This window comes from Onychomys torridus, chromosome 12 (genome assembly GCF_903995425.1).
Source record: "Onychomys torridus chromosome 12, mOncTor1.1, whole genome shotgun sequence".
In the NCBI taxonomy this organism is placed as follows: domain Eukaryota; kingdom Metazoa; phylum Chordata; class Mammalia; order Rodentia; family Cricetidae; genus Onychomys; species Onychomys torridus.
In genome coordinates this window covers 46,697,367-46,841,545 of record NC_050454.1, presented here as the reverse complement: position 1 = coordinate 46,841,545, position 144,179 = coordinate 46,697,367, and positions in this window count along the sequence as shown.

The following is a 144,179-nucleotide window of genomic DNA, read 5'->3' as shown; positions in this document are numbered from 1 at the left end:
GGGCAGAGAAAGGTATATAAGGTGTGAGGAGACAGAAACCAAAGACCTTTTCAGTGGAAGGGTCCCTTTCAGCTAGAGGCTCTTTCAGGTTGAGGCCTTGGTGAGGTAAGAGGTGGTGGCTGTGGCTTGCTCTGCTTCTTTAATCTTTTAGTTTTGACCCTAATATCGGGCTCTGAGTTTTTATGATAAGACATTTTAGCATTTAATCATACATAAGGGAGTGAGGGACCAGGACTAAGCAAAGGGAAACCCTGATCCAAGTTCAATAACAATGAAAGTTTCAGAAAATTCCACAGAGGGTTTTGCAAAGTTGTTCTATATGAGATAAGAAAGAAAGGAAGTTTATTTAAAAAAATAAACTGCTATAAATTGTGTGACATGTTAATATGAGATTTTCAAGTAGAACAAAAATCTCAGATATATCACAGTAATGAAATTCATTAGAAACAAAAATATTTTAAGCATGTACTTGAAGGAATGGGGAGCATTTTGAGGGTAGCTTCCATCTAAAATAAAACCAAACAAAACATACAAAATTGTGGTGATTTTTTTTTGTGTGTGTGTGCTGAAATGTGAATTTATTTGTGTGTTAATAAAGTTTGCCTAGAGATCAGAGGTCATAGTGAGCCATAAACAGAAGTCAGGTAGTGGTAGCTCATGCCCTTAATCCAATCACATGGCAGGCAGAGTCTCTGTGTGGTCAAGGACACAGCCAAGCATGGTGACACATACCTTTAATCCTAGTACCAAACATAGAAACCTTGAGGTCTATTTAGACAGGCAGTGACTAGGAAGTGATATGGCTGGGCTTAGGGCCAATGAGAAGGCAGAACAGGATGGCAATAAAAGCACAGGTTAGACAGGATGAAGCTCTCTCTTGGGAAGCTATGGAGTGGTGGTAAGCTAAGGTTAGTCAGAGGCTAATCACTATTTCTCTGATCTCTTCGGCTATTACCCCTGTGTTTGGCTCTGTGTTTCTTATTTAATAAGACTGTTTAATAAGAAATTTGTCTACGCAAAATACCACCAGTAGGGATCATAGTGTTGATCAGCCTAACAGAGTGAAAACAGTGTTAATTTAAACATAGATTACAGACATGGAGGTAAAGGAGAGGAATAGAAAAAGAGACAGAGAGAGATGAGAAAAAGTAGAGAAGAATATGAAGATGAGATCACTCAAAACATGTCATCATAGTCATAATGGAGGAAATCTGTAAATATGCACACAAGATTTGAGTAGAAATGGTTGCCAACGGTACTGGAATTCTGTGATATCTTTTTGGTGGGGAAAGCCAGTAGGCTGGCATTCTTGGCTTCTTTAAATATAAGGTAAAATTGAACCCAGAATTTCCTTTCATCAACAGAATGATCACTCATAATATTTAAATATTAGAAGTGATAATAAATTCCAACATATAAAATGGAATATGTTCTCAGCAGAAAGTTAGCAACATTTCAAAAGTGTACGTAATCTGCCATACACTGTGATAACACATTCCCACGACAAAATGAAAAACGGTCAAAATGTTCAGCACGTTTTTCTATAAATGTGCCGTAACTCTCTGTTGTGTAATTTCAGTAGCAACATAGCTTCTTTAAATTCATGATCACCAGGGTTATGTAACATGCTACCTTAAATAAGTACTTTCGGCTTTCCAGTGTTCTGATGCATGCTAGACACATCAGGTATATGAGGCTTACAGATCACCTCTAGGTTTACATGAGGAAGCTCTTGGTGGTATTCCATGGGAAAGTGAGCGAGAAGAGCTGTGGGTAGACAATAGAAGCAGATTAACTCTGTTGTAGCAAGTAATATCCAGAAATACATGGTGACTTACACATGATAAAAAAAAAAAATTGTTTAATTTGAGAGTTAAAAGAAGAAAAATATGTTTTGAAATCTATACCATTCAATACAAATTTAACATATGTAAATTCATTTAAAATGTATAGATAAACGAAACGTCAGAAAGTAGATTTACTAGAGAACAATATAATCTGCTTTTCTAGAACTTCTATTAAATTTACTATTATTTATAAAAATTGAGTTTGCTAAAATTTCTCAATGAAAGTTTTTAGAAGTTGACGTGTCAATTACCATTGGTACATGTGAAACCAAGGCAATCTTACACACATATTTTCCAAATAATTATTTAATACAAAGTATAGAGTATTTAATTGGCTCTGGATTTAAGGTAATGCTTGGGGAAAGAATAGGTAAACATTGGAGAAATAAAAAATTGAACCTGAAGAAAGTTAGCCCCCATTTCTTTTTAACCAAAAGCTTCCCAATAAAACATTAAGAGAAAAAAATTGTAGAATTTTGTTTGGTTAATTTTAAGTGTCATCTTGACTGGCCATGAGCTGGAGGACCTTATATTAAATACTATTCAGAGCACCTCTCAGAAATTTTGTATGAGATTAACACTATAAAGATAGATTGAGTAAAAGTAATTGCCTTGTTGATGTAGATAGGCTTTCCACAATCAAATGAAAGCCAATTATCACATAACTCTAGATTGGAGATAACTTGTCCTGTATGCCATCCTAAAGATAGAAGCTTAAAGTTCTATTGCCTCAAAAATACATCTTGTTTTCCAGTCTTTATGCCCCATCTGCTGCTACACTATCCTCTGTTGTGTTCTCCAACTTTTTGACAGTTCTTCTTGGAACTTCTCAGCCTCTCACATGTGACTGTTTCTTGGGGTATAATTTTATGTAAACTAATTATTACATTATCAGATATGTCTTTCTCTCTCCTCTCTTTGTCCATCTGTATGGATGTATGTTTCCTCTGTCTCTGTCTCCATATCTCTTTCTCTCTCTCTCTCTCTCTCTCTCTCTCTCTCTCTCTCTCTCTCTGTGTGTGTGTGTGTGTGTGTGTAAGCTGACTATTTTCTTTGAAAAACTTAAAAGTGATCCATATATTTTTAATATATTTTTCTAATATAAATAATAATATAATTATTCCATGGAGGCTGAAGAGATGGCTCAGCAGTGGAAATAATTTGCTATTCTTACAGAGGATTCAGACTTGGCCAACAGTCTCCCAGGCATCCAGTTCCAGGGAATCTTATACTCTTACTTGATCTTAGCCAGAGCTGCATGCAGATGGTTCTCATAAATACACTCAGGCACAGATAAATGAAAATAAAATAAATAAAAATAGTATATGTTTTCTAAAGTATAATTATCTAGTGAACATTCACAAATTCTGTTTAGATGTTTTTCTAAACTTAAACATTTACCTACCTATAAGATTAAGGATTCTTTTCATTATCCAATTCCATTTGTTCATAATTTATAGAGATAAGTTAGCCAATAAAGTATCTCAACACTGCTGTGGGATGTTCTGTATGCCAAATGTGTTCCTCTGATTGGTTAGTAAATAAAACACTGATTGGCCAGTAGCCAGGCAGGAAGTATAGGCAGGACAAAAGAGAAAAAAATTGAAAAAAGTAAAAGGCAGAGGTGGAGAGACTGGCCAGCCCCCAGCATGACAAGCAACATGTAAGGTACCGATAAGCCACGAGCCACATGGCAAAGTATAAATTAATAAAAATAGACTAAATATAAAAATAAGAGCTAGACAATGGTAGGCCTGAGTTAATGGCCAAACAGTTTAAATAACATAAACATCTGTATATTTATTTTATAAGTGGGCTGTTTGACTAACAGGGCTTGGCGGGGGTGGAGGTGGGCTGGAGAGAAGGTCTTCAGCTACACAACACCAATAAAACTGGTCTTACAATCAATAATTCATAACTATATATGCATATATAGTATGAAGACTGAAGCCGGAGTTTTTATGTGTGGGAAAGTTATCAGGAGAAAGTTCTTCAAAGAAAATAAAGGGACTGGCCTAGAGTACTTTCCAACTTCCAAGATAAAATACACTTCCAAAAGTATTTATTTCATGTGTTTAATTAGTATTATAAAATGAAAATCTATTAACCTGTCCATTCTAGCTGTAGAATACCATAGTCAAAAGATCTGTTTCACTTATAATTTAAGAAAAGTGACTGATTAAAGAAGCCATAGCAGTTGGCTTTTTTAGAACTATAAGCAGACAGAATATACAATTTTGAAATTTGTGTGATTTAAAATAATTTGCATCCAATAATCAAGTACCTGAGTAAATATTTTTCAATAAATCTACTCTTCAAAACGTAAATACATATTTCAGTTTTATGAAATTATTAATGTTTGAAAATATTTACTGCTTATTTTTTAAACATTTCCCTTTCTTTATTTACTGTATGTTTATACTTCAATGTTATTTTCTAGATTAATATAGGGTCTCCTCAAAAATAAGGTGTAAATATGTTCTAAATGTCTGTATTTTGTATAACTTGATGCTCAACAAGGACGCTTAAACATGAAATAATATGTCAATAATACTTTGGCTAACTACATAACCACAATTCTATGTCATGTGAGTAATTTATATTCTTAAACTATTTACAGATGTATATATATCCACATCTCATAATAAAATATAACATATTCATCTATAATGAACACATGAAGTTTCTGTAATATTACTTAATGTAGTTAGTTGAAAAGTAATGAGAATATTTAATAACCTGTTGCTCATGAATGCACATGACATCAACATCTTAATCTTTCAGTATCACCCCAGTTTCTTTACTATATTTTTTTTCTGTACAGAACGCTGACCTATTTTCAAGGCTCGAATACAGATTACCTATGCAAATGTCTTCCTTGGTATATTATTTTCATGACTTGCAGATGCTAACACATAGATTTTCCCACAATGTGCTGTATACGTTGTACAATGAAAACTACTCCAGTATAATTATTTTTTACCTCTGCCAGAATGTTCATAGAGCCTCAGAGGAAGTCATGAAAACAAAGGCACTGCCAAAGAGATCCATGACAGCTACTTTTACAGGACAGCTTTGGCGTTATTTTATAGCAGATGTGCAGTTAAAATGTATACTAAGTCCCCTTCTGAACTGACAAAGGAGACAGTGCTCTAGGCATGGTGTGTTAGAGAATCACTGATCACTAAAATGGTGTTTTTTTTCTTTTAAAACGGAGTGGCTTTGGTTTTAATTGAGTATAGATTAATTTCTAAACGATCGTATTAAATAAAAAATACAGAGCCAAATATAGGGGTGAAAGCCTTATCAGGGAAATAGGAAATGCCACCAGCTATCCTTACCTCACCAACTCTGCAGCTTCCAAGTGCGATTTACTTCCTGTCTACCCACACCTTTATTGTCTTTCTGTTTTGACCTCTCATTGGCTATTTTAGTCCAGCTACCTCACTTCCTCTTCCTACATAGCTCTATCCTTTTCTGTCTATCTGTACAGAACTCCAGGCCTCTATGGTTGGTACTGGGATTAAAGGCATGTGTCACTACTCTTGGTTCTGTTCCCTACTATTGCCTTGAACAGAGATCCTGCCTGCTAAGGGATTAAGGGCATGTCTTACCTGACTTCTTTATTTAAAATGGCTGGCCTTTTCCCCCTGATCTCCAGGCAAGCTTTATTTATTAAGATGCAAATAAAATATCATCATATTTCAGTACAAATATAATATCACCACATTTCCCCTTTTTGTCTAAGAATAAAAAGTTACAAGTAATATAAAAAACTATATACAATAAGTAAAATAAATATATACAACATAAACAAGCAATAAATATATCAACAATGGCTAGTCCATTTGCATTGACAAATTCAGAGAAAATATTCCATTATCTATCTTGTTTTTCTGGGTCCAAAATGTACCATATTTTCTAGGGATACAGAAGAAATTACCAAGAGCTCCTAGGCTCAAAGGCAAATATACTCAATTTGAAAAGCATTGACAACAAATAACTCAGGATTATAATCTAATTCTAATTTAAAATTCCAAAGCCAAGTACTTTGGAGGAAAAAAATGGGGTTTTTCAAGTAAATTTGGTCTTGGATTTTCTTTTCTTTTCTTTCTTTTCTTTTTTCCTTTTTTTTTTTTTTAATCTTACAGATATTTTGTAGTGAACTCTAGAACATTCTGTACAGGTTATATCACTAACTCCATAAATCTTGTTTCACTTACATTAGAAGTTTGAATTTAAGCTGTGTTCTCTGAGGTAAAGGGTCAGAGGTTTTATCCACTAAGCCACCAAACCCCTTATTTCAAGTGTTTTTGAGTCTGGGTATTTCTTTGTGACAGAAGACACTCATGAGGAATTATGTGCTGTGCCTGAGGGTAAAGAAGTAAAAGAGAAATTGCCTTATTAAGAGTTCATGTGCTGCAGCCTGATGGATTTTGACCTTGAAAGTGACATACAAAAGCAAAGATGAATGCTAAAGAGTTTCTTTGCTGTTCAATGTTGTAATACAGCAATCCTTAGTATCTCACTTTTAATGAAAGTGGTATATGTGCATGGTGGTAAAGAGAATATGAAAACACATTTAGTACTGGACTTTAAGAAATGGAAACTCAAAGAATGAAAACTTTCAGAACATGGGTTACAAAGCCAGTAGGATTGTGGATGTGAAGAATTTTGTAATCCTGTTGGATATTCTCTGGTACAGTTTGTCTCTCATAAATGGTCGCAATATCAATTCAATTGTTGTTCTCTTTGTGAAAACAGATGTTCATATTATTGTCTAGGTAGCAACACAGAAAGAATCTTTTTTGGGTTTCTTTTAAAAAGCATATTTTCATCAAATATATATACATCAAATTTAGTCATCAAAAAGGATGACAAATAATTATTCATAAAATAACTTCAGGTTTTATACTTAATAAAGATGGTGAAATATTATAATAGTAAATTAGAAAAGTTCACCTGATGTTATTTGCTGTGTTTGGAGCAAATAACATATGGAGAGTAGAATCATAACTTGAATTTAGCTTTAAGTAAAGAACAGTGTTACATACAGCTTTTGATTTTTCGTAATATGTAGAATCAGCTGAATCTCTTTTTTTATCAGGACACTATGAAGTTATTTCTATCTATGCATTACTTTTTCCAAACTTGTATCTGTATACAGCCAATTCTTTAGTGGTTTAATTCTGTTTTCAAATGACCGAAAACAGAGAGGATTAACACACCACCTTCACTGATTCTCAAACTAACAGACTTCATAGAAAAAACATACAGCTATCATTGCTCAAGGTTTCATCTGCAAGATATATTAACTTCTTAAAAGAGAGAAAAGTTTTTAAGATTCCAAAGAAACTTAGTTGTATTTATAAATGTGAAAGAAAATATCCTTAATGTGTCATATATTTAATATTCATTTCTATTCATATAAGTAAATTTCTCAAGACACAAGTATCTCTTATTTAATTTTTTCTCCTATAAGAAGATAATAATATTTGAAATAGAACAGTACTAAATCCTTTATCTTCAAAACATTTTTTTTTTCAGTTGAAGATCTTGGGGCTTTAAAAATAACTCAGTAATACTAAGTGTTAACAACAGAAACATGAAGACCCAAGCATCCATGTAGAAAAGGCCAGTCATGGTAGTATGAACTTATGATACCTGAACTGAGGGGGTAGAGACAGGAGGGTCACTTCACTTCATTTAAGTGTATCTCCAACCTACTTAAATTAGCAAGCTCAGGGTCCAAGTGTAAGAGATCATTATTCAAATTACATGCTTTGCAATATCAAAGAAGAAATAATATCCAAGATTTTCTTTGTCCTTCACACATGTATTCGTGCATACTGAAGAACATACAACCCATAAATAATTTTTAAATAAAAATTATATTCATTATGTGTAGTAATTATTTTTCTAGAATGTCTACAAATTTATGCAATTTTATTGACTAAATATATGCCACTATTCCCTTCATAAATTCACCAGCTAATTTGCTGTGGGGGCTTGCTTCAGGTCCATCATGGAGTTTCCTGATGGCAGAGGTGAAGGGTTAACTTGCCTCTTGTTGATCTACATTTGTTAGTCCAATGTTTACCCTTACCACACCTTCTGCATAATCCAGAAGGGAGGGGTATTCTGTTGTCATTGTTCCTTGAAGAAACATTGTTTGTAGAAACACCCTGTTTACAGTACCTTTTTAAATGACCTGGTTTACCATAATTAAAGCATCTGACATTGTTATTTTTTCTGAAAGCTCTTGATATCACCTCTCCTCTCCACATATCATCATGGTTATCAGAGTCTTCATTTTAACAGGTTTTTCTAAAGCTTTTATCTTGGCATTTAAATTGACCAACTATTTAATGCTAAAATAAAAATTATCAAGCAAATAATATTCATAATTGATGTTATATACATCCCATCAACATTAATTAGCCTGTCATTTAATTGTTCCATTTTCAGACTGCCTAAGGTGTTATCAAACAGAGACCAAATTCCTTCCATAGTAAAAATGTTTCCCTTTTTTTAATGTGGGAAAAACATTTTCTGTTAACTAATTTCTCCGTTTAAGATATCTTAATTGACTATCCAAGTCTGTCAACTGTGTAGAACAGTAGAAGTCTGAGGGAATTTCAAAGCACCTACCTAGTGTGGTGGCAGTCCAAAATGGGATTCCAGAGAGAGCCCACCCCCTACCAGAAGAAAAAAAAAGCCAAAAAGACTCCATCTTCATTCAGCTCCAATCCCATGCAGCTACAGCTGAGTGCAGCTCTGGCGGACTGGGGTCCCACAAGGTCACCCACAGGCAAGTGGCTCTTTTTGTGAATACCTGCCCCACAAGTTGGATGCCAATTGTAGATGAACAGTCTTAATAAATAAAAACAAAAACAAAAAACAAAAAAAAACAAACAGGGAGTCAGAAATGTGGGCTAAATCCTGAGAGAAAGATCAGAGGATTAGGACAAACCATAAGCTAACCTCACCTCACCAACTCCACAGCTTCCAAAGAGAGCCTCTTCCTGTATACTCACATTCATATGCCTTTTCTGTTCTGTTCTCTCATAGCTGGGCTCTCTTAACCCAGCTCCATCATTTCCTCTTCCTATACAGCTCTGTCACTTTCTGTCAGTGTGTACAGACATCCAGACCTCCATGGTTAACTAGTGATGGAATTTAAGGTGTGTGCCACCACACCTGGCTCTGTTTCCAGTGTGGTCTTGAACACACAGAGATCCTGCCTGCCAAGTGATAGGCTTAAGTTTATGTGCTACCATTGCCTAACTTTTTTGTTTACTGATAATGGCTTTTCTTTGCCTCTGATCTCCATGCAAGCTTTATTTATTAAAGCTCAAATAAAACAATCACCACAATTCAGCACAAATAAAATATCACCACAGTAAATAGTTTAATGTTGAACATGGAATCCCTCACAACCTTTTGGGCTTTAATGTGGCTGTGCAGTTGCAGTTCTCTGACTCTTCCATCCGCACCGTGCATTGCTCATCTAGTAGGCTCAGACAAGCTTCCTCCCACAGCTGCTTCCTTCATTAGTGCTTGTCCTAGAGTCTTAGTATCTCAAAGACTATGTAGTCTCTACTATGGCTGAAGTTGCACCTTTACCAGTACTGTTTCTGGACTCTCATGGTACCACTCCTCCATTTCTCTCCATGAGTATTTCAGTCTTGAAGACTTTCATGCAGCTCAGGCTGCACCTTCACCAGAGCCCACTCCTAGCCTTCTTCAGTTCTACCCGACTATTCTCTAAGACACTTTCATGCTTTCAAAACCAGTCTCATATGGGAGACTCATACACATTATTTTCCAGATTCCATTCACAGCTTGGTGTGCACATCTGAACTCATTCCACACTAGTCCACATTTCTGTGTGATGGCCCCATGGAAATACTGCCAGAAGATGTCTCTCCTGTGACACTGACCTATTTTCACAGTTAAATTTTTAGCTCCAGTCAACCAATATTGATTGCCCCAGTAAAGCATAATAATATTTCAGTTCCAGAAATTATTGATTTAAAATATCACACCAATGGTCCTGATAGAGTCTTCGACTCTCTCTCTGAAACTTCATCAGCCAAATGTCCAACATTTGCATTTTTGTCAATATTCTATTTGAAGTTCCCAAAGAATAGTCCATAGTTTCAAGTATTAAATGATTTTTTTCCCAGATCAAAGTTCAAAATGCTTCCAAATCCTCCTCCTAATAAATACTGAAAGTTCCACTTGTCATAACAATGTCTACTCTGATGTTGTAAAAACCCCTGTCCAAAACTATCCTGAGGAAGAAAATGTTTCCTTGGCGTACATATGCTGACCATAGTAGATCAGCAAACAAAGTTAGGTCAGGAGTTTAAGGAGAGAACCTAAAGGCAAAAATTGAAGCAGAGGCCCAGGAGAAATGGTTTTTATTGTCTTGCTCTCCATGATTTGTTTTGCATGCTTTCTTGCACAACCCAGGATCATCTGCTCAGGAATAGCAATGGTCATAGTGGCCTGGACTCTCCTACATCAATCATTAATAATAAAAAAAATACATCACAGATATGCCCATAGTCCAATATGGTTGTAGAAATTCCTTAAATAAATAACTTTCACTCTTTCCAGATGATTATAGTGTGTGTCAAGATGAGAAAAACATAGCACACTCAGTACCTGGTGTATTCTTATGGTATAAGTAGCTAAAGAGGGACTACTTTGGATTCCCTCATTCCTTTAAAGGAACAGTTAAGACAAAGTATGGAAATGGATGCAAATGATTGCTATTTATTAATGATATGACTTATATAACCTAAAGGATTCAAAACCTGACTGCAAGAGGCTGGGGTTAGTGGTACACATCTTTAATCCCAGCATGGCAGAGGTAGGCTCAGATGAATCCCTGAGAGTTTGAGGCCAGCCTTGTCTACAAATCGAGTTCTATGACAGTCAGGGCAACACAGAGAATCACTGTCTTGAAAAATGAGAGAACAAACAAACCTGTCTTTAAATTTGTTTTGGTTATGTCTATTTTTTCCTCAAACCCCCAATAAGAAACAAACAAAAGCACCTAGGAGTGTTTCTAGAGGCTGCTGGTGATTGTTACTAGTGTTCTTAATTGTTCTCCTCTTGACTAACTATACTTATGATTTCCTCCCAGACACTGCCCAAGGTCTTAGTACCTGTCTCTTGATACTCTTATGTCCTTTGCAGCCTTAAAAATATTATTATCCATATTTTCAGAATACTTAAATTCCATAAGACTGTTCAACTGAAGAAAATTAAATGCTCTGTTTCCTGGAACACACTTCCATATGTGTGTATCATACAGAGTACTCATGCCAGCCTGTGTGCATTAAGCTCTGGTGTCCCTTCTTCAAAAAGAAAGTGCTCTTACATTAGGCTCACTATTCACTCATGTGCTCCCCATGCTGTGTTTGTTCTCATAACTTCCCGAGACTGTAATTTGACCTACATAGAAATGGTTTCAAAGTCGGACACAGCTTCCTTAGACACATTTTCATACAGCCCTGACAATTCTAGTTTGTGGTAGTTTCTGTAATTGTGATTTTGAGCAGACTATAACACATGATTACCACACTTTTACCCACCTAGGATGATATAATAATATACCTACATTCCAGTGTAAAATCTTCATTGGCTATTGAAATCTTAGCTCCTGTCAGAGTACTTTACTCCCATGCAATTTCAATACTGTACTCAGTTAAAAAAAATAAAGTCATGAAGAAAAATACTCTCAGCATTGGTAGAAGAGTTTTACCTTTTTGAGAATAGAATTAAAATGCAATAAAAGAGCTTGTTTTGGTTAAGGTTTTATTGTTGTCATAAAGCACCATGACCAAAGCAGAAGTAACTTGGTAAAAGTGTTTCTTTTACCTTACACTTTTGGGTAACAGTCCATCACAGAGGGAAGTCAGGGCATGACCTCAAATAGGGCAGGCACCTGCAGACAGGAACTGATGCAAAAGGTACATATGAGTCCTGGTTTATTTCCCATGATTTCTTCATTCTGCTTTTTATACACTCCAGGACCCCTATGAACAGGTAGCACCAGGAACTAGGGGCTGGGCTTTTTCATATCAATCACTGATTAAGAAAATGCTCACAGACCAACCTAATAGCTAAAGACCAATCTTAGGGATTTTTTTTTTCAATTTGGTTCCCTCTTCTCAGATAATCCTGGCTTGTATTGTTGAATAACAACAACAACAACAACAATATAAACTGCCAGGATGGGGTTCATCTAAAAGAGATTTTCCATCATTTCTTCAGTTAATGACACTGTTTATTAAAAATAAATTCATCTTCAATTGAACAAAGTGTGAGACAGTGAGAAAAAAGGATTCTTTCCTCAATTTCATTCTGACTTTGTAATCTTAATAATTAAAATCTGACTTTTTAAAATTCAGCCTCACAGTGTAACCTTTTTATACATACAGCTTCCATACTTGGATGAGTATTGATAAACTATCATAATCAGAAATGATTAGATAGTAAAAAAATCAAAAGCTGAAATGAGTTCCTAATGAAAATCTTCCCTAAGATAAAGGTAGACAATGTGATGCTTTGAATAGTGAGCACTATAAGGGTGTAAAAATAAACAATGTCCCCTGTAGTTTATTGACTCACACCTCCTCAATGTATTAGAGACTTCAACAGCTTACCATATTACTGTGCTTTTAGATTTCCTTTGCTTATGTCCAACAAAGAGATGGAGAATAATAAGAAAAATAATCACGGAATCTTAGGCTAGAAAAGAAATCCAGCCCTTGTTAGTGTAATAGCCTCATTTCACATATGATGAAATATTTAATGTGAAAATGTTGAAAGACTGCATTGTGGCATAGAGCTGTGAGGAGAATAAATGCCCTACACTTTTGTTATTCAGAAGTCACTATGTTATTTTTACACTCTTTTCTACTGTGAAGAATCAGAGGACAAAATTAACTTCTACCTGAAGGGAATCTTTGAATCATGGATAACTATTTCCTTGTGTTGATTTATATCACGTTGCTTAGCAAAGGCTGAGAATTATATCGCACTGAACCTATTTCTTGAGCTTTCAATAGCAATTAGTTAAGCCTAACACTTAAAAGCTATTCCAAAGAAAAAGGGAAACAGTTCACTGTGGTCTTGGAAGGGTCTCACAGTAGAACATGGCCTCATGTTTTTGAGATGGTATTCATGGGTGCTGTTCTCCAGCCGATCCACTCATGAGACTGACCTTCACTGCTTGTCCTATGGAGACCAGGGCTAGGCTAACAAACCGGCATATTAGGTAAAACTTTCTAAAAGAGAGAAACCTTCACAGAGATTTCTTTACTGTGATACTTTTTGCTTCTTTTTCTTTTTCCTTTTTTTTTTTTTCCTGGTCTCGTCTTTTTTATTTCTTTATTATTCATTTTAAATACCAACCACAGATCCCCCTCTCATCCATCCTCCTGCCCTCCAACAGGGTGAGTTCTCCCATGGCACGGGGTCAGGGGTTGGGGAGAAAGGGGGCCAGGAGCACAGGTAAGCCTGGTACTTTCAGGTGAGGCAGGACCAGCCCCTCCTCCACAGTCAAGCACCAGTCTGAACTCCAGGAGGCCAGTCAAAGAGATGCAAAAGGGATTTGTTTATTTTTCAATTGCAAATTGTGTTTGATTTCTTAGATTTTTTTCATGATTTTGTACAATTATTAAAGGGGAAGTAATTATTGATATTCTCTCAGAATCCAGACTTTCTTATTCCTGATTTTCCCAAATAATGTCTTCATTTTAGTAAGAAATAGTCCATAGCACAACACAAATCTATAAATCCCAGAGTAGCTAAAGATTATATTTGATTCTACATTTTTAGTAATCTTATGTTGTTGTTGTTTTTTAATTTGTTTATGCCTTATACTTTTAGACTACCAGATAAAAGAAAGTCCCCATATTTCTTTTTGTAAATAAAAACAAAATAGCTTTACCAAAAATACAGTGATTCAAAAGGTAAGGTAGGGTAGAAATTAACATTAAATTTATTACTTTTAACAATGTGATTGGGAAACAAAAATAAACAATCATAGATTGGTTGCTGACTTAACATACATGTATTTTTTTGTATTTCAGAAAGCTACAAATGTAACATAAGGTCCAGGAGCATTGGTTTCTACTACTGTTTCCTTGTTGCGGGTATCCATATCCTCCCATGTCCTCCCATGCTCCTTCTTCCTTCCACTGGTTTGCATGCTGGGAAGTAATGGTACTGAGTAGACACTGTAGAGACTCAGAAGGAAATAGGTCATACCATATCAGGGTCCCTTCCTTAGGAACACACATAATCTCAATTACTTTCCCATCCACCACTAAAAAGAGTCTCACTGGCAATAAAGCTGTAGCATTTGAATGTTTGTGACACATGACATTTGACCCACAATATTACTTTTTAAATATTTTATAATTTAATTTAATTTTACATATCACCCACAATATTTCCTGTGTAAAAATGAACAAAAATTATAATCAATATATAGATTTGCAAATGTACAAACAGATTAAAATGAAAGAATCATTTGAATGTTTCAACATAGCTATTATTTAATATTTATCTTCAGTGTGTCTATCTTAATTAAGAAAATAAATCTTAGCCTAATTTGTTTGACTTAATGCAAATTAATTTTAGTTAACTAAAAAAAACTGTGTGTAAACAAGATAATTCAATGTTTCAATATATGATATTTATTTATTTATTTACTTACTTAGATTTTGTTGTCATTACATTTGTTGGTGTGTGTCCACTCATAAGCTTGTTCAAATCAGAGGACAGCAATCAGGTATGGGTACTGTCTATAATTTTGTTGAGGTAGGAGTCTCTTATTTCTTTACCTCTTTGTCCTAAAGGACCTGCAAGATACATGTGTGATCTGTAGTTTGAAGGTTTTTAAGATTTATACTGTTATTATCTGTAGAGTTATCCTACTGGCCTAATATATATTTGTGTGTGTATATATATCTTGTGTAAGGTTAAAAATTAAATAACTGATAATTTCTAAAAAAAAAAAAAAAAACACATAGTCTCTGGTATAAAACTTATGGAAGAGACCAAGAAATTTATATTTCTCCGAATTTCCTCAAATCATCCTGTGAAAATCATTTATAAGTATCAGACTTAAAAAATGGAATCTAATTCGATGATTACATATTTTCAGTTATATATTTTTTCTTTATTATTATGTGTTTTACATTTTATACATCAGCCATGGGTTCCCCTGTCCTCCACCCTCACACTCCCACCCCCACCTTCCCCCCCAGCCCCTCCCCTCCATTCTCATGTCCTCCAGGATCAAGGCACACCTGGGGATTAATTTAAACCTGGTGGATTCAGTACAGGCAGGTACTGTCACCTCCTTCCAGACTGAGCAAAGTGTCCCTGTGTAAGCCCAAGGTTTCAAACAGCCAGCTCATGCACTAAGGACAGATCCTGGTCCCACAGACTGGGTGCCTCCCAAACAGATCAAGCTGATCCAGCTGGGGGCTCCACAGCCTTTGGTTCATAATTCATGTGCTTCCATTCGTTTGGGTATATGTCCCTGTGCTTTTTCCAATCTTGGATTCAACAATTCACAGTCTTGCAGACCCTCCTCTTTCTCAACAGTTGGACACCTGGAGCTCCACCTTGGGCCTGGCTGAGGATCTCTGCATCCACTTCCATCAGTTATTGGATGAGAGTTCCAAGACGACTGTTAGGGTATTTGGCCATCTGATCAACAGACTAGGTCAGATCAGGCTTTCTCTCTACCATTGCCAGCAGACTACAGAGGATATATCATTGTGGATTTCTGGGGACCTCTAGAGCACTCTGCCTATTCCTGTTCTCATGTGGTCTTCATTTATCATGGTCTGTTATTCTTCATTCTCCCTTTCTGTTCTTGATCCAGCTGGGATCTCCTGATACCCTAAGCTTTCTTTCCCTCAAATCTTGCCCTTCGTTACTCCCACTGTCATCCAGGTTGTTCATGTAGATCTCATCCATTTTTCTGTTATTGGGTGATCCTTGGGTCTTTCCTAGGGTCCCGTTTTCTAGGTAGCCTCCCTAGAGTTGTGTAGCAGTCTAGTCATCTTTGTTTTACATCTAGTATCCTCCTGTGAGTGTTTACATACTGTGTTTGTCCTTCTGAGTCTGGGTTACCTCACTCAGGATGATTTTTTCTAGATCCATCCATTTGCCTGCAAACCTCATGATGTCATTGTTTTTCTCTGCTGAGTAGTACTCCATTGTGTATATGTACCATATTTTCTTCATCCATTGTTAAGTTGAAGGGCATCTAGGTTGTTTCCAGGTTCTTGCTATTACAAACAAAGCTGATATGAACATAGCTGAGCAAATGCCCTTGTGGTATGATTGAGCATTCCTTGGGTATATGCCCAAGAGTGCTATAGCTGGGTCTTGGGGGAGATGGATTCCCAGTTTTCTAAGGAAGCGCCATATTGATTTCCAAAGTGGCTGTACAAGCTTGCATTCCCACCAGCAGTGGAGGAGACTTACCCTGATTCCTAAACCAAACAAAGATGCAACAAAGAAAGAGAACTACAGACCGATCTCCCTCATGAACATTGATGCAAAAATACTCAATAAAATTCTGACAAACAGACTCCAAGAACATATCAAAACAATTATCCAACATGATCAAGTAGGCTTCATCCCAGGGATACAAGGGTGGTTCAACATTCGAAAGTCTGTCAATGTAATACACCATGTAAACAAACTCAAGGGAAAAAAAAAACCACATGATCATCTCACTAGACACAGAAAAGGCATTTGACAAAATCCAACACCTCTTCATGATAAAGGCCTTAGAGTGATCAGGAATACAGGGAACATACCTAAACATAATAAAGGCAATCTACAGCAAGCCAACAGCCAACATCAAATTAAATGGAGAGAAACTCAAAGCAATACCACTAAAATCAGGAACAAGGCAAGGCTATCCCCTCTCCCCATACTTATTCAATATAGTACATGAAGTTCTAGCCAGAGCTATAAGAGAACATAAAGAGATTAAGGGGATAAAAATTGGAAAGGAAGAAGTCAAGCTCTCCCTATTTGCAGATGACATGTTAGTATACATGAGTGACACCAAAAATTCAACCAAGGAACTTATACAGCTAATAAAAACCTTCAGCAACATTGCAGGATACAAGATCAACTCAAAAAAATCAGTAGCCCTTCTATATATAGTAGACAAACAGGCTGAGAAGGAAATCAGAGATACATCACCCTTTACAATAGCCACAAATGATATAAAATACCTTGGGGTTACTGTAACTAAGCATGTGAAGGACCTATATGACAAGAACTTTAAGTCCCTGAAAAAAGAAATTAAAGAAGATGTCAGAATATGGAAAGATCTCCCATGCTCATGGATAAGCAGGATTAACATATTAAAAATGGCGATCTTACCAAAAGCAATCTACAGATTCAACGAAATCCCCAACAAATTACCAACACAATTCTTCACAGATCTGGAAAGAATAATACTCAACTTCATATGGAAAAACAAAAAATCCAGGATAGCCAAAAGAACCCTGTACAATAAAACAACTTCTGGAGGCATCACAATTCCCAACCTCAAGCTCTACTCTAGAGCTACTGTAATAAAAACAGCTTGGTACTGGCATGTGGACCAATGGAATCGAATTGAAGACCCTGACATTAACCTGCACACCTATAAACATATAATTTTTGGCAAAGAAGCCAAAAATGTACAATGGAAAAAAGAAAGCATCTTCAATAAATGGTGCTGGTATAACTGGATGTCAATGTGTAGAAGGCTGCAAATAGATCCATATCTGTCACCACGTACAAAACTTAAGTCCAAGTGGATCAAAGATCTCAACATAAATCCAGTTACTCTGAACCTGATAGAGAAAGTAGGAAGTATTCTTGAATGCATTGGCACTGGAGATCACTTTCTAAACATAACACCAGTAGCACAGACACTGAGAGAAACAATCAATCAATGGGACCTGTTGAAAGTGAGAAGCTTTTGTAGAGCAAAGGACACCGTCAACAAGACAAAGTGACAGCCTACAGAATGGGAAAAGGTCTTCACCAACCCCACATCTGACAGAGGGCTGTATCAAGAATATATAAAGAACTCAAGAAATTAGACATCAAAATGCCCAACAGTCCAATTAAGAAATGGGCTATAGAACTGAACAGACAATTCTCCACAGAGGAAGTTCAAATGGCTGAAAGACATTTAAGGAATTGCTCAACATCCCTAATTATCTGGGAAATGCAAATCAAAATGACTCTAAGATACCACCTTACACCTGTCAGAATGGCTAAGATCAAAAGCACAGAAGACAGCTTATGCTGGAGAGGATGTGGAGCAAGGGGAATTTTCAGTTATATTATACAGCGTTTTAAGGCTAACTCTGACACTGTTCTAATATGTGATCAATACCACTATCATGGGAGACTACATTAAAATGGTGGCTGACAGGAATAGCTGCACATTGTTTTAAATTATTGGGTTTTTTTCCCCTTTGTTTGTTGCTTCTTATTTTTTTCCAAAGAGAGAGAGTGAGACAGAGAGAGAGAGAGAGAGAGAGAGAGAGAGAGAGAGAGAGAGAGAGAGAGATTGAGAGAGAGAAGGGAGGTAGGGGAGTATAGGGTAGGGTAATATATCCTGACTTCAAAAAATGTTAGGGCAATGGTGGCATAGAACTTGTGGGAGTAGCCCACCAGTGTCTGATCTGACCTAAGGCCCACTCCACAAGAAGGAACCCATACCCAACACTGCTTGGATAACCAAGAATCAGAGACTGAATAGCCTAGAGACCTAAGGTAAGACCAAACACTACTGGTTAAAAAAAATAGGAATCAATAAAATGACTTCTAATGATAGTCTGCTATACTCATAGATCAGTGCCTTATCCCATCATTGTCAGAGAGGCCTCCTTCAGCAACTGATGGGAACAGATGCAGAAAAGCACAGCTAATATTATGCAAAGAGAATATAAATGGAAGGTCCTCATCAAATACCTCCCTTTGGGGCTAGAGAATCCCAAGGAAGAGTAAGCAGAAAGAGCGAGGCCACCAAAAGAAACAGCATACTGAATCAACTGAGAAAGGCTATCATGACCTCACAGAGACTGAAGCAGCAAGCACAGGGCCTGCATGGGTCTACACCAGGGCCTCTGTATATATTTTACAGCTATTAACTTATTGTTATCATGAGACTCCTGACTTTGAAAATGAGTGGATCCCTAACACTGGTATCTACTTTTGGGTCTCCTTTAATTTCTCTGTATTGCTGGATCCGACTTCAATATGATAGTTTTGCTTGATCTTATTATATTTTATTTTGGTATGTCTTGTTGTTATCTATTAGAAGCCTGCTCTTTTGATAAGGAGAGACGAGTGGATTGAGAGGGTATGGTAGTAGGGAGGCACTGAGAGGAGAGAAAGAGGTAAACTATAATCAGGATATGTTATATAAGCTAACAATCTATTTTCAGTAAAGGAAAAACTAAAAACTTAACAAGAAATAAAACAAACAAAATTTTTAGAAAGGTAGAGCTGGGGTAGGGTATTCTGTGAAGAGTTGGGGACAGGGGAACTATGATTTGAATATGTTTTATGATAGATTACTTTCAAAAAAGCAGTTAAAAGGTGGAAAGGGAGAATATGAATTATTTAAAATGCCACTCATATGGCATATGGGCTTCTGTCCTTTGAATATATTTGGCCCCCATAAGCTCATAGAGAATGACACAGTAAGAAGGTGTGGCCTTGTCAAAGGAGGTGCAGTCTTGAAGTGTGATCCTAATTAGTCTTAAGAACAAAAACCCAGAATCTGGTATGGAGGGTGAAAGCTGAAAGATCAGAGAAGCAGAGCAAGCCACTGGAGATTTTTTACCTCTACTAATTCTCAGACTGAATGAGGCCGAGATCCTGTCTCCACCCACATTATATTCCTGTATTCACCTCATGAGTGCTGGGATTAAAGGTCTGTACCACCACAACCAAACTCGGTTTTTCTTTTAGACTGGTTCTATCTTATGTAGCCCAGAATGACCTTGAACTCCTGACCTTCCTGCTTCCTTTTCCCAAGTGCTGGGATTAAAGATGTATGCCACTACTACCTGGCCTCTGGTTATCTATTGGGTATTTCTACCCTCTGATGTCCAGGCAAACTTTAATTGTCAGAAGACAAACAAAATATCATACAACATAGCCTGCTTGGAGGAAGTGTGTTACTGTTCAGTGGGCTTTGAGGTCACTTAATCAAGCTTCCCTCTGTGTGACTTTCAGTCCCTTTCCTGTTGCCTTCTGATCAAGCTTTAGACAGCACCATGTCTGCTTACATGCTGCCACGCTCTCCATCATGATGATAATGGACTGAACCTCTGAAACTTTAGATGTGCCATCCCAATTAAATGTTTTCCTTATAAATGTTTCCATGGCCATAGTACCTCATCACAGCAATAAAAACCCTAACTAAGATATGGAATATCCCATTAAGTTTACTTAAAACTGAATTTTAACATTTGAAATTAATTGTGCACATTTAATGAAAAAGAAATGCCATATGTTGACTAAAAATCCTATGTATCTAAAGTTTTATTACACGTAAGGAGAAAAAGATCAATAATATAATATTAAGTAAATAATATATTTTCTTGTAAAGCAAAAGAAATATATAAATTAAACTTTTCTATATTAAGATAATTTCAATGGAACAAAATTAAATCTATATGTCAGGATTATACTGCCTATAAACTATAAATGTTAGCTAGGTATCGTGGTCTTGATTTATGAGGCAATTTCTGTAGCCCAGTCTGGATAAGAACTCAGCAATTTCTCTCGTTCAGTGATGGAATTATGGAAGGAAGTCACAACAATCATTGGTCTGATACGGTTTAAAGCAAATCTAAATTGTGCAGAATAATTTGTTTGATAAAAGATCATTTTCCCAAGTGAATTAAAGTTTTACAAGGCATACAAAGGATGAGAATAAAGAGACAATGAACAAGTGTCTGAATTGACTTCAGATTGAAATAACAGAGGAGTCTACTAAGTGTGTACCATTACAATCCAAATACAAAAATCACCATCATTTGAGGGTAATATAGTGGAAAATGCAATATGGCTTCTGAAATAATTAATTTAGGAGCTATGGACAAGGGACATCAGGAGAAATAAAGGAAAGAGTCGAAATAAGATAAGATTGACAAACTGGCGTTTATAAACAGTAAGCAAACTGTGAAGTCTGCTCTAAAGAGACATTATCGAAGCAAGTGACTATTCAACCAAATTATTTCTTCAGATTTTCAAGAGGACCCCAATCCTATTTCATGTGAGTAGTGTTAAAATATGAGAGGAAGCAATGTAAATATATGTGAAGGATTATCAGAATGGGTACCAGGTGTGGAAGTTAATATTCGGCTACAACAATAGCAGCCTGGGCCAGTGGTTCAGGATTTTTTAAATTCATCATTCTGCTCATTATTTACACATGTCAACTGGCAGCTTGCCACTCATAATGTATGCATAAAGACAATAGCCATATAATTAGCTTCTGATGACCTGTTTGGCTGAAAGTCTCTCTTCACCATATCAGAAATGCTTATTTGGAAGCAAATATTTTGACAAGATGTTGGGGTGAACATAATTGTGTCAGCCAAACTGTGTTCATAGCATAATGTACCCCAAAATTATTTCTTCATTGTTACTAAAGGAGTTGGGTAATGTGGAACATATACATTACTTTCTATAAAGAATTCATCAGTGTTAGAAAAAAAAATATTTGCACCATATTTGCAGAGAATGATGGTGCTGACTTTGAGTGAATTGGAGTTCACTGTAGTTCCCACTTTATTATGTACATTTTGAATTGCATGAATACTATATTTCATAGTAGGATTTAGCCCAGGATCCAGATGTTCCTGACACATTTGCTTTTATACCTTTATATAAATGAACTTGAAAATGATACTGGCAACTCTTGGGACTACATTAGTCACAATAAAAGGTACATATTTTTGTCTTGTCTACATGGTAATCATCTATGTATAACTAGATGTTGAATAACTAGTCACTTTTTATGTGGCCTTGAAATATTGTTGTTTGCATACAACTGATTTGCTATGCCTGGCCATCTGGTTATGGATGAAATGCTGCCACTACTTTATTTTCTTTTGTTTGTCTTTGTTTAAAAGGACTTTTTAAATATTATTAATACCAAATGTTCTATGATTGTTTATGCTAATAGTATGCAATAATTTTAAGTTAATTCCAGGTTGTTTCATAACACGTTTCTAAATTAAGATGCCATTAGAATTTTAGCTGACATAGTAAGTGGTAGAATTAAATATAATGTGTTGATGCTTTTATACATACTGTATGACAAACATAATTTCTTAATAACAGTGTGAAACTGTAGATCCTCACCACCTGGTCTTTCACCAGTAGACACAGGCTGGTAGTTAAAATCTTAGGCAAAACAGTTAAAAATATTGTGTAGCAAGAATAATTATTGCATTTGTTGATTTGTGAAAGCTCAATAATGTATAAATATCTTTATATCTTATTGTTGTAATCCTTATAGTTGGGATGAGAGTGTTATCAATTCATGTGGTTATGAGAATTGAAAATATTTTGGATATTATGATGGAATTATAAATAAGAGTATAGTAAATACAAACTTTAGGCACCTATTAAAGAGATAGATAGCAATTCATATATGAATATGAATATGAATATTATTAGAAATAATTATTTTAATATAAATTTATGAATAAAAGTTCTTGTAATCATTAGTACAGATCATATGGATTTAAGGGTGACTTCTTTGGATTTACTAACATATTATGGACCTCAAACCAGAAGACTGATTTTCCTTCTCTTTACAACAATTGATTTCATATGGAATTCTGTCCAGAAGTTTTAATGTGGATTAGTAGACAGTATTTAGGTAATGTTTTAAGTAAATCTAAATACTTAGGTAATGATTAATTCCACAGTCAAGAATAAAGGAATTTTTTTGCCCTTTGGAATGAATTAATACCTTAAAAGGATGTATAAATAATAACTGTTCAATATTTGCTTAGCTGATATTCTCCCTTTTAAGCGTCTCCATAAACTATACAAAGAGGACCTGGTGCAGACCCACATAGGCCACGTGAAGTCCCACTTCAGTCTTGTGCCCGCTCTTAAAACTTTTCCTCATGTGATGCTTTGTCCAGATTCCAGAGGATGGCTTTGGCCTTGTCTTATTGTATTTTGTTTTGTCCTGTTTGGCTATCCTCTTGTGGAGCCCTGCTCTCTTCTGAAGAGGAAATAGAAGGAGGAGTGTATCTAGGGGAAAGGAAAGTTAAAAAAAATGTCTCCATTATTTGATTCTTGTCAATAATATGCAATTTTTAATATTTATGGTAGGAGACTAGAAAATATACTAAATATATTGCAAATGGTGATTCACTTGAAACCAAAATATAAAAGATTATAGCATCTCTCCATGCTTTTAACTCTCAAGCCTACACTCCATTCTCTCTTACAAGATATTTGCCCTGATAATTATGGCCATTATCAAAGTTTTCAGATGAGCTATCAGAGTCGGGAACACCAGTGCTATAAAAAAGATGGGGACTGAAGGGACTCTTCTCACCATTGTCAGAGTGGGACGAGCCTGACTCTTTGACTCAAAAGAACACAATCGATCTGGATGTATAGATGAGGTCTTAAGGTCAAATATAGAATTTCTAACTTTTTGTTTACAGTACAAGTAGTTCATTATCATTCAGCACAAACAAATTAATGCAGTAACTTCTGTGGTTCTGCTGTGATCACCTTGAAAACTGCCTTCCAATGCCAATAATTTTTTTTTATAGCTGAACATAAATAAGAGTATTTGCAAGCTTCATTCTACTTTTGCCATGAACATAATATGTACGTACAAAAGTACCCTAATGAAGTTTATTATTATATACATAGATTATACACTAATTAATGGAAGGAAACACATGCATTGAAAATATGAGTGACAATTCTATCCCATTTTTCCTTAGGACAAATATATTAGTATTTCCATTAACAAGCAAGGATAATTTCCTGTTCCATAAATTCAAGTGGACAATGTTATTTAAAAATCTTAAAACCTGTGTAGTACTATAATTAAATAAACGGATATATGATATTGATGATATTGTATTGTTTTCTATCTCATCATACCTTCAATGTCCTTGCATGCAAATGTGACGAAAGGCAAAGCAAGACTGATGGAAAAATGTATCACTTCTAGCTGTTTTCAAGAATTAATAAGCAGTACACTGTAAGGCAAATATAAAATTCCCATCTTCGTTATGAGCAACTAACATTAATTATTGCTTTTTTCTTTCTTACCTGAGTACTTGTTGTATCCCTAAGCCAAATTAGATGTTGTCTAAAAATTCAGTTCAATAAAATGATATATCAGTGAATCAAAATATTTTCTAACAATCCTAACACACAGAAGACAGAAGGGATTCAATGAAAAAAGGACTGAAATTTTACAATGGTTCTCTTAACTGACATTAGTTACATGAGCGGAACAGTAATTTCAAAATGGAGGTGAACAAAATTGCAGAATATAGTTGTCTGCAAAATCACATTCCAGGGTTTTACAATTAACTAATACATAAAATTCTTTAATATACTCTTCTGCATTTAAGGAAATAACAAAAAGAAAATTTTCCTATCCAAATCTTGTCTATTTAAGTGAGGATTGTAACCTAATTTTAAATAACTCCAATGAATACTTATATATGGACAAAAGTCTCATTTCATCAAAATAGATTCAGCCGCTGGCCTGCTGTGGATGGAAGTGGCCCAAGTCACAGCACACTGGGATTGGAAGTCTATGCCATCAGTGTCTGTCAGGGACAAGATTTTCTTCTTTGTTTTATCAATGAGCTCTAGGCACCTTTGCAGGTCAGACCACAGGGAAAGGCTGACAGCCAGTTGCTGCCACAGAGACTCACAAAAGCACTCACTCTATATTTAAAGGCCTCAAGAGCTGCAGGTAGACAGTGTCCCTGCCTCTTCTAAGTGGCATGTATAAAGAGACATCTGATTTAGCAATTCTGACAGCCCACAGAAACTCAATCCAGACAGAAACAGAATGTGGGGGAAAAAATCATCATCTCTACTGCATTTGTTTAGGAAAGGAAAGTATGAAGTCTGAATTCTCCATGAATAAATATTACTCACTTTAAATACATACCTTCATTTAATTCATCAAAATAATATATATTTTGTGGAATTTCATAGGCATATATATTTTGTGATGCAGAAACAAGGTTGCTCTTGTAAAGGGAAATAGAAAGAAGTCTGACAAAGGATATGAAATGGTGGTTGAAACCCTGCCATGGAAAGTGAACAGTGGAATCCTGAGAGTTGATATTTAAATGTGCTCAGTTATTTGGCAGACATGAAAATTTCAACAAAATTTACTAACTTTCTACTATTCAGTTGCTATATCTGCAAAATGTGGGAAGTACATGCTCAAACTAGTGCCTATTATTATTTCTTCCTTTGTTAATCATTTTGTAAATAATGGTGAGCAAACAAAAATAATCATTTTGATTAATGTTTCACGATTATCACAAACATTAAATTCAACTTAGAGCCTCCTGTACTATGTGAAACACTCCACATGTTATTAAACTACATCTATTGTTCAAGAAGGATTCTATCTCTGATGGAATGGGGAAATCATCATCCACAGTAAAGTGACGCTTTCCAGTGGTGAGGTCACTTGGACATTACGTAATGTTCTTTAAGTAATTCTCATTCACACTTCTATAAATAAACTTAACTAAAATCAGTGGTTCATGTTGTACCTTGTTGGAATTGTAATTTGGTTTATTGTTGCTGTTATGGGATGAACAGACATTTATTAACACCTCCCCAGGGAAGTTCAGACAATATAGTAATAGCCCTTAATGATTTAGGTTGGTCAGACCTCAGTCTGTAGTTCAGGCTGAAATTCAATGTATGATTCCCTTACATCAACTTCCTGAGTAATTGAGATTAAACGTCTACAATACAAGGCCTCGCTAACTTTTTAATATGAAATTACACTACAAAATATTTGAGCAGATGCAAATTTAAAGAAACAGAGATTTTGACAATGTTTTTTGAGTACTATTACTAGTATCAGGAATAAAACATTCTAGAAAATCACATTGTTTGATATAGTTCTTCACATCTCATTCCCAACATGAACTTTGTTTTACTTGCATACCTCTTTCCAGTGTTATAAGGGATGAACTGTCATCTCAGACAGAAGGCAAATCCATGCATAATTCAATAGAATCATTCTTTTCATTTTTGCTTTACACTTTTAAAAGGTTCCTGGATCTTAAACAAGTACTTTAAATACTATTGAACTATATCCTCTATTGGCTTTTAAGGATTGCTTTGAGGAAATACTATGCTTTCGAGTTATGATCGTGTGGATAGTTAAGTCTAAATATTTAAATTGCCATTAAATATTTCAAATGGTACATAATAATGATATAAATGTATTTTCAACCAAAAATAAATTTTGTGAATTTAAATATCATGTTGCTATAAATACTACAAATTAAACACTTACTCAGCTAAATTTAGAACTACTTCATCAGATATGAGTTTAGCTACCACAACTCATCAAAGAAATCTCTCTTTACAAATGAAAATTGTCACCAAAAATCAAACTGGCCCAGAGAATTTGAGATTTTGAAGAATCTATCCCCAACAGACACAACTACATCACAGATCTTAAAACAATGGATCAGGAACATTGTCATCTATAGGCTTGTTTTAAACATCCTTTAGTATGTTGAGGTCATGTTCTTTATATCTTAGGCTCTGCAAGACTTATACCATAAGTCAAAGGCCTTTATTGCATCTAATTATATAATCATATATTTCCTTTAATATGTTTATATACCTTGCATTATATTTAATGAGTTGATATATGTTTAAAAATCACTGTATCTCTGTAATGAAGCCAATCTGATCATGGTGGATAATATTTTGATGTGCTCCTTAAATTGATTTGTAATAATTTTATAGAGAAGTTATTCATCTATGTTCATAAAATGTATTGATCTATCAATTTTATTTTGGCAGTTTCTATTGTGGTTTGGGTATCTGAGTAAATATGGTTTTATGGGAAAATCAAGAAATTTTCCTTCTGATTATATTTTATGGAATAATTTGTGTAGTATTGACATTAGCCCTTGTTTAAGAATTCTACACTGAATCTATCTGGCCCTGAGATTTTATTGCTTTGGGAGATTTTTAACTATTGTTTATATATTTCACTTGGAGTATTGTTATATTGGAATTGTTTATTTCATCTTGATTTGACTTACATAGATAATATCTATGAAGAAATTCATCCATTTCTGACTTTGGTGATACCTTTTTCTTTTTTTTTTTTTTTTTGTGATGAGGATTGAACCCAGGGCCTTGCACTTTCTAGGCAAGTGCTCTACCCCTGAGCTAAATGCCCAACCCTCCCGCTTTGGTGGAATACAGAATTTTACAGTATGTCCATAGGGTTTTCTGGAAAAATCAAGGTTATACTAAAGTATCTGATGTTATATGTGACTTGGAAATGTTCACTTTAAGCTTTTAATAGCCTTTTTTTCTTCAGTAAATATAATGATTTGGTTACCATTGGTCATGATGGGTTCCTTTTCTGGTTCTATTTGTGTTCTTTAATCCAATAGTCATCTCTTTAGAGTGGATAAATTTTCTTATATGATTGTGTTCAAAATATTTTCTGTGACTTGGCCTGGGTTTCTTTGCTTTCCTTTGAATGTAGTAATTGTAGGCTTGGTAGTTTCATAATGCACCTGATTTCTTGGATGATTTGTGCCTAAATGTTTAAAGATTTATTTTTTTCTTTGACTGTGCTATCCATATCTTCTACCTTATCTTTAAGGCTTGAAATTCTATCTGATGCATCTTTTAATCTATTGATGAAGCTTACCTATAAGTTTTTTGTTAGACCTCCTGAAATTTCCATTCCCACTTTTATTTTGTTTTGTTTTCTTTAATGACTGTATGTCTTCAGGCCTCATTAGCATCTATTTTTTTATCTTTAACTGTTTTCAATTTTTAAATTTACCTGTTAGTTTGTCATATTGTTCATTAAGGCATTTATTCATACTACCTTTAATATTCTTTAGTATATTATCAAAATAACATAACTTATTTTGAAGGCTTTTTTGTGTGCTTCAGCTAAGTTTATTTATATGAGGAATACTCCAAATATTATCTATTCATCTCTTGATTGACATCTGGACTGTTTTAGTTTTCTATAAGCTAGTAACTGTAATAGAAAATTTTCCTTTAAATTGCAATTCTTAGAGCATCTGAGCAGGTTAAGAAGACTATTCTTTTCCTAAGTTGTCTGTGAAAATTATGTTTATTCACTTATAAAATACTTGAAGTCTTTCTACTGCTCATATTTTTAAAATTATACTAAAAACAGAGTACCTTATAATGTAGTCTGATACTTCATTATTATGAAAAATATCTGAAATCAATTTAAAACCTGAAATTTGTCAGACACTGTTGCTTACCCATGACAGCTGGTAAAGGGGAAATAAAGGTCTGGACCAAAATAGAGAATGAAAGAGATGCTTTCAGTTAGGTACTTCTATTTAAATCTCTCATCTGAAAGTTTTCCTAATCTTTCAGCAGTGCAAGAAGATGCATTATACATGAAACAGACAATACTGTGAAAATACAGCAAGACATCTGTGCAGTAAACAGTTAATGAATCGCAAGTAGGTTTTGTTTAGAGTACTTCATGTATCCATATAATGTACTTGACATAAGAGTTGTTTTCAGCAGTAAGAAGCCTTGGTTTTTATTATTCAGTTGACAGCAAGTTGTATCAAAGCAACGTGAATGAGCAGAAGTAAGTCAATAACAGTCAATGCTAGAAAGGAAAGGTGACACAGAGGGATTTGAGACACCCATGTTTATAAAAATGTATACATGAGTCATACACACAAAATAGAAAATATTGTGCAAAATACTTTACAGCGTTGAGGATCTAGTTCCCCAGGAAATTACAGCTTAGCTACTTCATATATTCAAAACTTTTGTTTCAGTCAACAATTCTAAAAACCAACAAGGTAGCACAAACAAAACAAAAATAGTTCTGCAGAAACTAGATAAAATGTCCTATAAAGATATAAATTGATGTGAAAATATACAATATCAAAATATTTTTAATCCATTTAAAAGGTGTCAATAACTGAAGTACAGATAATATTCAAAAATCGGTCTATGAATTCATGAATCCATTTATTAAGTCAGGTTCCTCTTTATCGAAACACATCTCAATGCTGGAATGTCAATCAAGGAAACAAATCTTAAGCAGCTGAGCCTATAGCCTATTGCTATTCCTGAAATATATGGTTTATATGTATAATATTTGATTCTAGTTTTAATAAATGTTGTATTACAAATTTATTTGATCTAATTTTAAGTTATTTATCTTTATTTAATATTATAAATTATTTATTTCAATTATCAACCTACAATGTTACTATTATTATTATTATTATTATTATTATTATTATTATTTTTATTTTTGAGACAGGGTTTCTCTGTGTAGCTTTGCACCTTTCCTGGATCTCATTCCGTAGACCAGGCTGGCCTCAAACTCACAGAGATCTGCCTGCCTCTGCCTCCCGAGTGCTGGGATTAAAGGCATGTGCCACTACTGCCCGGCCTACAATGTTATTTTAACAAATTTGAATATATTTATTTTTTATTGTAAATAGTATTTACACCTATATTTTTCTACATGTTTCTAAAAACTCACTTTTATAATAATTTATGTTAGAGAGTATATATGTTTACATTTATTCTTTATTTTTCATCTCATATGAAAATATCTTCTGAAATTAATTTATTAAACTATAATAATTTTTATTTCATTTTATAACTGTACACTGAATCTCAGGCAGGCTCCAGCAGAAAGAGAGACTAAGAATAAAGGCATGTTTTAGAACCTTTGAGACTATCTGAATTCATCTTCCCTATGTAATGTGTTCTTCATAATTAATAGAGGCCAAAGGATCAGTTTGAAATGTGAAGTTCCCTGTGGGATAGGTCCCTTCTCTTCCTACATGTTCTCAGGCATACCAGATTTGAAACACAAGCAAATAAGTCCCCTATCTCAATGCAGCAAATTCACAAATAAATAGGAAAAGTCAGAGGATTTTTTGTGTTACTTGCAGAAATCTGAAATTATAATTGAGACATCTTTGAAAAATTTTCCACTACAAATTTTATTTTTTCAATAACCATAACAAAATCTAAATTTAATAATCCATTCTCCAGAATCTAAATGCATAAGTGAAAAAACAATTATTTAATTACTTCATCAATATTATTAAGAGTTTTATTATAGTTTGTATTTAAGATCATCAAAATATTTACTGTTTCTTCCAGTTGAAATTTTCTCTAGTATGTACCTATGTTAGTTAATACAGGCAAGCATTCTTTCAAAATGTGTGCACATTTTGTATGTTTATTCATTGTTTAAACATATTTATGTGGAAATAACTGTTGTAATTTTTCTTCATAGTAAACATAAGGCAACATACATCAATAGAATGAAAGAAAAACTGATGTATGCATAACTTTAAGTTGCAATAGCAGATTGTTTATAGTTGTCAATCAAATCCTTTACTTTTTTCAAAGCTCAATATCACTGTTGTACATGAAAAGAAATAATTACTTTTCTATGTTGAAAAGGTATTTTCAACCAAATTCTGAATCAAAATGATTTTATTTATCTGAAATAGTTTCAATATTCCTAAACTTCCTATCAGTTGTTTTTAATTATTTATATTATGGTTTGCATTTGGCAGTTAAACAAAGTCCAGTATAAATATCTGCTATTGTATATAGTATCATTTACTCTAAATTGTTTTACACTGATATTGTATTCATTTTAATGACATTGAACAGAAGTTGTATACATCTACTTCTTATTTATAAAATCCTGAATTGTATAAATCCACTCAGAGCTCACCATTACTGCTTATTTACTTTCTTTTACACCCACTGAGCGTGGAATGTGCACCACCCCCCAACCTGAAAGGAAGGAAATCTAGCTTCAAAAATCAACAAATATGGCTGGGGCTGGAGAGATGTCTCAGTGTGTAAGAACCCTGACTGCTCTTCTAGAGGGTTTGATTACCAGCATCCACATGGTAGGTCACAACTGTCTGTGATTCCAGTTCCAAGGAATCTGACATGCTCACACCAACATATATGAAGGCAATATCATGAATTCATATAAAAATAAGATAAATAAATTATTTTAAGAAAGCTGTAAGTGGTGGCACATGCCTTTAATCCTAGCACTTGGGAGGCAGAGGCAGAGTTATCTCTGAATTCAAGGCCAGCCTAGTCTACAAAACTGGTTCCAGAACAGCCAAGGCTATACAGAGAAACCCTATCTCAAGTACCCCCCTGAAAAAAAGTGTGTATATAATTTAAAGTCAGTGATAATTTTTATTGTTATTATTACTTACTGGCTTCATTTTTTTGAGACATGGTTTCTCTGTGTAGCTTTGGAGCCTTTTCTGGGACTCACTCTGTAGACCAGGCTGCCCTCGAAATCACAGACATCTGCCTGGCTCTGCCTCCTAAGTGCTGGAATTAAAGCTCTGCACCACCATTGCCTGGCCTGGCTTCATTTTTTTAGTAATTTCTACTTTGTTGAAATAAAGATGTTTCAGATTTTTTAAATCAGTTACTAAAACTAGAATCTGAATATTTTCTCATGGGTATACTGAATTACATCAAAAGTTACAGGTTAACAACAATAATAAATATCCTAAGAGTTCTAAGAGTAGGAACTCAGATAGGGGTTGACTTGGTGGCACCGGCCATTTATTTTATGCTATAACATGGAAGTAGGTGTAGTTAGAGTTTTCCTGCCTGGCCCAGTCAGGACAAATCTCTCTTACCCGCAGGTCCCACAGTTGCTCAGACCCAACCAAGAAAGCACACAAAAACTTATATTGCTTACAAACTGTGTGGCCGTGGCAGGCTGCTTGTTATCTACCTTTTCTATCTTAAATTAACCCATTTCTGTTAGTCTATACTTTGCCACATGGCTTGTGGCTTCCCATTGTCTTTACATGTTGCTTTTCATGGCCGTGGCTGGTGGTGTCTCTCCCCAGTCTTCTACTTCCCAGAATCCTCTTCTCTCTTGTCCCGCCTATACTTCCTGCCTAGCCACTGGCCAAACAGCATTTTATTTGTACAGAGCGATATCCACAGCACTTCCCCTTTTCTTTTTTTTTTTTTTTAGGGAAGGTTTTAACTTTTACATAGTAAAATTACATATAACAAAACAATTATCAAGCAAGAATTATAGTTACATTATTAAAGAAGATATCCTATCTATCTTATATTTGTGAGTCCAAGGTTTTATATCTAATTTATCTTTTATTATAACTGAGAAAATTATAACTATCTAGTCTTCAACCACATCAAAGACCTCAGAAGGATATAATATTACCTGAGAACCGGGAGAAGGATGCAAGCATTTTTCAGGAGTCTTGCAAGAGTAGACAGAGACAGTTGGCAGCCTGGACAGTCACCTAATGTTCCTTTGTAAAGTTGGGGCATTCTTCAGCCCACAGGGCTAGAGTCTCTTGGTAACTTCTCTCAGTGTCCTGTAGAATGTCTGGCAGTTTCCTCTGTGAAGCAGGAACCTGAAGGACCATTTTGTCAAGCGAAGTTTAGTGGTCACCTTTCTATGGGTCCTGCATGTCCAGTTGATCAAGCAGTCTAGGCAAGAACAGTTTCTTGCCCAAATGGCTATATTTGCCACGGTGAAGATAAGATATGAAGTGTCTTCAATGTCCATCGTTGTCTCTGAAGTAAATTGGTGTTGCCAGGAGCAGACATGTCTCACTGTCCAGAAAGTCTAAATTTTAAAAATATTTTAAATGCCATATTCTGTAGGCCTTTGAAGTATTTGAAGATTACCTATCTATCTGAAATATCTCTTGTATACCTAGAAGACTTAACTAACATGGCTACAAGTATGATTATCCTAGATGACTAATTATTAATCTATTTTTAATTATCCATTACAATTTAAAATGAGCTATACAAACATAATACCTTAAACATGAGTAGAAATATGCACACAGTATAACAAAATTAACTTTAAGTTTGTATCAATAGACTAAAGTCTATACCAATGTAAAACATTTTAAACAAGTTGTTGCTCTCATCATTTGAAGACATAATTGTTAATTAGGAACTCTACTTCTAAAGTAGGAAGCTTGCACACCTGCTAAGGAAATGGTACTGGTAGTTTCCCAAAGCTTCTCTTCCTCAGCATACAGATACCTCTGTTTTTAAAACGGTGACTGACTTTTGCTAAAGTAAGGGATACAAGAAGCAGCAAACAATCGTTCACAACATCTTGTGAGATATCAATTGAAGTCACACTAAGTTATGCTCACAGTATCATTTCAGATGCTGCCTACGACAGTACTACTCAGTGTGCTGTAAGAGTGTGTAAGACTGTAATGGCTGGAAGAATGGCCTCCAGAGGCTCTTATATTTGAACAGTTGGTCCTCCATTGGTGTAACTATTTGTGAAGAATTTAGAGGGGTGGCCTTTCTGAAGGAGGTATGTCACTGAGAGAGGGCTTCCAGTTAGCTCTCCCTGCCTTGTGCTAGTGGAACAGCAGGTAATCTCTCAGCTATTTGCTTCAGCATCAGGCCTGTCTGCCTGCTACCCTTCTCACCGTCTGACGGTCACAGACTCCCCCTTTGGAACTCTAGGCCCCAACTGATGCTTTATTTTCTAAGTTGTCTTGCTCAAGCTGTTGGATCACAGCAACAGAAAAGTAACTGGGATGGAGAGTGTGAAAATCCTGTGAAAAACAAACAAAAAATGGAAACAATCAGTAGGTTTTGCCTTGGGCCTGGAACCCAAGAAGGCCTGCCTATTCTTCCAGTCGAAAGTAAACCTAACCTGGGTTTACCTACATGCGGCGGATATTTCAGCCATACCACTGTGTGAATTGTTCAAGATGTTGTACTGTTTAAAATACAGTAAAATATAACTAGAAAATAAAAAGTGAGATGACTTTCCAGATCATAATCAAAACAAACCTTATTTTAATCACTTGTGGATACTTTAAAGTTAATTTTCCTTTAGCTAAAATTTTGATCACTTTCAACACATGCTTCTTTTCTGGTAAATTATAAGTAACACAAGTTTCTATTAGTCTAAATAACTAAGGGGATCTCTTTTTCTTTCCTGGCTCCTGACTAGCACAGTTTACTCTGGGAATCGTCAGGGGTGGGCGGCATAAGGAAGCACATGTGAATAGTGGACCATTCTTTACTCTTCTCCACACTCATTGTTGCTTTCCATGTCCATCTGCAGCTGCCCCACAGTAAAGATGAGCTAAAGCAGAAAGGCAAATTTTGACTTATAAATTCACAGATTTTTAAGAAATTAATAGTAGAGTGGCTCCTTAGTAAAGACGTAGGGAGAAGAGCTACTCGTTTTGGTCTTAAGAAGAATAGCTTCAAGGAAAAAAAGAAAAACAGAAATTTTTCTAAACTTCAAGATTTCCCTGCTACTAAGATGCTCCTGCCAGTCAGACCTTCAGCCACAAGTTTTCCATTTATCTCAATCCAATTCGGCAAACACATAAAGTCACACACAAGTGTTGATGATGCGTTCAAGACTGAGGTGACCTTCTACATTAAAGCTTAGAGTTAAATATTTGATGTAAGAGATATATTCCTCCAAATAATTTCTGGGAAAAACTCCAGCTTTGTGGAATAAATCTAAGCATATAAATTAATGTCGTTCTTAACAGTCAACTTAAAGATTCTTTCTATGATTTTTCTAATTTCTATCATGTCTTTTATGATGATTCTAGAATAATTATGAGATATTTACCTCAGGTTTACACTATACAAAATACTTTAATATTGCTTTAACTGTAAGTGGTCCATTTGGTGAAGCTGAATGCCTGATAAAGGGCATTTCAAAAATAAAATGAGAATACAAGAATAAAATTAAATCAACAATCTACAGTGGCCTTTCTAGAAACAAAAACAAAACAAAACAAAAAAACTTCCTTTGTTACAGTTAACTTCCAGGAATCCAATATGTTGAGCCATATGTAGACAGTCACAATGCAATTGTTACTAAAAACTTATGAGACCTTGCAAGAGGTTTCTGCCAAAAAGATCTGCCCCAGGAACTTTGAAAATTGCCTTGTCCTTGATTTTCCAATTTTTCCTGATTTCACACAACTATTTGTTTTAATATTCTGTGTGATTGTTTATTCTTTTTTATTTATAGTGCGAGCTCATAGACTCTATTGGGGGTTGGAGATGTTGCTATCATTTTATTTAATAGACATCTTAGTAAATTCTAATAGCTATATCCAGAGATTAGTGCAGCAGCACTCAGATCTCATCAAAGAAGTTTCTTTGCATAGTAGACTTCGGTTGCATCAGAGCTCCTAGCACAGAGAATAAGTGTCTTTGAAGTGCTCAAGTACAAATTGCATGTCCTATCACTCTCTTTCTCTTCCCCACCCATCTTCAAAGCTTGGGACTGTGAGGAAGAACAAGGTAGAAAAATTGTAAGATCCAGAGTTCAGGAACTACTAGGTCAAAACAACAACTTCTGGACATGACATGATTGGTGTACTCATGATCTCAGCAGCTAAGATTACTTATACAAGCTGAAGTCAGTCAGCATTCCAGCACAGGGAGTGGAAAGACTGGCGAGCCCTTTTTCCTTAGCTGAGGAGCTGTTGAGAGTAGATGCATTCTCAGTGAAGGGGAGTCAGTCTTCTTTGAAAATGTTAATTCTGGGATGTCAACATATGAGCTATGGTGACCATTTTCTTTCAAACCACCACAGTATGTTATTAAAAAAGAGGGGGGGACATGAAATTGCAAATTTGTGAAACAGTGGAGACTGGATGATGGGGGAGGATGAGGGAGAGGCCTAGGGAGATGACTGTGATAAATATACATCATATCAATGAAAGAAAATCTTTAAAGAATCAATTAAATGTTACATATATATTTAATTGTTAATAATTTTTGCCCTTTTTAGATTGAAAGTTTCATAAAAACATAAAATGTATTTGGATCATGCTTATTCTCCCATTTCCTTCACTCTACTTCCTGTCCCATATCAGCTTTACCTGCAAATATTATAGGTATTTATTTATGTTTTTATCCCATTAAGTCCACTCAGCCATGTTGGCATGGGTATGGTTATGGGTATGAGGCCGTCCACAAGACCATGGAAGACTATACTTGAATACTATACTATTCTTTCTTTCTCAAAAACCGTTAATCACCAACATCTCCTCATCTGTGGCTGGGATTTGTTAAGTCAATAAATTATTTCTCAGACATTTTACAAAGGTGCACATAAGCACACAAGGCAGAGGTGGGGTCATGAGGCACTCATATTCACACATGTCTTGCTGGTTCTGTTTCTCTAGAAGACTGTAATTAATATATTAAATACACTGGAAAAAACCCATATTAAGGAATTTCATAAAGTACATTCCATGAAAGACATCTTCATATATTTCATTTGCTATGAATAAGTAGTACAAGCTGAATACCTTCTAAAGAAAAGAAATCCATCTCTTAAAGTTTTGGAAGCTAGGAAGTTAGTGAAAGTCAAGAGGCTGCTGGAATCAGTGCCTGGTGAGCATCTGTGCTCTGATGCATTTGTGTGTGTGTGTGTGTGTGTGTGTGTGTGTGTGTGTGTGTGTGTGTGTGTAGATTTGTGCACATACATATACATATATACACATGCACATACAAACACACACACAAATATATAATTTTCAGATGGATATAGAGGTAAACAAACTTCCTCAACTCTCATTAAAACACACCATTTCTTTCAGAAAGAGATCCTTTGTTTCCATGGTCAAATTGGTCCTAAAAACTGAAGCTCTTGTATTATCACTAAGAATCTTAAGATTTCCAATATGTGAGAACATTTATAGTACTCCATATATGTCTCAAGTAAATATTTTCAAATTATTGTAGGAGAGACATTATTTATATATGCAATAGTTTGTTTGAATGAATTACTAAAAAGGTATTCAGAATGGAAAAGTTGGTATTTTAGATTTGTGTCCATCAAAGAGAAGGGTTGAGATCAAGAGAAAAGCTAGAGCTATTATAACATATAATCTGCAAATTCTTTTTGAAAATATAGATCTATGAGACTGAAAATAATGAAGTAGAAGCAGCCAAGGATCACGTATACTTACCACTTCTCTTTGTGAAATGAGAAACAAAATGGAAATGAAACCTACAGCATGCCTTTTATTAATGGAATTTCATGAACACGTTTCATCTCAATTTATATTTTGTGGCATCCAGGTGCTAAGTGCCATCTCAAGCATACTCTGCCATCACATAAATTATACAGTTCATCATCACTTGGTAATGGGCACTTTATTTTTCATGCTGATTTCCTTAAGTGCTCCACTCTGAGATCTCCTGGTCATGGCCATATGCTTGCCTTTCTTTTCACCGACACAAGCAACATTTTGTGTCCAAGGATTTAATTTTTCTTCATTTTTATGAACCCTAGATTACTCAGATTGTTTAGATTAAGAATGGAATAAAAAATTGACAAAAAAACCTACATGGAGCATGAAGTTTTCATCTTTTATCATTTCTGCTAAGGTTCATTTAAAAAATATTTCTATGAAAAGATGAAAGTATGACAATTTTAAATAAAATATTCTTGAAAGAGAGAAACATAGTTGAAGACAATGTGTTTTAAATTTTAAGAATGTTGACACATTAAAATATGTGTTCGTTTGTTTTGTTTTGACTTTTTGTAATCTTAATTTTCTAGTGTTCAAAGACTTGGTGCCAACCAAGATGACATGCACACTGTACTCTAAGCCAAATTTGAAGAACGTTTAGCCCTGTATTGCTATGGGCTGATAAACTGTTGTTTCCTTACATTCCCTAGAGATATTCCTTAACAACATTAACAACTGATCAATCTCATTGCAACATCCAACCCCTAGGGCCTTGCACCTAGGCAATTGGAGGATTCTTCAGGGACAAATGCATGTCTTTGTCAATCTTTTCTGCTGTTCTTTATCCTAATCATAGCTGTTCATTTCCCATTGTCTAAAACCTTTGCTTTTGTTATTCCAGCCTCCTACCATTCTTTAAAAACATATTTTTAACAGTATGGTGTTTTTATGTTAAAATTTCATTGCTTTGTTTTCAATTTTAAATTCAGTCATAATGTCCAGTTTCTAAAGCTTGCCTTGAATTTATGACCTAGGATGGCAGGATAATGTCATATATGTCTATGTAATATATATATATATATATAATTTTTATCTGAATATCTTTTTTAAATCACTTATAACAGTAGTGGAAACACTAAGATAATTATTATAAATATTTACTAATTACTTGTAGGAACATGATTCTATAATTTTTAAAATGAAGCATAAGATCATAGTTCTCTTTTTTTCTTTTGTTTTGTTTTGTTTTTCGAGACAGGGTTTCTCTGTAGATTTGGAGCCTTTCCTGGACTAGCTCTGTATACCAGGCTGGCCTCAAACTCACAGAGATCCACCTGCCTCTGCCTCCTGAGTACTGGAATTACAGGTGTGCACCACCACCGCCCAGCAAGATCATAGTTCTTAAGCAACCAAGTATGGATATGAGAAAAGCAGCTTTGTTAGCAGAGGTCATCTTTATCAGGAAGTTATTAATTTGCACAAGTACAGATATTTGGAAAATGTGTAAGACATAATTAGTCAAAAGGGAACTTCCCTTTCCTTGCTTTACTTTTATGGCACAATACTGTGGAATAAACCTTCTGTACACTCTATGAATATATGTTGCTATGACTGGTTTAATAAACAAGCTGACTGGACAATATCTGAACAGGATAAATTTAGGTGGAAAAGCCAAACTGAGAAAGATAGGATGAGGAATGGAAGAGTCAGAGGAGTCACCTGCCAGTTAGAGAATTAATTGAACACACAAAGGGAATAGAGGAAAAAGCCACATGGCAAAATGTAGATTAACAGAAATGGGTTAAGTTGTAAAAGCTAGTTAGTAATAAGCCTGAACTATTGGCTAGCATTTACAATTAATAGGAAGCTCCTGAGTGATTATTTGGAGGTGACTGTAGGAAAGCAACCTCAGACTACAGTACAATGATATAAAATGACATGGAAATGTATCACTAATTGAATGAATAATATTGTCACTCAAATTAAAATTCAAGTTTTAATGCTCACAGGTAGATTTTCAGATTTATTTCCAAATAAAATAATTGTGACTATTAGACTTATCATAAAGATAAAATAACTCATTTGAATTGTTTAAGGAAAAGGGACTTTTTCTAGAGTGTATTCGATAAGCACATTTTTTTCAAAATTTCAAAACATTCACTCACTAGATTTTATTAAAACATTTTAATGTATAATATGGAATCAGTAGTATCTGGATTAAAATTGCAAAGCATCTATCCTTGTTAAGCTGAGTGCCTATATTATAAACCCATTTTTAATGAAAAATGAAAACTGATGTTAACAAGATAACATAGCACTCTATATTACTGACTGTAGTAGTCTTGAAGAGACTTTATAGTTTTTATATTCATTTTTGACCAAGTATGTGTTAACTTCCTAAGATAATCATGTCTCTCATCAATGTATTTGAATATACCAAACTTTCATAATCATTAATCACCATAAAATGTTTTACAAACTCATATACTTGTGCAACTTTATCAAAATGCATCATTGTTACAATTATCATATGTAGTTAACCTTTAACAGTCCCATCCAGGGACTTTAAGATTAATACCATTCTTGCAAAAATAAATTTTTCTTGCATTAATTGCAGTCTCATCTCTTCTAATTCTCTGTGTTTTACAATATGTTGTTGTAGGTTGTAAGAAAGAGAAAGGAAACTTCCATCTCTAATCTCTTGTTTTCCATAATTATAATCAGCATCTGAAATCTGGAGGTGGTGTATTTGCCATCATAAATCTTTTCTGATAACCTCTTTATTGCAACCCTGTTCCTGTTCATTTTCACTCTATAGCTTTCCTTTGTTGGTAGATGCTGCTCCTCTCTTATTAAGCACTAATAACCTTTGTTAACCATCCATTGCACTGCTAGCTCTTTTTAAAATCTCAAGAGAGGGAAATATGTAATATCAACATACTGTTCAGTATGGCAAAAGGTGGTTAGATGATTTTATTCTTCTTTGACTGGTTTTGAGGAGATAATGCAAGATTCCAAGGCTAATAGGAACATCATTTAAAATTTGAGGTCACTTATTTTTATTCACTTTTTTCAGAAGGTCTTTAGTGAGAGTTACTCCTCCTATACTACTTCCTCAGCACTGCCCTTTCACTTCCAACCCTGATTTAAAAATGTCCTGCTTTATTATTTTGCTCTAACTCCTTATACCTTTGTTTCAACATGCACTTTAAAGATTACTTATGGCTATTTTGGAATTTCAAATCAAATACACATATCTGAAAGTTCAAAGCCAACATCTAAAGTGAGAGAAAATATTTGGCATATGTATTTCTGAATCAGAAATACTTCATTCAATATAATATTTTTGAGTTACATCCACTTTTGCACCAATTTCCAAATTTCGTCTTTCTTTACAGTTTAATAGTGTTCCATTGTGCATACATACCACATGTTGATTAATTATTCATCAGTTAATGAACAAATAGGTTCTCTTTTTTTCTTAGTTATTGCAAATAAAGGTGCAATGAACAGGGATAAGCAAACATATCTACAATCAGATATAGATCCCTTTAGATATATGTACAAGATTAATACACATTAGTCTTCTACTAGATCCATTTCTATCTTTTTGAGGAAACTCCATCCTGATTTCCTTAGGGGCTTCCCTAGTTTGTAATCCCCAAGGCAGATAATAAAATTTCCTTGTCCATTCCATGTACACCAGTATTTGTCACCATTTTCCTTTTAATTTAGTAATCCTTGACTGGGTAAGATGAAATAGTTTTAATTTAATTAATTAATTTAATCAATTTGTAAATGTACCTACTTCCAATTTGCATTTCTCTAATGACTAGTGATGTTGCATTTTTAAGTGTTTCTCAGCTATTTGCATTTTATCTCTTGACAACACTTTATTCCATTCCCTCTTTTCATTTTATATTTATTTTATTTTTTGAAATATAATTACATTATTTCTCCCCAATCCATCCCTCTTTTTTCCCTCTCATGCCTCATTTTTAATTGTGTTGTTTGATATCTTGATGTTCAGCTGTTTTGTTTTGTATAAATTCTTGTATATCTTAGACACAATCACTCCAGCATGTACACAGCTCAAAAAGATTTTATCCCAGTCTGCCTCCTCATTTGCACTTCATTCTGAACTGCCCCTTGCTGTAGAGAAACTTTAGGATGAGATTCTATTTGTTAATTGTTGATTATAATGCCTCACTGTTAGAATCTTTGATTCTGAAAGCATTTCTTTATTTTAACGAGTGGGACCCTATTTAATTTTTTAACATGTAGCTAATCAGTTTGGTCAGCACCACTTATTGAAAATCTTGTCTTTTCTCCAATGCCCATTATTCACTTCTTTGTCCAAATTAGGTTGCTGTAGTAATATGGGCCTACATATGCATAGTTATTTCTATTGAACTAATTGATATGTCTGTTGTCATGCCAGTATGATGGTATTTTCATTACTATTGCACTGTACTATAACTTAAACCTGAGATGGTGATAGCTCTCATAGTTTTCTGTTAATTTGTATCTTTTGATTGTTCAGTATTGTTTGGCTATCCTGAGTCGTTTGTGTTTTTATATAACATTTAACCTTTTGTTCAGTTTCTATGAAAAATTACATTGGAATATTGATGTGGATTACTTTGAATCTGTTGATTACTCTTGATAGGATAACAATTTCCCCACTATTCATCTTAGCAGTACATGATCTTAAGAGGTTTTCCTCATTTTCTGGCAACTTTTCCAATTTTCATAATATCTTGAAATTTTCAGTGTACAAGCTTTGCAGTTTTTCCAGTTCTCTGCTTAATGTATTCTGCAATATTTTTAATTATTTTGGTAACATTGTTTCCTGATTTCTTTCACAGTAGTTTGCTTTTTATGTATAGGAAGCTGCTGACTTTTGTGTGCTAAATTTTTACCATACCATTATGCTAAATCTGCTTATAAGCTGTAAGAGGTTGTTAGTTGAGTCTTTGGATTTTTCTGATGTAAGTTTTATCATTTGCAAGTAAGAATATTTTGAATTATTCTTTTCCTATCTGATTCATTGTATCTCATTTAATTATTTTATTGGTTTGAATAGCTATGGCTCTCTTAGACTCATGTGTTTTGATCCTTGGCCCATAGGAAGTGGCACTATCCAGATGTATGGCCTTATTGGAGTAGGTATAGCTATGTTGGAGGAAGTATGTCACTGTGGAAGTAGACTTTGAGGTCTTATGTGCTCAAGCCACTCCCAGTATCATGGTCTACTTCGGCTACTTGCAGATCCAGATGTAGAACTCTCAGTTCCTCCTCCAATACTACATCTTCAGGCATAGTGTGAGGCTTTCCATTATGAGGATAATGGACTAAACCTCTGTTTTCTTTATAAGAGTTGCCATGGTCGTGTTGTCTCTTCATAGCAATAGAAACCCTAAGATAAAGCAGTAATTTAAAAAAAAGAAAGATTTTCACTTGAAAGAAGCAAATGAAGTCAAATTCAGCGTAGAATTCTACCAAATCTTCAAAGAACTGGCACCAATGCTCTTTCAATCACCTGTTCTTTTGTACATATAAACAATGAAACTGCAGCTGGTTATGATATGCAAAATCAGCACCAAGCTAATGCAGCCAAGTGGGGCTCAGTGCCTAGATGAGAGATACTGCCACTGAGTCAGTGCATTCCTCCCTCCTCACTCTCACCCCTATAGCCACCATTGAGTAGACATGATTACCACTTCTGCTGGAGCCCAAGTCTAAGTTTGAGTGCTACCTTGCTGCAAGAAACTCAGAGAAGAGCATCAGAGAGGATTGCCATATCTCTGGTGAATGTCCCCAAGCGCTCATGTGTAATTTCTGTTACCAGAACCTTAAAAAAAAAAAAAAAAAAAAAAAAAAAAAAAAAAAAAAAAAAAAAAACAACTTTTGATGATCAACACAATATGATGGAGGCTGCTGACACCTGCAGGAAAACAGAGCAGCTCATCCTTGGTTCCTCCACTTGGTTCAAGAGAGGCACAGAGATCTACAGTGGCCTAGAGCTCTTACAGATCGTGTCTTCCTAGACACATTGCCCAATTGAAAGATGGCCCTGACTCTATATATAAACAGGGTGTCCATAACAAGTCTCAGATATAGTCCAGTATTTATGGTGCTTCAGGCACAAGAGGCCTTGAACCAGAACAGTAACTCATTGCAATGAGTGTTCATGAAAAGTTGTTGGGACAAAAGAAAATACATTGTATGACTGACATACTGCAGTCTGCAATGGCACTTCAGTGACTTAAGGTGCAATGGAGAGGTGGGAAAGATGGTGGAACTGAGTGGTTTTCATTCAGCTGGAGACAGGTGTGGGAGCATAGCTGCAGTAGACCAGGGAACATGTTACTGGCAAGTAGGGTAGACAGGGTAGTGAGTCCCCTGTCTGGGGCTTGCACAGGATCTGCTCCTGAATTCTTTGCCCAGTCCCCTGCAATTGCCCTGGCTCTGAACAATGGCAAGATGACAGAGATGGAAAATGTAATTTTTTTTCACTCCATTGGACTTCCTCAATACACCTCCTTGGTCCATGTTACATCCTGCACGCTGATAGTACCTGTGGTTTATACAGCTGCTGCACACCGTGTTGATGCCCTGGACTAACTGCTAGAGGCCATAATGGATGTCCACAGTTGTTGCTGCCACTTGAGGCCATGTTGGCATCTTTGATTCATGCTGCCCTCAGAGGTCATACCAATGTCTGTGATCAGTCCTGCTGCCAGGGGTCATGATGGTGTCCATGGTTCATGTTGCCCAAGGATTCCTCCTTGATGCTTCTGCCTCAGCCCATGTTCATGTCTGTAATCAAAGCTGCTGCAGGGCACCATGTTGATGTCAGTGGTCTCTGATGCCACTGGATGCCATGTTGACATTTGTGATCCATGATGCCACTTGAGGCCATGATTAGATCTGTGTTCTCTGAAACCTCAGGAAACCATGTGGAAGTCCTTGATCCATACTTCCTCTGGCTGTTGTAGGCAGGGAAATTTCTGTTGCAGTGGTATTGATGACTTCAGACTCATAGCTGAGAATGGGAGACATTGAAGGCTTCTTCAACAACCTCTCCCTCCCTCCAATTAAAAAAAAAAACAGTTTATACAGGAAGCCAATGAAGAGAGTCTTTAAAATTTGTGGTAAAGATTCTGAAGTATCACTTCACAGTTGATGCCCTTTGGCAGAGGAATGGGAAAGACCCAGTTATCATTAAGGGGTGACCATTGGGAGTATATCTGTGCTCCAATGAGTATATGGGCAATACAAATTATACTTAGTGTATTTGGGGGAAGAGGGGATAAAGATAGGAGGGTAGACCTGGGAGTAATGGGAAGTGACTAGGATTGGGATGGATTGTGTGAAATTCCCAAATAACCAATAAAAAAAGATTAGATTAGATTAGAAAAAATAAAAAATAAAATCATGAAAATCTGAGGAAAATGTACAGAAATATAAAAGATTACATTGACTGGGGTTGCCTGAGTCAACCCAAACCCAGAAAGATAAACACCACATGTCCTCTCTCATCCAAGGTTCTAGGTACAAATTGTCATATATACATAAAGAAGTATAAGTAATCTAATCTTAAATTATTCAATACTTTAATTTTTGAGTATGTCAAACTATGTATTTTGATAATATTCAACCTAAATCTTCTCTTTTGATATATCCTAATCTCACTTTGTAGTCTTTCTCTGTCTCTCTATATCTGTCTCTGTTTCTCTGTCCCTGTTTAGCTGTCTATCTATCTGTCTGTCTGTCTATCTATCTATCTATCCTATCTATCTATCATCTATCTCTTCTTTCTCTTATTAATTAATTATGGACTCCAATCTGTATTGTTCACATACTCCAGAATATAGAAATATCCACTGGAGTTTGGTCCTATCATGAGCTTCTCTATTAAAAAATTAAGAAAAACAAACAAAACCCCCCTCACATATAGTGAAAAGTAAAATTGTATTCTTTTCAATAAAAATGATTTTCCCAAGAGCTGTAGAGTATCTAACAAAATCCCCAATGCCAGAAATCAGAAGGATCCTTTCAAGTTGTTGGTTAATAAAGACCACATGATTCTCAAGACATTATCAGCTATTGCCTTGGTTGTTGCCTATTGGAGGTTGAAAAGTTCCTATTACAAAAGACACCCTGAACCTCACACAGGGGAGTTGAATATCTGTGCTGAATCTGATCTGAAAGGCTCCTCCATGAGTATAAACCTTCATGTTACCAGAACTTACCCATTCAACTGCATGCTAAAGAACTTATTGGTTTGATCTCTTGCACATCATGTGAAAGTAGCTACAGTTATTGTAAGTTCATAAGTGCTTGGAGGCTCTCCCAGAAAACTTTGTTTTGCCCCTTCCTAATGTCTGGCTCTTAAAGTCTTTTTGCTCCTTTTCCACAATAATTCATTAGCCCAGGGGAGAAATGTAGCATAGATATGTCATTTGTGGCTGAGTGTTGCACACACCTATTTTCTCTAACTTAAACAGTTGTGAGTTTTATATGACTCAATATACACTACAAAAAGAAAATCCTATGACACCTTCTGAGAGCCATATTAACCTCTAGGGAGAAAGTTATCAATTTAAAATGCAGTTTCATGCTATATCCATTTAGCAAAATAGTAGTATTATGTTCCCTCCCAGAGCCTGTGAACTGTCCACCCATGGGTTCTTTTTCAGATTTGTTATTCAAGGAATATGATACTTCCTGTGGAGTATGCCTTAAATTTAATCAGAAAGCAATGTGTGATGCCACAATAATTGTCCACTCATTCACTCATGGGTACACTAGCTTGTTATCAGTCAGTATTGCTATTTACAGGGTTCACAACAGGGATAGTCTACTTATTATTCATTCCCTAACATCCAGAATTGAACATACTATCTTCTAGCATTATGACATCTAGACATCAAGGAGTGAGCTTCCTGGTATGTAGAGTTTATGTTTCTATGTCCTATGACCAAATGTAGCATCTTTAACAATATGAACTTATCTTCAAGTTTAGTGAGCAACTAGGAGCATTGGCAGGTGTCCGGTGTTGTTTGAAGTCTCTGGAACCCTTCTAGGCAACCCAAATTATAATGCAAAAACTAAAGAGACAAGTGACAAGTTTTTGAGATAATAGTTTCTATGAGGTTCCTACTTAATTTTCAGCAATGAATTATGAAAAACTTCAAATTGGGTAAATTTAGTCTCAAATATCTACATAAACATTTAACCACTAAGTGAAAGAACATGTTCAAAAACACCCTGAAATCCTAGTTTCAATGTTATTACAAAATAGTCTTTTTTTTTCCTTCCAAAATTTTAATAACTGAATGTTGAATTTAATAGTTTACATTATGGTCATTTTTCCATTGACTTTATGCAATGTGAATAAAAATATCCTTAGCACCAGATGGCAGCAGTGCACGCCTTTAATCTCAACACTTGGGAGGCAGAGCCACACAGATCTTTGTGAGTTCAAGGCCAGTCTGTTTTACAGAGGAGATCCAGGACAGGCACCAATACTACATAGAGAAACCCTGTCTTGAAAAACAAACAAACAATAAGAAAGTATCTTTAGTGTGATTTTGATTGGAATCAAAATTACAAAAGTAATGGCATTCCCAGAAACCCACAGACAGGAAAGCAGGTAGGGTTACTGGAGTTCTTCACTTCTCTTTCCTATTGTCTATATCCAATCTCCTCACCTCATCTCTCTTCCAGACCTGTTATTTCAGTCTTTTGCTTCTCTTTGCCCACCTCTCCTATGAATCAGCAAGATCTTTTTATTCAACCCTCCTCCCCACTCATCCTTTTACTCCAGCCCCCAAGTCCAGTAGGATTTTCATGAGAATCTACCAGCCAACCCTGACTGAGAAGCAAATAGGACCAAAGCAGGTAGGAAAATATTAGATCTTCATTTTCTCTCCTCTACTCCACATAGAATCTTACAGGCTTATCTCCAGCTCTCTGGGAGACTACTTGTAGTGGGTAGCTGTTTCAGCTTTGACCTTGAAGCACTGCCCCTAGTGAGGCAGCTGGTAGCTGTCATGCAAGCCTATGACCTACCTCCAGGGTGCAACCAAGACAGGAGCCCTTACTACCTGAGATTCATACTTGTTGGCTCTCTTGGCTCCTTGTGATCCTGGATGCTGGATTACAGACCAAGTCAGATTTCTCCAGAGAACCACTTTGGACTGCACCTCACCGCTTCTGGATCCTGTAACCAACCCCTTTACTGGTTGTAAGTTACCCTGAAATAAACCTTTTTTAACTACCAGATAAGCTATGTGGAGATGCCTTGTTAGTTCCCTGCTTTAACTTGTTGTGGCCTCTTCTCATTATCTGCCTGCATTCCCAGCAGATGAGGTAGATCCTGGTGGAACACTCTGATTTCCTCCCTAGCATGGACCCACTCAGTACCTCTACCACAACATAGTCCAACTTCATTCCTAACAGTTAGCTCACAATACCTAGGGACATATTTTACCTGAAACCCTCAATGGCCACACCTATCTGGACCCAGAAGAATTTCCTACCAGGCAATACAGAGCCACACAATCTGTATATCTCCTCTAGATCCTAAAAGCACTACCACAGCAGGCATTGAGTACTGAGAAATAGGTGAAGCAGAAGACAAAGTCATTACTACAGCCTTTAGGTACAGAATAAGACACTGAAAGAGGAATTAATCTCTTAAGGAAATGTGTGAGAACACAGAGAAAAACTGGAAGAAGATGAATAAAACAGTTCAAGACCTAAGAATAGAAATAGAATCAATGAAGAACTTCCAAACTGAGGGCAATTTGGAAATGACAAACTTAGGAAATCAAACAGGAACTTGAGAAGCAAACCTCACCAACAGAACACAAGTGACAGAAGAGAGAATCTTACACATGGAAGACACACTAGAAGAAATTGCCATTTGAGTAAAAGAAAATGAGAAACATCAAATAACCATGTCATCAATTATCTGGGAAATGGGGATACCATGAACAAACTCAATTTCAGAATGCTAGTAATAGAGAAAGTAGAAAAAAACACAAGTCAGTGGCAGAGAAAATATTTTCAGCAAAATCAAAGAAGAAAATCCCTCTAACCTAAAGAAAGTGTACATCAAGATGCAAGAAGCATACATCGAACATTAAGTAACCTGGATAAGAAAAGAAATTCTCCATGAAATATAACAATCACAACATTAAATGTACAGAAGAAAGAAAGAGTATAAAAGCCGCAAAAGACAATGGCCATAAAATTTACATAACTGTAAATCTATTAAAATGAATCTGATTTCACAGTGGAGACTGTAAAAGCCAAAATGCCATGGTCAGATGTGCTGCAGACTCTAGGAGAACACAGATGCCCGCCAGGAATACGATACCCTGCAAAACTTTCAATGACCATAGATGGAGAAAAGAAGTTATTCTATGATAGAAACAAGTTTAAGCGGTATCTATTTTTAAACCCAGCCCTACAGAATTCTATAGAAGAAAATCTTCTGTGTACAGAGTTGAACAACATCCATGAAAACATAGAAGTAAATACTCCTAGATGAGAAAATCAAAAGAGGGCATACACGTGGCCTCTCTCTCTCTCTCTCTCTCTCTCTCTCTCTCTCTCTCTCTCTCTCTCTCACACACACACACACACACACACACACACACACACACACACACACAACTAGAGAGAGAGAGAGAGAGAGAGAGAGAGAGAGAACCATCACCACCACATCCACTACCACCACCACCACCACCACAACAACAATAACAGCAACAAAATAATGGAAATCAACATACACTGCATTGATACATCTCCATACATCAATGGTCTCAGTTCCTCAATAAAAAGACTGATGAATAAATGTAAAAATCCTTCTCTTTCATCAAAGAAACTCCCTTTATCAGCAAGGACAGACAACCCTCAAGGGAAAAGGAGGCAAAAATATTCCAAGCAAATAGACCTGAGAATTAAGATGATGTAACCATTTTAATATTTGACAACATAGACATCAAACAAAACAAGATAAAGAAGGACACTACATATCCATCAAGGAAAATCACCAAGAGGACATGCAATTCTACACATCTATACACTAAACACAAGGGAGCACAAGTTTATAAAAGAAACATGACTAATGCTTAAATCACATACTGACCCTCACACACCAATATTGGAACATGTCACTATCCCACTCTATTATCAAAATAGATATATCATTCAGACAAAATCTAAACATAGGAATGTGGGGGCTAACTGGTGTTATAACCCAATTGAACCTAGCAGATATTCACATAACATTTCACCAAAACACAAAAGAAAATGCTTTTATTCTCAGGTACTAAGGGAACTTCGTTGAAAATTGAACACATGAACAAAGTAACAAATTCAAGAAAATCAAAATACTACTCTACATTCTGACAACCATGTATTAAAACTGAATATCAACAACAATAAAAACATCAGAAAGATTACAAACTCATAAAAACTGAACAATTCCCTACTAAATGAAAAATGTCTTCAGATAGAAATCAAAAAATTAAAGACTTGTTGAATGGTTGAAAATTAATACACAACATATCCAACCTAATAGTATACAATGAAGGCAGTTCCAAGAAGTAAGATAAAGCACTAAGGAAATACATGGAAAACTATGAGAGATTTTATACTAGGGACTTAACAGCACAACTAAAAGTTCTACACAAAAGAAAAACAAACCACACCCAAAGGAATAGATAGCAAGAAATAGTCAAACTCAGTATTAAAACCAATAACCAATATAATAGAAAAATTAAAAAACAAAGCATTGATGAAACAAAGAGGTGGTTCTTTGAGAAATTCAATAAGGATGAAAAACTCTTACCAAAATTAACTAAAAATAGGAGAAAGGATATTTAAGTAAACAAAATTATAAATAAAAAGAGGCACAAAAAAACAGGCACCAATGAAATAGGTATAATCATAAGGACATCTTTGAAAACCTGTACTTCAAAATAATGGAAAATCTAACAGAAGTGGATAATTTTCTGGATACACATCCCTTCAAATGTTAAATCAACATCATGTCAGGAATTTAAAGAAATCTATTTACTATTTCCAAGTGAAACAGAAATGTCAATTAAAATTGTCCCAAAAAAATGAATGAATGAATAAATAAATAACAAGGCCAGATGCTTTTAGCACAGAATTAAATCAGATTCTCTTAAATACTCTTCAAATTATTCCACAAAATAGAAATAGAAGGAACATTAACCATTTCTTTTAATGAGGCCTTAGTTACTCTAATGCCCAAACCACTTAAAGAGCCAAAAAGATGGAGTTATAGACCAATTTTCTTTTGAACATAGATGCAAAATTCTCAATAAAATACTTACCAACTGAATAAAAGAACATTTCAAAAAGATTATCTATCATGGTCAATTAGGCTTCATCCCAGAGATACAGAGTTGGTTCAACATATGTAAAGTGATACATGTAATCCATCATATAAACAAAATAAGGAAAAACACATAATCACCTCATTAGATGCAGATAAGTCATTGACAAAAAAATACAACAGTTATTCATGATTAAGTCCCTGGAGAGTTTTGCAATGAGGGACATACCTCAACATAATACAGGCAGTTTACAGCAAGCCCATAGTCAACATCAACTTAAATGCAGAGTAACTCATGGCAATTCAAAAAAATCAAGAATAAGGCAACATTGTTCACTCTCTCCATATCTATTCAACATAGTATTTGAAGTTTTAGCTAGAGTGTAGAAACTACTGTAGCTGATAAACACTTTCATTCAGGTAGCATAAGAAATTCTACATTTGATAAACACTTTCATTCATTGTGTTAAATCACAAAAATCAGCCATTTTATATACAAATAACAAGTGGACTCTTTTCTCAGCCCACTTGTCATTTATATGTAGGAAACAAATCAAAACTGTATATCAGCAAAACACCTTTCAAAATGGCCTTAAATTATATAATAATATAACTGTAGTAACTCTAACCAAGGAAATGAAAAATATGCATGATAAAATCTTCAAGTCTCTGAAGAAATAAATTGAAGACGATATCAGAAGACAGAAATATCTCTCATACTTATGGATAAGTAAGATAAGCATGGTAAAAATGCAATCTTACCAAAAGCAATCTGCTTATTCAATAATATTCCTATCAAAATTCCAACACAATTCTTCGCAGGTCTTGAAAAGACAGTCTTCAATTTCATATGGAAACACACTCAAAAGAGCTAGAATGGCTAAAACAATTCTGAATGACAACTAAGCTTCAGAATAATCATTATCCCTGATTGTAAGTTTTAGCACAAAACTACTGTAATAAAAACAGCATGGTATCAACACAAAAACATATATGTGGAACACTGGAATATAATTGAAGACATAGACATAAATTGACACACCTATGGGCACCTGCTTTTTTATAAAGATGCCAAAAATATACTCTGTAGAAAAAAAAACAGAATCTTCAAAGAATGATGCTGTTCAAACCTGGCAGGATGCATTTAGAAGGATCCAAATAGATCCATACTTATCACTGTGCACAAAACTAAACTACAAATGGATTGTAAAACCTGATCATGAGAGTAAAAGAAAATGTGGAATAGCCTGGAACTCATTGGCACTGAAAAGACTTTCAGAACACAACATAGTATAAGAACTAAGATTCACAAGTAATAAATGGGATCTCATGAAACTGAAAAGCTTCTGCATGGCAAAGGATACTGTCATTCAGACAAATCTGCAGCTTATAGAAAGAGAATTTTTTTTTAACCAACTACACATCCAATAGAAGGCCAGAATCCAAAGATATAAAATGAACGCAAAACACTAGGTATTGGATACAGATGTAAATAGAATTTTCAATAGTGGATATGCAAATGGCTGAGAAACACTTGAAGAAATGTTCAATATCTCTAGCCTTCAGGAAAAATGCAAATAAAAACTACTTTGAGAATTCTTCTTATATCTGTCAGAATGGTTAAAATCAACAAAACAAGTGACAAGTAATGCTGTCAAGGATATAAATTGGGAGAAATAATAACACACTGCTGGTGAGAATGCAAACTCCTATATCCACTATGGAAATCAGTGTGGTATTTCTTCAGTAAGATGGGAATTTACTTACTTCAAGATCCAGCTATACACTCTTGAGCATGTAGCCAAGGACACTTCATTTTACTAGAGACACTTTCCATTTACATTGCTTCTCTCATCAAAATAGTCAGAAACTGAAAACAACCTACATATCCCTCTATAGAAGAATGAATAAGGAAAATGCAATACTTTCACACAGTGGAATATTACACAGCCATTACAAAAAAGGATATAATGAAATTCATAGGTAAGTAGATTAAACAAGAATAGTTTACCCATGAGGTAATCCAGAGCCAAAAAGCAAATATGTTATGTATTTGTTTATATGTCAATATTAGCTGATAAGTCAGTAATAAACAAGCTACAATCCATAGAACCACAAAGGTTAAGTATAGAGTAAGGGGTTGGAAGGGCAGATAGAAAAATTGGAATAAAAGTTTGGATGTATGGCAAGGGAGACTGGAACAGGAGAATCAAGTGGAGAGTGGGAAGAAAAAGGGAGGGAATGGAAGGATATGGGGAAAGACAAAAAAATTAAGGACCAATCACAGGGTAGTATGGAAATTCAATACAGTCAAAACTTTCTAAATATATGGAAATGTAAATACACTATAAATGAAATTACCAAATGATATGGAAGTAGAACCCAAATGGGCATCTCTTGTCACTACATGAAACTTTTAGTTCTAGGATTGTGTTATACTGAGTTACATTGTTGACCCAAGGTGTCTCATGGGAAACTACAAACAATCAGGAATGTTTCCAAGACTGTAAGTGCTCTCCACAAACAGACACAGCAAGGCATCATTGCAAATGAACACCTACAGAACTCATTAAACACAAAGAAGTCAAGCTCATGCCCGTATAGAGCCTTCACCCTTGTGTGTCTTTGGTACAGGTAGGTATGTTGGACACTATCAAAGCAGAAATGTAAACACCAACCCAGCCATAAACTCTTTGATCTGCAATGGTGGCACAAGACGTGGGGAGGAACCAGTCAGTATCTGATTTGACTTGAGGTTCATGGGAAAAGAAGAAAGCCATATCTACACACTTAGTCTAAATGTGCTGTCTCTATCAATTTCCCCTCCTCCAGCTTCAGGGAAACCTGAAGAAACACTGGCAAATGAACACATAGTTTCCTGTTTTCTCCAAAGGAGTCTCTTTGAGGGCAGGCTTTATTTCCTGTAGTAAACAACCAACAGAAACTGGTGTGTAGTTAGAGTTTTCCTGCCTGGCCCAGTCAGGACAAATCTCTCTTACCTGCCAGTCCCACAGTCGCTCAGACCCAACCAAGTAAGCACACAGAGACTTATATGATTTACAAACTGTATGGCCGTGGCAGGCTGCTTGTTATCTACCTTTTCTATCTTGAATTAACCCATTTCTGTTAGTCTATACTTTGCCACATGGCTTGTAGCTTACCAGTGTCTTTACATGTTAGTTTTCATGGTGGCGGTAGGCGGTGTCTCCCTCCAACCTTCTACTTCCCAGAATTCCCTTCTCTCTTGTCCCACCTATACTTCCTGCCTGGCCACTGGCCAATCAGAACTTTATTTACACAGAGCAATATCCACAGCACTGGTGGACTTCTTTAGAGGTTTCTTCCCTCAGAAGAACCTCTGGCATGACCTCAGAAGGTCATGTCATGGTTTTCCATTTTTTTTTAATTATATTTCATTGTGTTTATATATATTTTTTTATTCTCTCATTTACCCTACAGGTTCTTTGGGTATATATTATGGCTTCTAGCTTTCTGTTCTTATGGAAATTCTCTGTGTGTGAACAGGTGGGTCTGTATCTTGTGGCTTGTTTTGAGTACTTTTCCTTCTGTTTGTTTAATTTGTACAACGCATGTGTGTTAATTTTTGTTTCATCAAAAGTCTTAATTGCTATTGCTATGAAGAGACACCATGACAAAGAGACCAGTTTTCATAGGAAGCACTTACCTGGTGGCTTGCTTATAGTTTCAGCCAGTTAGTCCATTGTTACTACCAAGGTATGAGCATTGACACTAGAGTGGTAGCTGAGAGCTATGTCCTCATCCAAATGCAGAAAGAGTTAAATTGTGCCTAGCATGGGCTTTTAAAACCTCAAAGTCATTTTTACTATGTTAATCATGTCTATCCATGAGCATGGGAGATCTTTCCATTTTCTGACATCTTCTTCAATCTCTTTTTTCAGGGACTTAAAGTTCTTGTCATACAGGTCCTTCACTTGCTTATAAAATACCTCAAGGTATTTTATATCATTTGTGGCTATTGTAAAGGGTGATGTATCTCAGATTTCCTTCTCAGCCTGGTTGTCAATTGTATATAGGAGGGCCACTGATTTTTTTGAGTTTATCTTGTATCCTGCTGCATTGCTGAAGGTATTTATAAGCTGTATGAGTTCCTTGGTTGAATTTTTGGGGTCACTCATGTATACTATCATGTCATCTGAAAATAGCAAAAGCTTGATTTCTTCCTTTCCAATCTTACCAAAAACAATCTGCAGATTCAAAGCAATCCCAATCAAAATACTAACACAATACTTCACAGACCTGGAGAGAACAATGCTTAATTTCATATGGAAAAACAAAAAACCCAGGATAACCAAAAGAATCCCTTACAAAAAAACAACCTCTAGAGGCATCACAATCCCTGACTTCAAGCTCTGCTATGGAGCTACAATAATAAGAACAGCTTGGAACTGGCATAAAAATCGATACATGGACCAATGGAATCGAATTGAAGACCCTGACATTAATCCATATATCTATGAACATATAATTTTTTACAAAGAAGTCAAAATTGTACAATGGAAAAAAGAAAGCATCTTCAACAAATGGTGCTGGCATAACTGGATGTCAACATGTAGAAGACTGCAAACAGATCCTTATCTGTCACCTTGCACAAAACTTAAGTCCAAGTGGATCAAAGACCTCAACATAAATCCGGTTACTCTGAACCTGATAGTAGAGAAAGCAGGAAATAGTCTTGAACGCATTGGCATAGGAGATCACTTGTCAAATATAACACCAGTAGCACAGACACTGAGAGAAACAATTAATCAATGGGACCTCTTGAAACTGAGAAGCTTTTATAGAGCAAAGGACACGGTCAAAAAGACAAAGGGACAGCCTGTAGAATAGGAAAAGATCCTTACCAACCCCACATCTGACAGAGGGCTGATATCCAGAATATATAAAGAACTCAAGAAATTAGACATCAAAATGCCCAACAGTCCAATTAAGAAATGGTCTAAGAGCTAAACAAAGACTTCTCCATAGAGGAAGTTCAAATGGCTGAAAGACATTTAAGGAATTGCTCAACATCCCTAATCATCAGGGAAATGCAAATCAAAATGACTCTGTGATACCACCTTACACCCTTCAGAACGGCTAAGATCAAAATCACTGAAGACAGCTTATGCTGGAAAGGATGTTGAGCAATGGGAACACTCCTCCACAGTTCATGGGAATGCAAGCTTGTACAGCCACTTTGGAAATCTGTGGTGGTATTGTGTTCCCTGAAATATTGTGCAAGCTAATAAACTTATCTGGGGTCAGAGAACAGGGGCCACAATATTAAACATAGAGGTTCGGCAGTGGTAGCACATGCCTTTAATCCAATCATTCCAGAGGCAGAAATCCCTCTGGATCTCTGAGTTCAAGGCCATATTGGAACCATCCAGGCTTGGTGACGTGCACCTTTAATCCCAAGAAGTGAGCCTTTAATCCCAGGGAGTGACAGCAGAAGAGAGAAAGATATAGAAGGCATAAGGACCAGGAACTAGCAGCATTTGGCTGGTTAAGCTTTTAGGCTTTGGAGCAAAACAGTTCAGGTGAGATTCATCTGTATGAGGACTGAGAGGCTTCTAGTCTCAGTAAACAGGATCAGCTGAGGAACTGGCAAGGTGAGGTAGCTGTGGCTTGTTCTGTTTCTCTCATCTTCCAGCGTTCACCCCAATAATTAGCCTCAGGTTTGATTTTATTAATAAGGTTTTTTTTTTTTAAGATTCCTGCAACAGAAATGAATATGGCAATTTCTTAGAAAATTGGGAATCAGTCTCCCCCAAGACCCAGCTATACCACTCTTGGGCATATTCCTAAGGAATTCTCAATCATACCACAAGGGCACATGCTCAGCTATGTTCATAGTAGCATTGTTTATAATAGCCAAAACCTGGAAGCAACCTGGATGTCCTTCAACTGAAGAATGGATAAAGACAAGGTGGTACATATACACAATGGAGTACTACTCAGCAGAGAAAAACAATGACATCATGAAGTTTGCAGGCAAATGGATGGATCTAGAAAAAAATCATTCTGAGTGAGGTAAACCAGACTCAGAAAGACAAACATGGTATTTACTCCCTCATAGGTGGATACTAGATGTAAAGCAAAGGATGACTAGATTGCTACTCACAACTCCAGGGAGGCTAGCTAGTAAAGAGGACCCTAAGAAAGATACAGGAATCACCCACTGACAGAGAAATGGATTAGATCTACATGAGCAAACTGGATGTGTGTGGGGGTAATGAAGGGCATGGGTTGGGGGAAAGAAAGCTTAGAGGAGCGGGAGGTCCCAGCTGGATCAAGAACTGAAAGGGAGAACAAGGAAAGAGAGACCATGATAAATGAAGACCCCATGGGGATAGGAAGAAGCAAAGTGCTAGAGAGGTCCCCAGAAATCCACACAGATGCCTCCACTCTAGACTACTGGCAATGGTCGACAGAAAGCTTGAACTGACCAAGTCTAGTGATCAGCTGGCCAAATACCCTACTTGTCATGCTAGAAATCTCATCCAGTGTCTGATGGAAGCAGATGCAGAGATCCATGGCAAGGCCCCAGGTGGAGCTCTGGGAGTTCAATTGGTAAGAAAGAAAAGGGATTGTATGAGTGAGAATTGTTGAGACCATGATTGGACAAAGCACAGGGACAAATAGCTAAACTAGTGGAAACACATGAACTATGAACCAATAGCTGAGGAGCCCCCATGGAACTGGATCAGGCTTTCTGGATAAGTGAGACAGTTGATTAGCTTGAACTGATTGGGAGGCCCCCAGGGAGTGGGGCTAGGACCTGTCCTTAGTTCATGAGCTAGCTTTTCGGAGCCTGTGGCCTATGTTAGTACACTTTGCTCAGCCTGGGTGAAGGGAGGAGGGGACTGGACCTGCCTCAACTGAATCTACCAGGCTGAGCTGAATCCCCAGGGGAGTGCTTGCCCTGGAGGAATTGGGAATGGGGGGTGGATTGGGGGGACTTGGGGGGGGTCGGAAGGAGGGAGGAAAGGGAATCCATAGCTGATATGTAAAATTAAATTAAATTTAAAAATTAAAAATAATAAAGAAAAAACAAAACCTTAAAATCTACCAACAGGCATACTTCCTCCAATAAGGCCATACATACTCCATTAAGCCACAGTTCCTAACCATTACAATCTGTCTGAAATAGTGCCATTTCCTCATGACTAAGCATTCAAATATATGAACCTATGGAAACCATTCTAATTCAAACCACCACACTTAATATGCTTTATCTTAGTATATTACATTTTATTGTATCATTATCCCATAGGCACCTATTGTTTTATTTGTTATTGAAAATATACTTTCTCCTACAGAATACATCCTAGCCAGAGTTTCCCTTCTCTTTATTCCTCCCATCTTCCCTTTCCACCAATCCACTCACAGGGCCCACTCCCCTTCCCACTGCCATTTCCCTTCAGAAAGATAAAATGGACCTCCAACAGACAACAACCAAACACAGCAAAATAAAATACAGCAAGAGAAGACAAAAGCCCTCCTACTGATGCCGGACAAGGCATCCCAACAGGTGACAAAAGAGTCCAAAGAGCAAGCAATGACATCATACTCCCACAGGTAGGAGTCACACAAGATCACCAAGCTAAAAGCCACATTGTATACACAGAGGACCTGATGCAAGTACTCTGTAGGTTACCAAAAGAGAAATGTGGATGTCAAACCAGCCACAAAATCTATGGCTTACAGTGTTTGCCTGCAAGGTATATTCAGGCAATGGTGGTGCATAACTTGTCAGAGTGGCCAAGCAATTACTGATTTAACTTGAGACCCATGCCACAAGAGAGAGCCCATGCCCAACACTGGATGACCAGAAACCAGAGACTGGATAGTGCAGAGTCCTAGGGTAGAACCTTACACACACAGACACACAGACACACAGACACACAGACACACACACACACACACACACACACACATGATATATTCAATAAAATTCTGCTATAGCCATAGATCTGACCCTTGTCCTGTTATCATCAGAGAGACTTCTCCAGCAGCAGATGGGAGCAGATGCAGAGACACATAGCCAGACATCATGCAGAAAGCCTAAGTGGGAGGTCCTCCATCAGGTCCCTCTCTTCAAAGCTTGGGAAACCCCCTGAAAGAACACAGGAGTCAGAAGGGATGGAGGATACCAGGAGAAAGTGGCCCTGTGAATCAACTAAGATGGGCACATATTGGTTCACAGAGACTATTTGTTTTCTAATAAGAGACAGAAATGGGGTGGAATCATGTTGAAGAGGGAAGGAGCTGAGAAGAGTAGAGGGAAAGGAAAAATAATCAGGGCATATTTTATTAGAAAAAATGATATTCAATAAAGGGAAATATATTTGATAGTTATATGTTAAAATATGTATCATAAAATATATATAATAGAAAATTTATTCCAAATCTCAAACATATATATACACAAAAGCACACAATAAAATGTATATGTACACAAATCTCATGAATTTTATAAATTATCATTTTCCAATTAATACTCTAATTGTCATAACTAAATGCAACCACTTCCAGTAATATTGCTTCCATTATATGTGGTGGGTTTTTTTGCAAATTCAATAAATATTTATGACAAAGAAAAAAGAAACCGTGGCTAATATTGGCTGGAAAAATATTTTAGACACAGTCCTCCATCAGGTCCCAGGAACAGCTGTGCCAGTAACACCTTCATCCAAAACTACTTGTCAAGTTCTGGGTCTTTGCAGAACAAAGACTGCCAACTCCAATGGGCTCTGCCAAATGATGGGGAAGCTGCCCAATAACCATTCAGATCCAGTTATAATTTTGTTTAAAAACTCCAAATTCATGATTTTTTATTTTGGAAAGGAAATTAATATTCCTTCATTTTTTTGAATAGGTAGTCTAAATACCAAATTAGATTCATAGATTGAGTGTCCTTACAGAGATCGTATTTCACAATTTTGAGTTTCAAATCTGGAAGTTTTCCACCAAAATATAATTATTTGTCAAAGTTTTTTGGCAAAAGCCTGTAACACACAGTAGCTTCATTTGCACACTGCAGGCAATACAAACATTGGAAGGACCAACTATTATTAACTGAGGACCAGTGAACTCTGAGGATGGCAAACATATCACTCTAGACAGTAGGATTTTGGGAATATATGTGAGTACCACTGATTGTCAAGGAAGGACTCAGGGTACATAGATTATATCAGGAATATAAAATGTTAATAGAGTCCTTTGTTTTTAAAATAATATTGTTAAATTCAATCAGGGCCTTCTGCTTGCTAACTGGGAAACATAATAATGAGCTTATATCCTTACTCATTTTATTTTGAGACAGAATTTTGCTGATATGACAATGCTGGCCTCACAATCAATATGTTTCCCAAGGAGGCCTTGACCTTGAAAGTTTCCTGTCTCAGCCTCTCTAATTGTTGGAGGTACTGACCTGTGCAACCATGTGAGACTTTAATATTTCTTGTTTATTTTTGTAATAAGTATAAGATCACACAGAAATAAGGGGATCTAACAAAATTTATGAATGTGTTCTAAAATGTTTTTTAATTGCTTATCAAAAATGTCATTGTCATCCATATGTAATGAATACTTTTAGGAAAAATGAAATTTAAATAAATGTTTATCATTAAATGAATAATGTGTGCAGGCTGATCATAGCACCTAAAAATTTTTGGAGTGATCATAACAGAGAAATTTAAAATTCTAAAGATGCAAATAAAAGAAAAATGTTTCAGAACTTAACAACACAATTTGTTATACTGCTCATCTAGTTCCCTATTAACTGTTTATATGTGACTAAAGTAAAAGAAGAGAAGAAGTAATACAGAAAGAATTGCATCTTGTAGTCTTCTCAAAAATTGTATTGTCCTTCCCTGTCACAGAATGTGTGAAGTTCTGCAGAGGAAAATTGTGTACAAAACCATCTCAGGACAATAATGCAAAATATGTATTAATGCATTTTGAGATTCAAACTGAAAGTTGTATAAATATTTATTTTCAAGATGATTCTGATCTTTACTTAAAATCAATGCAACCTTTCATTATTCAAGTGTTTAGGTGATATATTCACTTTGTAAGTGAATTAGAGATCACTGATGTGATATCAGATTTCAGGATATTTTATGTAACTCAAATTTAATAGAAAAGTGAAGATGAGTAATGTTTCTATATTTAAACACAAATTTCAAATTGAATGTATACACACACACAGTCTTGATGTGATTTTACCTCATCTAATTACTAACCTGTTGTTCTCTTGTTTTACTTATTTTTCTTTCATTTTCATTCATTAGGATGTTCTGACTAGTTTTATGCCAGAAGCTAGAGACATCCATGTGCAGTGAGTCAAAGAAAGCCAAAAGTGTTTCCAGGGCATTTCTTCAGTTCCTGCCTTCAGGTTCCTATGTCGAGTTCCTGCTTTGACTTCTGTCAGTGATGGACTGTGGTATTGAGGTGATGAAAGAAGCCCTTTCCTCCCCATGCAGATTTTGGTCATGATGTTTTATCACAGTAGTAGAAGACTTCACTATGACGTACGTCTTAATACTAATCTATTATATGATAATTGACATCTTTCTTAGTTATTTTTTTCTTTCTGTGAAGAGACACCATTACCAAAGCAACTTGTAGGCGGAAGAGTTTATTGGGGTGATCATAGATCTACAGGGTAAGAATCCATGACCATAGTTACATAGAATGGGTACAAAAAAAGCATGCATGGCACTGGAAGAGAAGCTTAAACTTACACATTTGGGGTTGGGGATTTAGCTCAGTGGTAGAGCACTTGCCTAGCAAGTGCAAGGCCCTGGGTTGTTCGGTCCTTATCTCTGGAAAAAAGCAAAAAAGCCTACATTTTTATCAGCAAGTAGTAGGAAGACCGAGCTAAATGGAAATACTTAGGGCTTTCGGAATCTCATAGCTTTTCCTCAGTGACTACTTCCTCCAACAAGAACAAACTTTCTCAGCCTTCCCAAAATGTTCCACCAAATGGAAACCAAGTATTGAAACAATTGAACCTATTGAAGAAATTCTCATTATTCCAGTATAGCAGCTCTCTCTCTCTCTCTCTCTCTCTCTCTCTCTCTCTCTCTCTCTCTCTCTCTCTCTCTCTCTCTCTCTCTCTCTCTCTCTCTGTGTGTGTGGTGTGTGTGTGGATTCTGGGTGTTAAGGGACTGTGTTCATATGAAGGTGGATAAAGTATGTGAATTCCAGATGTCTACATCAGCTGTCTTGCTTCACTAGCACTGCACTTTAAGTATTGCTACAGAGACTCAACTCTCACTGTTGGAGCACAGCAAGAGGCTTGGTCAACTTGTCAGAGAGCACCAGAGATATTCTTGTCTCTGATCCTCTGACATTGGAATTACAGGTGTGCTTCTAAGTCTTATCTGACATGGTGCTGGAGATTGTGCATGCCATTTGCATTGTCTCAGGTAATAAGAGATTGTTCCTCATGCTTGAACATAAAACACTTTACTAACTGAAATTTCTCCCTAGATTCTTGAAACAGTATTTTTCATGATTTGACCTATGATTTCTAAACAATCACATTTAGACATTTAGTTGGTAAGTATTTACATTAATTTATAAATATTAACATGAAGGAAAATTATGGATAAAAGTTAGACCCAAGGCTTGACATTTTTCTAATTTAATATTAATCAAAAAAGATATATTTGTTTTCAGTGAAGTTAATAGATTTCTGAATAAATATGATTGTGAAATACATTTATAAAGAAACATTAGTTTTTTCTGAGTGTTTATGTTTTAAATATATATTATTTTACTATTTCTTAGAATTTCAGACACATATACATTGCATTTAGATTATAATCATCCCAAATCTTCCTTTTAACTTCTTCTGGAACAATTCCCAATGCTTAGCCCTTATCTGTTTCCATCTTTGCCTCAACTTTATTTTAAAATTTAACCCACAAGTTCAAAATGTGCTGGCCACATATTCCTGGGTTCTGGTGCTGTCTACTGGACCTGGGGCCACTACTTACATAAAATAATCTCTCTTCTCTGTGAGCCAAATACTGCCATTAGGTCCTCTGCAAAGGAAGGCACCCAAGATCCCCTATTTACTTAAAGCAGGGATGTTGACTAGTTTGATCTCTTTCCAAGATTGTATAGATGAGCACAACCCCTCTGATTTCATAGGCAGGGGTTCTGTCATACCCAGGAGGTACACTTTTCCCCTTGTCATCCTCTGACTCTTAGAATCTTCCTGCCTCCCCCACTGTGCTGGCTCCTGAGCCTTGAGGCAGAGTGTGATATGGATGTCCCATTTGTGAGTAAGAACGTCACAATTTTTCTATGAATATTGACAGTGAGTTTCTGAGCTAACCATCCCCTCTGCACAAATCAACTTCTCTGATGAGGTCCGAGATGGACACTGATCTACAGATATGAAGATACTAATTTAGATGACAGGTTGATATTATGTTCAGTTTTTAAAAATCTATACAAACATGCAATTAAGGAAAAACTTCTAAAATGTTACGCACTCTCTTTTTCAAGTATCTGGGGTGATGTTAAATTTTTATTCATGCGCAGTGCAGAGGACAGGACCTGGATAAGTTCACCACCACTGAATGGTGTCTTAAGTTAATAAAAGATTTACATCTAAAAATCATGGTTACTTCATGCATAAAATAAATTAAAGTTATAATTTAAAATTAGATGTATCTTTAGGAAGATTTTTTTCAATTTTAGGATTTATATTGGGATGTTCCAAAATGAGAGATCTTCCTACAACTATGTAGGAGGAAGTGACAATGCTTAGATAAAACAATGGCAATTCTATAGTCTCAGATGTCTATGATGTTAAGAATAGATTTTATCAATATAAGTAAGGAAATAGACCATCACTTCATATTGTTACTACTTCATGGCTGTTTGGAGACTAATAGATTATTATTTTGTAATCAAATAATAATCTTAAAGCACTAAGGTAAAGTTGTATATTACAAATAGGATAGGCAGAATAAAGGATGCATAAATGATTCAATTGTCTGACCTTATGTCACCAGAGGCTAGTATTCTAACTCTTTACCTACTCTGTCCTTGGCTTCAAATGCATATTTGATTTATAATGTGTGATAGAACTTATTAATAAATCCTAAACAAGGAGGTATAGGACAGAGAAAAAGAAAATGGTTAATCTTCTCATCGATAAACAAAAGTAATGTGTCTTTAATACCATCTGGCAGAAAAGAAGTCAACTTAAAATTTAAAAAAATCACTGTCATCAGTAATTGATATGTGACAAGGATAGGGGAGAAAAGCAAATAAAGCCAGAGGGATTTCCTACTCAACAGAACACCTGCTGCCGTCCTCACAAACCACAGCATTTACTGACATGGTGTGGCTTAGCAGTTCTTCAAGTGAATCGATACAAACTCTTAAAATATGTCAAGAGACTGACTGCTGGGTTTTTTAAAGAGATAGAGACATAAATAATGAAATGGCAGTTTGCACATTCTAAGACAAAGAATACAGCAATGGATATTTGTTCTCTATTATTCTTTGAAGGTTGCATAAATACATTATGAAATATGATCATGTTGTCCCCCCATTTTTCACTTTCCACTCCGACCTTCCTAGATATCCTCCTCAGTACTTTTTACTACTATTATGTATTCTCCTCTTCTTCCTCCTCCTTTTTCTTATTCTACCTAGTTTCCTCATTTTCCTTGTGAACAATACCTACCAACATTCACCACGGCATGTTTTTTTTCTAGTAAGACAATTCCGTTTCTTAATATTTTACATTCTATAGAAATTGCATAAAATTTGATAGGAAAATTTTCAATAATTTTTTGCAACTGTGTGTTTATTAGATCTACATTAATATATAAGAAAAAAGATACTTATATGTGTGTCAAGGATTGTTAGCATGAATAAAGTTTGGATTTTCATTAGAAAATCCTAAGTTTCTCAGCTAAGGAATATATAAAAAATGTTATTAATTTGTATTGTAGTACCTTTCTCTTGGTGAGGTAAGAAAATACCTATTAATCCCATAAATGGCAACACTGACATGCAAAAACCAATAATTCCACCTAAGCTTAGGTTGGCTCACCAATGACTTTAAGTTGGCTTACTTAGAGGAATATGAGTGAAGAGTTACCTATATAAACAAAAGACTGTATCACCAAACAAGTGTCTAAATATCCATGCAAAAAATACTTAACCTCTTTTATATCCTCTTCTATGAATTGATTCCCACCTTTTGATTCCCTTCTGTGCTTCCTTGTGAGTGCCTCAAACCCTTTCCAGTCCTCATGAGTACTTTCTTCTCAAAGACAGAAATATTATTGGAGTTAATCAGTTTCCATGTGGACAGTCACAGTTACTCTGATTTCAAGAGGACAGTGGCTATGTCTTCTTAGAGAACATAATCCCAATGCATGCAATTAATATGATGTTAAAAGTAGGTATCTCCACCAGATGGTGGTGGCACATTCCTTTCATCCCAGCACTCAGGAGGCAGAGCCAGGTGGATGAGTTCAAGGCCATCTTGGTCTATAGTGTAAAATCCAGGGCAAGCATCAAAACTACACAGAGAAACCCTGTCTCAAAAAAAGTAGGTATCTTTAAGGATAGTTTGAGGGGTTGTTAACCACTGTCCTGTATTGTTCTGATATGCAATTATCTAACTCTTCCAAAAATTGACAATGTCAAGAACTTTTTGGGTATTCCCAAAATATAAGTGATTTTTTTGTACAGTTCCACTTGATTTTAAAACACATATGGCTTTATAACATGAGTAATAAGTTTTGTTCCTCTATGGTGAGTATATCAAAGGGAATAAATGTTGAGACATCTAACACCAATAGCTATTGTTCAGAACTTTTTAAGAATTTGACAATTTAGCAACCTAATTATTTACAAAACAAGAGCTTGATAAAAACAGAAGGATAAAACACACACACACACACACACACACGCATGCACGCACACACACACACACACACCTCCTCAAACACACATATACACACAATATGGAAGGGAGACAGAGATATAACTCTTTACATTATTGAGTGGTAAATGAAAAAGTTGTAGATGTAATGTTACAGAGGCCTAGACTTACTCATGTTCTCATAAACATTTCTCTGTTCTTGGGGTTAAATTTCTCCATTCAAATTGCATTCATGTTTTGTAACTTTGTGCCAACAATGTGATTTCAGTGATACCAACTGCCAATATCAACTTATTAATCAATCTTTCTGAGTTTGGTTGTTGAATTTATACCCTTAGGTCATATGATGACATATGGTGAATGGATTTTATTTGGAGCTTTCACTTATACTAATACTTTCAGCTCTTATCTTGGTAACTACAAACAAATGTATATTTATTTATATACATATGGATGGATATTATTATTCCAAACAGGGTTTTGGAGGTAAATATAAATACATATAAAAATTTGGCTTCAAATCTTTATTTGGAACTACATCCTTTGCACCATTTAAAACTATGAACTTATTCTCAATCCCAATCCATGGATATTTTATTACATGAATATTATAATTTGTCTTACTTAATCTACCAATTGTTATAGACATTACAATCAAAACATTCTGGTTTCCTAGTGGTTTTTAAATCAATAGTTTTATTCTGAATACAGAGGCACCACTTTGCCAAAAAGCAAACAAACAAAAAACCAAGAAGAACCTGTATAAAGTTAGTCTCATAATTAAATATATGATTCTTTGTCTCAGTTTCAGATTATTATGAGAGAGAATCCACCATAAAAAGAAAATAGTAGCACTGCTCCAAAAAAATAAAATTTGGCAGAGGCTGTATACTACTTAAGAAGCATGCATTGTAAAGATAACCAGATGAGTAAAATGGCTGTCGTGATTGAAATAAAGAACAACTCAAAAACAAGATGGGTATAATTTAATATGATGTGGGATAACACTTATTCATAATTCATTCTGAATCAAAGTTTGCCTACTGTTTCCTACTCTAGACCTCAAACACACAGAGCAAATTGACTCCCTCCAATTTGGAGTTAAGCACTTCTATTATACCCTTGATTGTAGCTATGGTTAAGTAATTTGACATTGGCATGATTTGCACACTATAATAGAGTGCTGTTTATGTTCAATCTCATATAACTACTTTTTAAAAAAGAATTTACCCTTGCTCTTCTTGTTTTTATCTTTATAGTTATTGTCATAATATCTAGTATGAATTCTATCTGGTTAACAAATATGTTTATATTTTATGTTGCCTAGTTAAGATATATGTCTAGAAAACTTTGGTAATAATCAGATATGAAAGTGTCTAAAATACCTATGGAGCCCTTTAAGGAAGCTCATGAATCTTTACAAATGGAAGATAAGTATCCATGGATACTTCATATGTCAACTTAGGTTATAAAATTCCATGGATACTATGTGATTTTATAATGTTAATGATGTTAAGCCAACAAATGAGATAGAAAATGATTAAGGATGATGAGTTAGTAATCGTTTCAAATTTCTAATTCATAGCAGAACAGTTGATAACAAAATAGAAGGGAAATGGTCAAACAGTAGTGCTGTTGAGTGGGTTTCACTGGGATTTGAGTTCCAGTAGAGCTTTACCAATAGTGACCTTAGTGAACTTGAATAAATCAGTTAATCTCATGGATATTTGTGCTTTAAAGTAACATTTAATTATATCATGAAGGTTTTTTATTGTTTGTTTCTTTGTTCCTCACATACGAACAGAATTGTGGATTTCTTAGTACTTTCTGGTATGTCAAATATTTGGGCTTTGTTAATTACTGAGGCTGAATGTACCCTTAATTTATGGCAGCCATCAAAATCATTAAAGGAAAACTGTAGATGGATACTAATGCAAGAGAAAATTCTGGAGGAGGAGGTATTGCTGTGGTGTACCTTTCACTTTGTCATGCTAAGGCATTTATATGAGAGTGCATCATGAAAAGCCAGTTATAGGTGATTAGGCAAAATGCCAACCTATAAAATTGCCAGTGCCCAGTTGGGTGGTAAATGTTAAACCATATAGGCTACTTTGGAGCTATGACAAAGTTATAAAAGTCAGTAGGGATACTTTTTTAAGTAGCCATTATTCATGGATGCCAAAGAACTTTTAACAGCTCAGTAGGTCTGAAGAAGCCATATGCATTATATGCATTATACCTAGCAAAATAAGATAATTCACTCCATTTATGCCTTTGTGTCCAGTCTGATGATTTCTTTGCATGCCATATTTGATCTTGCTAAAGCATCCTTAAGTATGGTTTCCCAAAATAAAACCCAGGAGTGATTTATATTCATGTGGGATGACAAAGACTAGAGCTTAACAGCAGTTCTCCAGGATTATCTTCACAATACCACTAACTGCTAGTTGTTATGTATGGTGGACCACAAGCTTGCTTTGTTATTATGCCTATCCTCTAGAAGATGGTTTCATTACACACTACACACACACACACACACACACACACACACACACACACACACACACTCACACGCACAGTGCGAGATACCATTTGGTTGGAAAAAGAAAAAGTACCCAGAGGGATGTGTTGAGCGTAAAATAGAAAACAGTAACTCATGAGATACCTGTCCTTTGACAATTGGTCTCAAAAATTTTAAGGGGAAAAGTTTTGTATTTACATCAGCCAATGAGAAAAAGAGAACTGACAGGCATTAGGTTGGCCAATGTGGGGACATCAGACATATAGGAAAATTTGTAAAATACTTAAAGCAAACCAGAAACTTTGGTAGTTTCCCAAGGACCAGCCAGCAACCAACTGAATCTTCTTGGAAATTATAAAGCTGATAGCTGTACCAAAATACAGGCCATCTGACCTCAGGCATCACTACAGGATGCTCACTGGGTTTATGTAAATCTGTTCAGAGGGAACTCAACAATGGTTGGAAAACAGATAAATTTTCTGGTATTAATGTAAAATGAAGAAGGGGTGGCGTGTTCTACAACAGTTTCCTTAGAAAAATTATTTCCTAGGGATAGGGGATGCCAAAGAAACTGAGAAGAAAAACAAAACATGACCTATGCAGAAGTGAAAACTCGGAAGATGCCTCAAAGTGTCTCCGTGTTTTTGTAGGAGTAAGGAGCAGGAGGAGTAGTCTGGTAAGTACACTACTGAGCAACTGGAAACATCACTATGAATATCTGATCCAAAATAAATCATTCTTCTCTTGTATGTCCCATGTATTCTGTCACTTCAAAGAGATAAGTCAGTAGTGATCCTGCCTTGCCTCCACTACTGGGGCACTGTCCTACACTTCCTAGAACCAAGGTAAAGATGGCCATACCATTTTCTTAGTCACTACCTAAGTTACTTTTCTCCTTTCCATGAAACAATGACTTCCAGAAGCAATTTGAGGAAAGAGGGTTACTTTCACTCTCAGTTTGAGGGTGCAGCCCACAATGAAGAGAAGGCATAGCAGTGGGAAATCGAGGCAGCTGGTCACACTGCATCTGATGTCAGCAGGCAGAGAGAGATGAATACTGGAGCTCACCCAACTTCCTCAATTTTGTTTACTCTAGTACCCTTGACCATGAAAAGCTGATGCACACATTTAAAGTAGATCCACCCACTTCAATTCTTCTAGCCTCTTACAAATCTGCCAAAGTATTTGTCTCCTGCTTGACTGTAGATATTGAAAATCTGCCAGTCCTTATTAACCATCTCAAACATCAAGAGTAACATTAAAATTGGCTGCTCTAAAAACTCATACCGGTGGTGATACCTTTTAAAACACAAATCTATCCCAAGAATACTCCAGAAGTTAGTTCCAGAATTCTCTCTGTATGCCTCACCCTAGTGGTTGCCTGGAAAGGCTAATGGTAAAGTTGGATCTTAGCTGATTCTTGCATGCATATGATTCTGTAGGTTTTTCATAACATGTATTTGCCCCAGACAGATTCAAAGAAGGGAAATGATGCAGGCAGAATGTTGACTAAACCAAGAAGTGAATATATTATTATAATTCCAGACTGATTGAAAGGGTCCATGGATGAACTGTGATATGGTTTGTTCTTTCAGTTTCTGGGTGTTGAACCTCATTGCCGTAAATGTGAAACTAATTTCCAAGACAAAGCTTTGTGCAAGCTTTCATATTCTTCTATCAAGTAAGTCAATCTTTGATCACAACTCCTCCACCCAACATTTAGGAGAGTAGCAGGCAGACACAGTTGCCTGAACTAATGCAGTTCCAATAGCTGAATCTGTCCCATTGCTCTGGCAATAGCAGCAGCAAGGACTGGGATTCAAGTTTAAGAACTGTATGTACTTAATGTCTTCTAGTAGGAGAGGTCTCTCTCAAAGTTTGAAGCAGGGGAAAGGAACTGTAAGACAAATTTTCTCACCAACTTTGATATATGTTTTACTTTACTATGAAAAAGCAGAATTATCTGCCATGTTATTCTCTCAACTCTTACAACTGTAATTTATATGCATAGTTGTTCAACTTTACCTGGTGGTGTTAAGATGCCCCAGGAGGGCTTACTCAATTTCTAAATGACTGTATTATCACAGGAATTATTTCAAATACATGAATTATTGATGGTATATCTAGAAAATTATGTTTGCTTTCTACAATGAATTATCTATCATCTATGTATATATTTATGTACACATGTATCTCTCTCTCTATGTATATATGTATATATATACACTTTTTTCTTAATAGTTTAAATATACATTTAAATTATTTAAAATATATAACACTATATTTGATCATTATCACTATGTATGTGGAAAAATTCAAAGTAATTGAGTTTTGAACTTGGCTGTGTTGGAGCACTCTTTTAATCCCAGCACTTGAGAGGCAGAGGCAGGTTGATCTCTGGGAGTTCAAGGCTAGCCTGGGATAACAAGTAAGTTCCAGGACAGGCTACAATGCTACACAGAGAAATACTGTCTCAATAAAATAAAATAAAAAAGAATTGAGGATCAATCCAATAAATGAAAATGAGTAAGATATTCAGATATCTAGGAATGTCAGCCTACAAATCTGAAAGAAAAAGAGATTATCTCAATCAACAGGAAGATAGCATTTTGGGTATAAAAGTAATAGCACATAATTATAATTCTAACAAACAATAATCAAATTGTTTGAATATTTATAGATATCAAAGAGCAAAGTAGTAATTTATAGCAAACTAGTTGCTACAGTTGGATTGGTCAACAATAGCCAAAACAAAGAAAACGATTTGGTGAATGGTAACTTTTTTCTTTGTTTTCATAGTGTGTGTGTGTGTGTGTGTGTGTGTGTGTGTGTGTGTGTAAAAGAACTATTTAAGATATGGCTGCTAAAATAGCTTCTGCCAAGTATAAAAAGCCAATAAAACCTTGTATCCATAAGTGTTTGAAGCACTGAGACTGCATAATTAGGTAAACGGTGGGATACTGCTTGCTTGAGAATATCACTTACTTCCAGAGTCTGACTTTCATTTCTTTTTAGGAAACATTTGTTCCTTTTCAGATCACACTGTATATGTTAATACATGTTTATATCTGCCTTTCAGTTTATTTTCACTAGTTTAATTACAGATAATGTATAATACAGATTATATTAATTTTCTGTATAATATTCAAAATCACCACAAAATTGGTCATTTAGCATGCCAAGCATGACTTTTTTTACAATTGAATGCAGGTAAAATCATAGTTTTGCTGTATTTTCTATTCGAGATCTCACAAAGCTGCAATCTGGGTGTTGGTAGAAACTATCAACTTGTGGAAGACTGGCTGGAAAGCAATTAGTTTTTTCAACTTTTCTGGTTATTGGTGGCATTCAATTATTCTATTGGTAGAATTCTCAGATGACTTCTTCTACTTCTTCTTTTTGCCAAGAAGAGAAAAATGGAAACAGTATAGTGTGCTGTTGTAATGGAGTGTTATAATATGCATATTAATTTGTAGAAATGATGTCCATTCACCATTGTCATATTGTTAAAAGCAAGTTGCAATTTGTTTCAAGTAGGTTTTTCAATAATAACACACATCAAAATAATAGACAACAGGAGGGTTCCTGAAATCCCACCTAGCAAATTATTGTTTCTATGTTTATCTTCTTCTGTTCTTTCTCTCCAATAAGCAGCATTGATTTCTGGATTTATTTTACTCACTGTGCACTAGATAGTTAAATGCCTTATTGTGGCTGCATAGCAGTTTGTAGTTTAATGCTTGGTGATGTTTATAGGATGAAGTAATTCTATAATTGATTGCAGTAGAATTAGAATTTGGGTCTTTGCGTTTGGGTAGAAAAGCATACAAGTATAAAATTCTGTTATTTAATTTTAGCTCAGTCTATTTCTGGAAATCTTTTAATAACATAAAATGTAAAATAAAAAGTATCTATAGCACCCAAACAGTGTCTTCATTTATTTTTGTGCTTTATTTTGTTCAAAATATTGCAAAATGTACAATAATGGTCAAGTCATGCATAAGACTATTTAAACCATTGTTGAACAAATATTTGAATAACACATGCATATATAAAGCAGGAATAAAAGGAGTACTCTCTCTGGTTAATATGCTTCCACGTGAGAGAGCATGGTATCAACATTCATGTTGCTCAAGAGAGTGATCATGTCAGATTCCCATGCTAAAGGTCATATCATTTGAAGTGTAACAGTATCCTTGATAGATGATCAATGTATTCTTCAGAGCATGTGTTTCACTACGAAACTGCTCAATGCTTTTTTTTTTTTTCAGAAACTAATACATGAGTTACATCTCTTTATTTCTTTCCAAGTACTTCTTAAAATCAAAATGTTTTCACACAATAAAGTGAAAAATACAACACCTAAATTGAGAATAGTAGTATCAAGAATTGTGGTCTAGTTTTTGTGATGCTCTCCATTTTATATAAAGAGAGGCCACCTTGTTGATTGACGATAACTACATATGTCTGGGTATGAATGTAATAAGGAACTAGATTGTTCTAGTAAAGTGGTGGTAGTCGATTATTTTTAAAGTCCATGACCTCATTAAAAGTATGAATGGGTTAGTTTTCTAGTACTAGGCACTGTTTCCTTTTTGTTGAGTGGACCTTAAGTAAGATTATATAGCACTTGTTTTCCATCAACATATTGGTGTCATTTATAGCACGTTATGCATATATTGCATTCTGGCAATTGTTAAGGTTAATATATGTTGCAGCTGGGTAGGACCGTTTAATTGCTTCTCTTCTTTCTCAACTTACATAACATTTAGAGCCAAGGCAAAAATGGATACATCTAGAGCATAACTCTTACATCTACCCTCAGAGAACATCATGGAACTTAAATATTTATAAGCCATAATAAGAGAAATTCCTCTATGAAACTGTCTGTCCTAGAAGTGACTAAATAAATAATACTGGGGGGAAATGACAGTATCATTAGACACCAGCATGTAAAAGGGGGTAACTATATTGAGGGCCCACTAGTAGATAGAGAACCATAAGCAACTAGTGATTGCTCGGAGAAGGAGAATTAGTACCTTCCAGAGATCCAGAGATGAACCCTTTATTGGATATTCAATGCAGCATTGTCAGCCTTGAAAATGTACATGTACACCAAAACAACACAAACTGAGTAGGGTATATATGTATTCAGCATATACACATTTGAATCAATATTATTTTAAAGATAGAGAATGCTGTGGGATGTCTTTCTGTACACTGTGAATATCTGTTGCTCGAACTAGTTGAGTAAATAAAGCTATTTAGTCAATGGTGAGTCAGAGTAACATTAGGTGGTACATTCAAACTGGAGATAGAAAAAAGAAAGGAGAGTCGGGAAGATGCCAAACCAACATCCAAGTAGCAACATGTAATGGGACACAGGCAAAAAAGCCAGGGAACACATGGTAATACATAGACTAATAGTTATGTGTTGAGTGAAGTTATAAGAGCTAGCTAGCAAGAAGCCTGACAGATAGGCCATATCATGTGAAAATAATATTAAGCTTCTGAGTGATTATTTTATAAGCAACTGTGGGACCATGGGGCCCTGTAGGGCCAGAGAAACTTCTGGCTACAAGAGTATATAAATTGAATATGAGGAGTGTATAAGGGTTTTGGGAAGGATAGCTTTTAGGGGCTAGAGAAAGAAAAAGGATGAGGAATGATACAATTCTTTCTTTTTTGGACCAAACCCAGAGCCTTACACTTGCTAGGTGAGCGCTCTACCTCTGAGCTAAATCCCCAACCCCAATGATATAATTCTATTTCAATTAAAAACATGTTTTTCAGAAAGGGTTTTGGTAGTTACAGTTTTTCCTCCTAATGGTGCTGTATGTTGGAAGTTGGGAAAAAGATAGGAGGTAAAGCCTCAATGAAGAAGCATGTCAGCAAAGATGTGTATTTGTAATTACCTTCTGTGTATGTGTGTGTGTGTGTGTGTGTGTGTGTGTGTGTGTGTGTGTGTGTGTATGCAGGTTCATGTATATTATTTCAGGCATGCATGCATATGCTGCAATACATGTGTCAATACACAGGTCAAAAGGCATTCCAATATTTGTCTCCAAAGAGACAGCATCTCTTTGGTTCTGACCACTTTTTATGCCCAGCTATTTTTCCCACAACCTTCCATGAATTCTCCTGCCTCGTCGTAATATAGAAATACTGCAATTACTGACACATGATACCTACCTCCCCAGGATTGAAGTGTGTTTCTGAAATTCAAATACATATCTTTACACTTTCACAGGAAGGCCTTTCTTCCACTGAGCCATTGTCCCAGTAATCCCTGCTACTGTTCTTTCTCTCTGCTTACAGTGAATCATGTGTCAAGAAGTGAGCAGCCTCCTCTACATATCCTCCCATGGCAGTGATGATCTACTTCATAACAAGTTCAAAGTCCATGGGTCCAGGAATCACAGAGTTAAATGCCTGAAACCCTTAGGAAATATAAGTACTTTCTTTTTTTAAGTTGATTTATTCTGATAGTTGTCACAACAACAATATAAGCAACTGAAAGGATTATTAAACACTCTACATTCTTCTGTTTTTCTGCAGTATCTTGGGTTACTCTGATATAACTGTGGATTAAGATTCAGTAGTCATACATATGCATATATTTGTAAGAAGGGTTTAACAAGGCAACCTCATCAGTTCCCTGATACACAGACACAGCCAACACAGACTGGACCAAGAGGTAAATTGGAGCATGAGTCTGAAATGGTCTCGCCAACTTCTCAGCTGATCCTGTTTCCTCAAACTGGAAGCCTCTGAGTCCTCATCCAAATGGATCTCAGCTGAACTGCCGCTAAAACCCTAAAAGCTTAAAAAGCCTCTTGTTCCTGGTCCTCATGCTCTATATACCTTTCTGCTTCCTGTCATCTCTTCCTGGGATTAAATGCGTGAGTCTTTCCCAAGCAAAGACATGAGATCTCAAGTGCTGATTAAAGGTGTGTGTCACCACGCCTGGCTATTTCCAGTGTGGCCTTGAACTCACAAAGATCCAGATGGATCACTACCTCTGGCATGCTAGGATTAAAGGCATTGCTACCACTGCCTGACCTCCATGTTTAATATAGTGGCTGTTCTGTTCTCTGACCCCCAGATAAGTTTATTGTGGTGCATATTATATCAACCACAGTGAGTGACTGTCCTTCCAGCAGGACAAACCAGTCTCTAGACCCTAGGCCCAAAGGTTCACTATTGCTCCCCTCCCCCAAACTCCCACCTACCTCTACTCCACTAGCCAGCCAATAGGCAAGGCTCCTGCATGCAGGCCTTTCCACCATGACCACCTTTGGAACCTGTAATTTGCAAATCCCACCCTGTTTCCCAAACCCACCCATCCCCCACAACCTCAGCTGCTCCCTAAGACGCAAACACCAGGAGCATCTATTAGATCAAGAGCAGGTGCCTTAGACACAGACAATGCCTGCACCAATGCACCAATCATAAGAAAAGTGATGCCCCACTAACCCCAAGAACCAAAATCACCTGCAACAATTGGACAATGAGTGACCCCTGGAGATCCACTGCCTGCACCAATTAGAGGAAGAGATGGGTAAATTCCAGTGCAAGAATACAATCAATAACATAAAGAGTAATGTGGTACCACCACGGGAACCTAGGGGATCTAGAACAGGGGGACATGAACATCCCAATGAAAAAGAATCAGAAGAAAATGACTTTAAAAAATAACTTTATGAAGATGATAGAGGCCCTAAAAAGGGAAATAAAAAAATTCCCTTAAAAGAAATTGAGAGAAAGATAAGCAAAAAATGGAAGAAATCAATAAATCACTTAAAGAAAGCTAAGAAAACCAGGAAAAGGCAGTCAAACAGATGACGGAAAAGGTTCAAGACTTGAAAGTTGAAATAGAGGCAATAAAGAAGACACAAACTAAGGGAATGCTAGAAATGGAAAATCTGAGTAAATGAAGGGAAACTACAGATGCAAGCACAACAAACAGAATGCAAGAGATGAAAGAGAGAATCTCTGGTTTTGAAGATACAATAGAGGAAATAAATTCACTGGTCAAACAAAAGACCAAACCTAAGAATAATAGGACAGAAGAAGGAGAAGAATACCAGCACAAAGGCACATAAAATATATTCAACAATATCAAAGAAAACTTTTCTAACCTAAAGAAGTAAATGCCTATGAAGATACAAAAAGCTTCCAGAACACCAATATAATACTTGCAAATTGAATCCAAGAACACATAAAAAATATCATCCACAATAATTAAATAGGCTTCATGACAGAGATGAGGGATGGTTCAACATAAGGAAAATCTGTCAATGTAATCAACCATATAAACAAACTGAAAGAAAAAAAAACCTTATGGTCATCTCATTAGATGCTGAAGAAGTCTTCAACAAAATCAAAATACTTCTTTGTGATAAAGGTCTTGGAGAGATCAGAAATACAAGAAACATACCTCAACATAATAAATGTATGTTATAGCAAGCAGACAGCCGACATCAAGTTAAATGGAGAGAAATTCAAAGTGTTTCCACTAAAATCAGGAACAAGAAAAGACTGTCTACTCTCTCCACATCTATTTAATATAATACTCAAAGTTCTAGCTAGAGCAATAAGACAACAAAAGGAGATCAAGGGGATAAAATTCGGCAAGGAAGAAGTCAAACGTTTGCTATATGTAGATGATACAACAGTATACATAAGTGACACCAAAAATTCAACCAGGGAACCCCTACAGCTAATCAATACTTTCAGTAATGTGGCAATATACAAGATTATCTTTAAAAAAATCATTAGCCCTTCTATATACAAATAATAAACAGGCCAAGAAAGAAATCAGGGAAAAAACACCCTTTACAACAGCCACAAATAATGTAAAATACCTTGAGGTAACTCTAACCAAACAAGTAAAAGACCTATATGATAAGAACTTTAAGTCTTTGAAGAAAAAAAAAATGAAGAAAATAACATAAAATTGAAAGATCTCTCATGCTCATGGATAGGTAGGATCGACATAATAAAAATGGCAATCTTATCAAAAGCATACTGCAAAATAAATACAATCCCCATCAATATCTCTACACAATTCTTTACAGATCCTCTGGTTCTGAGTTCAAAGCCACACTGGAACAGCCAGGCATGGTAACAAAAGCCTTTGATCCCAGTAAGTGAGCCTTTAATCCCAGGAAGTAATGGCAGAAAGCAGAAAGGTATAAAAGGCTTGAAGATCAGAAACTAGAAGCTTATGACTGATTAAGCTTTTAGGCTTTTGAGCAGCAGTTCAGCTGAGATCCATTCTGGATGAGGACATAGAGGCTTCCAGTTGGAGGAAACAGGATCAGCTGAGGAACTGGAAAGGTGAGGAAGCTGTGGCTTGTTCTGCTTCTCTGATCTTCCAGCATTTACTCAATAACTGGGATCAGGTTTGTTTTTATTAATAATACCTTTTAAGATTCCTGCTACAATGGGAACCAATGAAATCGAATTGAAGATCCTGACATTAATCCACACACCTATGAACACCTGATTATTGACAAAAAAGCCAAAACTGTACAATGGAAATAAGAAAGCATCTTCAACAAATTGTGCTGGAATAACCAGATGTCAATTTATAAAAGACTGCAAGTAGATCCATATCTATCATCACGCACAAAACTCATGTCCAAGTGGATAAAAGACCACAACATAAATCTACATCAGAGCACATCAGAGATTGTGCCGCTGGTTGAATTCTTTGGAAGAAATAATTTCAACTTCCATGGTTAAGAAATTCTACTAATTAATAAGAAACAAACTAACAAATAAACAAAGAAAAACAAATAGTAAGGGGTTATGGAAAAGAAAAATGCGAAGTCACCTAGCTAGTTCTTGATAAAAAAAAAAACAAAAACTCAATTTTAGAGTTAATATTTCCTTCCAGAGTTTTGTTGTGTGAGTACAAGTTGGCTTGCCAACTGCCTGAGCCTCTTTCAGTCTCCAGATGAAGATTTCTTTGAATACTCTGACCACAGAAGAAATTCGTCCAAGTTTAACACTAAAATAGCTGATCTCAGGAAAGTCTGTCAACTATATAATCCCCAAACCTGTCATAATACCCTTTCTTTGGAAGAAACATATCAGATCTGCCCTACCAATTAGCAAGGCTCCCAGGAGTTAACAATTTCTGTAAGTCACTACAATTTCAAAAAATTTCTATGGGATATATGAACATGACATACTATGTTCTTATGTTGTGGGATCCTGTTTTCAGGTTCCTCATGGCTTTACCTACCAGGTCTGCATAGAGAGGATGATTAGGACCATGGGTCTGAGTGCAAGTGTCTAAAATGGTCTTCACGTGGCTGTGCTGGGGGGGGATGAAGTCTTTTGCTCCACCCCTTGGCATCTGTATAAATACCCTGGGGCAGAGATAGTCAGGGCCCATAGGAAAAGATTCAAGGCTCTCTCAAGGGTATCCTTTATTTTCTATCTGTTTATCTCCGCAATATAAATCCTTCTATCTAATATTTCCTGCTGCTCACACTCAAGAAAACTCTGGGGATCTGTGGGGTTGATGGGTAAATGCCCCACATTATGTAGAAGCAAACATGTAAGCCAGTATCCTCATAAGACTTAGGAATGCAATGAAAACATGACAACTCAAATTCATAATCTCTACAATGTAATAAATATAAAATACAAAGAAGTATTGGTAAGAATCACCAGCATATCTAGCTATTCAATGGTAAAATAGAGAAGACCTGGATGAAATTCATGTACTCTAATCACATGAGAGAAATAGATCTTTATCAAGGGACTAGATATACTTTTTATTGGTTTGTTTTTGTTTTACTGACTTAGTTTGTTAACACAGTATACTCATTTTCACCAAATTTTCATTAGAGCTGGATTTTACTACTCTTTTAGGAATAGATCTCTAAAATCAACTTCATTCTCCTAAAAAGAAGAATATGAAATGGAATGATTCTGGGAATTACATGTGGGGAAAATATAAATGATATCTCATGTGAAAAGGAGCATGAACGAACCAGACAGAGCACAGATCTTCACGTGTTTATTGCAGTGAGCTGAGAGTGTTGAGAGGCATTTGCTTGTTACTCGACTGAAATTTGGATGTAGTAAGTGGTCTCTAGAGGATGAGATCTCAAAAATGTACTTGTGCAGCCTCTGGTACATAATTTTTGGATACCAGTGCAAAATGAAAATGCGAGTTTTCTTTATTCAAAAAATAGAAAGTCTGTGTTATGAAAATTGCCAAAATAGAAAGCTCTGCAGCTTCCCTAGTGGCTTTTCTCTCAACTCCAGTGCCTTTTTTATGTGTTACTTGAAATTTAAAATCACTAGAATGAATTTTACATTTCATTTCTCCATTGTGGGATGAGTAAGTACATCACATCAAACTCAGGCAACATCACTGAAATCTGTGCAACTCATAATGAATTTGCCTTTCATCTGACCAAAGCAGGGTGAAATGTTGGCTGAACTTAATTCAATTTCTTTTATTTTAGTTCTTATCACCAAAATAATCCACCCAAACTTTCCAATTTCAGAATACTAATGATTGAAAATGGCATTATAGGACCCGTATCATGGATCAGTCAGTGAAATCACCCAAGTCTGAGGGGCCTAAATTGGATCCACAAAAATCATTGTGGAATTTGAAAAAAATGTGCTCACACATGAACAAACACAAAAGGAAATACAAAGACGGAAGGAAGGAAGGAAGGAAGGAAGGAAGGAAGGAAGGAAGGGGGAAGAGATGGAGGGAGGGAGAGAGGAAAGGAAGGAAGGAAAGAAGGAAGGAAGGAAAGGAGGAGGAGTGAAGGAAGGAAGGAAGGAAGCAAGCAAGCAAGCACGCACGCACGCACGCAAGCACACAAGCATGCAAGCAGCTACACTAATGAGAAAAGAAAGTATGGCATTTCTTTACCATTTGTAGAATGTACTCTGTCCTCTGCACTCATGTTTGGTTACTTTAAAACCCTAGGCATTGCTCAGTCTCTGGAATTACAAGATGACAGGATATCACAAGTTTTATTGTCATACAGGCAGATAAGATATGGTCAATAAAAACTCTTTGAATGTATTTCTGTTTCTGTGATCTACCTTGCTTTGGTACTTTCCACAGCAGACAAAAGCCAAGTGTGAGACAATTCTTTTTTTGTTTCATTGTGATTGACATAGATTTTATGTTCATGTATGTACATGATCCTGTCTTATCATAAAATATAAGAAGAGTTACATAAGGAAGTTTTATAAATATAAAAGATTTATAAGTTATGCAAGTAAGGATGATGGGATGATTTTCATGGTTTAATCACATATCATATGTAACAAATAAATTATAGATCATCTTATTATAACTTGGAGCATAATAATATTGAGGTTTATGTGTACAGTTCTGGAAAATCACTCTATTTCTCTGACCTATTATTTGTATAAGCAGGAGATTCAGACATTGGGATGAACTTCCATTACATTGGAAGATAATTATCATTTTTAACAAGAAAAGCAAGAAGAACAAGGTTATTCTAAAAAATACAGAGCAGAATGTTATACAGAATGGTCAGATTCAAGGACTTATTGATTATAAATTTTGTTGGGATTAATTATATGTATGCTTGGCTAATGTAACAAAAATAAACATTGAAAGAGAGTAAGATAATTCTAGAAAGATTTCTTTTATATATAGTCCTAGAGTTTCACTGCCTGTCACATAAATCTTGGGTCATGATTTTGCTCTGTTAGAGAAAGTTACTACCAAACAAATAAATAAAACAAAATACAAGTGGTACTTGTTAGAGAGTTTGGGATAATGAGAGACCTCTATGAATAGCCTTATCTTATGAAAATGTGAAAGTGTGTTAAGGAGCCAATTAAGGAGAAGAGTGTCAATATTCAAATGCACAATACAACTTGACAGATGACTGCTTGTTACTTCTTCCCTCCATGTGTTGTTTTCCTAGCATTGCCAGGACAGAGTAAGTATATTATCAGTACAATTTTCTTTTACAGTTTTGAAAAATAATGGTGTTGGTACAGTCGGATTCTAAGACCTCTCAAATAGACTTGAAATAACTGCCACCTCCCTCTGTATTTATGTGGTTTTTCTACCATGATTTTGCATTCTGAACATTTATTATCTCCTCTAAACGTCTTTTTTTATTTTTTAAGCAATTTATATATTTTGATCATATCCTTTACCCTCATTTAACTCCTCCAAGATTCTATCCCATCCACTCACTCAACTTCATGTTCTTTCTTTCTCTTAAAAGGACAATAGATGAGATCTCCATGCATTAACTGGCGATGAGGGGTGGGCAATGGATGTTAGAGGATGGGGGATAAGAACATAAGGGAGCTGGATGGTCAAGTTGGAACAGTAATGGAGTGGGAAAGTAGTGAAATAGATACCATGATAGAGGGAGATATCATGGGGATAGAGAGAAACTGGGTGCTAGGGAAGTTGCCAGGAATCCCCAAAGATGACCTTTGACTACTAGAAATAGTGGAGAGGGTGCCTGAACTGAATTGGCTTACCCCAGTGACCAGATTGGTGAATACCCTAACTGCCATCATAGATTTTTTTCTCCAGTAAGTGATGGAAGCAGATGCAGAGATCCACAGCCAAACAGTAGGCAGAGTTCCATGAGTCCAGTTAAAGAGAGAGAAGAGGGACTCTATTAGCAAATGCACCAAGATCATGATGGGGAAACCTGCAGAAATGAACAAAGACAACTAGTGGGAACTCATGAAAGTTGGTGATCCAGGCTTGTGGAGTCTGCATGAGACTGGGCTAGGCCCTCTGCATGGCACTGGGCTATGCCCTCTGCATGGTAAGACAGTTGTGTAGCTTGATCTGCTTGGGGCAGTAGGATCAGAGTCCATCCCTGGTGCATGAGGGGGCTTTTTGGAGTCCACTACCTATGAAGGGACACATCTTGCAGCCTTGAGGCAGGGGGTGGGGCTTGGACTTGCCTCTACTGGATGTACCTCCCCACAGGAAGCCTTGCCTTATTGTAGGGAGGAATGGGGGGTAGGTGGGAGGCAGAGCAAGCAGGAGGAGGGAAGACTGGACAAAATCCATGTACTCTAATCACATGAGAGCAATAGATCTTTATCAAGGGACTAGATATACTATCTTTGATTGGTGTGTAAAATAAATGAAAAAATTTCTTAATAAAAGAAAAAAGAAAAACAAATCATGAAAGCAACTTCTTTTGTGAATCCTAACTTTACTATTATTGCTTCTTTAGAGATGCTAACCCCAAATAAAATTAAATTTATTGACACCAGGGATAAAACATGAACATACAAATTTTGAAGAGAACATTATTCAGTCATAATAACTATGTACATTTTTAAAATTTATTCATTATGTATACAGTGTTCTGTGTAAATTTATGCCTGCAGGCCAGAAGAGGGCATTAGATCTTATTATAGATGGTGAGCCACCATGTAGTTGCTGGGAATTGAACTCAGGACCTTTGGAAGAGCAGCCAGTGCTCTTAACCACTGAGCCATCTCTCCAGCACAACTGCATACAAATTTATGGATAAAGTAACTGTAGCCTTTATATATTTTCATAAGGAATTCAACATCTGAATCATTGGCCTATCTGAATCAGCTGTACCATAACTCAACAATCAACTGGCACTATCATTTTGTATTAAAATTTTTATCATAACCTGCTACTCTATTATTATGACTGTTGACATAATGACTCATTCAAAGCATTCCTAACTAGTATCTTGCCTTTAGACTCATTCATTAGTCAACTTAAATCCTTTACCTCCAATGAACATAACCCCAATATCTCCAATTTTCCCTACTCTCCATTCTAAGATAATGTATGACACATTTTTCCACACAACTGTTGTGCATTAGTCTAAAATTCATGTAGTAAAAATGAGAATGCTTTTTGTCAGTATAATATCTCCAAAATCATATGACAAATGCAAATGCTGAAAATCTGGACTCTTCTGGTTTAAGTTTTTTGATCTTATATCTGGACTGCTCTTATCTAAAAGATCTTATTAGTACACAAGGGAGTAAACCTTCCAACAGGGGATAAGGTAATGTTCCTACTAAATTGGAAGGTAAGATTCTCACTGTTCTTTGTGGCTCTTAAAGCTTCAGAAAAAATAAAAGATAGAACTTTCCACCATGATATAAAAGATAAAATATGAAGACATAAAAATAACCTGGGATTTGCATGGAAGTGATTTACAAATGTGTGTTTTTTACACTTCTGATTAAACCTTGACAGTTACACAGTTATATGTCAAGAACAAAAACATGAGTCTATTTTGGATAATCATCTTTGTAAATTAGTGTATATAGAAAATAATTTTTCATAATTTGAAATGTATAAGTTATACTGACAATACACTGAGAACTGACAGAAATATTTTATAAGTTGCAGAAAAAAACAGGAATGGTAGTATTTTCTGGTAATCTCAGAACAATGGAGGAATGTGACTGGAACTTACTGGCCAGACAGGCTAAATGGTGAATTGAAGACAATTGAGAAACTCTATCTCAAAAATACAAATTGGATCACTTCAAAAAAATGATACCTGAAGTTGATTTCTAGTCTCCAAATAGAAGTATGCACAACTGAACAGAAACACACAAACATGATCACCTGAACAGACACCAACATACACATATACACAAACACAGAGTAATAGGCTGGACATGGTAACACACATTTCATATCAGTACTTTGGAGGCATAGGCACATGGATCTCTGTGAGTTTAAGGTCAGCCAGTTTAGGATAGCCTGAGCTCTATAGTGACACCCTGTATCAAAAAAAAAAAAACAAAAACAAAAAAACAAAAAAAACATAGAAACAACAAAAAATTATTTTAGTACAATTTAAGCTATGAATATTTCATTTTCATAAACATTTTTCTTTTTTTTTTAAATGTGTATTTTATTTTATTTTTTCCAGCCATGGGTTCCCCTGTCCTCCCCTCTCCTGCCCCCCCCCCCACCTTCCCCCCAGCCCCTCCCCTCCATTCCCATGTCCTCCAGGACCAAGACACCCCTGGGGACTCATTTAAACCTGGTGGATTCAGTACAGGCAGGTCCAGTCCCCTCCTTCCAGGCTCAGCATGTGTCCCTGTGTAAGCCCAAGGTTCCAAACAGCCAGCTCATGCACCAAGGACAGGTCCCTGTCCCACAGCCTGGGAGCCTCCCAAACAGTTCAAGCTATTCAATTGTCTCACTTATCCAGAGGGCCTGATCCAGCTGGGGGCTCCACAGCTGTTGGTTCATAATTCATGTACTTCCATTCGTTTGGCTATTTGTCCCTGTGCTTTTTGCAATCTTGGATTCAACAATTCATGTTCTTGCAGTCCCTCCTCCCTCTCGACAGTTGGACACCTGGAGCTCCACCTGGGGCCTGGCCTAGGATCTCTGCATCCGCTTCCATCAGTTATTGGATGAGAGTTCCCAGACAACTGCTAGGGTGTTTAGTCATCTGATCACCAGACTAGGTCAGATCAGGCCCTCCCTCAACCACTGCCAGCAGTCTACAGAGGATATATCATTGTGGATTTCTGGGGACCTCTCGAGCACTCTGCCTATTCCCGTTCTCATGTGGTCTTCATTTATCATGGTCTGTTATTCCTCATTCTCCCTTTCTGTTCTTGATCCAGCTGGGATCTTCTGCTCCCCTAAGCGTTCTTTCCTGCAAATATTGCCCTTCATTACTCCCACTGTCATCCTGGTTGTTCATGTAGATCTCATCCATTTCTATGTCATTGGGTGATCCCTGGGTCTTTTCTAGGGTCCCGTTTTCTAGGTAGCCTCCCTGGAGTTGTGTAGCAGTCTAGTCATCTTTGTTTTACATCTAGTATCCTACTATGAGTGAGTACATACCAAGTTTGTCCTTCTGAGTCTGGGTTACCTCATTCAGGATGATTTTTTCTAGATCCATCCATGTGCCTGCAAACCTCATGATGTCATTGTTTTTCTCTGCTGAGTAGTACTCCATTGTGTATATGTGCCATATTTTCTTTATCCATTGAAGGGCATCTAGGTTGTTTCCAGGTTCTGGCTATTACAAACAATGCTGATATGAACATAGCTGAGCAAAGTCCCTTGTGGTGTGATTGAGCATTCCTTGGGTATATACCCAAGAGTGCTATAGCTGGGTCTTGGGGGAGATGGATTCCCAATTTTCTAAGGAAGCGCCATATTGATTTCCAAAGTGGCTGGAGAGATGGCTGGGCTCACAACCTAAAACATAAACATTTTTCTAGGAAAAAAAATGTTGAATTGTTAAGGTCAATTGTATTTTAATAGATGAAACCAACATTACCACGTTAAATTTAAGTAACATCTTTTAAATGTTTTGCTTCTCAGACATGAAAATGAATAAAAACCTGTGCTTAAAGAAATTTATAATTTATTTAATTTCTGATTCCATAATTTAAACAACATTAAATTAAGAATTAAGCCGGGTGGTGGTGGCACACGCCTGTAATCCCAGTACTTGGGAGGCAGCGGCATGTGGATCTCTGTGAGTTCGAGGCCAGCCTGGGCTACAGAGCTAGTCCAGGACAGGCTCCAAAGCTGCAGAGATACCCTGGCTTGAAAAACAAAACAAAACAAGAACAAACAAAAAAATAATTAATTATTTCTTAGTCAAAATGTGATCAAAAGTTACTTTTTATATTGATAACATTGTAATTTTTGTTATGATTCTAATAATCTGAATAAAAAATTACTGTGCTTATAAAAACTCCTCAAATACTTATACTTTGAGAAACTGAATATTTCTGCAACATTTGAATCCTAAAATTAAATATAGAATTCCTTAGCCATTCAAGCAGTGTCTTGGATGAGTTCCATCTCATGAAGTGAGCCTTAAATCTAACCAGATATTGGCTGGTTACTCTCTCAAGCTTTGTGCCATTATTGACTAGTACATCTTTCAGTCAGGACATCATCCTAGATGGGAAGGCTTGTCGCAGGATTGGCGTATACCTTTCTCATTTGGTAGAGAATGGATTACCTTCCAGCTCCATGAACACTAGTGTGTAGGACTGAAGAATCTTGGTAGCACCATCTTGTTTTCTCCGTGTTCAGTGAATTGTATAGGTGTTGTCTTCAGCAATAGACCCTTAGTATCCATTTGTAGAAGAAACCCAATAGCCTGAAGAACAGCCTGGATAGTTTGGGGGTTTGCAATAGAGACCATTTGACTAACAGCTCACTTAGATATAACCCATTCCTGATATAGGAATTTCATTTGATGATAAAAGATGCCCAGTTTGGGCTTCGTTCTCCCTGTTATTTGGCAATTTCATTTGGATCCTCTTTATATATGCATATGTTTTAAGAAGCTTCTACTATACTAGGTTTCCATGCAACCGTTCAAATGGCCCTTAATTGTTTGTACCTATCCCTCCTTATATTCCCTCCACATCTGGTTAGATTTAAGTCCAACTGCATGAGATGAAACATATCCTGCATACTGCTGGAGTAGCCAATAACCTGAGACTTATGAGCAACCAAATACTACTGTTCTGCCAGACAAAAGTAGCAATAAAAAGACTACTAACAACAGCCTGCTCTACTCAGAAGTCAGGGTCTTGCTCAGTCATAAACAGAGAATCTTCCTCTTGTAGTAAATGGAAACAAATGCAGAGACTGTCTCTGCCCAGCCAGACAATGTGCAGAGAGTGAACAAATTTGGAACATTCCCTCATAAATGGCATGTTCTTATCAGGTCTCTCCCCTCAGGTTTCAGAGAACTCTGAAGAAGAGGACGCAGAGTGAATGCAAGAGCCAGAGGAGATGGAGGACACTAAAGAAACAAGGCCTTCTAGACACAGCAGGCTAAAACACTAATAAACTCATGGAGACTGTGAAAGTACGCACAGGGCCTGCATAGATCTAAGCCGGATGGGGTTTCATCACTGAGAGGAGAAGTGGCCACAGTTCCCATCCCTTCCTCAGATGCTATATCCAATTGGTAGGCTCTTGTAAATGCAAAATTAGCGTTCTCTATGAAAACTAAGAGTCTCATTGGATATTAAAACACACTGTAAGGGCAGATCCAATGCTCAGCAGTATATGGCAGACACAAAATGAAGTAAGGCATCATTGGAATTTCTTTATCTCATGATGTTTAGTTACAGCATTTTTTTTTTTTGAACCTAGAGTATACTGTATGGCTCCTGATTTTATGTTTTTGTTGGATTCCTCTATCTATGAATTTGTATTTCTCTGTGACTGTATGTGTTCTTGTTCTTTTATTTTGCCACTTTTTTTTTTTGCTTGTTTGGTTTTTACTTTTCATTTTGATTTGTTGGGGTTTTTTTGGTAGTTCTATCTTTTTTTTATTATCATTTTTATATGTCTATTTCCTAAGGAGAGTCAACTAGGGTGTGGATCTGAATAGAAGTGAAAATAAATCTCTTTTAAATAAAAAGAAAATGGGGGAAATGTAAGTCTATCATTCTGTTATACTTAAAACCATTCATGAATTAATATGCAAATATATTAAAGAAGACTGTCATCTCATTAAAATCATTCTCAAATGCAATTCTATTATTTTTATATTTCAAAATCACATATAAAGTATACATAACATGCACATTGTTTTGAAGTGTATTAAACTAATTTACTGACAGAAATTATTTTGTATATGGGAACATTTGGTAACTTGAATTTACAGAATTATCACCAATTTTCACATATTTTTCTTGGACTGTATATACCATATATATGTGATATAGATGACATATACATAATCTAACTGTATATATAATCACATGATCTATATACCTTACTGAGTATACTTTATGTGTTCATGTGTTTAGGACAGAACATTTTGGATTGGATTACCTAGTAGGGACCTTCACTGAATAAATCAGTTTCTTCCTCCTTCAACAGTTATCTATTTCTTGTGACTCTTTTTATTATGGGATACAATGAAATGATGCCTTATTATTATTATTATATTTGTGTTTTAATTTTACACATCAGCCATGGGTTCCCCTGTTCTCTCCCCTCCCACCCCCACCCTCACCTTCCCCCATCCTTCCATTCCCATCTCCTCCAGGGCCAAGACTCCCCTGGGGATTCAATTCAACCTGGTGGATTCAGTACAGGCAGTTCCAGTCCCCTCCTTCCAGGATGAGCAAAGTGTCCCCGTGTAAGCCCAAGGTTCCAAACAGCCAGCTCATGCACTAAGGACAGGTCCCGGTCCCACAGCCTGGGTGCCTCCCAAACAGTTCAAGCTATTCAATTGTCTCACTTATCCAGAGGGCCTTATTTTATCAGTGGGGTTTTGAGAACTTCATACTGGCACGTTTTCAAGTGCAGCCATTGTGGGATGTTTGCTTACTTTGCAATATTGTTTTGATTTCATGAGTGCAGTATTTCTGTTACATCTAGAAGATACTATCTCACAGCTGACATCCTGATCTTCTGCCTCATGTAATCTTTTCATTCTCTCTTCCAGGATGTTCCTGAGCCTTATGTGTAAGCTTTGAAATCTATATGGCTTCCCTGGCCATTCCAATTAAACTTCAAACTGGTGACCAAGTACTAAAAATATGAGCATGTGTTATATATTTATGTTTCAAAATACAGGAATCAACTCAATTCCCCCAAGAACTCATGGCTCTCTTAAAATACAAAATGTGTTAAGTCTAACTTGAAGAGTCTTCAAAATCTTAACAGTCCTAACACTTGTAAAAGTGTAAAAGTCAATCTTTACTGAGATTATGGGCAACCTTATCTGTGAACACGTAAATTTAAAGAAATAATTTTCATATAGAGGAACATAATCATTCCCATTACAAAATGAAGGCTACAGAAAGAAAAACCTGGGATCCAATACAGCCACAAACACCTTCACCTACAATCTGTCCTGCCTGAAAGATATGCCAGGACAATGGTGAAACAGAACATGTGGGAGTCACCAATTGATGTTTGGTTAACTTGAGGCCCAACCCACAAGAGGGACACCATGCCCTACACTGCCTGGACACCCAGGAATCAGAGATTCAATTTCCTAGAGAGCTAAGATAGATCCAAACATGACTGAGAAAAAAATCAGTGCAATCATTCCTAATAATATTCTGCTACTCACATACATTGGAACCTTATCTAGTCATCATCAGAGAGGTTTCCTCCTACAGCAGATGGGAGCAGGTGAGTATACCCACAGGCAGACATTATACGGAGAGAGTCTAAATTGGAGGTCTCATTGAGTCCCCCTCCTCAGAGATCATGGAACTGCATAGAAGAGGAGGAGGAGGAAAGACTATATGTGTCTGAGGATATGGAAGTTATCTGGAGAACATGACCCATTGAATTAACTAAGCAGGGCTCACAGAGACAGAAGGGGCAAATTGGAGCCTGCATGGGTCTGCACCAAGTCCTCTGCATATATGTTATCGGTGTTAACTTGATGTTCTTGAGACTCCTAACAATACAAGTAGGTGTGTCTCTGATTTCTTTGCCTGCTCTTGAGACTACTTTTCTCTTATTAGGATATAGAGCCACATATGAAGCTTTTACCTTGTCTTATTGTATCTTGTTTGGTCATATCTGGCTGTTGTCTCTTTGAGATCTGCTCTTTTCTGAAGAGGAAATGAAGGGGGAGTGGATCTGGGGGAAGGGGAGGTGAAGGGAGCTTAGAAGAGAGGAAGGAGGGGAAACTGTGGTTAGGATGTATTGTCATAGAAGAATCTATTTTCAACAGTAAAGGGGCAGCAACAAGAACAAGGAGACAAGAAACCAAGTATTCTGTGAGCTAATAAGTTTGTGAAACACACATAATTATCCTGATATGGTGGCAGTGAACCTGGGAGGGTAAGGCACTGTCTAGATCATTTACAAAAATGGATTAAATCACCTGGAATGATGCAAAAGAGTTCTGGAGAAAGAAATATTGTGAGCTCGCAGCTGACTTTATCACAAAATGTTAGTAACTTCTATTTAGTTACGGTGTAAGGATAGTGGAGTACAAGATATAGAGTATTTTTCTCTTTCAAATAGCCAAAGAAGAAAAAAATCTTACATTTAAAAATATTGCTGAATGAATAGCAAAAAGAGGGTGGATTTGCTTAGAAATGCCACAGTGTATTTGTTTAGAAGCTGTGGGTAAAGAAAGTGGGGTGGAAAGAGCTAAAGTGGTGACATCAGCTCTGAATGCACCCACTGTAACCGCTGCATCATGGTTATGGTTGTAGTAGTCAGGGCTTCTGAGAGGTGAATGTATCATGCAGGCCCAACTCTCAGGGATGACACTGGTGTCCTAAGAGATCAACAAACAAACAGACAGACAAGTAAACACACAAATGCACCTCAGGCTGGAGAAAAGCGTCTGTAGGTCAAGTGCTTATTGTGTACACCTCGCAACTTGAGTTTGGATGACTAGCACTTAGGTAAGCATTGACAATGCTGATGTAAGTCAAGGAAATATTCATATAACTGAATCCCAGGGCTTGGGAGATGAAGTCAGAAGTGTCCAATTGGACAGTTAGGCAATCTGCTGAATTTGTGGTCTTCATATTCAGTAAAGAGACAATGTCTCTAACACAATAGAGCGCAATGAGACAGACAAAAACACACTATGGCCTCCATATATAGTACACACACACACACACACACACACACACACACACACACACACAAACATACACATACACAACATATACATACATGTTCACAAACTATCATCATGCCCACAGATAATGACAAGGTAAGAAATAGTCAAGGAGAATCCACCCACTCAGCAAATATTTGTTCCACAAATCATTGATCTTGGAGTTCCCAGCCTTCAGTACCACAAAAAAAATAAAATAAAATTTTTATACAAAATTTTTAATACAAATGTGCAATCTTTCAGTCAGACCAAAAGCTACTTGGCTGTAAGGCTAAAAGACCAAGATCTGAGAGATTTGAGGCAAGAAGCAGCCAAACACTTCATCCACAATTGTTTATATTATTCAGAATCCAAGAGGACTATTGTGAACAAGTTCCTGTCACTGAACAACAAGCGGCTACTAGTGAAAAGAGCCGCAGCCCAATTTCTCAAGAGCACCTGGGGTGCTCAGAAACAACAAAATGCCAAGAGGTTTAAAAAATGGTGGATTGCCAGAAAGATGAAAAAGAAAAGTTTTAATTAAATTGAAATAAAGCTAAATGAAGGATCTGTAAAAAAAAATAAATAAATAACTAAAATGCCATTCAACTAACTATACCTTATTATTTTTTGAAAAAAATGTTTTCATATAGTATATGGATTTTAAACTGAAAATAGATATTTTCCTAGAAAATATTCTGATCATGATTTTTCCTCCACCAACTTCTTCCAGAAATGTTCCTCTTCCTCACCCACTCAAATCCATAGACTTCCTTTCTCTCTCTCATTAGAATACAAAAATGCATCTAAATATAACAATAATAATAATAATAATAATAATAATAAATACAAACAATCTATAATAGCACAAAGAAAACAAATAACAGAAACGGAGCCAATAAAAAGTGTAGGAAACACAGACAGAGACACACAAGTTTGCACACACAGATATCCCATCAAAACTAAAAACCTGAAACCATAATAACTATACAAAGTTAAATGATAGATAGATAGATGATAGATAGATAGATAGATAGATAGATGATAGATATCGATAGATAGATACATATAGATAGATAGATAGATAGACAGAGACAGACAGATAGATTAGATAGATAGATGATAGATAGATAGGTAGATAGATGATAGATAGATAGGCAGAGACAGACAGGAGATAGATAGATAAATAGATAGATAGATAGATAGATAGATAGATAGATACAGACAGACAGACAGACAGACAGACAGACAGACAGACAGATAAATGACCTGGGAAAACATTATGACACAATAAATCTCCAAAAACCTCCATTGAGTTTGCTTAGCTATCTATCCACTGCTGGGTATGGGGCCTGGCCTTAAGAGTAGTTTATATACTCAGTAGGACTCCCTTGGGGAAAATCAAATTTTCATCATAAATAGTTATCAAATTGAGATAGACTCTCCATTAGGAATAGAGGCCTAGTACTGTGCAGAGCCTGTGCATGCTGCCAATGACTCTGTGAGTTTGTGTGCATCTGTCCTGTTGTGTGAAGAAGGCCTTGTGCCCCATTTCCTTTTCTCTGTACTCCCTCGCTTTTACCCTCTCTTTTTATCTCCTCTTCTATAGAGTTCCCTGAGCCAGAGGGGAGGGATTTAATGCGGACATCCCAGTTAAGACTGAATATTCAGAGGTCTCCCAATCTTTGCACACTGTCCAGCTGTGGGTCTCTTTTCACAGTATTGCAAATGATATAACATAGACTAATAACATGGAATAACAGATTGAAATATTTCTCCATGGTTGTCAGTGACTCCACTTTATCATTGTTATATGAAATTTAAAAAGTTGATAAATAATTTTAGGTGTTTCAAAAACTAAATACTTTAGTTATCATGTGAATAAACTGAAGGGAATATTTTATACGGAGTATACAGCAGGATGTAAAATTATATAATACAAATTTGCACAACTACATACAATCACATTGCAAAAAATAGAAAAGTCGTTTTCTCCATTGAAGAACACTTCCTTTTTATTTCTGAAAGGTTTTTGATTGCAAAATTCTTTTTGGTTAAGGATGTGTCTTTATGCCCTCTTCTCAGTGCTGGATTATTATTTCCTGGATTGAATTTGTACAGTTCTTGAATATGCTAGCGCAGTCTCAATGAATCACATGTCCATCAGCCCTTTCATGTCTGGAAAATGCTGTTTCCGAGGAATCATCCACCACATTTGACTCATAATCTTTTTGTGTCCTCTTCCACATAGGTTCCTGTGTCTTGAGGGGAAAAGCATAATGAAGTCATTTCATTAAGGGCCAAGTGTTGCAGTTTCTTACTCTTCACACACATATAAGCCACTCTCCACAGCAGGCTGTAAGCATTGTAGCTCAGATTGAAAAGCATCCTGGCAGCTGGAAGCCAAGGGATACCCCAAAGTCACATTGCACAACAAACTTCATACAAGATATTGAGAGGGAAAAACACAGAATGGTGGCTACTTCTGCTCGAGCAAGAAATAGCAGCAAACGGAACAGTATAGAGAGATTGTATTGTAGAGAGTTTCTTGGGAAGGGGTTGGAACTTTAATTGTCCGAGCTTTCCAGGGTGGAGATTAGTGGGATTTCAGGTCCATACATTAGACATTTTACTCTGCAGGATTGGGGCAGGTTCCAGTAGTTAGGGCAGTTAGAATATTCTATGTGTGGAGCCTGGCAGGTAGAGGTCATTAGATGAGGGGCCTGGCCACTCATGTGGCTCCAGGGACTTACATAGACCTCATGGTTAGGAATATCATCAAACATTTGCCATAGTATTCTGGTTTATGCTGTTTCATGGTTTTACATTTTTGTTGTTTAAAAGAATAAAGGAAAATAAAATTGGGTAAGTTGGGAGAGAGAGTTGGGAAGAACTTTGAGGGAGAAAGAATATACTGTATGAAAAATCTAAAAAAGAAAAATAGAAAGGTAGATTGCTAGCTGTGGTGATATATAATGTCCCCCCCCCTAATAAAATTTATCTGGGGTCAGAAAACAGAACAGCCACTAGATTAAATGTAGAGACCAGACGGTAGTGGCACACACCCTTAATCCTAGCATTCCTGAGGCAGAAATCCATCCAGATCACTGTGAGTTCAAGGCCATAGTGGAAACAGAGCCAGGCATGGAGGCACACATCTTCAATCCCAGCACGTGAGATCTCATGTCTTTGCTAGGGAAAAACACATGCCTTTAATCCCAGGAAGTGAAGGCAGGAAGCAGAAAGGTATATAAGGAGTGAGGACCAGGAACTAGAGGCTTTTTCAGCTTTTAGGCTTTTAGCAGCAGTTCAGCTGAGATCCATTTGGGTGAGGACTCAGAAGCTCTCAGTCTGAGGATTCCTGGAAACAGAATCAGATAAGGAGTTACTGAGGTGAGGTTGGCTGTGGTTCTGCTTCTCTGATCTTTCAGAATTCACCCCAATATCTGGCTCCAGGTTTTCTATTTATAACACCGTTTATCAATTTGACTTACAGTTAGCAACATGCTGTGTTGAAAATTCAAGAACTGTCAAGTCATTGAGAGAATAAAGGGAAATTGATTTTTAGTTGTAATGTAGGAAACTTTGTTTATACATGTGAAATACTGAGGCAGTATATTTTATATACTAAAATATTAAAATATATAAAGCTCTTGGTACTTATAAATAAAATTATATCTGATTCATAACCATCTTGATGACCACAGAAGTGTAGAGAATCAAAATAAAAATATACTATTTCAAAATCCAGGTCATCAAATACAAGCCATGACTCTCTTCTCAGATCGTTGACAAAATAAAAATTGTTGTTCTTAAGAGAAGCACATCATATGTTAAGTTCCTAGTAAGTTGAAGGAATATGCAGATTTTTATGGTGTTTTAATTTGCTATCATGGTATGTTGCCCTTCTAAGATCTGTATGTTTGTCAATACAGCAGAGCTTGTTGGTAACTTAATCCATCAAAGTTCTATGAACTTTTCAAAGATCTTAATAAACGTATGGGGATGAAAGTGAAATATGGCAAAACTATGTAAATACTCAGTACATAGTGCATAAACATTAACAGAATCAAACTGAATAATGAATCATCTCATTTGTGTGCCTGTTCCTTTTAATTTTGTGTGTATTAGGAGGTGCATGAAAACTACAGCACACATTTGGTGATTTCACAAGTTAAAGAGATGATTCTCTCCCATTGTACCACATGGTTCTGATAATTTATTCCAGGAGCTAAAGCTACATCAAAAGCTCACCCATATTGTCAGTAAATGTCTTTTGTTTATTCCTTATAGGAAGTTAAAAAATCATAGGGAATAAAAAAACTTTATGAAAATATATTGATATTTGCATACATTTTTTTTTCTGTGATTGAAAGTATGTATACTGGTGACTACATGAGCGATGAGAAACTATTAAATTATTTCAGGCACTATTTTCCAGATAATATGTATTTTCAAATTGTAGTTGCATCTCTGTATATTATAAACTTAGGAGGGAGGAAAGGAAAACACAGAAATCTGGCAACAACTTGAAGTTGCAGAAATACAGGCATTAACATATTACTATGTTCATATAAAAGGTAATAATTTCATATTTATTATAGTCAAATATTTATGATTATGGCTTTGTATTTTAACTGCAAATGTTATACATGGTTCAGGTGTAAAATTGAAATGCACATGTGACTAGATTACTCCAAATGTAAATATAAAAGGAGTGTGTAGGGAAATTTAGTGTTTTTCACGCTTATATAAAGGTAAGCTCTCCACTGCAAAAGAATATTCAATTAACATTCTGCGATTAGCCTGGATTAAGTCAAAGAGCACCTCACATTTTCCTGATTGGCTTTCCTCAAAGTTTATTTCAATCATGATGTTTAAATTTAAATTATATTGTTTTAGGTTCATATATAAATATTCAGCCTACATAGATGAACACAAATGTAACATCATTTTAAACAGTAGAAGTATCCATCACAGCATCTAATGTAAAATTGGTTTGAAAAAACACAGCTTTTCAGTAATATTGTCTGATGTATTTAAAACTAGTGCTACAATTTTTAATATGCTAAACCTATTTCAAATAAACAATAAAGATACAGTTTAATTTTTACCTTAATAATTTTCAAGGACTGAAAATCAACAAGCATCAATCCTATTCTACAATAGAAAAGTTGCCTCATCATCCTTAAAACATAAAAACGTAACTCTAAAATAAATCTTAATTTTAACATACATACCCCTTCACTTCATGACAATAATTGCAAGAATGAATCTCCTATTGAAAACAGATTCTTTTGTCATACATTACATCCCAATGACAGCTTCTACTCTCCCTATTTCTCCCAGCTCCCCATGACACGTATCTTTCCCACAGAACCATGCCCCCTCCTTCTCCACTCAGAAAAAGTAAGGCCTCTGAGAGACAGCAACCAAATGTGACAAGAGAAAATACAGCAAGACAAGGCAAAAGCACTTGCATTGAAGCTATACAAAGCAACCCAGCAGGACAAAAAGAGTCCCAGGTACAGACAAGAGTCAGAGATACAACTTCTCCCACTGTTAGGAGTCATAAAAAACAAACAAACAAACAAAACAAACAAACAAACAAACAAAGAAAAACCCACCCAGCTAACAGGCATGGCATACACACAGAAGACCTGGTGCAGACCCATGTAGGCTTCATGCTTGCTGCATCCATCTCTGTAAAGCCCATATGAACTTTCCATAGTTGATTCAGTGGATCAGGTTCATGTGTACTTTATGCAATGTGACTCCTACAGACTTTACTCACCCCTCTTCCACAGGATTTCCCGATTTTCCAGGAGAGGGATTGATGGAAACATCTGACTTAGACTCTCTCTCTCTCTCCACAGAGTATCTTGGCTGTCTTTGCATCCACTCCCGTCTGCTGTAGGAGAAAGTCTCTCTTATGATGATGACTGGAAAAAGCAATACCTATCTATGGGTATAGCAGAGTTATCATTAGGAATCATTTCATTTCATTTTTTTAAAGTTTCTATTGGTTCTACGCTAGGTTTCTACTATCCATTCTCTGGTTCCTGGCCAGCCATGTAGGAACTTTGGCATAGGCTGCCGTTCCTGTAGTGGGCCTCAAGTTAAATCAGATATTTGTTGGCTGATTCCACAAGCTCTGCACCATCATTGCCCCAGCACATCTTGGAGGAAGGACAGAGGGTAGGTCTAAGGTATTGTGGTTGGGTTGGTGCCCAGGTTTCTCTTTCCACTGTCTGAAGAGTACCTTCCTGCACCAAAGAGACTAGAACTTAGAGGAGAAAGCTCCATGGTGTCACCAGCTAGAGATCTTCCATGTTCAATGAGTTGTGTACTCTTCAATGTCACCCTGCTGTTGGTTTTTGGAGGACAACCTTCTGTCCTATCATCAGCCTGAGTTGTTTGAGAATCTCCATGTTATCCCTCTGGTAATAATTCATATGAATGCAATAGAGTCCCACCACTGGAAACCTTGTCTAACTACAAGTTGGCTATTTCAGACTCCATGCCATCAATTATTAGGAGTCCTCATAGAATTTCCTTCATATATTTCAGGAAGTTTACTCTGAACTAGATTTCTACACCAAAAAATGTGCTCAGTTCTAGCCATCTTTTCCCACACTCTCCCTCATTATCCCTGACCCTTCCATCCCTCCCTACCAGCCCTCATTCCACCTTCAAAATCTATACTATTCCTCTTTCCCAGGGAGGTACATGTGCCCCACCTTCAGTACTCCTCTTTGCCTGACCTATCTGGGTCTGTGGATTGTAGCTTAATAATCATTTACTTAACTGTGGTGGGTATTGTGTTCCCTGAAATATTGTGTGTTCCCCAAAATAAACATATCTGGGGTCAGAGAACAGACAGCCACTAGAACAAAGCCAAGAATGGTGGCTAGAAAATAGGAAGAGTAAGCCCTAACAGAAGTTGGGCAGTGGAGGTACACACCTTTAATCCCAGCACTTGGGAGGCAGAGCCAGGTGGATCTCTGAGTTCAAGGCCACTTTAGAAACAGCTAAGCATGGTGACCCACACCTTTAATCCCAGAAACCCAACCTTTAATCCCAAGGAGTGGGGGCAGAAAGAAAAAAGTATATAAGGCGTGAGGACCAGGAATTAGAAGAGAGAAAAGCATGTAGTTAGTTAAGCATTTGGTTGGTTAAGCGTTCAGGCTTTGGAGCAGCACAGTTCAGCTGAGAACCATTGGGATGAGGACTCAGAAGCTTGCAGCCTGAGGAAACAGGATCACCTGAGGAACTAGCAAGGTGAGATAGCTGTGGCTTGTTCTGTGTCTCTGATCTTCCAGCATTCACTCCAATAACTGGCCTCTGTAGTGGATAGCCATCCCAGCATTGGCCTGGAAGTTCCAACCCCCACTGAGGCTTCAGTAATGAGCACGCCCACAAGGTGGGGCAGAGGAGGGAGGGAAGACCGAGGATCAGGAGGAGGTCACTCTCTTGGTTCTGGGACGCTGGACACTGGAGGTAGACCAAGCAGAGTTCTCCAGAGAACACCGCCGGACTGCCCTGTACCTTTGCCAGACCCTGCAACCTACCCCTTCATTGTAAGTTACCCCACAAAATAAACCTCCCTTTTAACTACGTGGAGTGGCCAAAATAATTTCACCAATAGGCCTCAAGTTTGATTTCATTAATAAGTACCTTTTAAGATTCCTACTACACTTAACAGCTAATATCTATTTATATTTGTCTTTCTAGGTCTGGGTCAACTCACTAAGGATGATTTTTTTCTAGTTGTGTGCATTTGCCTGCAAATTTTATGATACCCTGTAGTTAGAGTTTTCCTGCCTGGCCCAGTCAGGACAAATCTCTCTCACCCGCCAGTCTAACAGTCGCTCAGACCCAACCAAGAAAGCACACAGAAACTTATATTGTTTAGAAACTGTATGGCCATGGCAGGCTTCTTGTTATCTACTTCTTCTATCTTAAATTAACCCATTTCTTTTAGTCTATACTTTGCCACATGGCTTGTGGCTTACCAGTGTCTTTGCATGTTGCTTTTCATGGCGGTGGCTGGAGGTGTCTCTCCCCAGCCTTCTACTTCCCAGAATCCTTTTCTCTCTTGTCCCGCCTATACTTCCTGCCTAGCCACTGGCCAAACAGCATTTTATTTGTACAGAGTGATATCCACAGCAAAACCCCTCTTTAACAGCTCCATTGTGTAAATGTACCACATTTGTGTACCTATTCTTTGGATAAGGGACATTCAGGGTTTTTTTTTTTTTTTAAAGTTTCTGTTTATTATAAATAAAGCTGCTATGATCATAGTTGAGCAATTGCCCTTATTGTAGGATAGAGTGTCCCTTGGGTGGATACTCAGGAGTGGTAGTGTTGGTTCCTGAGGAGGATCAATTTCCAGTTTTCTGAGGAACCACCATTTTAATTTCCATAGTGGCTGTAGAAGTTTGCACTTCCACCAGGAGTGGAAAAGTGCTCCCCTTGCACTAGATCTTTGCAAACATGAGCTGTCATTTGTGTTTTTGAACTTGGCTATTTTGACAGGAATAAAACAGAATCACAAAGTAGTTTTGATTTGCACTTCCCTGATGACTAAGGGTATTGAATATTTTTTTAAGGATGTCTCAGACACTTGAGATTATTCTATTGAGAATTCTGTGTTTAGATCTGTACCCCCTTTTTTTTAAATGGATTACTTGTTTTTTTGTTTTAATATCTGGTTTCTTGAGTTCTTTCCGTATTTTGGATATTAATCCTCTGCTAGATGTGGAGTAGTTGGTTAAAACTCTTTTTCTATTTTGTAGAAGGGTATTTTTTCCTATTGACAGTATCCTCTACCTTACAGAATCTTTTCAGTGTCATGAGGTTCCACTTAATAATTATTTATTGTAATGCCTGCACTATTCACTATTGGTGTTCTGTTCAGAAAGCTGTCTCCTGTGCTAATGCAGTCAAGGTTATTATCTACTTTCTTTTCTATCAGATTCAGTGTATCTGGTTTTACATTGAAGTTTTTGATCCACTTTGACTTGAATTTTGTGAAGGATAAAATATATGTATTTGTTGGCATTCTTCTACATGCAGACACCCAGGTGGACCAGCATCATTTGTTGAAAATTCTATCTTTGTTCCAGTTTATATTTCTAGCCTCTTTTTCAAAAATAATATGTCCATAGAGATGTGGATTTATTTCTCTTCTTTTCAGTTCCACTGATCGACATGTCTGTTTTTTGTACCAATTCCATGTGGTTGTTTTTATTGCTATAGCTCCATAGATTGTTTTGTGAATTTTGGTGGTTATTGCCTTGAATCTGTAAATTGCTTTTGCTAGGATTGTCATTTTTACTACATTAATCCTGACAATCCATGAGCATGGGAGATCTTTCCGTGTTTTGATATCTTCCTCAATTTCTGTCTTCAAAGTCTGAAAGTGTATCATACAACTCTTTAACTTGCTTGGTTAGTCTTACCCCAAGATACAATATGGTATTTAAAGTTCTAGTGAGAACAAAAAGACAACTTAAGGAAATCAAATGAATGCAAATTGGAAAGTAATACATCAAAGCATCATTTTCTTTTGTCAAAGCATCAATATTTGCAGCTGATATAATAGTATATATAAGTGACCTTAAATTTTCTACCTGAGAACTCCTACAGTTGATAAATGCTTTCATCAAAGTGGCTGGGTACAAGATTAATTTAAAAATTTCAATAGCACTATAATATACAAATGGCAAAAGGACTGAGAAAGAAATCAGGGAAACAACAGCTTTCATAGTAGCTTCAACTGACTCAAAAATATTTTAATGGGTGAATAATATTTACTTTGAATCACATATCATATACACTTCACCACTATATGTTTAATTCTTTGGAAATACAAACCAGAAATCTATCAGGATAAATCGATAATAAGAAAGATAAAATGATTTGCCACATTTTCATCAGATTCATTTTTCCCTTTCTCTCAAAGAACAAACCACTCCACTTTATAAAACCTTTCCATGTACTGATCTGCCATTTTTATCAGATTGCCAATTACCAGCTCCACAGAAACTAATAACTGTTGGGTCACTACACAAATTGCTGACTTTGCCCAGCTCTTGCTTTTCTTCCAGTGCTTCAGATTCCAGGAAGGGAAATTGTCTCCAATTGAATTCCTCGTAAATTGCTCATTAAGGCATTAACATTCCAGTCTCATTGCTTCTTGACATTCCACAGGCTCCAGGAGCTTCGGCCATGCAACTGTATCATCACACTTGCTCTGCGTTTTAGCTTTGCTGTGGAATAGCTCCAGTACTACCTTCCAAATTGATTTCAGCTTCTTAAGTATGAGGGGCTTCACATTCTTTCCATGGGCTACTCCTTTTCTCATCCTATCCTATTCACTTTCTGACCAGTGAGTTTTCATAAGGAAAGTTTGCAATTTTATAATTCAAACCCTATTACTTGAAACCAGTTAGGACCTCATCATTAATATACAACAACTGTTCAACCAGAAAATGGGATTTTATTTCATATTTGTGCTAAAATAAATAATTTAAGTGTTTTATGTTTAATAATAATCAGAGTGATTAGTTATGATAAATCAAAACTTAAGTGATGTATCTAATATATTTTTATTCTCTAAATGGCATTCTATTTAATCACACAGTAAAATTTTATTTTTGCCATCTTAAAATGATTATTCATTAGGACAAAGAAATGTAAACTTTTAAAATATATGGATATATTACAACTTCTCATTTGATAAATTGTAGTATCTTACTGTTGTATGACTTCAGGAGAAACACAAATATCATTTCTTCCTTAGATAGGACACAACAGCAGACCAAATTAATAGTCCCCGCAAATCCAGCTTAGTAAAGCCAATTATAGAAGGATGAATATTAGAAGCACCTACATCATCAAAAATTCTGCCTCTATGATGTAGCAGGAATCTTAGAATGTCTTATTAATAAAATCAAACCTGAGACCAGTTATTGGGGTGAATGCTGGAAGATCAGAGAAGCAGAACAGGCCACAGCTACCTCACCTTGCTAGTTCCTCAGGTGATCCTATTTCCTCAGGCCTTAAGCCTCTGAGTCCTCATCCAGAATGGATCTCAGCTGAACTGCTGCTAGAAGCCTGAAAGCTTAACCAGCCAAATACTTCTAGTTTCTGGTATTCACACCTTATATAATCTTTCTCTTTCTGCCCCCACTTCCTGGGATTAAAGGCATGTGTCTCCATGCTGGCTGTATCCTTGAACACATAGAGATCTGCCTAGCTCTGCCTCCCAAGTGAATATATATATACTGTAATATATATATATATATGTATATTTTTATTATACATTATTATTTTATTATACATACATTATTACTATTACAGAAAAACACAAATTAAGTTTTTCTAAATAATGCATTTATATCTCTTAGTTATCAACTTAAGTTTATATTTGCTACATAATATTTAGGCCATATTTCTAGAAAGTAGAATGAAAGTATTTGATTCAGAGTGCTACCCAATAATCATATGACAAGAGGCCATCACTCTGCCTCCTTTGTGGTGGAAAAAATAGTATTGTAAAGACAGGGTTATAAATGCTAGTCAGCTAAAATTTAAAATACAGTAAGAATTCTAGGGTATATTGAGTTTTACTGAGAATGGGAAAGATGTTTTGTCATTTGACACAAGGAATTAAGATAGTTCCCAGAGTTTAGATGTTGTAACATAATGACAATACTAGCAACATGTAGTCAGTTCGGTTTGATAAGCAAGAAGGGATTCTTTTCAGTCAATATGTGGAGCAACTGTCTCAACTAGAAAGATTCCCTCCTGGAGGGGTAAGGAAGGTTAGAAGATGAAAAAAGTAAAAGGATGTCAAAATTGGACTTGTACTTTTGAGAATGATCATCAAGTCCAATTTTCATTTACTTTCCTCATTTTATATCAAATCTTCTTTGATTTTTCATGGATTCATATGGCTTCTTCATTGTTCCAATTTTTAAACTATTAACTTTCAAAGCATTTGGATTATGGGAACATGATAAATTAACCTAGAAAGTCTCAACAGCATGTCTTTGCAAACATGAGCTGAACAGGAAGAATGTGACAAACTGGGTGTGAAAAAGTTCTTAAGTCATCGATGGTTCACAAAGAGCTATAGTCACTGGAGGAAAGCCTCAAGGGAAGATGTGTTTTTCCAAAGGAAGAGCACACTAATTGTGGTTGTCCAGTGCAAAACCGTCAGCCCAGAAAACATACATAAATGCAGGTAACATTATATAGACTGAGCAGGTTTTATTTAGATGTGTGTGTGTGTGTGTGTGTGTGTGTGTGTGTGTGTGTGTGTGTGTGTTTATGAACTAACAATTAGAAAAATAAGAGGCCTTGAGTTTGTAAGAGAGCAAGGAAGAATGTATGGGAAGGTTTGAACAGACAGAAGGAAAGGTAGAAATCCTATACTTATAAATCTCAAATATTAAATATATGATAAAAATTAACACTATTCTTTGGCAAGACATTTTTATTTTATTCCCTAGGGTTTAGATGGTATACAAAATATTTGCCTATATTCTCATTAATTCAACTTTTATATCACTAATAATCATTTTCCACGTAAAGTTGCTTTATTCATGGTGTTTTAGCACAGCAATAACAAATAAAGTGAGACACTCATAATATCTAAATTTTATCTTTTCATAGTGTCATATTCACCTCATGTTCTATGCATAGGTACATATATATGTATATGTATATTTATAAACATGTATATGTGTATATGTGTATTTATACATACACACCACACACACACACACACAAACACACACACACACACATATGGTATGCTTTGTTTTGTGTTTTCAAGAGAGACTCTCTGTGTATCTTTGGAGGCTGTCCTAGAACTTGTTCTGTAGACCAAGCTGGCCTCTGCCTCCTGTGTGCTGAGATTAAAGGCTTGCACCACCACCATCCGGCAAGGGATGTATATTTTTAATATGTTACTGATTATTGCAATTTTCATTTCAGTTAATATTTCAGTTAATTGTTTCTTCCATATTTCTGTCCTTTTGCTGAAATAAATTTTCATATTCTGAATTGACTTCCTTATTTGATTCAACTACTTGTGCTTTCTATAACTCATTCAGGAGAGTATTTTATTCTCTTCAAATTGATTTTTGAGTTTATTTGTACTTTTGAAGTCTTATACCTATTTGCTTTTCATTGAAATAGAATTAATCACTTTCTCCACTCCATTTTCTTACTTCCAGCACTTTTTACATTCTCTTCATCAATCTCCTTCCATGCCCACCCATTCTCAAGTGAATAATAACCTCTTTTCCATTGATTAAGATTGTTAAACACACACACACACACACACACACACACACACACACACACACTCCAAAACATTGTCCAAGGAAGCAGAAGAATTTGTCCAAGAAAGCAGAAGAACTTGAGTCACCAGAAGGCAGTAAAACAGAAAAGGAATCTCCCATTCATGTTTCAGTTGCTTTCACATCGCTATGACAAAATATTAGACAAGAGGTAATTTAAGAGAAGAAAAGATAATCCAACTACTAGTTTGATATGACACAGTCTACCACATTAGGGAAAATCTCAGAGAGGGAGGGAAGTGGTTACTTTTATTAGAATCCTCAAATAAATAAGTATCTAACCTGGGTATGATGCTCACAAGCTGTAACACCAGCACTAAAAAGAGTGGGAGTGATGTATCACTCTGAATTTGATGGCAGTCTAGTACACATAGTGAGTAAACACCAATGAGAGATGCAGAGTGAGAATCTGTCTCAGATGAATCAATAAACATATGAACAGTCAAACGCAACAAGAGTATCCAAGTTGAGAGAAACTCATAAAATTGTGTGAATAGATAATATATAAATGCCAATACAGCATTTAACATAAATGTATGGTGTGCATTCCTTTGAAGGCCTATTGCTTAGCTGTGTGTTTATATATAACAATTTTGCTTTTGTTAAACATGTTTTAATTCCCAAAAGGTTGCTTTTAATACCAGTGAACCTTAACTGCTTAATTCCTCTTAAAGCAGTTTTGTGTATACATATGATATTGCTATATTATTTTTCTCAAAATATTCTTAGATACAGTAAATTCACTAAAAAAATAGATCCAGTCTGCTAAGATAATAAGAACCTGGCCACACCTGCATGACCTCAACAATACTTCCAGATGAGACTGTGCATTCTGCCAGTAGAGAATCTAAACAGGGAGCCAGCTGAGGTGCCAGTGAGGTATGAACAGTAGGCTCTGAAGCTTTGAAGAGAACATACATTCAGACTTCGGCATCTGGTTCCTGCCTTTGCCAAGTGTACCTTGTTTGCATTCACATCTGTTAAAGTGTTTGTTGAAAAAGATAGACTAGGGGAAGAAAGGGACTGGTGAGATTCATGCCAGCTTCTGTGGGAGGCAATGTCTAGCCAACATGCAGATTACTCACAAGAATAATTTGCTTTAGAAATCAGTTGTCATTTATTAGAATAACTGTGGTATATGGTTAGCATGAACTTCAGGCTATAGCACTCGGTGTTCTGCTTCATCACAAATTACGAATTATAATTGTGCCAATTTAATTAACACCTAAAAGGCAAATACATCTTCATTTGCTTCAAATAATATAATCTGACAGTTTAGATTGAGTTATTAGGGGCAGGCTTTCATATAGTTCCCTAATCATACTTATTATGTTGGCATTAATAAATAAAGTACCTATCTGGTGCTAGTCTATCTGAAGTTATAAACTACTGAAAACTGACTGAATAATATATGAATTAGTAAAACTGTTAGAAATATGTGCAGTTCCTCTGTGATATTATTGTTTTGCCGAAATACACTTTAAAATAATTTTGAAAGTGAAAAATCAATTTATTCATGTCTTTCCATTATAATCATGATGTTAAATTACTTCCATCATATGTTTTTCTTAGTAACGTGAGCATGAAATAGCACAAAATGTGAGTCATATATACTTGACAATAAACTCAACACTTCTCCTATGAAATTGTTGTGAATTTCTCACATTCCATTGAAATAAAACAACATATGGGGCAGGGAATTAATAAGGAAAGGGCAGTCAATGGCTAACTTGATTAAAAGAAGGGAGCAGCCGGGTGTTGGTGGCACAAGCCTTTAATCCCAGCACTTGGGAGGCAGAGGCAGGCAGATCTCTGTGAGTTCGAGGTCAGCCTGGTCTACAAAGTGAGTTCCAGGAAAGGCGCAAAGCTACACAGAGAAACCCTGTCTCGGAAAAAAAAGGGGGGGGGCAATGTAATTATAAAATACAGTGATTAATACAATTATGTGCTATACTTTGAAAACAGGTAAGACTGAATGCATTTGCCAAAAAGAAGTGATAAATGAGGAAATGGATGTATGCTTAACTTGACCTAAATATTAAAAGTTCTATACATGCATCAAAATGTTGCACCACCCACCATTAATATGTGATTATTACATTACAGTGAGTTAATCTTTTTTGTATTCAAGAAGTAAAGACATTGAAATTTAACAATGTATATAATATACATAATATAGTGTATATTCCAGGAACTAATTTCACCTTTATCTCTTGAGACTAGTAACAGTTGACTAATTTTGTCCTCCACTTCTACAGTTTTGCATTATGCTTTATTACATACAACTGTTCTTTAAAGTACCATGCCTCATCTCTAGTGTAAACATCTTATAAGATCATCCTGCTCAGCTTACATAACCAAGAAAAGGCCCCTGGCATTATGATTCCTTTAGTTATTTTCCTTGTTTGGCCATTGGAGATTGGATTTTTTACAATGGAAAATGCAGCTGAAAGGTTCAGCCCAAAGTCAGAAAGGGGGCCAAAGAAATCTAAATATTCTCTGAATGATGGTCTTTCTTCTGAAACTTTGTGACCCTCTCATTTAAAAAGTTATTTCAAAAAGACAGATAGTAAGAGAGATTCACTTTGCTCATGATGAAGGAAGAGTATCCTGCTGCTTTCATGATAAAAAGATGAGAAAAGTTTCTTTAGTTATAACTTTCCTTTTCCTTTGTGATTAAAGAGTCTCTAGTGATCACAAGAAAGTCTCACCTAGATTTGTGACAATAAAAATAATGACAAGGATTCTGATAATAAGAAAGGTTACTTCACCTACATGATTTTTTTCTATACAGTGTAACTGGTATTTTATTTTAATACAGTCTTTAAAAAAAAGGTCAATACCATGGATGAACCATATTTTAAGTAAATGTTTGATATTGACTAAATTGTACTATGCTTTAAACTTTGTAAGAATTATTAAGTTAAATATAACAGTTAGACTATTAACTACATTCATTTATAGCAAACAAAATCCAAATTACAATTGTTTAAAAACTGTAAGGTTATGATTGTTACACAACCTGAATTTTGAAAGTAAGATTACACCCATTGGTATAGCCTCTACCTCACTCTAATTGAGCTGTTTGTTGAATTCCTTCAGGACAGCAGCATATTTCCTGCTTCATTCTTGAGGAAATGCAAATTACCATTGTCCCAAGTGAGAACAAGCATGTATCAGAACACATTCCAAGAATGGTGCCCTGTGAGAAGATTTCTGAGGGCTCATGAGAAAATTCCATGAAACCAAGACCAGAGTCTTGCCCACCTCAGTTTCTTCAAAAACTTGGAATTGTTCTTCAATGAAGCCTTTGTACCTCTCCCAGGTAAAGCTGATTGGAGTGAGTTTACTTCAGATCATGTGTTATAATTAGCTATTGTTTGTTTATATGCCTCTGTGGAAAAACGTGATTTTGCCATGTGTAGCTTTTTCTTATGATTGTGCCTTTACTCATGTGACTCCACTTAATCTTCAAAGTTCAAATTTTGTAGTGCTCTGCATAAAGTTGGCTGTTACATGAAACTTCAGTCCAGCTCATTTATTGGCTCCATTCTCCCAGTTCCCACTGCCGCTAGAGCAGTAAACAACAGTACTAAACTATAGTGATATTTTATTTGTATTGAAATGTGATTTTATTTGTATGTCAATAAAGTTGCCTTGAGGTCAGAGCAAGCCAGAGCAGAAGCTGAGCAGTAGTGGGGCACGCCCTTAATCCCAGCACTTGGGAGGCAGAGCTAGGCGGATCTCTGTGTGTTCAAGGACATAGCCAGCATAGCAGACACACGCCTTTAATTTCAATACCAACCATAGAAGACCTGGAGGTCTGTACAAACAGGCAGTGATGAGGAGGTCATGTGGCTGGGTTACAACCAATGAGGGAGGAGAACAGAAAGTCTTTAAATAGACAGGACGCACAGAAGTAGGTCTCTTGCGGAGAGGAGGAACCGCAGAAGCAGTGAAGGGTAAGGTTTTCTGCTTTGGCTCTGACCTCGTGGTTTTTAACTCTGCAACTGGCTCTGTGTTTCTTATTTAACAAGCAGGATACATCTACACTAAACCTTTTCTTGAAGGATAATCCTGAAACAATAATTGCTTCCTATGTAAAGGCAGAGAGAGCTGTATTTTCCTTATTTATTCACCTAGATTCTTGTGTTTCCTTTATCTAAAGATAAATACAATAAAAGTGTGATTACAATGTTTCTTCACTAGTGGGCCAAATATCTGACCAAGAGAATTAAGAAAGCTCAAACATTTGATACTTAATTAATATTAAGAAAGAAGATATGACACATACCATGACCAAACCATCAGCTCCCATCACACAGAAGTAAGGAGGTCCCAGACAATGTATCTCCAACAGATAGATCAATCTTTCTCACCAGCACATAGTACAGATTAGTAAAGCATCCCCAACTTCCCTATCTTTTATGCACACTTCCACCATTTTACAGTGCCTGTATAAATAAAGTTTCCTGATAACCTGGCATTTACTTGTCCCACCAAGCTGGCACCCATAATGGTAACAGGTCCTTGGCTATATCAGGTTTTAGGCATACTTCTGTTGTTCAATGGGCTCTAGCACTGCTCCCTAAGAAGTCCCCAATCTCCTGCATCAAGGGCACACTTTCACACTCAGCATCCTCACCCAAACCAGGCATGTAAGAGATCTCTGACACCCCTAGCCATGCCAGAACTTTCTTCTGCAGAGTGCCTGCTGGCTCTTGAAGTCAAAAGTATGCTGCAATCACATTTTATACCTTGCCTTAGATATAAAATATAAAATGATCCTATTGAATTCAATAATTAAAACCCACTGCAATTACACAACTCTGCCACTGACTTTATACTCTGTTCCCGGAGAAGTGATAGGAATTGCTCTGTCCACAAATATTATGTACTCATGAGACTCTAAAAACATTCATCTTTTCAACTTGGATATCTTCAGATCATGAACTTTGGTGCAAAGTACCACACACCTTTCAAAGCCTGGCTCTAAAGATCCAAAGCATATCCTCCAGCCATACTGTATTGTTCCATGAGGATAGAGGCTGTTAGCTTTCCCCTTTCCTCCCCAGAGCTGAGGTTGTCTTCAATATCCCTCAATGGCATTATTTCCCCAGCTGAACTGAAACACTGAGCCTAGACAACACCCACAAAGCAGAGGGAATAACAAGGACCCAAACAAATGCTCACTGAACTTGGGCATGCCAGTAAGCCCAAAGCTAAATCCAGATGTGTGAATCCCATTGTAATCTAATAGAGCATAAAAATCCAATGCAAAATGTCTCCTCAAAAACTAATGGATGTTTTTCATATCATTGGCCACCAATGGCAATGATTCAGATGAAACTCCAATCCATTGAAGTCATCCAAAAACTGATTATAAATATGATCAAATGTCTCAAAAATACAAACAAACTCATAAGTCAATTCAAAAATAACAAAATACTCTCCTGAATGAATTCTAGAAAGCACGAGTAGATGAATAAAATAAATCAATTCAGAATATGAAAATATATTTCAGCAAAAAGGTAGAAATATGGAAGAAACAATTTACTGAAATATTACATGAAATGAAAATTGTAATAAGCTAAAGAGAAACACGGTAATGCCTCACCAATAGAACAAAATATATGGATGAAATAATACTAGGAATTGAAAAGTGGATGTAATTGGATCACTTTGTTAAAATTAGTAACATATTAAAAAATATAAATCTCTATGAATAGAATAGGAGGCGAGTATGACAATATGAAAAGACCAAATTTAGGTATTATCAATGTCACACTTTTCTTGCTATTGCTATAATAAAACACTATGCACAAAGCAACTTTAGGCGGAGGATGATTATTTATAATTTATGGTCAATCATGGTGGGAAATCAGGCCAGGAACTCAAGGCAAGAAAGGAAGCTATGGTCATGGAGGATCGATGCTTACTTGCTTTATTTCGATGGCACTTTTGTTTTTGTTTTTGTTTAGTTTTGTTTTTGATACAGTGTCTCCCTGTGTAACTCTGGCCATCCTGGAGCTTTCTATACAGAACATGATGCCCTGGAACTCAAAGAAATCCTATGGCCTCTCCCTCACAATATTGATATTAAAGTCATGCACTACCATGCCTGGTTTAGTGCATTAAATAAAATACAACCCAGGGATGGACCACAGGCCTAACAATTGCAATGTTCACAAACTGGATGAGTACTGTTACAACTATCACTAATCAAGAAAATTCTCCAACAGCTCAAGTAAAGACTACAATTGTTTCAGATGAGACAAAGGCTACATGTAAAGCTGGCTGCTGAACTTGTCTATGTGTCAAAGTCTCTCATGCTACTGAGTTTTGCAGCATGAGAGCTTTACGTTTGGAGGGATCTTGAAGGGAAATTAAGGTTTTCATGGTGAGAAAACAGGAGAGGCAGTTATAAAAGTGCAACTTCAGTTCCAATGGAAATCCATTCATACACACAATATATGTGTATACAGCACCTACACAAGCTTGTGTCTATTTGTAAGTGACAAGAACACCCTCCAATAAATTCAATAAATTTTCAGTTAGTTTTATTGAATGAAAGTCACTACTGTAACTAAAACCTTTGGCACTGATTGCTATGCAGGTCTGGTGGTCCAACTGTAAATCCAGGCATATAATATTAAGGACAGTTTTGGAGCTGTCTGATGTGAAGCATATAAAGTCCAAACTGCCACAGATAATGTCAACTTAAATTATTATTTCCATTTCAGCACAGATTATAGGACAAGAAGACATAAATGGAAATTAAAGAATAAATTCAGCACATATTTCAGAAAGTACCTTTTCATGTGAAGAATAATAAATACTAAGAAGTGCCTGCAGGCAAAGTTGTTGAGGCAAAAAAGTAGGAATGTCATTCAAGAAACAATTAGATGCCATCCTTGGGGAAATGGAGTACTGAAAAGGATATACCTTGATGGACCAAATGACCTTTATTCTCTCTCAAAAAATTTCTCATGTTCTTATAATTCTAATGGAGAAATATTTCAGCAATTTGGCCTCCAGCAATGTCAATTCTTACCTGAATTATTCACCCTATCAGTTCACTGCTGAAGAACCTCATAGAACTACAAAGATTGCATATTGACCAAATGTAATTGCTAGAGTTGTTGTTCACGGGTACTTCTTTCAAGGAATGCATTAAGTCTGTTAGTAAAAGAGGCTTGATTATAGAAGAAGCATCTTTCCAACTCAGTGTGATTGAAACATGGCTTAAAATGGAGAAGTGAAGCTTAACTAACTTCATTAATTATAGAGAGCATGAGGATTAGTTAAAACATCTTCTTAGCAATAGGTATTTCACCACATGGCTGATTCTAGTGTAATGTAGCTTATATAAATCTGCTTTGTTTTTGTTTTGGATATGTAAATGGACTTTTTTGAGCAATTGATTTTATTTCAGGAGACTATTATAGACATCAAATTGAGAAAATAGTGTCCTAAAATATGTTGATCACGTCAAACAAGTGCATTTTATAATAGCATAGTTTAGAAAGTAGTTAAGTGATACATATATAATTTACAAATCTCACTTAGTACATTTGAGGGTATCAGGAAATTAGTCTTCTGTAGGTTTCTGGTTTTAAAGATATTTCACTGAATATAGAATTCTTGAAAAACAAAGGTATATTATGAGAAGTACAATTCCGAAGATGGTAGTAAAGAAAAAGAACAGATTTCTTTTTTTTAATCTATCATCTAAATAGACTCCTAGATTTCTTTCTGTGTCACAGATTGTAACTTGTTAATACTAAAAAAATATTTTCAAAAGCTAAGAGAAGATCACAAATTATACAGATCTAACGAGGGAAATTAAAGACTGGAATAACTGTTAACAAGTTTAATTCATGAAACAAATATATTACGAGTAGCCAGTCATGAAATCTATCGCAATTGTGTTAAAAACTACCTGGCTTCATTTAAACGGAAACTTCTGTAATCATTCATGCCATCTACTAATTTAAAAATTATACCTTACATACCAATATAAAGAATTATGTAACAATATAAAACATTAGCTAGTGAGTTAAATAGTGAGTTGTGAAAAATAATTCAAGGGTGAAAAAATTTCATTGTACCTTAGGATATGTAGACTAGGTTACACAAACTTCTTTTTTTTTTTGTTTGTTTGTTTGGTTTTTTTGTTTTGTTTTGTTTTGTTTTTTGAGACAGGGTTTCTCCGTGTAGCTTTGTACCTTTTATTGAACTCATTTGGTAGCCCAGGCTGGCCTCGAATTCCAAGAGATCCACCTGCCTCTGCCTCGTGAGGGCTGGGATTAAAGGCATGAACTACCACTGCCCAGCAGGTTAGACAAACTTTTAAATGATTATGCAATCATAGTTCTGTTCAAAATGATCTTTCAATTGACAGAAAAAAAAATATTTTTTACATAAAATATTTTAAGTGTTATAGAGAAAAATCACGTGGTATAACATGAAATCTACAGAAACATAATAACGTAAATAATGCTAAACCATTCTTAATCAAACAAGATTTCCTGTAACACAGCAGAAACAGTTAAATACTACTCATTCATTCAGAGCACCTATATTAGTTAGAAGTATTCTAACAGAATAAGAGATTGAAAAAAAACCAAAATACATATGAATACTTATAAAAATAAATTATTTTGGTGGTTTACAATATTATATTAGTTGTTCATTTTAGCATAAAATAGTATTTATTATGGTGATATTTTATTTGTGCTGCAATGTGGTGATATTTTATTTGTGCTTTAATAAATAAAGATTGTTTGGAAATCAGAGGAAATAGCAAGCCATTTTAAGTAAACGAGTAAGTCAGGTAGCGTAGCACAAGCCCTTAATCCTATTACTTAGCAGGCAGGAACTCTGTGTGTTCAAGGCCACCCGAAAGAACAGAGCCAAGAGTGGTGACACACGCCTTTAATCCCAGTACCAGCGATAGCATTCTGGATGCCTGAACAGACAGGAAGTGACAGAGCTGGCTAGGAAGAGGATGTGAAATGAAGACAGAGAGCCAATCAGATGGCAGAACAGCAAGGCATATAAGCCTGGGTAGACAGGGAAGTCACTCTCTTTGGATGCAGCAGAGTTGTTGAAGTAAGGTTGGCTTGTGGCTTTCCTTGTTTCCCTGATCTCTCTAAGGCTTTCACCCCTATATTTGGCTCCATGGTTTTTTTTGTTTGTTTGTTTAATAAGACCATTTAGAAATTCTTCTAAAATTCATCATTATTTTCTCAAACTTTTTTGTGTTTGCATTGTCACAGATCCTTTTTCTTCAATGGTATGCATTTTATTCTGTATAATCTGTTAAGATTTTGTTTAATACTCATAATGAGTCCAATTTTATACTTTACTGGTTTGAAACTCTCTATACTTCTTTACACCATTATTTTTAGCATAACACAAAATATGTTACATTTTCACCATGAGAATATCAGTTAAAATTATAGCCTTGTAAATAATGTTTCAGTTTTTTAAATATTGCTTTTTGACATCAGAGCCTTATCAGGGTTTTAGATGGATGTTACATTTTATTTTTCTGAAAATGTCTAATACGTCAACGTTATATAATGGTGAACTGTACGTACTAATGAATTAAAGTGTGATGAATATTTGCTTTTATTTAAGATTAAGAAAATGTGTGGTTTTGTATATCATTGTAAAATCCATTATTTTTCTCTGTGGTCACAGAGGTTATAAATGATTTTAAGACATTTAGAGATGACATAAAATCCTTGACTCTTCTTTTCTTTGAATCTATGCAAGTTGGAAAGTGAAAATTCTAGACTAGATAATTGATTCTTGATATAACAAAATACTTACCACAAAGGAGAAGTGAAGTATGCATTCTATTACAGAAGGCCTAGGTAGATAGGCCTAACACAATCCTACTGAGAAGAATTAGAAAACCCGGGAAACTTCAAATACTTCCTTTTGTCTGCATCAGAAATCTTAGCAGACTCTAAAGAAGGATAGTGTCCACAGAGGAAAAATAAAGAACAGGAGTCACTCACCCTCTCAAATATTTTTACTTGAACTATGCTTCATGATGATCTCTGAATTTCCTGAACAAGTCAGTGACAATATAAGGAGACCATTTAGAAAATTCAACATGAAAGAAGTCTTTATCAGATGACATACAAATGAAACTACGTATATTCCCAGTATTGTGTTGGAGGGAGGTAGCACCAGGTAGAATAGGAAAGCCAAATTTGTTTTATAGCAGGTGTTCATCATCAGGAGCTATTAGCACCAGTATGTCCTGTCAGTGCCCACTTTTTAAAATTGGATTTTGAAATCAACATCTGTTTGTCGGTTATTAAACAATACCATTCAAGTTTCTGACTGTTGATATGCTATTAATTTTGCCAAATAGATTTTATTGCCCCATTGAGATGATCTTGTATAGTTTTAGTTCTTGAATTTCAATGAAGTTTTATAATATTTTTCTTTCCAAATTTCATCCATGAGGACTCTATATCATTTTCCCTGACCCCTATTCCTGATCTACTTCCTCCTATGTCTCCACCAATTCCTCCCAAAGTCATGAGCTGTTTTCTGGGGCTGGGAGAAAAGCCAGCACTAAGGGAAGCTTACCAACTGTGGGTAGACCAGCTTCCTGACCCCTCCGTTGACAGTCCTATCTAGCATCTACGGAAACTGGATAAAGTGTTCTCTCACCATCTTGGTTGTAGTGTTTGATGTCCACATATCATCCAAGCATTCATGCTGTTGAGACATATTCCTGCCACTCAACTTAGAGCTATCCTTCATTGGGAAACATAAGCATGCTGCTTTCATGTGCCCTCTCACTCATGTTCCCTCCCAGTCATACTACCAGGAAGGAATTAATTGTCTAGAGGCTCTTTTTGTAAATTTTGTATTAATATTGAATTAAACTGGATATTTTCCTAATGACTGGCAACAGAGCATCAGAATCTATGCTGATATTCACTATGAACAAGTTAAGCATTGATTCCCTTAGGGCAAAGAGAACAGAGAGTTGTTACAACTGCTATTGTGGTTTGCTTGAGACATGTGTGTTGTCATCTTGTGTTCCTACACCCATGCCTCCTACTTGTTCTTATGACTCTTTCCATATGCCCTTCTTCTTAGGTGATGTTTTGTTCTGCCCTGTGTGAAGTTTATTCCTTTGTGAAAATTATCAACAGAGTTTCCTTAGGCAGTGTCCAATATCCCTTGTCCATCTTTTTAAGGCTTTGTTCTGGCTTCTATTAGAAGCATCAATTCTACTGTGGCCTGAATTTGTTGAGAGCAGATTATCCTCTGGTGAGGAGCTGTAAGAAAATGGGGTTTCCTCTCTATGATTCCAGTGATCATTCAACACATTGACCAGCTTTTTCTACCCTAGACATGCTTTTATTTGGATTATATAATTGTATGGCAAGTCCACTGTCACTGTTCAACACTGTTGGACTAACTTGTTGACTATAAGCAGACAACTCTATTGGAGGATGGTTAGAGCACTGTACAAAGAACAGAATCACCACTGGTCCTCATTGGTGAAAGTGTAAAGTGGCAGGACATTTAAGGGATGGAAAGTATCATGGGTGAATTCAGGCACTGAGTTTGTTTGTGTAGCCATCTATCTCAGAGCCTTGATTAATATACCATAGGTTGAATTTCTTTTGAAGTAAGGAACATCAAGAGATGTTTTCTATCACTATAACCATCTAAATAAAGAGACTTCGGGTGAGATGAAAAGAAATTACATAGAAACTCAAAAAAGCAGGAAGAAATAAAGAACCATAAAAGTGACTCCATGGACAACTATGGAAGACAAGACAAATCCTGTTTGCTCCAAGAAGTCAGAGATACTGTGTCAAAAGGCCCCAATAGAATTATCCTAGATTCAATAACGTGGAGATGTGACTTTTTTGTGTGAGGTTCATCAGGACTGTGGAGAAAATAATAATATTTTATGTAGTATGAATCTTAAAGAGTCTTATTAATAAAACTCAAACCTGAGGCCAGTTATTGGGGTGAATGCTGGAAGATCAGAGACACAGAACAAGCCACAGCTATCTCACCTTGCTAGTTCCTCAGGTGATCTTGTTTCCTCAGGCTGGAAGCTTCTGAGTCCTCCTCCAAATGGCTCTCAGCTGAACTGTGTTGCTCCAAAGCTTAACTAACTACATGCTTTTTTTTTTTTTTTAGTTCCTGGTCCTCATGCCTTATATACCTTTTTCTTTCTGCCCCCACTCCCTGGGATTAAAGGCGTGGGTCACCATGCTTAGCTGTTTCTAAAGTGGCCTTGAACTCAGAGATCTGGCTAGCTCTGTCTCCCAAGTGCTGGGATTAAAGGTGTGTACCACCACCGCCCAACTTCTGTTAGGGCTTACTCTTCCCATTTTCTAGCCACCATTTTTGGCTTTGTTCTAGTGGCTGTCTGTTCTCTGACCCCAGATATGTTTATTTCAGGGAACACACAATATTTTGGGGAACACAATACCACCACATTTCCCCTGTTTTTGTCTAAAATTAAAAAAGGTTATAACTAATACAAGAAAAATCATATCTAATAAGTATATACAATATACACAGTCAAGATTACATTAATGATGTCTAGTCCATTAACATTTGACAGATTCAGGTGAAAAACTCCATTATCTATAATAATGTCCAGTCCAGTAACATTTGATAAAACTCAGACAAAAATTTTTCATTACTATCCCATCTTTTCTTTTCATAATAGATTCAGTAGTCTACCTTTTGTCATTTTTATATCTTCTCCTTTTTCTTTTTAGAGTAGATTCAGTGATGTACCCATTTATCCTATTATTTCTTTGTCTTTTTTCTCAGGGTAGATTCAGTGATCTACCTCATATCTATTTTCTCTTTTTCCTTTTCTTTTTTTTTTACCAAAACCTCTGAATCTAATCTTCATGTTCAGCTTTTTTCCTGACCATTAACAATTAACAACTTGTAACCAATCATCATAAACAATGACAATATCCAAAACTCATTAAACGACCGAAATCCTCCCATCCCACTTTTTGGGGATGTGGGCATCGTCTTCTTAAAATTACTTCCATCTTTAGAGGATCCTGAAAAGAAAATTTTGGGGTTACTTGTCAAGTCCTGTATCATTTGTCCCACCGCTGCATAGTGAGAAAGTGCAGGGCTTGTTTCAAGTCCTTGTTCAGGTAGTCTGTCAGGCTGGGTCATCTCAGCCAGTCATCTCGAAATTGTCCTGAGCAGTTTGTAGTCCAGACTCGATCTTTCCATGGAGTTAATGGCTTTACCATAGTCCATGTGGCATCATCATTGTGGAGTCCCATTATCCTTTTGAAGATTTCAAAGTCACTGTTAGGCATGATCATGGTTCCCCTTTTTTTTTTTTTTTTTTTTTTTGTGCCTCCTCTGTGGTTTGGAGCAATCACAGTCTGATAAATGTCTGTCTCTCGGGACCATGAACGTTCTTCCCTAGAAGAGAAAATCTTCACAGCAATTTCTCCCCAGCATTTCTCTTGCCAACCTTTTCCAAACTGACCTTTGCCGATGCTTTCTTGTAACATGCTGGTCCTGGCGATTTTTCTCTGAACAAGCAGCAGTAAACTCTTTGTTCCAGGTAGCAGCATCACCAAAGTCACCAACACAATGAAAAGCAGCCGGTAACTCGAAGCAGCAGCCACTGCCTCCATGGTCCCACCGACAGTTTTTGTAGCTCTGCCCCGGCCGAAGCTTCTCCTAGGCTGGCCTCAACTCGGGATCCTCCTGCCTCTGCCTTCTTCAGTAAATCCTACCAGCATGCGCCACCACAACCGGCCGAGTGTAGCTCGGGCCTGAGCTAGGGCTCACAAGGCCACAGGCAAGAGGCTTTTTCATGAATTCGTGCCTCCAACGTTGGGCGCCAGATGTAGTATGAATCTTAAAGAGTCTTATTAATAAAACTCAAACCTGCCCCCAGATATGTTTATTTCAGGGAACACACAATATTTTGGGGAACACAATACCACCACAATTTTATCTATCTATCTATCTATCTATCTATCTATCTATCTATCTATCTATCTATCTATTTATTCATTTCATACTTACTGACTGTATTTAAAATTACACCCCACCATCTCCCAACTTCACCCTGTCCCATGTCTTCCAAACTTCCTGTATAGTTCATAGCTCTTCTTTAATTATTGCTTAGGGTTGACCACTTGAGAGTAGAAAACGTATCCAGGAAAGAACCCAGGAGAAGACAGATCCTCCCTAATCCATTATCTATAAGACTTGCCTCAGGAGTAAGGTTCTGTGAAATTTCTTCCATCCACTTTAGTATGTCAACTTGATTGGCATTGTGAAAGTCCTAACTAGGCAGCCACATATCTGAGATTCTATGAATGCAGGTCTCTATAATATATAGAAGAGAAGATCTTGTAGCAGTAGTCCTAGCTCACTGGCTCTTACAACTTTCTGCAATCATTTTGATGTCGTTCTATGAGTATCTGGCATAGCGGTTGTGTTTTTGATGTATCAATAACAAATGTAACCCTACTGTCAATAGTTCCTGCATTTTGATCAGTCATGGATTTATTTGGTGCTTTCTATTTTTTTCAAAAGGAAAGTTATTTTCAGAGGGATGACAGCCATGCTTATTTTTAGTTATAAGTAATAGGAACATAGTCAAAGAGTGTGCTGCTTTTGGAAGGTGATAGTAGTAGGTTTTTCTCTAGGGTACATGACCTCACAAGCCCTTGATGAATGTCCAACTACTAAGAGGTCCTTAATTTCAATTGGATGGCTGTTGGTTATTTTTAAGGTATCAAGATATAAAGGCCACTATTGAAAACCAGGGGATATCTTACCATTCTATTGATTATTGCAGTTTGTACCCTTTACATCTAGGTAAGTCTATTGATTGTTTTCTTCCCTTGGCTGTTCACAAGGCACCTGAAAATATTGTAAAGTCCAGTCCCCAAACACAAAATTTCTAGGTCTGTCACAGGTCTATTCCTCTGAGCTCTGTATCTGAAATGCGTAGTGTCTTTAGCAACAGGGTCTTACTTTCAAGTTCTTGGAAGCAACCAGAAGCAAAGGAGATGAATCCAATATTATGCTTACACTATGAATATGAGATTGCATTGGGAGCTTCAGATTTAGTGTTACTTCCCCATCCCTAGCTACAGACATTGTGATTCTGAAGTGGTTTTCACTATAAGTCTAACTGATTCCCCTACTCTTTGAAATTTCAAAAACCTCTTTGACACCCCTGCCCCCAATCCCTTGTCTGACATTTTACCTCTGTGTTTATATGGATTGTAGTTTTCAAAAAGCAATTCATCTTTTTCTTACTCCTGGAAGGGAAGCAATTTCTACTATAGCTGTATAGAATAGTTAAAGAAGGAGTCAAACTCTCCCATGAGAATTTTCCTGAGTAAACAAGAAGGTGCTAGAGAAGTTTTGATGAGCATATACAGAGATTTACAGACTCAAGTAATCAATGCTTAAAAATTAGTAAGATTATAAATACAAAGAGAAGATTAAATTCTCAGGAACACTTGTACCATTTTGTGGATGCAAAATTATTTACAGTGTCATAATTATCCTGTGTACACAAACTTTACATTTTGAAGAGGCAGTTATTTATAGTACCATAATTATTCTGTTTATTCAAACTTTACAAACTCCCTTTGTTCTGAGATAAAAAACATACCTCAGCTTTATGCATATTGACATACGACTTGCTTATGTTTGGCCTATATCGACTTCTAATCTTTTATTGTTATATCCTTTTAGATTTCTCCTCAGTTTTTATCATTTTAATATGTATTTGATTTTTAATCAATGATAATGATAATTTAACATTTATTTTATTTATTTGTATTAAATATATTTTTTCAAGCTATTAACCTTAAAATTGTATATTTTGTTCTTATAAACATAGATAGAAATTTATATTGAATTTATCAGTAATTAATTATGCTTTATTTCATCAATGAAATATTTTGTTTTTCTTCCTCTTTCAGGTATCCAATCATTTTAGTCAGCAGATTATTTGTATGCAGTAAGATTTTTATACATGTACATGCAGACATATATGCTCACAGCTAAGGGCATCATCACTGGATTATAAGTTATCCTACAAAAAACAACTAGAAAATTGAATCTTACACATTGTTTTCTCTCTTGATATTTGAAAAATTGATCATTCAATAGTGTCTCCTAGTAGGTTGTAATTGGGTTATATTTTACTGGAGTGAGTTACTGATGTTAAAGATAATCTCAGTTCTCTCTTTGGCATTATATTCATTACTAGATTTTAATTTTGGAATATTTTTTCTGCTTTTTTTAGGGCTTCATTCTTCACTTGGATAATTTTTTCACAGTTCCCAATGACATCATCAGAAAGAATAGTAGATCTTACTACATTCTTCCTAAAAAAAAAAAAAAAAAAAAAAAAAAAAGTGTTCCCTTCATGTCACTCATTCTAATCTCAGACATTGTTAACTGGATTGTCATATTCCAATTAATTGTACAAAATTAAAGGAAAAACTAGAATAGGATGATTAAATAAAAAGGAGGAAGGGACTACAGACTTCAGGGTAAAGGATTAATTATAAAGAGGGTTAGTTATTAATAGAGGTCTTCTGAAAACCCATATGAAAATATACTCCTCGAGAAGCCCCCTAAATAAATACATATATAAAGAGGAATTTGAGTGGGGTCACTATATGATATGGAAGGTAATGTCACAACTAAATATTTTCTAGCATCAAATAAATGTCCCAGTGCCAGGAGGGGTCCTATAAAATCTCCTAAAACATCGCAGGCTATTGCTAAGTTTGTTGGTTACTGTTTATAACCTGATACCAAGGCTCTATTGTTGAAGATACAAATTACTTATGACACTGAACATGGAGAAATAGAGATTTTGTTAAAGTATATGCTGTGGGATGTTCTGTATGTCAAATGTGTTACTCTGATTGGTTAAAATAAATAAAGTGCTGATTGGCCAGTAGCCAGGCAGAAAAGATAAGGTAGATGAGAGAAGGAAGGGGAGGAGGCTGGGAAAAGGAAGGCTGGGGGAGACACTGCCAGCCGCCATCATGAGAAGCAACATGTAAAGACATTGGTAAGCCACGAGCCATGTGGCAAAATATAGACTAACAGAAATGGGTTAATTTAAGATAAAAAAAGGTAAATAACAAGCAGCCTGCCACTGCCATATAGTTTGTAAGCAATATAAGTTTCTCTGTGCTTTCTTGGTTGGGTCTGAGTGACTGTGGGACTGGTGGATAAGAGAGATTTGTCTTGACTATGGGCCAGACAAAAAAACTCCAACTAAAGTATATGCTGCACTTCAACTGATTAGAGTGAATGATGCTAGAAGGTACCTTGCATGATGCCGGAGGATAAAATTAATCCTCAATATCACCAAGGCACACAGCCTGTGACCAGCAACTGTACCATGCCTACAAGATACACTGAGGCAATAGTGTCATGAAGGTTATGGGAGTAACTACTCATTTTTATTGTATTTAATACACACTACATTAAATTTAACTCATGCTTGATACTGTAAAATTTTCCAAGAACCTGATACTAGGTCTATCTTGAGTCTCATGAAATCCTATTACAACTATTCTGCTAAAGGGTGATAGCAATAAAATTACTACTAATAAAATATTGTTATATCAGATGATCCATCAACAATCATTGGAGAAGATTCTCTATGAAGTATATGAGAATTACCACAGAGACCAAAAACTGGGCAACAAGCAGTGAATTAGAGATTTTGAAGTGCTCAACATTAAATGGCAAATTTTCTTCAAGACTCCACCAAAGGTGTAGGGATCTATATTTAAGAGTAAGTGGAAAGACTGAATTATCTATGGGTAGTAGATGAACCCAAGGAAAGAGCATCCTCTAGACACAATAAGAATTATACACATATGAACTCAAGTAAACTGACAGTGTGTGAAAGACCTGCATAGGTTTAAACCAGAAATAAATCCCAGGACTGAGAAGAAGAAGTGAACATTAAAAAATCACATTTCAAATCAAGAAACTGTTTGCAATTGATGTCTGCTGGGACAACACAAAATGGTCTCCATGTTTTATTGCTTTTGCTTTTTGTTTGAGGGGAGAGTAACTACCTCCTCCTCCTCCTATTGTTCTTCTTTTCCTCTTTCTTTTCCTTCTCCTTCTTTTCCTCCTCCTTCATCTTCCTCTTCTCAAGGGTTTATTATTTATAAAACTCTACACACTCATTCTAACACATTTTAAAAACACTACTTATGCTACAAAGTCATTAAAGTTTGGAGATTTGAGATAAGTAGGAGTGTAATTTTTTCATTCTTTGCTTGTTTTGATTTTTATTTTATTTTTTGTCTTTTTTGCTGCTTTTGTTTTGATTTTGCTTTTTTGAGGATGAAAATAAAAGATAATGAAGTTGAGTAAGCAGAGAAGATCTAGGAGGCTTCTTGGGAAGGAAATATTATCAAATATATTATTTGAAATTTTAAAATAAAATTTTAAAGAAAAGAGAAAAATAGACTCATGCCTTAATGTGTTTACATGTATAATCCATTCTAAAAATAGGTGATAAAGAGATTGGCTGTGATTATGATATTTTGATATTATCAGATATCTAAATAATGATACTATATAGGACATTCCAAACATTTAAAGCTTAGTAAGTAGTTTTTTTCAGAATCAAATAAATTCACAGACATAAATACTCTTCCTAGAGTGAAAAATTTTGAGAAAGACAATAGATAAAGACTTAGATCTCCTTAAATTAAATGCACATTAGATAGAAGTTGACAAAGTAGCCAACGATACATCTGAGAATAAATAAAGTAATATAAAGAATCTAGGTGAAGGTAAAAATTTATTAAAATAATTCTGAGTTCCTATGAGTTGAATGAAGTGACAAATATGCTTTGTTATATTTGAGATGAAAAATCACATTTTCTACATGGTAGGAAAATTGTGACTGCAGATGACCACCCCTTGGGAGAGGAATACAGTGAAGTACAAGTTTGAGGAAAAATGAGTCTGTAAGCAGGGAAGTTTACATTTGGTAGAGAATAACTTTTCATGGTAAACCTATAGAACTCATTCTTTTGTGGGGTTCAAATTAACTAAAGTAGTCATGTTTCAGTCTTTAGGAACTAACAATATGGATTACTTTGTATATTTATGCATGTACATAAATTTAACAAGTACTTAAATTGAAAAGACAGGAATTTACTTTTGTTTATATTTCTCCACAAACACATTATATAACTAAACTGTGTAATATAAATATAAACACTAAAGTATCATTTAAGTTCCCATTTTTACACCAGGCCAAATCTTACAAGCTCACTCAAAGCAGCAGATGCTGTACTCTAATGCTGTATATAAGAAGGATAAATATCAACAGTGTTAAAACTCTTGTAGTTTAGGTACGATACCTCAGAAATTAAGTTACCACCACCACCACCACCACCACCACCACCACCACTACCACCACCACTATTATAGCATCAATCACTAAAATTTATAGTTTATTTGTTAAGAAGGGAACACAAACTCTGAAATTGAAAGAACTAAAAATGGCCCAACCATTTCATTTTTATGATTTTAGAGAGGTTCTTATATCTACCTATGCAATGATAGCTTAAATCTGATTATAAGTACAAAAGTATTTTATATAAGACTGAAGAGGCTAAATGAGCTGATGTATATGAATTCTACCCAAACTGCTGTGGACAAAATGCATAGCTGTTATTATTGAATATAAAAATCTATACACAGAAGCTGGATAGTCCAGAGACCTATGATAGAATCAAACATGATTGTTATTGGGAAAAAAATAACAGTCAACTAAATGATGCCTAACCATATTCTGCTGTATTCATAGACTGGAGACTACTCCTGTTGTCATCAGAGAGCAATTATCCAGTAACTGATGGAAACAGATGCAGAGATCCACAGCCAAACATTAGGCCTAGCTCAGGGAATCCTATTGGAGAAGGAGGAAGGATTGCAGGAGCCAAGAAAACACACAGAATCATCTAAGTGGGCTCATAAGAACTCACGTAGTTTGAACCAACACCCAGGGAGCATTCATGGGACCAAACTAGACACTTTACATATATATGACAGTATTATAGCTTGGTTTACTTGTGGTCTTGGGAACCTATTCCTCGTACTGGGTTGCCTCGCCCAATCTTAATACAAGGGGTCTTGTTTAGTCTTACTCTAACTTGATATGTCATGCTTTGTTGATACCTGGGGTAGGTCTGCCTCTTTCCAAAAAGAAAAGGAGGAGTGGGTTAGGCAGGGACAGAGAGAATATGAGGAGAGAGAATGGGAGGAGTGAAGGATGGGAAGGAAAGGAGAGAGGGGAAATTCCATAAGAGTGTAAAATAAATAACTAAATTTCATTTTAAAAATTCTAAGTACACATTGTAACACATTTTAACCACATCTTAAATTACTGAATCATTAAAGTTTAGAGATTTAAGAGAAGTAATGACTATAACTCATCAACAAAAAATATAAACTGCAAATCTGAAAATATCCTTCTACATTGTATACTATGTTATCTGATTAGAAGTCAATATCTTCCTTTTTCTAGGAATCAATTACTGGTTTCAATAATATATGAGCATTTGAAGATCTTTTTTTTGGGGGGGTGGTTGGCAAGGAGTTGGAGATTCTCAGAGATACTGCTTAAAACTTTCAAATATTCATCTTTTATGAAGCAATCATCAAATGACTTCCACTAATAAGTTAAAAATGACAAGATTGACTAAGGTCTTTAAAAGTCACCTCAGCTAAAGGATAAGCTGAGGACAATAAAAGCAACCAGAATTTTTCCCTAGGTAAAATGCATTTATTTATTTATTTATTTATTTATTTATTTATTTATTTATTTATTCATTCATTCATTCATTCATTTATTTATTATGATCACTATTATTATATTTTTGTTCTGTTTCCCCAGATCTAATATCCCAGTCTCATCTCCAGCTCTGCAATAGAACACCTGTGGTAGTCTACATGGCAACCTGTGCCCATCTCGTATGTATCCCACATACCTCCCTTTCTAAACACTCTTTCCCAACACTTTAGTTTGTTCTATATGATAATCATAGCTGGCACTCCCTGTTAACCCAAGGGCAACTCCAGCTAGAGAAACTAGTAGCTTGACAGAGGATCCACACCTTTCCTTCTGCTCTCCAGAACCAGTCCCCACAGTCTCATCTGCAACTCTGTAATAGAAAACCTGTTGTGGTCTACTTTTCCTCTCTGACCTCATCTCCAATGGATCATGGAGATCTTATGACCCTTTATTTCCACAACTCATCCCATTATCTGAGCCTCCAACGCTGGAGCAAGCATACGCTGGGAACATACCAGCTGAGCGGGCCAGACAGACAGGTTCACAGACATTTCCTTCTGGGCAGCATAGCACACAACACACATACTCTTCTTCAGACCAGAGAGGAGGAAAAAACTAAGGAACAAAACACTTACCTAACAAAAACAAAAATAGATATCATCACCTAGACTGATAATCATCCTAATCTTAGATACCTGAACATCAGCATAAAAACACAATCAATAATAACAAAGCCAGAACAAAGTCCCCACTGTAGCACAGAAACTAAGGCAAAGCAGGGGCTGGATATTCCAACACAGCTGAAAATCTAAGAAGACTTTAAAGCAGCATGTATGAAGATGACAGAGGTCTTTAAAGAGGAAATGAAAAAAATCCCTTAAAGAAATCCAAGAAAATGCAAACCGTGTGAGGAAATGAATTAATCTCTTCAAGCAATCTAGGAAAACACAAACAATTCAGACAAAGAAAGGAGTAAATTTTATAAAACCTGAAGGTGGAAGTATAATTGATGAATAAAATCCAAACAGAGGGAATTGTAAAAATGAAAATTTTAGAATTAAAACAGGAACTACACAGGCAAGCTTCACTATCAGAATATAAGAGATGGGGGAGAAAAAGAACTTCAGGTGTTGAGGTTATGATAGAAAAAAGAAATGGATGCATCAGACAAAGAAAGTGTTGAATCTGATAATCTCTTAAAATGACACACACAGGGAATCTGGGACACCATATAAAGACCAAATCTAGGAGTAATAGGAACAGAGGAAGGTGAAGAGTCCTAGCTCTAAAGCCCAGAAAATGCCTTCAACAAAATCATAAAAAACAATTTTCCTAACCTAAAGAAGATGACTATCTTTCTTTATAAGAAACATACAAATCACCAAGTAGATTAGACCAGACAAGAAAGTCTCTCAGCACACAATCATCAAAACAGTGAATATTCAGAAGAAAAAAAGGAGTATTAAAAGCTTCAAGTAAGAAAGAGTCACTAATATAGAAAGGCAGATTTAGATTTATACCTGACCTCCTAATGGAGTCTCTAAAAGCCAGAGGCTGTTCATGTAGACCTCATCCATTTCTCTGTCACTGGGTGATCCCTGTGTCTTTTCTAGGGTCCTGTTTTCTAGGTAGCCTCCCTGGAGTTGTGTAGCAGTCTAGTCATCTTTGTTTTACATCTAGTATCCTCCTATGAGTGAGTACATACCATGTTTGTCCTTCTGAGTCTGGGTTACCTCACTCAGGATGATTTTTTCTAGATCCATCCATTTGTCTACAAACCTCATGATGTCATTGTTTTTCTCTGCTGAGTAGTACTCCATTGTGTATATGTACCATATTTTCTTTATCCATTCTTCAGTTGGAGGGCATCTAGGTTGTTTCCAGGTTCTGGCTATTACAAACAATGCTGATATGAACGTAGCTGAGCAAATGTCCTTGCAATATGATTGAGCATTCCTTGGGTATATGCCCAAGAGTGCTATAGCTGGGTCTTGGGGCAGATGGATTCCCAATTTTCTAAGGAAGTGCCATATTGATTTCTAAAATGGCTATACAAGCTTGCATTCTCACCAGCAGTGGAGTATAGTTCCCCTTGCTCCACATAAGCTGTCTTCTGTGTTTTTGATCTTAGCCATTCTGACAGGTGTAAGGTGATATCTCAGAGTCTTTTTGATTTGCATTTCCCAGATAATTAGGGATGTTGAGCAATTCCTTAAATGTCTTTTAGCCATTTGAACTTCCTCTGTGGAGAATTCTCTGTTTAGTTCTATAGCCCATTTCTTAATTGGTATACCATGATCTAAGAGATCTAAGTTACATAGCAGTTTATGTTGCTCACCCAACAGAAAACATTACAGATACACAATAAAGACAGATTCAGATGAGGAAAAAAAAATGGGTCCCTGTGTGTTTAAAAATATTCATAAGCTTGGGATAGAAAAAAAAAGTAGAGAAACTCCTTTAAAAAAATAAAGTATTATTTTTAAAAAGCAACTTAAAAATGGAAAATACACAGAGAGTCTGGGTACTGTATATTATTGTGTTGTCTTTAAATTTTTTGCTAGGTAATGAAAAAATGATAACAGCTGAGAGACATGTGATTATGAAAGCTGCTAGATTGAACCAAACTATCTATCTCTATCTATCTATCTATCTATCTGTCTATCTATCTGTCTGTCTGTCTATCTATCTATCTATCTATCTATCTATCTATCTATCTATCTATCTAAATATCTTGAGTTCAAAATTTAAGTTAAAAGATATGTTAATTTGGGAAGGATGGTCTGCTTTTGTTTTTACAGGAAATGAGAGACTCTGGATTCATTCTGGGTTAAAAAAAATCAGATTTGATCGAGGAAGACCCCATTGAAAAATTACCATTGGAAAAGGATGGCCCAGATTATCTGACATTTTATAGCACCTAAGTTACAGTTTCCTGAGTTCTGCATTCAGAACAGCTTCCAGGCTGCTGACTGAGATGATCCAACCTCACAGAACACTTCATTCAGGACTTGACCATAATCCAAAATTTCTCAGAATCACCCCAAAATTATATTTCCCAATCAGCAGGAAGTAGTCCAGAGAACTATGCCTACATTCCCCCAAAAAATAGATTACAGATGTTTGCCTTTGTTTAAGGGTTTGGTTATAAATTGTTACTGGTCATAGTGTATTTTTTCTAAAGAAGAAAGGGGGATAGGATATAGAAATGATAAAATAAAAGGGTAGATTATTAAATCTATTTTAATCTGAAAGACAGCTATGTATCTTATATAGTTTACATTAGTATAGATTTTGGTTTATTGATACAAATTTAAAGTTAATTTTGTTATACTCTATGCATATTTCTACTCTTGTTTATGGTACTATGATTATGCAGCTCATTTAAGAATGTAATATATAATTAAGAAATACAGATTAATAGTCATCTGTAATAGCAAACATGTTAGGCATGTTTTCAAGGTCAAACAGAGATGTATTTTACATAGATAGGTAATCTTCAAACACTTCAATGATCTACAGAATATGGCATTTAAAATGTTTTAGTAACTTAAACTTTTTTTGACAGTGAGACACATCTTTTCCTGGCTGCACCAATTACTTCAAAGAGGATGATGGGCATCAAAGAAATTCCACATGGATTTTGTTTTCTTTATGGTATAAGTTAGCCACTGGGCAAGAAACTGCCCTTGCCTCTACTGCTGTCAATTACTGTCCAAATAGAAGAAGCAGGACACAAAAGAAATTGACTACTCCTGAACTTTGCCAAGACAACATGGTACAGCCCTTCAAAGCAATCCTGCTTCACAAGAAAGTCTGTCAGACATGCTAGGCCTATAGGCCAGAGTTGGATGTTCCAATGTTGCAGAGGAACTTTGGGTTATTATCCATGCAGCCTGTTGTTCCTTTCATAGGTAAGAAACACCCTTCTAGCATCTTTGATGGAGTTGAAGATGCAACAGTTATAATTATAGATTTCTTTAATTATACTAAGAGATGAATTAGACACAAAACTTTAGACTCACAAAATAAGGCAGATGATTGTGTATTTCTGTAATTTTGACAAATGCAAATGGATTAGATAGTGTTACTGTTATTCTTGAATAATAATTGTTTTTGTTATATATAATATTAGTATGTTAAATTTAAAACCTTCCTTTTTAATTAGACATAAAGGAGGAAATGCTGTGGAATAATCCTCTTGTACACTTAAATATCTATCATTCGAATTGGTTTAATAAATGCTGATTGGCCAGTAGCTGAGCACGAATTGGGCAGAGTCAGGAGTTACCAGCCAGATGCAGAGGAAGTAAGATGAGAATGCCACACTGAGAAAAGGTATCAAGCCACATGGCTAAACATGGATAAGTGTTATGGGGTAATTTAAGTGTAAGAGTTAGTCAGGAAGAAGCCTGAACCACCATCAGAGCATTTTTAAGTAATATTAAGCCTCCAAGTCAATTATTTAGGAAGAAGCTACCAGATATTTGGGAATTGCTGGCTGAACAGAAATGTCTGACTACATAAGAAGATTAATTGCAACCCAAAAAATATAGGGAATGAATAATTGGAGATCACCAAAATCAATGAAGGGAGGCACACACACACACACACACACACACACACACACACACACACAACCAATATCACCACCACCACCAACAAAGTAACAGGAATCAACAAACATTGTTTATTGATATTTCTTAACATCATCTTTTTCAATTCCCCAATAAAAAAGACAGAGTAACAGAATGAATATGCCTTCCTTCCGCTGTATCCAAAAAACATACCTTACCATCAAGGATAGACATTACCTTAGAGTAAGGGGTTTGGAAAAAGATATTCCAAGCTAATATAGATAGGAACAAGCAGGTATAGCCATTTTAATACATATTAAAATAGACTTCAAAACTATTCATAAGAGATAGGGAAATATACTACATATTCATCAAAGAAAAATCCACCAAAATGACATTTCAATTCTTAACACTATACTCCAAATACAAAGACACATTAAAAAAATATTACAGCTTAAATTGCATATTGACCCTTACACACTGATATTGGTAGATTTTAATACCCTACTCTCACCAATTGATGTCATCTAGACAAAAACTAAACACAGAAATGCTAGAGCTAGACACTATAAACCAAATAGACATAACAGGTTTTACAAAACAGAACATTTTACCCCAAAACAAAAGAATATACCTTCTTCTCTCTACCTCTTAGAACATTTTTCAAATATGATAACATACTCAGACACAAAACAGTCTGAACAGATCCAAAACATTTGAAATAACTCCCAGCATCCTATCAGACTACCACAGATTAAAGCTGAATAGCAATGAGAACAGAATAACAGAAATACTAAAATTAATGCAAACGGAACAAATCTGTACTTAATGAAAAACGGTCAAGACAGAAATAAAGACTGTCCTATTGTCAGGGAGGTCCTTAAGCAGATTAAGTCACACAACTGTCTTGCTATGCAGAGGACCTAGTCCAGTCCCATGCAGGATCCACAGCTGTTGATCTAAATTTCGTGAGTTTCCACTAGGTTAGTTTGGGTGTCTCTGTAGATTTTCCCATCATGATCTTGATGCCCTTGCTCATAGCATCCTTCTTCTTTCTCTTTGACTGCACTCCTGGAGCTCAGCTTGGTGTTTGGCTGTGGATCTCTGTATCTGATTCCATCAGCCCCTGGTAAATGAGCAGGCTTTTTAGAGGCCACTGCCTATGATGCAACACCTTGCACAGACTTGAGGCAGGGGGAGTAGCTTGGACCTACCTTTACTAAATGTATCAGGTTCTGCTGACTCCCCATGGGAGGCCTTACCTTCTTGTAGGAGGGAATGGGGAGTGGGTTGGATAGAAAGGCTTTAGGGGCGAGAGGAGGAGGTAGAAGGATCTTTGATTGGTATGTAAAATGAATAAAATTTTTCTTAATTAAAATAAAAAAGAAAGAAAGAGCTGTGCAGTGGTGGTGCATGCCTTTAATCCCAGAACTCGGGAGGCAGAGCCAAGTGGCTCTCTGAGTTTGAGGCCAGCCTGGTCTACAGAGCAAGATCCAGGACAGGCACTAAAGCTACACAGAGAAACCCTGTCTCAAAAAACGATGGTCTAGAATAGAATGAAAATGAATACACAACATACACAAACTTATGAGACACCTTGAAAGCCATTCCGAGAGGATGTTCTTACCACTAAGTGCCTTCATAAAATGATGAAGAGATCTCATATTAGCAACTTAATATTCCTCTGAAAGCTCTAGAACAAAGACAAGAAACCATAAGCAAGAAATAATCAAAGGCAGGGATGAATCAATAAAATAGGAACAAAGAGAACAATACAAAGGATCAGTAAAACAAAAAGTAGGTTCTTTAGTAAAATCAATATGACTGCCACACCCTATCAAAATGAACTAAAAGCCAGAGAGAGAATATTAGAATTAACAAAATCAAAGATGAAAAGGGGACATAACAACAGACACCAAAAAGAAAAAAAATCTAAAGAATCAGAAGACTATACTTTAAAAGCCTATACTCCACCACATTGCAAAATATAGAGAAATTGATAATTTTGATAATTTTCTCAATACATACCACTTCCCCAAGTTGACTCAAGATCAGATAAGCAATTTAAACTGACCAATAACCTTTAGTGGAATAACAGAATTCATTAGTAGCCTCCCCATCAAAAAAAATAAAAAATAAAAAATAAAAACAGGCCAGATTCTTTTAGCACGGAATTCTACCAAACTTTCAAAGAAGAGTTATTGCCAATACTCCTCAAATTATTCCACAAAATAAAAACATAAGGACCATTGTCCAATTCATTCTGTGAAGTGACAGTTACTCTGAAACCTAAACTATGTATAACCCCCCAAAAAGAAAATTACAGACAAATTTGCCTTATGGACAAAGATGCAAAAATATTCAATAAAAAACCTGTGAGACAAATCCAAGAACACATCAAAAATACCATTCACCATGACCAAGTAGGGTTTATCCCGGTGATACAGGGATAGTTCAATATATGAAAATCAATAAATGCAATCTACTGTATAAACAAACTGAAATAAAGGAAGCATGTGATCATCTCATTATATGGAACGAAGGCCACTACATCAAGCCTGTAGCCAGCGTGAAGTTAAATGGAGAGAAACCGAAGCTATTCATTCACATACAATTTATTAGGAGTTTATCCTGTGTTGATTATATGTCCTTGCTACACTTGCCACTGTTGTTGAATATCACTCAATGGCAAATGCATTGGTTTATTGCTGGGCTTTTTATTATGCTCCACTATCATTGAATTTTGTAAATCTAGGAGCTGCAGAGGTGAGTCAAAGAATAAAGCATTTCCTGCTCTTGCATAGGACTTTGGTTCTTTCCATAGTATCAACATGGTGGCACATAATTATCAGTAACTTCAGTTTGGTGGATCTGACAACCTTGTGGCCTCTGTATCAAACAAATACTTAAATATCATAACTCAAGCTACCAAAACTGTCAATAAATTTTTTGACCAACATGACTTTATTTTCTTTTAACAGCATACAAGCATGACCCTAGAGAAAGAGTTGGTGGGTGCTTTCCATTTCTAGGCCATTGGCATACAGGAAAGATATTATAGATTAAGCAGCTAATTAATTAGAAGTCTGGCTTTGGTCAGGAGGTTTTAAAAGATCACTTAGAATGGATCTTTGAGTGAAATCCAGAGGAAACATTCATGAGAAAACACCTAGAGACCCAAAGATTTGGAAAATATTGGGTAAGGATTGCAGTGTCCAATAAGGTATCTGCTACTAAATACAGGTACTGAGTACTACAAAAAATTCCAAAGTAAAAATAAAAAGACTGAAACTAGATATTTCATATTTGCCCATTTTCATGTTAATTTGTTTTATAAGCTATTTTTTCCAGCTATCCCATAAGTACAACAGCTAATGAAAGTGAATAATATATGTGCATATCAGTTATATCTACACCCATGTATATATTTGAAACACAATATAATTTAAGGTAAGGCATTTTCAAAATTGTCTCTCATGAAAAATAGAGTTTCTTTAATAAATGGTGAGAAGTGCATTTACTTGTGGACTAAATATTTGAAATGGTTAGACATTATACTAGCTTAGTGAAGTAGCAGTAGTCAGCTTTCCTCTAAGGTCCATGTGCCCACCAGCCCCAGGGACTGTGCTAGGGCAAGGTTTAGCTGTACCCAGGGCATGTCAACAATAGTGTAGACTAAACAAGACCTAAAAATAACAACACCAATTGAATGTGAAAGACATTCTCATAGGGCTTCTCCTCTAGAAGGGAATCTAGAGGCAATTCATTATTGGTTGGAAGGAGTGAGGGAGTCAGTTTTACACAAGGACACTCCCCATCCATGACAGATGAGCCAATTCCAAGAGGATAGCCATAAAAACATATTATCAACACTAAGTGATATCAGCAGGCTGTCATTATAAACTTATGTGTAAATATATGTAACAATTTTAATTAAAAAATAGGTTATGAATTTGGAGTGCAAAGGATATTAGAACAATTACACAGAGGAGAAAGACGAGGAAAATGAAGTAAATGTGGCAAGAACAGGTAAAGCTCTCATAAGTTTAAAAAGAATATCTCAAAATACATATTTAATTGAATTATTTCTAAGGAAGAATAAATTACTCTTCATGTAATTTACATTGAAGATGTAAGTTACCAAACTGCAGGAAGCAGAGAAATGAACTGATTTGGGAATCTCTACATATTTCCCCTAAAGTGCTCTGAAATCATTCTAGTTTTAACAATTCTTTCACATTTTATCTTTTATTAAATTAACCCCATTTCTTCCCTATAATATTTAAATTAAAATATTAAAGTCATATGATTAAAAAAAATTATTTTTGAGCTGAGGATCGAACCCAAGGCCTTGCGCTTGCTAGGCAAACGCTCTACCACTGAGCTAAATCCCCAACCCATGATTCAAAATTTTATCCTAGTAAAATGAAATCTTTGACCTCAGTTATTCTGCACATGCATTCTGATTGTCAAAGTAGATTTCATGTCTAGCTATACTCCTTTATAAAAAGGCAACTACACAAATATAGAAGAAAGAAAATGATATTCATAAGTACACCAACATTCACATATGCTAACAGAATAGTTTTTAATTGGGAAAGCGACAAGATCTTAAATATATTTAAATTATTTTCAAAGATACCCTTAGCTTAAAAGGTGAGAACATGCAAAAAAAAAAAAATGAACAGGCAGTTTTTCAATGAATAATAAATAGATAGATGTTTGCAAATAAACAGAATCAACATGGGTGAGACTCAAATGCAGTTTTGTATGCAGAATGGATTTTCCAGAAGAAACTTAGATAACAAGCCAATTAAGCTGTTCATATATGCAAATGAGAAATTGCAATATAAGTAACCTGAGTAAGGAAGGACTACAAAATAAAATGATGTGTTTCTTGTGCTATGTCAAACAAGTCAAATTATAAGCTGTCAAAGGAGTAAGTAAACTTCAAGTGATCAGCAGCTAAGGGAAATTGCTTAGTAAAATGTACAATGATGGACAGCATTTGAATATTAGCAGAAAGCTGTATCAGCATTTCACAATTAGAAATTCATTATAACTTTCAAGGCCAGGATAACATTTAGTAAATAGAAGCAGCATGTGAGAAATTTGAATGAGATCGTAAGGACTTAATAGAAAAAAAAATCAGTGCTCAAACTAGTATACCTCAAAATAGCAACTCATAAATATTCATGCTCTGATACTTTTTCTACTAACTGAATCATGAGAAATGTTGGAAATATTATTAGTATTATGTCATTTATTTCAATTATATCCTGTAGTATTAGTTAAAATAAAATACTTAAGTAAATCGAAGAAAATATTGATGTTCAAATCTTAGCTCTCCTAAGGAAATATTTTCGTTGTCTATTAAAAGATATGGTGTCTTCTAAATATTCAAGTTTCCTGCTATAATTTGAATGTGAAATATATCTCCCAGGTTTGCTGTTCCCAGAGGGTGAAATTGTTTGGGGATATTATAGGTCCTGGTGGATGGAGATGGTTTAATAAAGACCAGCGTTTTCGAGACTTGTAGCCTGGTCCTGCTGGTGCTGCCCAGTATCTGCTTCCTAGTTGGCCCATTACACGGTAACCAGTTGTTTCACAATCCCACTGAAGTGAGTTGAGGCATAGCTATCACCAGCCCTCCACTGGCATGATGGACTACAATCTCCAGCAACTGTGAGCAAAAATAAATTTTTCCTGGCTTAAAGGTATTTCTGTCAGGTCTTCTATCACAACAATGAGACAAACAGGAAATCGATCACAGCACAACCAACAACACAATCATCCATATTAGTCAGCGTTGTACTTCAAGACTAGAAATCCACTATGGAAATTTGTTTCAAAAGTTAGTCTTTTGTACAAAACAAATAGTTCAGAAACGTTGATTAACTTGGAACGAGGACAGTTTCATCGCAGTAAAAAGAGGGATGCAATTAAAAGTCACTATTCCTGTATTATTTTCTAATATCATGAGATTAAAGGCCGTAGGAGACTATGCCAAATAGAGACTCTACCTCTGATTTCTTTCTACATATAATGCTCAAAACCATTTTAATATGCTGCTTACATTTAATTCTCAAGAAGCTGAAAATAGAATCCAAATCATTCACTCTTGAAAACTCAGATTATTTTACAATGCAAACTTCACATTCTATAAGAAACCATTGAGCCAGGCATTGTTGGCTCACGCCTTTAATTCAAGCACTCGTGAGGCAGAGGCAGGCGGATCTCTGTGATTTTGAGGCCAGCCTGGGCTACCAAATGAGTTCCAGGGAAAGCGCAAAGCCACACAGAGAAAACTTGTGTCAAAAAACAAAACAAAACAAAAAAGAAAAGAAAAAAAGAAGAAAAAGAAAAAAGAAACGAATGCTTTTAACACGAGCCAAAAATCAAACCATTTAGAAAGAACTTAAATTAGCTGTTGGGTCAAGAGCTCACATCTCTGGTTATTCTGTATTACATTTCTTCTCAGTCTCTTGTGTACAAGGAAACCAAAACACAGCCTCCCCAAAATTAGGAAGAATAGATCTTATAAATGTCTTCTTTCATTCAAAAGCCACCTAAATTATTAGAAAGCATACATATCAAACTCGGTAAATTATTCAGAATATGGTATTTAATCAGACTTACCACTGTAGCAAGCAAAGAAGAAAGAAGGTTGTGCTTTCCTTGGGCACTTAAATGAAAGCAACACAAAGCAGTTTTATAAAATTTAAACATTAATTTACTGGACCACTAGTGAGAAATAATTCTGACCTTGTATGTCATCTTATTGAGTATACTTTTGATAGTTTACTAAACAAAAGTTTCGTCAAGTCATAATGTCACCGATTTTATATATAATTTTTATACATAATCTTATAAAGCTTTGAGCTATAGTGATATTTTATTTGTATTGAAATGTGATTTTATTTGTATGTTAATAAAGTTGCCTTGAGGTCAGAGCAAGCCAGAGCAGAAGCTGGGTGGTAGTGGTGCACGCCTTTAATCCCAGCACTTGGGAGGCAGAGCTAGGTAGATCTCTGTATGTTCAAGGACACAGCCAGCATGGCAGACACACGCCTTTAATCTCAGTAGCAACCATAGAAGACCTGGAGGTCTTTACAAACAAGCAGTGACAAGGAGGTCATGTGGCTGGGTTTACAACCAATGAGAAAACAGAACAGAAAGTCTATAAATAGACAGGACACACAGAAGTAGGTCTCTTGCAGAGAGGAAGGACAGCAGAAGCAGTGAAGGGTAAGGTTTTCTGCTCTTGCTCTGACCTCGTGGTTTTTAACTCTGCAATTGGTTCTGTATTTCTTATTTAACAAGCCGGTTACATCTACATTGAGCTTTTAGGCATGAATGGAAAACAGCCTTTAAGTGTATGCTTTTCATTAATATCCATCAGAGAGTTTTGAACAGCTACTTGAGGCTTCTTTGTTCTAATTTTTAAAATACATTACATTTTATGTTAATGTTATCTCCTGGAGAATGGCATTTTTTAAAAAATCCAGTTCTCCAAATGAATCCTGGTATTTTAAATCTTGGTTCACCAAAAGAGAGCATTCTTCAATGTCATATCCAAAATAAATAAACAGATACATACATTAATCCATAAAATCCATGGGTCCCTGGACTCATCAAGATAGTCACTTTACAGTGATGCTTGATTGATCTTTTCAAGCACCATTGGTGAGCTACACTACTTTATTCCTCAACAGCTGTGCCCTGCAGGTCCTAAACTTCCCAGTGCTGATCTCCCCCAGGGTTGCATAGGTCAGGGGAAGGCCCTTGTGCAGGAGTCATAGGAGCCTCAGCTGCCACTGCGGTTTGGTTTCATTACTCCCATTCAGTGAGGAAAACAGAAACATAAGATCCTTTTTTGTGTCGTCAAATTTAATCCTACAGGGGAAGGTTGATGACTTCACTTTAAAAAAGAAACAGTCTAAAGAAATTGTGATAAACAGTAGTAAAAACAAATGTTTGTGTTCCCTAGTAAACTGTCCTAAGAAAATCAACCACAAATTCAAATAATAGCAGCCACATGGTAATTATTCACTCACTAATTGTGCTAATCTTGCTTGCTATTGTCGTATATAGTATTTTGCTTTTGTATTGGTAATAAGATCTAAATAGGTAAATTAAATATGGGAACACTTTCTTCCAGCCTCCACACCGATTCTATAGTTCGGCTGTTAATTTGCTCCTTACTTGAATGGTGAAGGACTTGAGAACCAAAACACCACCTGCAGTTTTATTTTATTCCTAACACATCCCTCACTTGCGATTTTAAATACTACATCAGAGGGAGCCTCTTAAGGTGAATGTCCTCATTGTCATTCCAGAAAAATAATATGGTATTATCTACTAGTGATGTGGTTCACATCTATAATAAATATAAACCCAATCCATTCCTTTTTTTATGAGTTTTAAATGCTTAGCAGTAAGAATAAAAGCTTTCTATCTGATTGGCATACGTTTTTGTTTTGTCAAGAAATGCAATTTAATTAACTGTGGGCATTCTTCATTTATGTGTTACTTTATTTACATCCTGTGATCTTACTGAATGTTTTCAAGTATAATCATAATCTCTTAGATAATTGTTAATGGGGAATTTCTTGAAAATAATATAAGCTCATCTTAAGTTGAGTGCTTATAAGATGCCTACAGACTTTTAAATATCTTGTATAATACAACAAAGAAGTTTTCTGTGTGCACAAAATATTGGGATTAATAAACACCTTAATCACTACTGTGGTTTAAATATTCCAGTAGGGTTTGCTTGCTGACAGTTTAATCTAAAGCATAAATGTTGAAAGGTGAATACTTTAGAAGATGACTAGATAATGAAAGCTCTGACCTCATTAATGGATCAATAGCATTACAATAGGAGTAAGTTAGTTAATCAAATGTGGGGAGAAGTCTCTCTCTCTCTCTCTCTCTCTCTCTCTCTCTCTCTCTCTCTCTCTCTCTTTTCTGTGTGTGTGTGTGTGTGTGTGTGTGTGTGTGTGTAACTCCCTGATACATTCTATACATTCTAGTACTTTTTCATCACTTGATAAGTGACCCTACACATATTCCCTTAACGAAAACTGGATCTTTCCATCTTTAACTTTTCACAATCTAAAAATAAAAAAGTCTCTCCTCAGAATAAATCATCCAATCTCTTGTATTCTATTGTTCACTCCAAAATTGGTTAATTTAGGCAAGAGTGATTGCCAAATAAGGAATTACATCACCCTGAAAGGGAGGTAGGGATTTCTAATCCTGCCTGAGCATGACAGACAAATCCTACTCCAAATACTGAAATAAAATGATCTCATCCAGGGTAAATGGAGAGAGAGAAAGAGAGAGAGAGAGAGAGAGAGAGAGAGAGAGAGAGAGAGAGAGAGAGAGAAGTGTGTGTGTGTGTGAGAGAGAGAGAGAGAGAGTAAAAAGTGTGTGTGTGTGTGTGTGTGTGTGTGTGTGTGAGAGAGAGAGAGAGAGAGAGAGAGAGAGAGAGAAGTGTGTGTGTGTGTGTGTGTGTATGTGAGAGAGAGAGAGAAGTGTGTGTGTGTGTGTGTGTGTGAGAGAGAGAGAGAGAGAGAGAGAGAGTAAAAAGTGTGTGTGTGTGTGTTTGTGTGTGTGTGTGTGTGTGTGTGTGTGAGAGAGAGAGAGAGAGAGAGAGAGAGAGAGAGAGAGAGAGAGAGAGAGAGAGAGGAAAGAGAAGGATTCTATCTATCAGTTGGAGAGCAGGAGAGACATGGAGATGATTGGAAGAAGAGTACTTGGAAGGGATTGCAGGGAGGCAACAGTAGGAGAAAACTGGTATGGTGTTCTGTTTTAATTAAAAATGAATAAAAACTTTACTATTAAATTATTTTACAGTTTTCTGCACTTCAGTTCAACATTAGATATGGCAATCTTTGTATTTAAAAATAACAGAAATAACAGTTCATATTTACATGTATTTGAGATCACATGCATTCATATCATATGCAGAGATTAAAAACCTGGCAGTATTGATGTACCTTGATTACAATATTAGAGTAGTAAATTAGAGAATGCATATTCAGAGATAAATTATTTGAATGTTAAAATATTAGTATAATGTAAGATATTAAAATAGTGTATAATATTACAATTATCCACACCCATAGAATCAGAACATGATAAAAATTCACTTGAATACTCTTTCCAAAGTAGCTCCACAACTTATTTCAAAGATCTAGATTCTCCTACAATTTAAATACTTTGTTTTTTCATTTTTAAAATCAAAATCTGAATGAAGGAGCTGGAAAGATGGCTCAGTTGTTAAGAGCACATGAGGCTCTTGCAGAAGACCCAGGTTCTCACCAAGCACATGGTGACTCACAATGAACTGTGCCTGATATCTAGGAAATCTGTCACCTTTCTGATATCCTTTGGGCCATAGGCACACAGATCTACAGGCATGGAAAACACTCATGCACATACAGTAAGTAAATCTAAAGATAATTTAAATCAGAATGAAATGAAAGTTTTCCTTTAGAAATACACTGTGACGGTAATGGAAAATAACTCAAAGTATCCCAATCAAATTATATTTGTACCTCATATAATGTTTTGTTAGAATATTAAGCATATATTTACCTTGAAAGCAACTCATCATATTATTTCTGGGAAAACATATAACAACCTTTTAGTATAATGTTATTTAACTAAGTAATATATTTTGTAGATAAGAATGTGAATGTGAACATAAGGACCAATATGTAACATGAAGTCTGAGATTATGTTGGCTTGGTAAAGTAGCAACTGTAGATTCTCTTCTAATATCATACATAGATACATGTGTGTTACAACAAGAAAAAGAGACGATGAATTTTAAAGAATGTACAAAAGATGACATAGGAAGGCTTCAAGGGAGGAGAATGAAGGGAGAAACAATGTGATTATATTATTTATAAAAAATTAATATTTATTAAAAATAAATAGCAATATTTTAAAAAAAGTATTAGATCCATGCCACCTTCAGCATGCTAAAGAAAAAACTGGAGCACAAATATTCTATATATTATTTTAAATTTTTGACAAATAAAAAGTTTAATTCTCCACTTATGTGCAATTGTTTGTAAAACAACCTGCAACAAACAAAAATACTGATTCAGCCTGTGAAATAAAAGGAAAAGATGAACTTTGCTTTTAATACACATGTAGAATGGCCATTGAATTAATCTTGTTTAATTAAAGAAAATAATACAATTGAGTACTGTTACAGTTTTCATTGTTCACACTTTAAAATGTTAAGAAATTGGACAAAGGAGTTGAGAATATTAATGTGAATTACATTCTGATTTAAAAGCTCTTCAATGATTTTATACTGCTTCAACATTTGCTAGGCAGCATTTCTTGCTATTTAAATTATATACAGTTTAAGGAAGGTTTGTGCATACATGTCCATAAATAATTTCCACATAAATATACAAATATTCAAATTAATAAAATTTACAGTTATGGGGTTGGGGATTTAGCCCAAGGCCCTGGGTTTGATTCTCAGCTAAAAAAAAAAAAAAAAAAAAAAAAAAAAAATTACAGTTATTTCAAAGGTTCTGTTGTGGATAGTTCCATTGCATCAAATGGCAAAAATTGAACATCTACAAGGTACAATTTAGGTGGTATATCACATTTATCTTAATATACAGAAACAGTAATTGCAAATAATTGAACTACCAATACAAAAGTAAATAATATCGCTGAACCAAAGTGAAATTAGCATTGATTACTATTAGAGTAAATTGGGCAGATTTGGAAGCCCTGATTTATTAATTTGGGAACAGTTTTAGACCTATTAAGACAAAGTTTAAAATAAGATGTTGTTTCTAACAACAAAATAAAGAACAGGAAACAACCATAAAATATTGCTTTTATTTTACAAGGTAAATCAATATGAACATTGCTTGACTAACTTGTCAAAATAATGCCAGTTGAGTTTAAATAGACTCAATATGAAATTAGATGTTGGTGTGCCATATGGAAATGAAAGAAAACTATATAATTTCCTTGTTGGTATCTTTTAACTTTCTACTTGGTAAAAGTGTATGATATCTCATATAATAACATACATATGACATGAGTTAGTAAGGCATATTTAACAGAACCAGTTCATCCTAGTCTCCATATTCCTTTACCTAAACATAAGAAATTTTTGTTGAAGTTGTATTTGATAGAACTGCCTTAATAAGTCATTCTACTAAAAAGGCCATTAGACCAACAACAGTGCCATCTGCTTCAGTTCTGCAAGTCAATTCTGTTTTATGACTCATGTTTACAAGAACAAGTTAGTTCAGATTAATTAATTTTATAGGTAAGAAATGTATTTCGATTATTACTCTATTTTATGACATATCACTTTAATTAATTACCAATTTAAAATCCTCTATTTCCAACTTGAATAAAACCAAAGAGGTTGTTATTGACAATGATTCCAACTTAATTTACAAGTACTCAGAACAATCATTCTTGAAAATGCATGGTTTAATTTATCTGCATTGCAAAACCCAAAGTCAAGAAAAAAGAATTAAACAAATTACTCATGTAGCCACATAAAACCAATGAGCTATAACTTTGTATGGCATTCCATTTGTGCCCATATTTTACTTGAATTCTTACTACAAGTAACAATGCCTTATAATGATAATTCCTATACATTACTATCTTCTACACCATATTCTCCTCTTACTAATTGTACCATTTTGGTGCTCTTTTTTTTTTTTTTACTAGTAGTGTTGTTATTGCTGCCACAGTTATAGCAAACAATTCACACTTTGCATTCTTATCGGCACAAAAATGTATTTGATTATTTTCATTTAACACTGCAATGTTTATGATCTATACCAAATATTTGGTAATCACTGATTTAAACTGAATTGTCTGCCTGGCAGTGGTAGAGCATGCCTTTAATCCCAGCACTTGGGAGGCAGAGCCAGGCAGATCTCTGTGAGTTCAAGCCAGCCTGGTCTACAGAGCAAGATCCAGGACAGGCACCAAAACTACACAGAGAAACCCTGACTCAACCCCCCTCAAAAAAAAAAAAAAAAAAAAACCAAATGAATTGTCTATGTACCTGTTTGCTTCCTATGTGGTTTATGAATGTGAACCATCACAGTTCAGTGTAAAGCTCTCTGAACACCATCCCATTCAAAGTTCTTTCCCACTTCATAAGCTGTTCTTCTCACACAAAAACACTTTACTAAATAAAATTTGTCTGAATGTTTCTTTTTAGTTTTATGGTTGTACAGAATCCATGTAGAGATTATGAGGATACTTGCTTTAGCATTTTTTATTTAGTCATGCTGGAATGTCGCTTATACAAGGTGGCATATTCAAAGCTTATAAGAATTAGAAATGCTCACCATTGGAGACATAACCTTAGCCATAGTCCCATGAGTGCTAGACAAAAACAAAAACAAAAACAACAAAACAAAACAAAAACAAAAAAACAACAAAAAACTTTGTCTGGCTTGGGTCTCCTGAAATAGAAAATATATAAGGGCAGTAAACTCTGGGAGAAATGATCCCAGGAATTAACAATAGAATAAAGCCATGAGCCCTGGTACAAAATGACTGAAACATATTGGAACTCACAGAGACTGTGGTGCACACATAGGGCCTGGTTGAACAGGTGAAAACCATATGGGGTCCCAGAGCTGAGATGGGGAAGTAGACAAGAGTTCAGATCCCTAACCATGAAATGATCTCCAATTAACAACTGTTTGTAAAGGAAAAATTAGCTTCTCCAAGGTAGTTTCACTGGGTTTGTAATCACACATGACAGGTCCGTGCCCAGTAACATAGATGGCCAATACAACAGGAACACAAAGGTAAATTTGCACACATTGTGTCTTGTGTTTGTCATTCTCTCTCTGTCCCCTCTCCCTCCCTCCCTCCCCCTTTCCTCCCTGCCCTCCATCTCCATCCTCCCCCTCTTTCCCTTGTAGGTCTTTTGCATCTATATTGTGGTCTCTGATTTTGTATATTTGTGGGTTGTGTGTATGTATCTTTATGCTCACACATTTCTCATGCTCATTATTTTTTTGTTATTGTTGTTTGTTACTTTGTTCATTTTGTTTTCTACTTTTACTTTTTCTTTTTTAAATTCTCCTGCTTCTTTTCTTAAGGAAGAGAGAAAGAAGGTGTTAGAGTTGGGAGGTATAGAGGTTGAGAGGATCTAGGAGGAGTTGGCAGAGAGGAAACCATGACCAGAACATATTGTATGAATGTGACTTTATTCTCAATGAAATAATAAGTAAGTAAATAAATAAAAAGGCATAAGATTTGAGGCAGTAGACTGTACAGACTTGAGACAGGGACAGAGAAAAGGGTGGAAAGAATATACTGGGGAAAAGATTATCAAAATAAGACTCTGGATTGTTCTGGCTGTGGAACAACATTGAGCATGAGCTCTCAGAAATATACCTATGTCACTCAGCGAGACAGGGATAGTAAGTATATTCCTAGGCATGAGGGATCTCCACAAATCCATTAGGTAGAACTGCAGAGATAGAGCAGTTAAAGGGGTGAGCATGCTGGATGTGGAAATGTTGGCTTCCATTTCATATACTCTGAATTCATTGAGCTTTCATTGGGTATGCTTTATAATATCAAGTTCAGGTACATATGGCAACAACAATAAACTTTTACATTATACACACACACACACAC